The sequence below is a fragment of the Ranitomeya variabilis genome, chromosome 1 (genome assembly GCF_051348905.1).
Source record: "Ranitomeya variabilis isolate aRanVar5 chromosome 1, aRanVar5.hap1, whole genome shotgun sequence".
Taxonomy (NCBI): domain Eukaryota; kingdom Metazoa; phylum Chordata; class Amphibia; order Anura; family Dendrobatidae; genus Ranitomeya; species Ranitomeya variabilis.
Window position 1 is genome coordinate 647,193,955 of NC_135232.1, and position 107,500 is coordinate 647,301,454.

Here is a 107,500-nt window from a genome sequence, read left to right on the forward strand (position 1 = left end):
TGTGGCAGGGCGCCTTTTTTGAACCAGTCCAGCCCTGATCACATATGACAGAGGAATGCACCTGGGAGAGGAGGAAGGGGAACAAACCGAAGTAGAGAAGGGAATTACCACACATACAAACCAAGCAACAGTTAACTCCTCCAGAACTTCTTCTCATATGAACTCCTCTCCTCCTAAGCCATGCAGCATATGCTAGCTCTGACATGGATCTGCATCAGAACCCAGATTATAAAGGGAATGGGAGTGGCTAACCGAGCTCAGCTGAGAGCTCAGGGTTTTCCAACATGGCTGATTAACCACTGTTCTGCCAAAAGAAATAAACACATTTAAAATGAAGGAGAAGTGCTTCTTCTCAGCGCAGGAGTAGGATCAATCAGACGCCATGGTCTTCTGGCTCCTCTCTGTTGTGGATACGCCATGATAGTGACACTGGTCAGATTACAAAAACCTATTGATACAGTCATATGCAGATTACATGTATTTTTTTTGCATGTTTCCTCATCTTCATTTTTTACCTGTTGATTTTTTAAGTCTATGCGATAAATCCGCACAGAAAACTCAGGATACTCCCATCCACTTTCAGGAACCGTAAGACGCTGTGGTTTTTGCACAGCGAAAATACAAAAACTCACCCAAACTAATTTGGGGAACTTAACTTAAGTGGACTAAAAAATAAGTAAGAAGGCGTAAAAAAAAATTACAAATGAAAAAAAATGTATCTAAAGATAGATAAAAAAATACCGAATTTGGTTTGTGCGCTACAAAATGGTACCAATAGAAACTACAGCTGAACACGCAAAAACCAAGCTCTAAGTCAACTCCATCAATGGAAATATAAACCATAAAAAATAAAACCCCAAAAACAATGGTGGAATATTTTTTTTTTACCATTTTATGCCACCATTTTATTTTCCTGTCTTCCGGTACATTATATAATAAAGTGAATGGTGACATCCAAGACTAAAGCTCATTCCGCAAAAAAAATAAAAAGCCGTCGTCTGTCCGTTTGTCTGTGTCACTCGTTTATGGATCTTGGAGGAAAAGGCGTTAACAAAACTCGAAAGCGCTAACGTGAAAACAATTGCCCGATCCTGAAGGGGTTAAGGATTAATTTTAAGCCGGACTTATCTGCGGGAAATATTAAGCACCAAATTGTGCTTATTTTTTTTTTTTGCTACATTTTTGCTTCATGGAGAAAAAACTAAACTTAAGAAAAATGGAGGGTTAATAACCATGTACTTTTCCCCTGTGACCTGCTGACAGTTTCTAGAATTGTTAATTTCCTCTCATGAACCAGAAACATCTCCCTGGAAAATGATGTTGTATGCTGTAATAAATTGTACATAGTAAATAAAGTTTTGCTTTAAAAAAAAAAAAAAAGCCATGAGAGTCAGCAGGTTTGAAGACACAGGGAGAGGGGCGTGAACAATAGGTTGAAGAGTAGGCCAATCAGAATCGGAAACGGAATTGATGGACGGCGGTGCCAGCCAATGAGATGACTGAGCGCCTCGTAGCCTGAGCGCTTCCTTCCCTGCTGTGGGGGTGCCGGGCGGATGGGTGCGGGCAGCAGCAGATAGCGGGCGCTGGGGGAGAGGAGAGATGCTGCGGGTCAGCCTCTTGGTGCCGACTCTGGGAGTAAAGTGAAGTGCTGCGCTGGGCTGTTTACGTGGGAGTGGACTGGGCTGCCTTTCTTTACGGCAAGTTGTGCTCTCTTCTTTAGGCCGTGTGTGTCCTGCGGTGCGGGGCTACCCATGCTGGACTCGCTGCTGTGCACCTTCCTCCCACCCTGGGGCTGTTCCATACTGCAGCAGTTGCCATTTGCATGGGACTGCAGGACCCTGTGGCCACCGCTCGTGTCTGTCTGCTGCAAGAAATGAAAACTGCTGCTGTTGCAAAGTGCTGAATTGTAAGGAACTTTTGCTCAGGAGGAGCAGCCCTGGTTGGCAGCTGGTTGGCACCAGTAGTACATGTGCCAGGCTCGCCCTCAGTCTATGACGTGCAGTGCATGGGCACCAGGCTCCATACACCCAGCTTCACCTATGGATCGCTTCAATGGAGCCCCTCAGATCTCTGCTCTCCCTGCCTGGCACCAGTAAAGCCGCCTTCCCAGCGACCAGAGGACCCCCCAATGCATCAGTGCTGCCAGCGCCATTGGTTACTGACGATGAAGAAGAGCAGGATGATCGAGAGAGTACTCCCACTAGACAGGAGTTTCTGGAGGAGTACGATGGGGGTGGTAGTAGTGCCGGGGGGCAGCCGGCTGATTCTCTTACTAACCCCTTGTATTGGACTGCAGTGTTTGACTACGAGGCCTCCGCAGAGGATGAGTTGACCCTTCGTCTTGGGGACTTGGTCCAAGTGCTCTCCAAGGACTCGCGGGTGTCCGGTGATGAGGGGTGGTGGACCGGAAAGATCCAGGATCGGGTGGGCATCTTCCCTAGCAATTATGTGACCAGGACGCAGAGCTTCTCCAGTAAACTACAAGGCAAGCGAGTGGAGGAGCTGCCCTGCTGCCCGGCGTCTGCCCTACAGTGTAAGGATGTTGGGTTTTCTTGCCATGTAGAGTCCAATCAGTAGGAATGCCCTCTTTGCTGATGTGATATATGTACCAGATATGATAATATGAGCCGGGGCCAATTGGGACACACAGCTCAAGGAGTCCATGTGCCCCTTTTTTTGTTTTTCTTATGAACAGGGGCATTTTGCGGTCTGCATATGCCATTGGCAAGCACCCTGGTACAAAGTGCTGTGCCCCTTCTTGTTAGCCTGCCCTCATAAAGTGATAGTATATCAGTATGGTGTGCTCTCACTTTATCATTGGCAACATCTGATGATTGGTACCTCTGCTGATCTTCTCCCCCCCCCCAGTATTGGAAGCTGCGCTGCTTACATTGTTTTACCTTGCACAGTGGCGCCTGTGCCACCCACCACGCAGGGCACTGACCTGGAGACCCCCTGTGCAAGGGTAATTTTGCAAAGGAATGTTAACTGCGCATTACTTATTCATGGTCAGTACTGCAATGCCTGGCCATGGGTTTCCTGACACAATCTGACATCCTCTTGTGCCTGTGGTACTGTTCATTTGTGTCAGCAGCCCCACGGCCAAGTCAGTTTTTGTGGACCCAGTACAGAACATGAAAAATTGACGACTAATGGTGCTTTCAGATTGCATGTAGTTACACATGGGTTCCGTCAGGGCTTGTGTTAGAAACCCCAACACCCTCCCCCCGCAAACGGGATTTGGACGTTGCTCAGATGGGGCCATAGACCATAATGGTACCAGAAGAGCGAACGCGCTCTGCTATGCATCGTTTTCAGGTTTCCACTATGTTGGCTGGCACCATTATAGTATGTTGGTGAATACGTCCAAATCCCGTTTTCTGAGGGTAATTTGAACGCAAGCACCGACAGGACCCGCGAACTAAACACAATGTGAAAGCGCCCTAAGGCTATGTTCAAACAGTGTGTTTGCTGCATTTTTTTTCTGCAGCCAAAACCTGGTGTCTTGACCAGTAAAAATACAAAGCAAAAAAATGCTGTTTAAAAATGCCTGTTTTTCAGTGTTTAGGCTGCATGTTTTTGTTTTTTTTGCAGCGTTTTTAGGTGCGGATTACATGTGTTTTGTCAACAGTACATGTTTAAAGGGAACCTGTCACCCCCAAAATCGAAGGTGAGCTAAGCCCACCGTCATCAGGGGCTTATCTACAGCATTCTGTAATGCATTCTGTAATACTGTAGATAAGCCCCCGATGTATCCTGAAAGATGAGAAAAAGAGGTTATATTATACTCACCCAGGGGCGGTCCCGCTGCGGTCTGGTCCGATTGGCATCACGGTCCGGGGCCTCCCATCTTATGATGACGTCCTCTTCTTGTCTTCCTGCCGCGGCTCCTGCGCAGGCGTACTTTGTCTGCCCTGTTGAGGGCAGAGCAAAGTACTGCAGTGTGCAGGCGCCAGAAAGGTCAGAGAGGCCCAGCACCTGCGCACTGCAGTACTTTGCTCTGCAGTACTTTGCCGCAGCCTGAAGACAAGAAGAGGATGTCATCGTAAGAAGATGGGAGGCGCCGGACCGCAACACCCATCTGAACAGAACCGGGACCGCCCCTGGGTGAGTATAATCTAACCTCTTTTTCTCATCTTTCAGGATACATTGGGGGCTTATCTACAGCATTACAGAATGCTGTAGATAAGCCCCTGATGCCGGTGGGCTTAGCTCACCTTCGGTTTTGGTGGTGGTGACAGGTTCCCTTTAATAACGGTAGTTTTAGTCGCCAAAAAAAGCCATTGCATTTTTGCAATGTTTTTTCTCTCATTGCTTTTTGTGAGTGAAATATCGCTGAGTTTGATAGCTAAAATATATATTTATACAGTTTTTTTTTTTTTTTTTTTTTTTTTTAAATTCTGTAATTCTCAAATTCAGTCAGGGAAAAGTGTGCTTCAGTGTGCGCACATGAGATTTCTGAAATCTTATAGCTTTTGCTGCTGCTGTAAAACACCGTTTTTAATTTGTGCAAACACATGCAACAAAAACACCCGACTGCATGTGAACATAGCCCAAGGTCTCATTCAGACATTAGGTTTTTTTTTTTCCTTTTCATGTGAGACAAACCGTGTGATTTTCGTCCTTGTGTTCAGTTTGCTTTTTTCGCTGATGAAGGAAAAAAAAATCCACTTACGGTATCTGTCAGTGAAAATCAGAAAGCAAATGGATGGCATCTGAGTGCTGTTCATTATTTATTTATTTATTTTATTTTTATTGTTTTGTCTTCTAAATGGGCCACAAAAGAATTGTGGACGTGTGAACCGCCCCATAGATATGTGAAAAACTGATATCTGGATGAGCCCTAAATGCAGTAAGTCAGTGCTGCATCCCAGTAACTTTCAGCATTTGGTTGTGGTCTGGACCTTCACAGATCATAAAGTGATGCTATAGCATAGTGATATATCCTCACTTTGAGATAAGAAACTCCATCATGGCTAATAAAGCCAGACTTAAGGTACCTTCATACTAAGCGACTTTGCAGCGAGAACGACGATGATCCGTGACGTTGCAGCGTCCTGGATAGTGATCTCGTGTTTGACACGCAGCAGCGATCTGGATCCCGCTGTGATATCGCTGGTCGGAGCTAGAAGTCCAGAACTTTATTTTGTCGCTGACAGGGTGGATTGATTTAAATCACGCCGATTTAAATCATGATTTTAATCATGATTTAAATCAAAAGGTTTTTTTTAATATAAATCACGATTAAAATGAGAAGTGAGAGCAGTGCGCATGTGCGCCCATAGTTACACGGACGAAACTAGGGGCAACGATCTAACGCCAGGGTGAGGGGGGGACCCCAAAGTAAGTAAAAATCTTTTTTGTTTTACTATATGGCAATAGGTAGGTGTTTAAAAGCAGCATGTCTTAATTGTATAAACTATTAATAGCCTCCACATTTTGTTCATACTGCCCCTTTAATTCCACACTTCTAGCTTGGTTTCACTTTTGGTTTAGTTTCTTTTTCCATTCAGTTGACATGCCCAAACTTGTTGGATAGTCAGCATCCTACAGAAACCTCTGGAAGAGCATGGCATTGTGAATGTTACACATATACAGCCTTTATTCTACTGAGTTAAACAACTCAGCTTTATCTCATGATGGAAGAACCTTTGGATGGTAAAATATTTTACTCAAAAAGCAGTTTATTGAAAAAAATCCGATTTAAATCAAAAAAATCCGATTTTTTTTGATTTTTTTAAAAAAACATTGATTTTTATCCACCCTGGTCGCTGATCACCCGCTGTCATCGCTGGATCGGTGTGTGTGACGCCGATCCAGCGATGTGTTCACTTGTAACCAGGGTAAATATCGGGTTACTAAGCACAGGGCCGCGCTTAGTAACCCGATATTTACCCTGGTTACCATTTTAAAAGTAAAAAAAAAACACTACATACTCACATTCTGATGTCTGTCACGTCCCCCGCCGGCGGCTTCCCTGCACTGAATGTGTCAGCGCCGGCCGGCCGTAAAGCAGAGCACAGCGGTGACGTCACCGCTGCTGCCGGCGCTGACACATTCACTCAGTGCAGGAAGCTCTCGGCAGCAGCGCGTAACCCTGTGGACGCCGGGGGACGTGACAGACATCAGAAGGTCAGTATGTAGTGGTTTTTTTTACTTTTACAATGGTAACCAGGGTAAATATCGGGTTACTAAGCGCGGCCCTGCACTTAGTAACCCCATGTTTACCCTGGTTACCCGTGTGCTGCAGGGGGACTTCGGCATCGTTGAAGACAGTTTCAACGATGCCGAAGTCGTTCCCCTGGTCGCTGGAGAGAGCTGTCTGTGTGACAGCTCCCCAGCGACCTAAACAGCGACGCTGCAGCAATCGGCTCGTTGTCTATATCGCTGCAGTGTCGCTGAGTGTGACGGTACCTTAAGGGCTAATGAGAACAACTGTAATGTTTTGGTGTCCATATTTTGGCTCCTATTCCTGCTTCACCTCTGGTTATAATGACCTGGACTTACAGCCTCATAGACATATGTGATGCTGGGACTAGAGGTTATGAACTGTTTGGGATGGGAATTGTTTCTTTAAAGGAAGAGTCAGACTAGGATGCACAGACTGGCTGGCAGCCCACCCGAGCATGGCAGGACAACTTGTATTTCTATGCAGGTATCGCGCTCGGGTCTGGAGAACAGCTGGCCAGTCCGTGCATAGCGTTTCGATCCTCGTCTGACTCTTCCCGATTATGAACACTAATATGTCTCCATATTAGTCAGGTTAGATGTAATGCTACGTTTACATGAGATGCTTGTAACTGCACTGGTTATTAGCACCATTACCATTAGTTCATTACAGGTAAAATATTTAAACGTTTCACCTGAAAAATAAACCCAAAAAACCACTGCAACAATAACCAAATCACAATTTCTGTGAAAGCGTACAAGTGTTTAATTTTTATCTTTTTAATTTGAGTGTTGTGAACGTGCAGTCACAATGTTAGGTCATTTGGAGGTTGTAGTGGGAGCCTGCGCTATAGTGCTGAGCAATGAGATCTAAGGCCGGATTCTCACATCTGACTGTCGCATGCTTCATAAAGACTACGATGTTCCCATCCTGCTCAAATGTATTCTAGGGCCTTGTGTTGTCACGGGCCCTACAGGGACAGCAAAAAAAGCAAACCACAGCTTACTGTAGTCTGGTCTGATTTATAGATGAGAGTAATGGCTTGCTCCTGTACTTGTCCATCATCGTTGCACTTTATTTTTTTGTTTTTCTTTGAAACAAGCCAATCTTGTTGTACTCTCCTTCCCCAGGTCTTCTGGTGATGCTACCGGTATGTGGCTACAGCAATGACGTCACATAGATAAAACTGCACCAATCTGTGATCTCTGTGGCTCTGAGCCGGGCTGATATGTGTACACTGTAATTCCCGCTCCATAACTGACTGTCCACGCCGCTGCCAACATCGCATACCAGGAGCAGCGGCAGACACTCAAGACCCAGGGAAGGTCAATACAGAGTATTTTGTTGTGTTGTTTTTTTTTCATAAGCAAAATGCAACACAATACAAATATATATTTGAAAAATAACTAGTGATGATCGATCGTGCTGGGAGAAGGCATTATCTTCCTGCGGCTGCTCTACAGTAACGTGCAGGGATTGTCTGTTAGGTCATCCCTGCATGTGTTGCAGCAGTTTAACAGCCGCGAGACATGCAGCCGCAGGGACTCGTATTCGAGAACGCCGAAGGCACTCCATTAGCACACGAGGATGTGCAGATAACGCCTTCTCCCAGCACGGTTGACCATCGCTAGTAACAACCACATAAATTGATGTGCTGAAATTGACTGCCATGGCCTGGACCAGGGTCTTCTCATTAGGCCGTTTCCTGTGCTCCTTCAATTTCTTTTTCCTTCCTACTTTCAGATGTGGCACACCAGTCAGTCCTTTCTCACACTTGCATATTTTGGTCAGGTTTTAGCTTCAAAAACACTGAAGTTGTGCAAATCTTTTAATAATTTTTGTTCCACACATGGTTTTGTCTTACAATTCAATAATACAACATACCGACTAGAACACCACCATGTGAAAGTATCTGCGTGGCGCTTGCATATTTTTGCTGTAAATTAGTTAACATTTTAGCAGATTCTGACTTTAGTTTTTGGAGCTTTGGCCACTTTAGAGTGAATGATTGCCATAAAGCATTACATATCGCCTGCAGGAAAAATTGTTGCTGTAGCTTTCTGTTCAATACACCTGATCACTAGTGATGAGCGAGCCAATCGGCGCCTCTGCACCTTCGCACAGACACTGCAGCTGTGCTCACATTGTTACTGGCTCCTGTCTGCAGTTCAGTACTGAGTGGCAGCTGTAGAGAGAAGCTGGCAATGGCACCCTGAACGCTGCTGTAGTTTGTCCACAGGCTCAGAGCTCAGCGTGCATATTCAGGTGGTGTAAGGGTGCACTGATCTCTTGGCCACGCCAAGGGTGCACCAAAAAAACCCTCGTTTACGATATATATATATATATATATATATATATATATATATATATATATATATATATATATATATATATATATATATATATATATATATATATATATATATATATATATATATATTTGCCTAAGAGGTACTTCCGTCTTTCTTTCTGCAACTTCCGTCACGGAAATCCCGCGCTGCTGATTGGTCTCGCCAGCTGCCTGTCCTGGCTGCCGCGACTAATCAGCGACGGGCACAGTCCAGCCGAGAATTAGTCCCTCCCTACTCCCGTCCAGTCAGTGCCCGGCGCCCACTCCATACTCCCGTCCAGTCAGCGCTCACACAGGGTTAATGACAGCATTAACGGACCGCGTTATGCCGCGGTGTAACGCACTCCGTTAACGCTGCTATTAACCCTGTGTGACCAACTTTATGCAGCATCAATAGTAAAAAGATCTAATGTTAAAAATAATTAAAAAAAACAAACAAAAAGCCTGCTATTCTCACCTTCCGTCGTCCGCCGATGCGCGCGTGGCTGCCGCCAGCTTCCGTTCCCAGAGATGCATTGCGAAATTACCCAGAAGACTTAGCGGTCTCCGAGACCGCTACGTCATCTGGGTAATTTCGCAATGCATCCTGGGAACGGAAGCTGGCGGCAGCCACGCGTGCATCGACAGAGCTTTGCTGGACGACGGAGGGTGAGAATAGAACTATTTATTTTATTTTTTTAAAACAGGGATATGGTGCCCACACTGCTAAATACTACGTGGGCTGTGTTATAGACTGCGTGGGCTGCGTTATATACTACATGGCTGCTATATACTGCGTGGGCAGTGTTGTATACTATGTGGGCTGTGTTATATACTGCGTGGGCTGTGTTATATACTACATGGCTGCTATATACTGCGTAGGCTGCTATATACTACGTGGGCTTTTATATACTGCGTGGGCTGCGTTATATACTACATGGCTGTTGTATACTGCGTGGGCTGTGTTGTATACTGCGTGGGCTGTGTTGTATACTGCGTGGGCTGTGTTGTATACTGCGTGGGCTGTGTTGTATACTGCGTGGGCTGTGTTGTATACTGCGTGGCTGCTATATATATATACATACATATTCTAGAATACCCGATGCGTTAGAATAGGGCCACCATCATATATAGCACTGCCCACGCAGTATCCCTGTTAAAAAAAAGAATTTAAATAAAAAATGGTTATATACTCACCTTCCGGCGGCCTCCGGATCCAGCCCAGGCCTTTAGCGATGCTCGTCGCGACGCTCTGTTCCCAGTAATGCATTGGGACCATTCCCGGTAACTACCCCTTGAAGCTCATCAAGAGAATGCCAAGAGTGTGCAAAGCAGTCATCAAAGCAAAAGGTGGCTACTTTGAAGAAACTAGAAAATATAAGACATAATTTCAGTTGTTTCACACTTTTGTTAAGTATATAATTCCACATGTGTTAATTCATAGTTTTGATGCCTTCAGTGTGAATTTACAATTTTCATAGTCATGAAAATACAGAAAAATCTTTAAATGAGAAGGTGTCTAAATTTTTGGTCTGTAGTGTGTGTGTGTGTGTGTGTGTGTGTGTGTATAACTTCAACTGCATCTATATTTTGTTTAAAATTCATTGTGGTAATGTCTATAACCAAAATTAGAAAAATGTTGTCTTTGTCCAAATATACAGTGGGGCAAAAAAGTATTTAGTCATTCAGCAATAGTGCAAGTTCCACCACTTAAAAAGATGAGAGGCGTCTGTAATTCACATCATAGGTAGACCTCAACTATGGGAGACAAACTGAGAAACAAAAATCCAGAAAATCACATTGTCTGTTTTTTTATCATTTTATTTGCATATTATGGTGGAAAATAAGTATTTGGTCAGAAACAAACAATCAAGATTTCTGGCTCTCACAGACCTGTAACTTCTTCTTTAAGAGTCTCCTCTTTCCTCCACTCATTACCTGTAGTAATGGCACCTGTTTAAACTTGTTATCAGTATAAAAAGACACCTGTGCACACCCTCAAACAGTCTGACTCCAAACTCCACTATGGTGAAGACCAAAGAGCTGTCAAAGGACACCAGAAACAAAATTGTAGCCCTGCACCAGGCTGGGAAGACTGAATCTGCAATAGCCAACCAGCTTGGAGTGAAGAAATCAACAGTGGGAGCAATAATTAGAAAATGGAAGACATTCAAGACCACTAATAATCTCCCTCGATCTGGGGCTCCACGCAAAATCCCACCCCGTGGGGTCAGAATGATCACAAGAACGGTGAGCAAAAATCCCAGAACCACGCGGGGGGACCTAGTGAATGAACTGCAGAGAGCTGGGACCAATGTAACAAGGCCTACCATAAGTAACACACTACGCCACCATGGACTCAGATCCTGCAGTGCCAGACGTGTCCCACTGCTTAAGCCAGTACATGTCCGGGCCCGTCTGAAGTTTGCTAGAGAGCATTTGGATGATCCAGAGGAGTTTTGGGAGAATGTCCTATGGTCTGATGAAACCAAACTGGAACTGTTTGGTAGAAACACAACTTGTCGTGTTTGGAGGAAAAAGAATACTGAGTTGCATCCATCAAACACCATACCTACTGTAAAGCATGGTGGTGGAAACATCATGCTTTGGGGCTGTTTCTCTGCAAAGGGGCCAGGACGACTGATCCGGGTACATGAAAGAATGAATGGGGCCATGTATCGTGAGATTTTGAGTGCAAACCTCCTTCCATCAGCAAGGGCATTGAAGATGAAACGTGGCTGGGTCTTTCAACATGACAATGATCCAAAGCACACCGCCAGGGCAACGAAGGAGTGGCTTCGTAAGAAGCATTTCAAGGTCCTGGAGTGGCCTAGCCAGTCTCCAGATCTCAACCCTATAGAAAACCTTTGGAGGGAGTTGAAAGTCCGTGTTGCCAAGCGAAAAGCCAAAAACATCACTGCTCTAGAGGAGATCTGCATGGAGGAATGGGCCAACATACCAAAAACAGTGTGTGGCAACCTTGTGAAGACTTACAGAAAACGTTTGACCTCTGTCATTGCCAACAAAGGATGTATTACAAAGTATTGAGATGAAATTTTGTTTCTGACCAAATACTTATTTTCCACCATAATATGCAAATAAAATGATAAAAAAAACAGACAATGTGATTTTCTGGATTTTTTTTTTCTCAGTTTGTCTCCCATAGTTGAGGTCTACCTATAATGTAAATTACAGACGCCTCTCATCTTTTTAAGTGGTGGAACTTGCACTATTGCTGACTGACTAAATACTTTTTTGCCCCACTGTATATGGACCTAGCTATGTATATGTGTGTATGTATATGTACGTGTGTGTATATATATACACACACACACACACACACACACACACACACACACACACACACACACACACACACACACACACACACACACACACACAATTTCTATCTGTTTTCTTTGTGGTTTTTGTGTGCAGAATACATTTTTATTAACACATTCTGTTTTGCGAACAACAGTTATTAAGTACAGCTAGCGTGTGTGTATATGGATAGAGATATATCTCTATCTCGGCACACTTGTTACAAGTGAAAAAACTGCTATTTAATGGCCCAAAACGGTGACGCTTCGGCTCAAGATTGTGACCCAAAATGGCGACATTTTGGGCTACAATCTGGAGCCGAAGCGTCACCATTTTGGGCCATTAAATAGCGTTTTTTTCACCTGTAACAAGTGTGCCGAGATCTATCAAGTCATTACCTTAGAGGCACGGTACCCATGTATGCCTCTGCCTGTTGGACTCTCCATGTGCGGTAGGATGTATGTCCGCAATGACAGGGTCCTCTACCCTCTGTACCAGTCTGTCATTGTAAATTTGTGTACTGCTAACGATATCTACAACCCTGTATGTAACCCCTTTTCTCATGTACAGCACCATGGAATTAATGGTGCTATATAAATAAATAAATAATAATAATATTCAGTCCATGTTCATAAGAAATCCCACAACAGCCTCTAATAATAAATGATAAATGCACAATAAGCCCCAGCAATGCTTTTTGTATTTCGGTGAAATGTTTTTCTAGAGGTGATTAATCTCTGACATGGTGACACAATGATTGCACACCCTGCAATGATTTTCTTTTTACTTGATTTGGCCTCCTATTGTAAATGTCTTCCACACCTTGTAGTTGGAGCAGGAGGAAACCTCCTCCCTTCTCATGGTATGGGGACCTAGCTTTTAGTGTGTGCATTGTTTCCTGTTCATACTGAGCCTGTGACCTTACTGAACGCAGAGATCGCAGAGGAATCCCTCATTACAGAGTACGTTCATTGTATGGACAAATGTATAGTTTGTGGTGGAAGAACATTAATAATAATAATTTATTATTATTTATATAACACCATTGATTCCATTGTGCTGTAATAATTATAGGGGATAGCTCAGGAGACTCTTTGCGTGGAACAAGACAACTACAGGACACAGTTTTATAAGTGGTAAAGTCTATATTATCACACGGTGATTCAAACAGGTGCAGAGAGAAACTCAAGTCCACAACACTTGGTGTAAATATTAAACGCAGCTTAGCAGTCTATAGGAAACTTCAGAGGAAAATGCAATCACGCAGAAAGTCTATGAAGCACAGTTATTCTTGAGGATACTTGACACGAATAAAGTCCTTGGTAGTCCAAACACAGATAGATATGCTTATAAGGCAGTTCAAGCAATGTCTTATCTCAACCAGGAAGGTCTGTGTGATAATCTCAGGTTTAAGCAGAGCAGAAACAGCTTACATGTCCAGCAAATGCAGATGGGAGTAAACACGAGCAGCAGATGAAGGAGGATTACTGGAACTGGTGTATGCAGCAGGAACTCAGAGCAGAGTAGCAGGATCACCACACAGGTTCACAGGAGCAGGTATATATTTCCAGGTAGTCACCAGAGGTCAGGAGCTGCATGCAAGGCAGAATACTCTAGCACAGACTGAAGGTTGGGGTGGAGTTTTATAGCAGGAAGACACAGTGCACATGAGACCAAAGACGCCATCTTGGAAAAGGGCAGTAATGCACAAAAGGTAATAAAAATGTTCAGAGTCCTGACAGGTGCTGTACATGAGAAGGGGGTTACATACAAATTACAGATATCACTTACAGTAAGCAAACTAACAATGACAGACTGATACAGAGGGAAGAGGACCCTGCCCTTGCGGGCTTACATTCTACAGGATGATGGGGAAGGAGACAATAGGTTGAGGGTTGCAGGAGCTCCGGTGTTGGTGAGGCAGTAGCTTCGGTAGTGGTGAGGAGGCAGCGGGGTCAGTGCAGGCTGTAGGCTTTCCTGAAGAGGTGGGTTTTCAGGTTCCATCTGAAGGATCCGAATGTGGTTGATATTCGGACGTGTGGAGGCAAAGAATTCCAGAGGATGGGGGATATTATAGAGAAGTCTTGGAGGCGGTTGAGTGAGGAGCGAATAAGTGGAGGAGAGAAGGGGGTCTTGGGAGGATCGGAGATTACGTGAGGGAAGATATCGGCAGATACGGTGCCACACAAAAGGTTGATACATAAAATGGGGATAGGGGAAAATATGTGTAAGTGGGTTACGAGCTGGCTCAGGGATAGGAAACAAAGGGTGGTTATTAATGGAGCACACTCGGACTGGGTCACGTTAGCAGTGGGGTACCACAGGGGTCAGTATTGGGCCCTCTTCTTTATAACATATTTATTTAATGACCTAGTAGTGGGCATACAGAGCAGAATTTCAATATTTGCAGATGACACTAAACTCTGCAGGGTAATCAATACAGAGGAGGATAATTTTATATTGCAGGATGATTTATGTAAACTAGAAGCTTGGGCTGATAAATGGCAAATGAGCTTTAATGGGGATAAATGTAAGGTCATGCACTTGGGTAGAAGTAATAAGATGTATAACTATGTGCTTAATTCTAAAACTCTGGGCAAAACCGTCAATGAAAAAGACCTGGAAGTATGGGTGGATGACAAGCTCATATTCAGTGGCCAGTGTCAGGCAGCTGCTACAAAGGCAAATAAAATAATGGGATGAATCAAAAGAGGCATAGATGCTCATGAGGAGAACATAATTTTACCTCTATACAAGTCACTAGTTCGACCACACTTAGAATACTGTGTACAGTTCTGGTCTCCGGTGTATAAGAAAGACATAGCTGAACTAGAGCGGGTGCAGAGAAGAGCGACCAGGGTTATTAGAGGACTGGGGGGTCTGCAATACCAAGATAGGTTATTACACTTGGGGCTATTTGGTTTGGAAAACGAAGGTTAAGGGGTGATCTTATGTTAATGTATAAATATATGAGGGGACAGTACAGAGACCTTTCTGCTGATCTTTTTAATCATAGACCTGAGACAGGGACAAGGGGGCATCCTCTACGTCTGGAGGAAAGAAGGTTTAAGCATAATAACAGACGCGGATTCTTTACTGTAAGAGCAGTGAGACTATGGAACTCTCTGCCGTATGATGTTGTAATGAGTGAATCATTACTTAAATTTAAGAGGGGACTGGATGCCTTTCTTGAAGAGTATAATGTTACAAGTTATATATACTAGATTCCTTGATAAGGCGTTGATCCAGGGAACTAGTCTGATTGCCGTATGTGGAGTCGGGAAGGAATTTTTTCCCCAATGTGGAGCTTACTCTTTGCCACATGGTTTTTTTTTGTGCCTTCCTCTGGATCAACATGTTAGGGCATGTTAAGTTAGGCTATGGGTTGAACTAGATGGACTTAAGTCTTCCTTCAACCTTAATAACTATGTTACTATTAGTTCAGTGATATATGGAGGAGACAGGTTATGGATGGCTTTGTAGGTTAGTATTAGTAATTTGAACTGGATTCGCTGAGGGAATGGGAGCCAGTGAAGAGATTTGCAGAGGGGTGGGAAGCGGAGGAGTAGAAAGGAGAGAGATAAATTGGTCGGGCAGCAGAGTAAAGGATGGACTAGAGAGGTGCAAGGGTGTTAGTAGGGAGGCCACAGAAAAGGATGTTGCAGTAGTCGAGGCGGGAGATGATGAGGGCATGCACAAGCATTTTAGTAGATTGAATGTTGAAAGGACGGATTCTGGAGATATTTTTGAGCTGGAGGCGACAGGAGGTGGAAAGAGCTTGGATATGCGGTTTGAAGGACAGGGCAGAGTCAAGCGTTACTCCGAGGCAGCGGACTTCTAGTACGGGGGCAAGCGTGATGTCGTTAATTGCGATAGATAGGTCAGGTAAGGAAGATCTATGAGATGGAGGAAAGATGATGAGTTCAGATTTGTCCCCATTGAGTTTGAGGAGAAGGAGGAGGATATGACTGATGGACACTCCGGGATTCTGGACAGCAGAGAGGTGACGTCTGGGCCAGAAAGGTAGATCTGAGTGTCATCAGCATAGAGGTGGTACTGGATTCCATGAGAATTTGAGTTGTCCCAGGCCAAGTCTATAGATTGAGAAGAGTAGGGGTCGTAGAATAGAGCCTTGGGGGACTCCAACAGAGAGAGGGTGGGATGAGGAGGTAGTGTGGGAGTGGGAGACGCTGAATGTTTGGTTGCAAAGGTATGAGGAGATCCAGGATAGGGCAAGGTCTTTGATGCCAGAGGAGGAGAGGATCTGTAGTAGGAGGCAGTGGTCAACTGTATCGAAAGCAGAGGACAGGTCTAGAAGGAGGAGTACAGAGTATTGTCCATTAGCTTTGGCTGTAAGTAGGTCTTAGTGATTTTGGTCAGGGCTGTCTCAGTTGAGTGAGAACATGACTGGCTACACAGATCCCTGACTTCAGCCCCATCAAACAGCTTTGGGATGAACTAAAATGTACATTTACGAGCCGCGTCCTCTTGTCCAATGTTGGTGCCTTTGAGAATTTTTACCAATTCATCCAGAAAGCATTTATTAAGTCAGACACTAACAAAAATCTTGCAGAAAACCTTTCCAGAAGAGCAGAAGCTGTTATGTCAGCAAAGAAGGGGGAGAGATGTACTGCAGGATGGGGCTCTGTATACAGGGGCTGAGATTAGTTGACCTGTATTGGAGCCACCTGCTGAGTGGCCGGTGATGTGAAACTGCAAATAATGCACTGTTGATCCATATGGCAGAAAATTATCTTTTGTCATTTGCATCAATAGAAAAGCACATGCCATTGCACAAAACATCTGTCAGCAGCAGGTCGAAACAATGCTCTATTTGGTGTTGTGGAGGATTTCAAGAGTTGCGCTCTACTAGAAGTAGCTTAGGATGTAAAATCACATCGCAGCCCTACTGATGTAAAATCGTCCAGCCTTGATACACTAAAAGACCAGAAGTTGTTGGCTCCTGACTCCCAGAACAAGCAGTAGGAAAGCACACCCCATCCTCTGACATCATTCTAATTAATACAGGTGTTAACATCTTGAGATAAGCCTTTGTATGTAGAATATAGCAGGGCGCTGGTGAGCGGTTCTCGTTTTGTATAACCTGTTAAGTGATTCCTTATTCACAAGGGTGTGGACACTGCGTGATATGTCCTATCATGTACAGCTCCGGATGAGTCTCTGGTCCACCATCTATATTTTTACGTTTGTTCCAACCAGCCATTATGATAATAAAATCATTTATGGAAAAAAATGTAGTCTGGGGGGAGAATATACATACATACATACATACATACATACATACATACATAATAGTGGTATAGTGAGCAGCTCACTCAGCTGGACACAAGTATAACTGGAACACTGTCTCTTTAAGAAAAGGCTTGGTTTATTGTAGCAGCATAAACCAAGCTGGGAAAGTAAACGCAGCCCTCTGGCCAAAACGGCACTACAAAGAAACAAGAGAAACACAGTCCTTTTCCTAGCAGGGATCAGCCTGCTCACAGGCAGCAATGTTCACTGTTCAGATTGAGCGCACACCTTCCTGGAGTCTTCTCTCTCCAGGCTCTCACTGAACACTGGAAGCTCTGGCAGTCAGCCATTTAAGCCCAGACTATGTGACTCCTCTATCATGTGACTGATCACATGATCTCGACATCACACAGGTCCTGTCAGGGCACTGCAGGTGGAGATAATGTAGACCCCCTCCCACCAGCCCATAACATAACTCTTGTTTAATCCTCTCAACACGTAGTGTGCTGGAGGAAACTACTCTGGTTTCACATCACTGACACCATTGTCACAGGGTCCTTCTCTGGTATCACCTAATCAATAGAGCAAGAGAATAGTGAATAATTCCAAGACCTTTATTTAGGCAAAAGTACGAAAGGTCCATATATGATCTACCACACAAAGGATAAGCTAATTCATTAACAGAATAAAAGTCCAACAATCAAGCAGACAGAGGATACCATAGTCCATATTTTCTTCTTTCTCTCTCTGAGGTGCTGTGATCACATCAGAGTTCCACACAGGACTGATCTATGTCTCACCTCCCTGATATTTTAAAGGGAATCTGTTACCCCATTTTTCGCCTATAAACTAAAGGTACCTTCACACGAAACGACTTTGTAACGAGATCGCTAGCGATCCGTGACGTTGCAGCGTCCTCGCTAGCGATATCGTTTAGTTTGACACGCAGCAGCGATCAGGATCCTGCTGTGTTGTCGCTGGTCGCTGAATAAAGTCCAGAACTTTATTTGGTCGTCCGATCGCCGTGTATCGTTGTGTTTGAAAGCAAAAGCAACGATACCAGCGATGTTTTACACTGGTAACCAGGGTAAACATCGGGTTACCAAGCGCAGGGCCGCGCTTAGTAACCCGATGTTTACCCTGGTTACCAGCGTAAAAGTAAAAAAAACAAACAGTACATACTCACCTGTGCGTCCCCCAGCGTCTGCTTCCTGACACTTACTGAGCGCCGGCCCTAAAGTGAAAGTGAAAGCACAGCGGTGACGTCACCGCTGTGCTGTTAGGGCCGGAGCTCAGTCAGTGTCAGGAAGCAGACGCTGGGGGACGCGCAGGTGAGTATGTACTGTTTTTTTTTTTTTTTACTTTTACGCTGGTAACCAGGGTAAACATCGGGTTACTAAGCGCGGCCCTGCGCTTAGCAACCCGATGTTTACCCTGGTTACCCAGGGACCTCGGCATCGTTGGTCGCTGGAGAGCGGTCTGTGTGACAGCTCCCCAGCGATCAAACAGCGACGCTGCAGCGATCGGCATCGTTGTCGCTATCGCTGCAGCGTCGCTTCGTGTGAAGGTACCTTAAGGCCACCGTCATTAGGGGCTTATCTACAGCATTCTGTAATGCTGTAGATAAGCCCCCGATGTAACCTGAAAGATAAGAAAAACAAGTTATATTATACTCACCCAGGGGCGCTCCCGCTCCGGTCCGATGGGCGTCGCGGTCCGGTCCGGGGCCTCCCATCTTCATACGATGACGTCCTCTTCTTGTCTTCACGCTCCGGCGCAGGCATACTTTGTCTGCCCTGTGGAGGGCAGCGTAAAGTACTGCAGTGCGTAGGCGCTGGGCCTCTCTGACCTTTCCCGGCGCCTGCGAACTGCAGTACTTTGCTCTGCCCTCAACAGGGCAAATCAGTACGCCTGCGCCGGAGCCGCGACAGGAAGTCAAGAAGAGGACGTCGTTGTATGAAGATGGGAGGCCACGGACCACGACGCCCATCGGACCGGGAACGCCCCTGGGTGAGTATAATCTAACTTGTTTTTTTTCTTATCTTTCAGGTTACACCGGGGGGGAGGGGGTTGGCGGGCATTACAGAATGCAGTAGATAAGCCCCTAATGACAGTGGCCTTAAGGTACCTTCACACGAAGCGACGCTGCAGCGATAGCGACAACGATGCCGATCGCTGCAGCGTCGCTGTTTGGTCGCTGGAGAGCTGTCACACAGACAGCTCTCCAGCGATCAACGATGCCGAGGTCCCCGGGTAACCAGGGTAAACATCGGGTTGCTAAGCGCAGGGCCGCGCTTAGTAACCCGATGTTTACCCTGGTTACCAGCGTAAAAGTAAAAAAAACAAAACAGTACATGCTCACCTGCGCGTCCCCCAGCGTCTGCTTCCTGACACTGACTGAGCTCCGGCCCTAGCAGCACAGCGGTGACGTCACCGCTGTGCTTTCACTTTAGGGCCGGCGCTCAGTAAGTGTCAGGAAGCAGACGCTGGGGGACGCGCAGGTGAGTATGTACTGTTTGTTTTTTTTACTTTTATGCTGGTAACCAGGGTAAACATCGGGTTACCAAGCGCAGGGCCGCGCTTAGTAACCCGAAGCGCGGCCCTGCGCTTGGTAACCCGATGTTTACCCTGGTTACCAGTGTAAAACATCGCTGGTATCGTTGCTTTTGCTTTCAAACACAACGATACACGGCGATCGGACGACCAAATAAAGTTCTGGACTTTATTCAGCGACCAGCGACATCACAGCAGGATCCTGATCGCTGCTGCGTGTCAAACTAAACGATATCGCTAGCGAGGACGCTGCAACGTCACGGATCGCTAGCGATCTCGTTACAAAGTCGTTTCGTGTGAAGGTACCTTTAGTTTATAGGTGAAAAATGGGGTGACAGATTCCCTTTTAAAAGTCCCTCTCCTCATTCATAGGTCAGGAGGGGGAAGGTCTCGGGCTCATTGTTTCAACAAGCTAGGTCAACATGTCATTAGCATATTAGCAAACAGGATTATTCACTGACCCTGTGGGAAGACAACAATACAGTACTGTGGGGGCTGATATCAGATGGTAAATAACTCATCCTACAAGAGAACACCAAGATGATCAGTAAAATATTAATACAAATAAGGCTACTTTCACACATCCGTTGGTACGGGGCCGTCGCAAACCGTCGTACCGACGGACGTTGTGCTAAATGTAGCACAACGTGGGCAGCGGATGCAGTTTTACAACACATCCGCTGCCCATTGTGAGTTCCGGGGAGGAGGGGGCGGAGTTTCGGCCACGCATGTGCGGTCGAAAATGGCGGACCCAACGCACAAAAAAAGTTACATTGAACTTTTTTTGTGCGTCGCGGCCGCCAAAACACGACTCATCTGTTGCACGACGGATGCGACGTGTGGCCATTCGTCGCAATGCATCGCTAATGCAAGTCTATGGAGAAAAAACGCATCCTGCGGGCAACTTTGCAGGATGCGTTTTTTCTCCAAAACTACGCATTGCGACGTATCCCTAAAGACGAAAGTGTGAAAGTAGCCTAAAATGATATCCACATACCGTGTTTCCCCATAAAAAGGGCGCCCCCCTGAAGGTAAGGCATGCTAGGGGGAGCACTGTGCCTGCTAATATAAGGCACCCTAAGCCGCAAACCCCCGAAAATAAGGCATACCTTGTTCTGTGCATGGGCCATGCAGTCGTGTCCCACTCCTGCTGTCCGGTGCCCGCCGCTGCAGCCGCGCTGTTCGCAGGAGTTAATCACTGGCTCAGAGCTGTGTGCCGATCTCTGCCCATGAGCCCTGCCCATGAGCCCTGCGCCAATTACAGCACAGGAACCATGGGCCAGCTGACATCATCCATAGCCTCTGATTGCTCCTGCGCTCTGATTGGCCCGGGGCTTCTGCACCACCAAAGCACTGAAAGCAGCACCGCGGAGGAAACTAGTAAGAAAGTGAAAGTGTGTGTGTACGGTACACACATGGGAGGCTGCAGTGGGATACCGTGATGATGGGAGGCTGCAGTGGGATACCGTGATGATGGGAGGCTGCAGTGGGATACCGTGATGATGGGAGGCTGCAGTGGGATACCGTGATGATGGGAGGCTGCAGTGGGATACCGTGATGATGGGAGGCTGCAGTGGGATACCGTGATGATGGGAGGCTGCAGTGGGATACCGTGATGATGGGAGGCTGCAGTGGGATACCGTGATGATGGGAGGCTGCAGTGGGATACCGTGATGATGGGAGGCTGCAGTGGGATACCGTGATGATGGGAGGCTGCAGTGGGATACCGTGATGATGGGAGGCTGCAGTGGGATACCGGGATGATGGGAGGCTGCAGTGGGATACCGGGATGATGAGAGGCTGCAGTGGGATACCGGGATGATGGGAGGCTGCAGTGGGATACCGGGATGATGGGAGGCCGCAATACTGTACTGTACCGTGTTTCCCCGTAAATAGGGCGCCCCCTGAAAGTAAGGCATGGTGCATCTTTCGGAGCATAAATTAATATAGGACGGTGTCTTATTTTCGGGGAAACAGGGTACCATATCCCACCATCATGTGCAGTGACGCTTATCTCCCCTCCTTCACTTCATCGGTGACTGTCACAATATATATATAATAATGCTTTTGTGCCATTAAAATCTGCACCAATTTTCTGGACTAGAAAACTAAAAATGCGTTAACTGAATGTCATCCAGCAAATATCATCAATCAGCTACGCTGTCAGAATAAATACTGACAATGCTGCGCCAGCACATTACATTCACTACAAATGGGCAACAAAAGAGAAAGCGTGCCAGATGTTTTCTTGCTGAAACGCGTTTTGCATCTGTGATCGAGTATTACTTTCTATAGTTTTTTTGTTTTTGGAATCGCAACTGTTGCATCCCATATGGTGCTTTGGTCACCCAGTTGTATCCGTATCATTTTATGTTCTTTAAAAATGTGTATAAAAATGACTGGACGAGGAGAAGCGAACCATAATTAGGTTTATGATAGAAATAATAAAATGGTAAAGGTAAATTTATATGTAACCTGCATTTTTTGGGGGGTTTCCCCTCCCTCCCTCCCTAGCCTTCTATGCATATTTGTTTAATTTTTTTTTTTTTTTTTAGGCAGATGTGTAAGGGATTGTCCATCCCTTATTTTAATGCATTTATAAAAAAAACAAACCAAAAAAAACGTATTTGCATTACATGTAAAATTGTGCACTCTTTACCTTCTGTTGCCTCTATGCAGAACTGTTAATTGCTGCTTCCTGAGCTAGTTAACTGAAAATCCATCAGCGAGCTCACTTACCTTGAATAATGGAAGTTTGTAACTCTTACCTGTGTGTGTGTTGTTTTTTTTTTGTCTTTTCTCCTCCTTGAGTTTCTCTGATTTATGATTACAGACCACATGAAAGTTGAATGAGTAGCGATGAGGTGTTATCTGAGCATGCTCCTGTGCTAGCAGGGTGTCTTTAGCTTGCTTGAAAAATATGTTCGAGCCCCCACAGCTGCGTGTCTCGCTGCTGTTAGACAGCCATAACAGACAAGCAGCCACAGGGACTCGAACATATTATTCGAACACGCTGAAGACATTCGGTTAGCACCCGAGCATGCTCAGATAACACCTTATCCCAGCACGTTCGCTCATCACTAGAAGTCAAAGATGCTGTTTAAACTAAGTGGGGCTACATTTTTCATGACACCTTCAAGCCCCAGGTACATCCCACAACCATGTCTCCTTTTCCCTGATCTTTAGTCACTTTTTGGACAGATGAGTGTTAGATCTATACCTATGTAAAATAAAAGACAAAAATGTTTGTTGTTTCAATCTCCTGATGTTTTTATTTTCTTTTTTATACAGTGCAAGAGATTGACTTTAATGAGCTGTTACTCGAAGAAATTATTGGGATTGGCGGCTTTGGGAAAGTTTACCGTGCCATCTGGGGAGAAGAGGAAGTGGCGGTTAAAGCTGCACGCCACGACCCCGATGAAGATATCAGCCAAACTATTGAGAATGTCCGGCAGGAGGCCAAACTGTTCGCAATGCTCGATCACCCAAACATCATTGCCTTGAGGGGTGTTTGCTTGAAGGAACCCAATCTGTGTTTGATCATGGAGTTTGCCCGAGGTGGATCCTTGAATAGGGTGCTTTCTGGGAAGAAGATTCCTCCAGATATACTTGTAAACTGGGCGGTACAGATTGCCAGAGGGATGAACTACTTGCATGACGAAGCCATTGTCCCCGTTATCCATCGTGACCTGAAGTCCAGCAATGGTAAGTAGGATACAGGCTGCACACACGGTCATTGGATGGATTGTTACAGGGGACCAGCTGCTAGGTGATTCATGCTGTTGGCCTGTCTGCACTATTGTAGCCAGGTATACTAATGTCTGAAACGTGTCGGCGTCTGTCTTTTTAGGGTGTCAGATTTTAAATAATGCCGCTTTATTTTTCATACTTCCTGGTATTTGGTAAACTCATCGATTTTAAAAAAATAAAAAAAATAAAAACAAACAAACAAAAGAAAAAGCACACACTATAGCCGAAGACTATACTAGTCCAACACTGCCCTCGCCCTTCTGTGCCCTTTCAGTGCCCGCAGCAGTATTGGGAAGAGCCGGTCTGGGGCTTTATACAGAGACTAGACTAGTCCAGCACTGCCCCTGCATCTTTAAAGGGGTTGTCTACTATTAGGACAACTTCCCAACTATGAAGTTTATGTCCTGCCTGCCGTACGGTACCAAGTGGCGGCCACAGACTGGAGCGGGCAATGATGCTGGGAGCGGAGCTGCAATGACCCTGAGTGCAGTAGCAGTGAAATTAGGGGGTCTTCCAATTTCTTTCAAGCTTTGTGTTAATGCTGATGACAAGAATCAGGCACTTTGCTGCTCTATTGTTGCTGTCGGAAATATTGTAACCCTTATACTTCTGTAAAGTCAGTGCGGTCCTGCAGTATTCATTTTGATTGTTAGGGTATGTGCACACGTCCGGATTTCTTGCAGAAATTTCCTGAAGAAAACCGGAAATTTTCTGCAAGAAATCCGCATTTTTTTTTTTTTTGCGTTTTTTTTCCGTTTTTTTCGCGGTTTTTTTAGCATTCTGCAAGCGTAATTAGCTTGCAGAATGCTAAAGTTTTCCAAGCGATCTGTAGCATCGCTTGGAAAACTGACTGACAAGTTGGTCACACTTGTCAAACATACTGTTTGACAAGTGTGACCAACTTTTTACTATAGATGCAGCTTATGCAGCATCTATAGTAAAAGATAGAATGTTTAAAAATAATAAAAAAAATGGTTATACTCACCCTCTGCAGACAGCCAATCTCCTCAGCGGCGTCCGTTCCTATAGATGCCGGTGTGGTTCAGGACCTTCGATGACGTCGCGGCTTGTGATTGGTCGCGTGAGTCACATGAGCGGTCACGCGACCAATCACAAGACAGCGACGTCATCACAGGTCCTGAACCACAACATCTATAGAAACGGAAGAGAAAGCATGCACCGGAGAGGCGGGAACACTTCGGGGGGCATCAGAGGGTGAGTATAGGACTATTTTTTATTTTAACTCTTTTTTTTTTTTTTTTTACCAATTATATGGTGCCCAGTCCGTGGAGGAGAGTCTCCTCTCCTCCACCCTGGGTACCAACCGCATATAATCTGCTTACTTCCCACATGGTGTGCACAGCCCCGTGCGGGAAGTAAGCAGATCAATGGGCTCCTAGGTGTGCGGAATCCCCGCAATTCCGCATTTTTAATGAACATGTTCGTGGAAAAAATCGCAACATTTGCACAAAAATTGCGGAATACCCTGTAAATAATAGGAGGCATATGTAAGCGTTTTTTTCGCGTTTTTATAGCGAAAAAACGCGAAAAATCCTGAACGTGTGCACATGGCCTTAGGAAAACTTTTTTTTTTTTTTGCATTGACCATGGCTCTGAAAGCCAAAATCTATTAAGTGACTTTAATTCAAGAGATGATCTTGGTAACATGACTGGAATCCTGGCGTTTGCGGGTGTCATGTTATGTATGTGTGTATAAAGCTTATGCAGAGCACGTCAATCTGAAATTGAAAGATTAACCATTTCCTCCCCAGCATTTATAAGGAAAATGATTCCTGTTCCTCAGCCCAGGAAATCTATCCCCACCATCATTCATATCCTTTCGATTTATAGTGTGACTGATTGTTTTTGCTCTTTTGCATGTGTGTGAAGTTTTAGATATTTTTGAGCTTTTCACAATTTTACATTCCTTATCAGTATGTCTTTATGAGTGTGGGATGAACCCAGGGGAAATGCACTCGAATACTGAGTGAATATAAAAACTCCTTGCAGATGTTATTCTTCGTGGGATTTGAACCCAGGACCCCAGCGCTGCAAAGCAACAGTGCTGTCCTTGTACTTAACAATGCCACTTGAACGCGCCCTGGCCCCGCAGCACCTTCCTGGCTGACCATGCAGCAGCGCCCTGACCCTGCAGCAGCGCCCCGGTTTAGCTCATTATGGATTATATATATATATATATATATTTTTTTTTTTTGCCTAAGGGGTACTTCCGTCTCTCTGTCAGCAACTTCCGTCACGGAAATCCCGCGTCGCTGATTGGTCTCGCCACCTGTCATGGCTGCCGCGACCAATCAGCGATGGCCACAGTCCGATTAGTCCCTCCCTACTCCCCTGCAGTCAGTGCCGGGTGGCCGCTCCATACTCCCCTCCGGTCACCGCTCACACAGGGTTAATGCCAGCGGTAATGGATTGCGTTATACCGCGGGTAACGCACTCCGTTACCGCTGCTATTAACCCTGTGTGTCCCCAACTTTTTACTATTGATGCTGCCTATTCAGCATCAATAGTAAAAAGATCTAATGTTAAAAATAATAAAAAAACAAAAAACCTGCTATTCTCACCTTCCGTCGTTCGATGATGCGCTCGCGCCTGCCGCCATCTGCCGTTCCCAGAGATGCATTGTGAAATTACCCAGAAGACTTAGCGGTCTCGCGAGACCGCTAAGTCATCTGGGTAATTTTGCAATGCATCCTGGGAACAGAAGATGGCGGCAGCCGTGCGCGCATCGCCAGAGCTTCGCTAGATCCCGGCGGGTGAGTATATAACTATTTTTTATTTTAATTATTTTTTTTAACAGGGATATGGTGCCCATACTGCTAAATACTACGTGGGCTGTGTTACATACTGCGTGGCTTCTATATACTACATGGGCAGTGTTATATACTGCGGGGCCTGTGCTATATACTACTTCTCCTGTGTTATATACTGCGTGGCTGCTATATACTGCGTGGGCTGTGCTTTATACTACGTCGCCTGTGTTAGATACTGCGTGGCTGCTATATACTGCGTGGGCTGTGTTATATAGTACATGGGCTGTGTTATATACTGTTTGGGCTGTGTTATATACTGCGTGGCCACTGTTATATACTGCGTGGCCTGTATTAACGCATCGGGTATTCTACAATATATATGTATGTATGTATATAGCAGCCATATAGTATATAGCACAGGCCACGTAGTATTTGTCTGCTATATACTACATGGCTCCTATATACTACGTGGCCTGTGCTATATACTATGTGGCTGCGATATACATACATACATACATACATACATACATACATACATACATACATACATACATACATACATACATATTCTATAATACCCGATGTGTTAGAATCGCGCCACCATCTAGTATGTGTATATGTATGTGTGTGTGTATATATATATATATATATATATATATATATATATATATATATATATATATATATATATATATATATATATATATATATATAGTGTGTTGTTCGCTACCGAGAATCAGTTACTGGTTTCGCCATAAATGCTGAAAATGAATCTGTTGGCAATTTTTTGCTACCTCACCTGACTGCAGCATGATGTTGGCAAAGAGACCCTAAATCCAAAGATGTATCACTTAGATTACTGGATGTAGAAAGTTGTTGTGACAGAGTTCTTAGATTCTGAATGAAGCAGAGCTGAGAAAGCTGCCCCTGCTCACACTTGAGCGGTCTTTATACACAGTCTATTGTCAGTGAGCTGTATCACAGGAGGGGGTGAAGTCGGACTGGCAAGTCACAGCAATGATAATGTCCTAGTAATAAAACTTTCATTATAAGTAAACAGCACACAGCTTAAGTGACACATCATTGAAATTTGTGTTTTTTTAACCCTTACTTTATGCTGTCCTCAGATTACATAGCAAAAACCTGCTGACAGGCTCCCTTTTCAAAGGGGTGGCCAAAAATTAACATTTATTTTAACCCTAAATACCTATTTAATGTCCTAATCAAATATCTTTTCTGATATGCCTTAATTAAAAAGTCCCTATCATCATTAACTCGCTACACTAATTATTTTTTTTTACTACAACTTCCTCTTTGATACATCTTTTTAGAATCCCAGAGTATGCAGGGATGGTCAAATGAGTCATCATCAGGGGTCAGAGTTAGTTTCAGGGCCTGGGCTAGTCCCTGCTCTGAGCATGCGCTTGTTGTTAGAGGTTGTCAACTACTAGGACAACCACTTGTTGAAGTAAAAGTTTCACCTCTATAACCCAATAAATCCTATACTCTCCGCCCGTGCCAGCGACGCTCCTACTGAGTTGGTACTCACAGTCCCCTTGGGTCTCTTGTGGTGTTGTGACTCCTGACCCTGCCATCAATCAGCGATGACATCCCTGTCCCTGCCTATGTACGGATTGACCATGAAGAGGAAGTTTGGGCTTCAGCTGATCTGACTTTGTCTTTATGTTCAATCTGTACATAGGCAGGAACAGTTACGCCAGCACTGATTGGGCGCCGGGGTCACGTGTCACAACACCACACAACAGCCTCGGGAGAGCACGTGCCGACTCAGCGGTAACGTCATTGGCACTAGCAGTGGACAACCCCTCTAATTCTGACCAGGGCTGTGGAGTCGGTATAAAATGGACCGACTCCTAAAATGTATAATTGGGTACAGTAATACAATGCAGGATATGCTGTACTTTTTTTTTTTTTTTTTTCTTCACAAGAATTTGAGAAAGTTATGAAATGTCCTATAAATGTCTGTTCTGTTCCTGATGTAAGGATCTCGGCTTTTACTAGAGATGAATCTGTGCTGCACTTTATGTATATGCCCAGTAGTGACCAATGCTGTGGAGTCGGGAGTCAGGGAATTTGAGGAGTCAAAGGTTTTGCTTACCATCTCCACAACCCTAATTGACGTATGCTCAGTAGATCCCTGCACTCTCCTGCAAGCTCTGATCAGAAATAACGAGCTGGCAATAGAGCGCACGGTCAGTGCACGTTTTATGAAGATTACGCAGAGACCAGCGCCATACCTGCGGTAACCAGCAGATTTCATTTGGATTCAGGTCTGGGCCATTCCAAAACTTTTTTTTTAATATTCTCCTTTCAAAGACATTCTTTGGTTGATTTGGAGGTATGCTCTGGCTCGTTGTTGCGTAGAATGGTTAAATACATCTGTATCATTTTAGCAGAAGTCCAAAGGTTATGTTGCAAAATTAACTGATACTTGGAACTGTTCATAATTCTCTCCAACTTGCCTAAAGCCCAAGTTCCAGCAGCCTCCACCATAACTCACTGTGGGTATGGTGCTCTTTTGGTGATGCGCAGCATTTGCTTTGTGCCAAACATACTTTTTAGAATTATGACCAAAAAGGTCAACCTTGGCCTCATCAGACAAGAACTTTTGGCAGACTTGATGTAGGTTTTGAGGACACGACCTACCCAGCCTTGGATGTTTTTCTTTGTACGAAAATGCTTCCGTCTTACCACCCCACACCACAGTACGGACATAAGAAGAATACGGGAGATTGCTGCTACATGCAGTACATAACCAGTTCTTTCCAGAAATTCCTGCAGCTCCTTTAATGTTACTGTAAGCCTCTTGGCAGTTTCCCAGACAATTTTTCTCTTCGCCACGACAGCACCCACTGAGAGAGGGGATCCGCCCCTAGGAACAGGAAACCCAACGGAGAGATAAAAGGGGCGGTCCCCCTCGCTCCCACAGTTTGGTTTCCTGTTCCTATGGGAAATCCACGGAGAAGAGGATACCTAGCCTGGATGCCGCTTGCGCAGTTTACCTGTGAGGACGGCAAGGGCTCCAGAGCTGGATGCAGCGTCGGGGGTCCTCTTCTCAGCTTCCCCCCTCTGCTGGCAGGCACCATGAGGCCAGAACTGCAGGGGTTCCTGGCTCATGGAAATCCACCTGGATCGTCTGCGGGACCAAGCGCCGAGGAAGGGTGAGCGCTGCGCCTTGGCGAGCGCTCATGCGGCGTGGAGCTCCACTATTTCCCCGGGAGTGCTCAGGTAAACTCCGGAGTGAGAGAGGAGGTGGACGGCACCCGCGCTGATGCCGGTGGCAGCGCGGGTGCATAGAGTATGGCCGCGACCCGGAAGTGATTAGCACTTCCGGGTTCAACCGGAAGAAGATGGCGGCCCCCATGTGAAAAGGACGCCGGCGCTAACTCTCCGGCGTCCAATATGGATTCCATGCAGGACTCTGCGGTGCCTTCTGTGGAAGCTACCGCAACCATCCCACGCAGCCGGGGCAGCAGCTGTCGCTCTAATCAGAGCGGATCTTCTAGGAAGAAGTCGGACCGAGCTATTTCTCTGCCACAGTCTCCTCCTCGTCAGTCGGTACCTTAAACAGACAGCTTCACTGGGGTGAGTGTGCATCTACCCTGATAGGCTGCTTATTGTTCCCTTTCCTTCTATACACCCTAGGGAAAGAAAACTGAAAAAACGAAACACAAGCAGTGTGCGTTATGTCTCCAGCCCCTTCCGGATAGTTACACAAAAAGGCTTTGCAAATCATGCATTAATTCCACCTTACGACAGGAAGCCGCAATTAAATCAGAAGATATCAGGCTTATGATTAGGCAGGAATTACGAGCCCTTCATAGTTCTGACAAGGAGCCACGCACCAAAGAGAAAAAGGGGTACATGTCCCCTATATCTGATCAGTCTTCTGATATGGAGAAGGCAGACTCGGATATTACCAACGAATATGCTTCCTCAGATGAGGATCAGGATACATGCTTTCCCACCGATAGTATTGATAACCTTGTGAAGTCCGTTTGTAACACCATGGGCATTGAGGATTCGAAAGTCCCTAAAACGCAGCAGGACATAATGTTCGCTGGTTTGTCGGAGAAGAAAATACCCTCCTTTCCGATAATAGCGGCGGTAAAAAATCTAGTTAAAAAAGAGTGGGAGACTCAGGGACAAAGAGGATTACCACCATCCTCAAAAAGGCGTTATCCCTTCAATGATGAAGAGTTTTCAACATGGACAAAAGCCCCGAAGGTGGACGCAGCAGTGGCATCCACATCAAAAAAATCCCTGCTGCCTGTAGAGGATTCAGGCTCATTACAGGACCCACTGGACCGTAAAGCCGACTCTCTGTTAAAAAGAGCTTGGGAGTCATGTACGGGAGCTTTTAGGCCGGCAATATCGGCTACATGCACCGCCAGGTCCATGTTAGTCTGGCTAAATGACTTGGAGGAAGGACTAAAAGGCGGTCTCTAGAGACAAACTGAGGTCCTCTATACCCTTAATAAGGGGTGCTACAGCCTTCCTAGCGGACTCATCTGCCGACTCCATACGCCTGGCAGCCAAATCGGCAGGTCTCACGAATGCAGCACGTAGAGCCCTGTGGCTTAAGGGCTGGAAGGGTGATGCCCAGACGAAGTCCAAATTATGTGGCCTCCCATGTCAGGGTGAGTACCTGTTTGGTACCAAACTGGACGAAATCCTCACTAAAGCGGGAGAGAGAAAGAAGGGCTTCCCTAATAATAATTACCTTCCGTCCTATAGGAGAGCGTTCCGGAAGCCCGTGTTTAATAAAAGAAAAGAGTTTAAGCACCAAGACCGCTGGACCCCTAGAGATACCAAACAAAGGGGTGCATTCTTTGGGAAGCGCCCTTTCAAACCTGAAGACAAACCCCGTTAGAGCAGATCTACCTGTGGGAGGTAGATTGTCCTCCTTCTCAAACCAATGGAGGAAAATAACATCAAACGTGTGGGCAAATAGTCTCATCACCTCTGGTTTAAAGTTAAAATTTGCCCGAGTCCCTCCGGACTAATTTCTATTGACTTCTTTAAAATCACCGTCTCAACAGGAGGCATTAGAGCAAGAAGTAATGAAGCTTCTGTCAAAAGGAGTTTTGGTGGAGGTTCCATTTCTTCAGGAGGGGAAAGGGTTCTATTCCCCTTTATTTTTAATTCCAAAACCTGATGGATCGTTCAGAACCATTATAAATCTTAAAAAACTGAACACCTTCTTAAAAAATCAAACCTTTAAAATGGAATCTATTCGGTCCACCATAAAACTCCTGTTTCCCCATTGCTTTATGGCGGTTCTTGACTTGAAAGATGCGTATTACCATCTACCAATCTTTGAGGAACATCAACAATATCTCCGCGTGGCGATTGTACTAAATGGGTGTATACGACATTTTCAGTATACAGCGATGCCCTTTGGACTATCAATAGCTCCAAGGGTTTTCAATAAACTGATGTCAGAGGTAATGTCATATCTAAGATCAAAAGACACCCTCATAATCCCATACCTAGACGACCTCTTGGTAGTAGGAAAATCCCCTTCACAATGTCAGCAACGATTGTGTGATATAATTTCATCCTTGCAGAAATTAGGGTGGTTAATAAATTGGGAAGAATCTAGGCTAGTTCCGACAACTCGACAAACATTTTTGGGGATTATATTAGACTCAACAAAACAGACAATCGGTATTAGATAAACCTATAATTTCCCTGCGGGAAGGCATGTCCCTACTTGGCTCCTTCACGTCGTGTATACCGGCTGTTCCATGGGCTCAGTTCCATTCAAGGTGTTTACAGTATGCAATTTTACATGAGGAGATAAAATTATAAGGACGACTAGACGGTAACATTTCCCTTTCCGGTGATGTAATCCAATCCCTAACCTGGTGGCTAGAACCAGATCATCTAACTAGCGGGGTTGCCTGGGTGGTTAAACCCTCAAATATAATATTTACAGATGCCAGTCCTAATGGTTGGGGAGCACACTTAAGGGACCAGATAGTCCAAGGGCTATGGTCGGTTACGGAGTCAGATGACTCCTCTAATAAAAAAGAACTAAAAGCTATCTATCATGCCCTATGTGAATTCCTTCCGCAGCTACACGGAACACATACCAGAGTTCTCTCAGACAACATGACATCAGTGGCTTACATCAATCATCAAGGGGGAACAAGATCAGGCACTCTCATGTCTATAGCCGAAGACATCCTAACTCTAGCCGAGAACCATCTTCTGTCCTTGTCAGCTCTACATGTCCGAGGAGTAGACAACTCAAAAGCGGACTTTCTCAGTCGTCATACCCTCCACCAAGGGGAGTGGGTGTTAAATCATCAGATATTCAAGATGATAACCATGAAATGGGGTATACCCCACATAGATTTCTTCGCTACAAGAGACAACAGGCAGGTAAAAACATTCGCCTCAATGTTCCGAACCGACAACCCCGATGTTCTCGATGCCCTCCAGGTTCCATGGACATTTCAGAAGGCATATGCCTTTCCTCCGTTGATTCTTCTTCCAACAGTAATCAGGAAGATAAGGGAGGACAGAGCAAACATAATATTGATTGCCCCATTTTGGCCAAAGAGACCATGGTTTTCCCTGCTCAGAGCCATGTCCATCTCGGATCCATGGATTCTCCCAGAGGATCAGGATCTTCACATGAGGGTGGTTGAAGGGCCCCTGGAAGAGAAGGGACTACGGTTGACAGCCTGGAATTTGGGAGGCAGCTATTAAAACTAAGAGGCTTCTCTGATAAAGTAATTGATACCTTATTGCTAAGTAGAAAAAGATCCACTACATCGATCTATGTAAGAGTATGGAAAAAATTCTTAAGCCTCTATCCATCAGCCCTGTCAAACGAAATTCCAGTCTCTATTATTCTCGAATTTCTCCAGAGAGGACGTGATTTAGGCCTTGCAGTTAGTACCTTAAAAGTACAAGTTTCTGCGCTAGGAGCCTTGTATAGTCACAACATTGCGGGTGATAGGTGGATAGCCAGATTTATTTCAGCCTGCCAGAGATCAGAACCAGTTCAAATTCCCCACTTACCTCCTTGGGATGTTAATCTAGTCCTTGAAGCCTTGACAGATCACCCGTTTGAGCCTCTACACTCAGCTCATATTAAACACGTCTCCCTCAAGACTGCTCTTCTTGTCGCTCTAGTATCGGCAAGAAGGGTAAGTGACATACAGGCACTATCAGTAGATCCTCCCTTTATGTCAATATTGCCAGATAGAATTGTCCTGAAAACAGACCCTTCCTACCTACCTAAAATGTGTACTAAATTTCATAGGTCTCAAGAAATTCTTCTTCCTTCCTTCTATAATAACCCTACAAATCAGGAAGAGGAGAAGTACCATACTTTAGATGTGAGAAGGGCTGTAATAACTTATCTAGACAGGACTAGTGCCTGGAGGAAGAGCAGGGCTCTCTTTGTTTCCTTTCAGGGTCAAAGGAAAGGAGCTGGTGTTACAAAAGGCACTTTATCCCGATGGATTCGGGAGGCGATATACCTGGCCTATTCGTCTAAAGGGGAAGATCCACCTGAGACTGTGAAGGCACATTCCACCAGAGCGATAGCATCATCTTGGGCTGAGCGGGCAGAGGTTCCAATAGATCTCATATGTAAGGCCGCAACCTGGTCCTCTCCTACTACCTTCTATAGTCACTATAGACTAGATCTATCTACCTCCACTGACTTGTGTTTCGGTAGATCAGTTCTTAACACAATAATCCCCCCCAAATAACTATCTCTGAAAGTCTCTCAGTGGGTGCTGTCGTGGCGAAGAGAAAACACCGGATTACGTACCGGTAATACTCTTTTATAGAGCCACGACAGCACCCCTTCACTTCCCTCCCTTATACACTCACCGGCCACTTTATTAGGTACACCATGCTAGTAACGGGTTGGACCCCCTTTTGCCTTCAGAACTGCCTCAATTCTTCGTGGCATAGATTCAACAAGGTGCTGGAAGCGTTCCTCAGAGATTTTGGTCCATATTGACATGATGGCATCACACAGTTGCCGCAGATTTGTCGGCTGCACATCCCAAAGATGCTCCATACAAGGCAGGATGGATCCATGCTTTCATGTTGTTTACGCCAAATTCTGACCCTACCATCCGAATGTCGCAGCAGAAATCGAGACTCATCAGACCAAGCAACGTTTTTCCAATCTTCTACTGTCCAATTTCGATGAGCTTGTACAAATTGTAGCCTCAGTTTCCTGTTCTTAGCTGAAAGGAGTGGTACCCAGTGTGGTCTTCTGCTGCTGTAGCCCATCTGCCTCAAAGTTCGACGCACTGTGCGTTCAGAGATGCTCTTAGGCCTACCTTGGTTGTAACGGGTGGCGATTTGAGTCACTGTTGCCTTTCTATCAGCTCGAACCAGTCTGCCCATTCTCCTCTGACCTCTGGCATCAACAAGGCATTTCCGCCCACAGAACTGCCGCTCACTGGATTTTTTTTCTTTTTCGGACCATTCTCTGTAAACCCTAGAGATGGTTGTGCGTGAAAATCCCAGTAGATCAGCAGTTTCTGAAATACTCAGACCAGCCCTTCTGGCACCAACAACCATGCCACGTTCAAAGGCACTCAAATCACCTTTCTTCCCCATACTGATGCTCGGTTTGAACTGCAGGAGATTGTCTTGACCATGTCTACATGCCTAAATGCACTGAGTTGCCGCCATGTGATTGGCTGATTAGAAATTAAGTGTTAACAAGAAGTTGGACAGGTGTACCTAATAAAGTGGCCAGTGAGTGTATATTAGTTTGCATATGAGCACTATTAAGGGTGATTGGTTCTTGTAAATATACGTAATTAAGTTAAGATAAAATGTTAATATAGAATGACATACTAAAACTGGTGGGCGGTTCCTCGCAATCTCTGTAACCCAAACTGTGGGAGCGAAGGGGACCGCCCCTTTTATCTCTCCGTAGGGTTTCCTGTTCCTAGGGGCGGATCCCCTCTCTCAGTGGGTGCTGTCGTGGCTCTATAAAAGAGCATTACCGGTACGTAATCCGGTGTTTTTTTCTCATCTTTTCATCCATTTTAGAGGGATGCCCAGCTCTAGGCATCAAGTGATAGCTTATTGATGGCTTTATAATTAAGGTCAGTTTAAGGTACACCAAACTAGTAGTAGCCGGCATATTTAAAAAACAAAACAAAAAAAAAACCTTCAAAAGTTTTAAAGGGAACCTGTCACCCCCCTCAGGCGTTTGTAACTAAAAGAGCCACCTTGTGCAGCACAAATGCTGCATTCTGACAAGGTGGCTCTTTTAGTTATGATGCCTGCACACGCTGAAATTAACGTTTATAAAATGCTCCCCCTCATACCGTGAAACTGTCCAGGAGGCGGGACTTTGCTTATCAGACGCAGCACAGCCGTCACCCCGGGCCTGTGCGCGCCGGTCGCCGCCTCCTCTTGCAGCATTATCGTCCCCGGCGCCTGCGCTGTAAGTACGAAGGGCAGTGCAACTGCGCATGCCCGAAAAAAAAACTTAATGTGCAGGCGCCGGGGACGATAATGCTGCAGGAGGCGGCGCGCACAGGCCCGGAGTGACGGCTGCGCTGCGTCTGATAAGGAAGGAAAGTCCCGCCTCCCGGACGGTTTCACGGTATGAGGGGGAGCATTTTATAAACGTTAATTTCAGCGTGTGCAGGCATCATAACTAAAAGAGCCACCTCGTCAGAATGCAGCATTTGTGCTGCACAAGGTGGCTCTTTTAGTTACAAACGCCTGGGGGGGGGTGACAGGTTCCCTTTAAATCTTTTTGGTTTTGGCCTGACCATTTTATTATGGAAAGCATAGGTGGAGACCCAGGAGGGGATTGCACTGATACAGCAAATGCTCCCACATAAATTTAAGATTGAATCTAGCAAAAAATTGCAGAAACTAAGGCATTTTCATAGCTTCAAAAATGTATATATCGCCGGGGAACTACTCTAATGCATCAGAGAAAGTGGCAAAGTGAAATGGAAAAACTAAAATAATAAAAAGGAACTGAACTAGAACCTAGTTCTAGTCTAGTAAGCCTAATCCATGGGTTTTACATGGGAGCTGGCTGCAGACTGGTCAGTGCTTTGTAAAAGGTGGCGGGGCCTGCTTGGTCCTCATTGCAATTCTAGCATTTATACAGCTAGGCCCGTTTCTTAATTGAATTGTGTTGCATGCTTTTAGCCCTGAAGGGAAAGTGAAAATGTGAATATAATGCGACTAGAAGTTGCCATAATATGTTACATGCATTTGTAATTTTAAATATGTGTGATCGTACCTCCTGCGCTGATCACTCGCTCTGAATTCACTGGTTAAATCTTTCTTCAGTAAAGATATTGTATTTCACTTCAGGTTACAGCTGCTGCCCAATGAAGTCTGTTGAAAATGGACAGGGTAGGAGGAAGATGGAACAGCTGCCGAGACACAGACAATGCTGCAGCCCCTGTAACCTTTTAGGCTATGTGCACACGATGCAGATTTGCTGCGGATCCGCAGCGGATTTTTCCGCGCAGAAATGCTACAGACCCGCACTGTGATGTACAGTACAATGTTAGGCAATGGGAAAAAAATAAAGTTGTGCAGATGGTGCGGAAAAATCAGTGCGGAATTGCTGCGGATTTCAAGGATGTGCATGTCACTTCTTTTGTGCAGATCTGCAGCGTTTTTCCATGTTAAAAATCTGCAGTGGCAAAATCCGCAGAAAATCCGCACAAAATCCACAGCAATTCCGCATAAAAACAGCAGAAAATCCGAATAAAAACCGCGGCAAATCCGCAGCTGCGGATTCTGCCAGGAGATGCGGATTTTGTGCAGAAAATTCTGCACCTCTTTTCCAACGTGTGCACATAGCCTTAGACCTCATCATGTGCATGGTCCATGAGAGGCAACATAGCAGCTAGACTACTAAATGACCCATGTAACAGGGCAGGGGGATAAAGCGATTTACACTTGGATTTCTAATTTTTGCTTGTTTTCATTTAGGAAATTATAATTTTTTTTATAGAACTGTACACTTTTAATCCAAGAAAATGCTTTTTTGTAGCATTTAAAGGGAATGTCAGCAAACAAAGCCATTTACTTGCAGTAACAGTGGTCATCTGCAGGTAAGTACAGTTTTACATATACAGTCAAGGTGCAGAGGGAACCATTACAGCATGCTAAGTGTGTGGTGAGCACTGACTGAAATGGCTCCAGTGCCGCCACGATGACGAGAATCGTGTGGCTGCAGGGAGAATAGGACATCATTTTCTCCCTGCAGCTGCACCTTCAATTCATACTGCCACAAAAGATTAAAATGGTATTGGCATTTACCATTATGTTTTGTGTTTTTTTTTTCCTGGGTGTATGGGCAATGGTGATCCACATTAATAACTGTTACTTTATTATTTTATTTTTTTCTCTCTCTTCTGACCAGATGAGTTTGACTGGATAGTTCTCCACGCCGCAGTATTTACTTTATTATCTTCTTCATCCTGCAGTATTTGCAGTACTCGGTGTAATGCCGGACCGATGTGTTTCATGTGTAATGGACCCTCATGTTCTCCATGTAGGATCTGATGACTCCTGCACATTTAGCGGGGTTTGTTACAAATTGCAGCTGTGAATTATTAATACAGGGCTCAGCATCAGCTTATACCTTTCCGGCAGTCGGTACAGTGGGTCCAAAGGAATGCAGCTCTTCAGGAAGATGAGCGACTGCTGTGCAACAGATTCCAAGGCTTTTTAATAGTGTTTAAAAAAATAAACAAAAAAAATACCACTTGCTTTGGTTATTTATTTATTTTTTCTTTAGGGGGTTCTGTTAGTTTAGAAAATTACCAATGTACAGGGTGGGCCATGTATATGGATACATCTAAATATCCATATTTCCCCCCTCCCATATACTGATGTGCCACAAACAGGAAGTTGATATCGCTGACCATTCCAATTTAATTTAGGTGTATCCATATACATGGCACACCCTGTAGAAAAATGTGGCGATTTTACATTTACTTGAGAGAGAGGCTTGCATACGTATTGCATTTTATTTTCATATCAAGCACCACCTCCAGCATTTTTGTTTTTCTTCTCCACCCTTGAAGTGGCGCTTTAATGGCTCATACTCGCATGCGAGAAACTCGGATGAGTCTCGCACTACATCCGGCACTTAGGAGCGGAGCGTGCGGCTGCAGGCATTGCTATGCGACCGCACGCTCCGATCCGAGTGCCGGGTATTGACGTGCGAGGCTCATCTGAGTTTCTCGCCTGTGAGAATGAGCCCTAAGTTTAAGACCCATGTCATATACTCCTCCTCCGGCGTCTTCCTTCTTTTTCATTGCTGCTCCAGTCCCGCAGTGCATGGAAACCTTTCTCATCCCAATGTAAAATCGCCTTGTTTTTCTGCGTTTATAGTTTAGAAAATAAACAGCAGATTCATCTCCCAATTTCTTTTAATTTTTTTCCAGTGGGGTAAAGGGGGGTCGTAATTTGTTTAAAAAAATTTTTTTGATTAAAACAATGTAGTGATTTTAATTATCTGATTTGCAGATTTTTTTTTTTTCTCCAATTTAAATTTCTAGTATGTGAAGATAAAATTAAGGGGGGCTCTCTTAAACATCTGTGACCACATTTAGGGTATGTGCACACGTCCGGATTTCTTGCAGAAATTTTCTGCAAGAAATCCGCATTTTTTTTTTTGCGGTTTTTTTTCCGTTTTTTTCGCGTTTTTTTTTTTTTAGCATTCTGCAAGCGTAATTAGCTTGCAGAATGCTAAAGTTTTCCAAGCGATCTGTAGCATCAAACATACTGTTTGACAAGTGTGACCAACTTTTTACTATAGATGCAGCTTATGCAGCATCTATAGTAAAAGATAGAATGTTTAAAAATAATAAAAAAAATTAAAAAATGCTTATACTCACCCTCTGCAGACAGCCAATCTCCTCAGCGGCGTCCGTTCCTATAGATGCCGGTGTGGTTCAGGACCTTCGATGACGTCGCGGCTTGTGATTGGTCGCGTGAGTCACATGAGCGGTCACGCGACCAATCACAAGACAGCGACGTCATCACAGGTCCTGAACCACACCATCTATAGGAACGGAAGAGAGAGCATGCACCGGAGAGGCGGGAACACTTCGGGGGCCATCAGAGGGTGAGTATATCACTATTTTTTATTTTAATTCTTTTTTTTTTTACCAATTATATGGTGCCCAGTCTATGGAGGAGAGTCTCCTCTCCTCCACCCTGGGTACCAACCGCACATAATCTGCTTACTTCCCGCATGGTGTGCACAGCCCCATGCGGGAAGTAAGCAGATCAATGCATTTCTAGGTGTGCGGAATCCCCACAATTCCGCATTTTTAATTAATATGTTGCTTTTTTTTCCGCGATGCGGTTTTTTCGCGGAAAAAAATGCAACATTTGCACAAAAAATGCGGAATACCCTGTAAATAATAGGAGGCATATGTAAGCGTTTTTTTTGCATTTTTATCACGTTTTTATAGCAAAAAAACGCGAAAAATCCTGAACGTGTGCACATGGCCTTAAAGAGCGGTGCCATGACCTTTTAGGAATCTTGCCTGTGATAAGATGGCTGCTGAGACTGATCTCGGCTTTGATCTCATTCATTACTTGTTTGGGCAGTTGTTTGATTTCAGCTGAACACACATGATGCCAAAGTTGCTCACCAGTTTGGCATTCGTAGCCAGATCATAAAAATCGTTTCTTGATCGTTCTTTGGAGTAAATCTGGTGCTGCCAGTTTGCCTGATGTCTAGGAGAGATTCATGGAAATGTCTGGGATCTGGCTCCATATACTTGTGCAATGACTGAACGCTATATATTTATGGACGCTGCTGTGTAAATGAAACTGGGGATTTTGCCACTGGATGCCAGTAATTTTAGCATCAAGCCTTTCCGCAGGAAGCCAATTATCTGCATAGGGCAGACTTCCTGTGTTGGCCATGAAGCTGAAAGATCTGCTGTGTCAGCTGTTAACCTCTTAATTTCCTACATATTTAAGGATTTCCTACCTCTTTGCTCAAGCCTTTGTAATAGGAAGCACAAGTGTTTGTGCACACAATGTCTTTTTCAGGCAGGTGTGGTAGATCTGCTCACTCGACTGGACACAAAGGTAGAAACGGAACACTGTCTCTTTAAGAATGTGCTTGGTTTATTAAATGCAACATATACCAAGCTGGAAAAAAGTAAACACTGCCCTCTGGGCAAAACGGCAAAACAAAAATAAAACGCCGTCCTTCTCCTAACGGGGATCAGCCCGCTCAGGGTTGGCAATGTCCATGGTTCAGGTCCTTCAACGCAGGCACAAACACTTCCCTGTAGTGCTTCCTCATCAGATGCTGAACACTGCTGCCTTTGGAGGACAGCTATTTAACCCCTTAACGACCGCCGATACGCCTTTTAACGGCGGCAGTTAAGGGTACTTAAACCACTGGAAAAAGTGATAGCCCCCCCCCCCCCCAGAGTCGGATTTTCTCTGGGGTCTCGGTTGCCGAGGGTAGCCAAGACCCCAGAGAACATGATTCGGGTTTTTTTTTACCGACCCCCGAGTTGTGATCGCCGGTAATTAACAGTTTACCGGCGATCACAAAAAGAAAAACCACGCGATCTCCCTTTTAATTTCTCTGTCCTCCGATGTGATCGCACATCAGAGGACAGAGAAATGGGGTCCCCGATCGCCCCCCGATACTCACCTGTCTCCCCCGGTGCTCCTCGTGGCTCCCGATGGGCGCCGCCATCTTCCAGCAAAAAAATGGCGGGCGCATGCGCACCCGGAGGATCTTTGGAGTCTCGGCTGCCGGGGGTAGCCGAGACCCCAAAGAACATGATCGGGGTCGGTTCTTACCGACCCCTGTTTTGCGATCACCGGTAATTAACTGTTTACCGGCGGTCGCAAAAAAAAGAAAAAGCGATCGGTCATTCTCTGTCCTCTGATGTGATTGCACATCAGAGGACAGAGAAATAGGGGGATTCGGGGACCCTGCTATACTTACCGGTGTCCCTGGGTCCTCCTGCGTCCCCTTCTGCCCGCCGGCTTCTTCCTGTGGAAAGAAAATGGCGGGCGCATGCGCAGTGCGCCCGCTCTCTGCTGCCATCGGCCGGCAGGAGAGAGGAGTTGGGGCTAAAATTAGGGTTAGGGTTGGGGCTAAATTTAGGGTTAGGGTTCGGGCTAAATTTAGGGTTAGGGCTAGGGTTAGGCTTCTTTCACACTTGCGTCGGCCCGACGTACCTACGCACGTTGTGAAAATTGTGCACAACGTGGGCAGCGGATGCAGTTTTTCAACGCATCCGCTGCCCAGTCTGTCCTGGGGAGGAGGGGGCAGAGTTACGGCCACGCATGAGCGGAAATGGCGGACGCGAAGTACAAAAAAAAGGTTACATTGAACTTTTTTTGTGACGACGGTCCGCCAAAACACAACGGATCCAGTGCACTATGGACGCGACGTGTGGCCATCCGTCGGCAATACAAGTCTATGGGCAAAAAAGGCATCCTGCGGGCACATTTGCAGGATCCGTTTTTTGTCCAAAACGACGGATTGCGACGGATGCCACACGATGCAAGTGTGAAAGTAGCCTTAGGGTTGGGGCTAAAGTTAGGGCTAGGGTTAAGGTTAAATTTAGGGTTAGGGTTGGGGCTAAATTTAGGGTTAGGGCTAAAGTTAGGGTTAGGGCTAGGGTTGGGGCTAAAATTAGGGTTAGGGCTAGGGTTGGGGCTAAAGTTAGGTCTAGGGTTGAGGCTAAAGTTAGGGTTAGAGTTGGGATTAGGGTTTGGATTAGGGTTGGTATTAGGGTTAGGGTTGGCATTAGGGATACGTTTGGGATTAGGGTTAGGTTTGGGATTGGAGTTAAGGTTAGGGTTGGATTAGGGTTAGGGGTGTATTAGGATTAGGGTTAGGTTTGAGGTTAGGGTTGAGATTAGGATTAGGGGTGTGTTGGATTTAGGGTTTTGATTAGGGTTATGGTTAGGGTTGAGATTAGGGCTGTTTTGGGGTTAGGGTTGTGATTATCGTTAGGGTTGTTATTAGGATTATGGATCGGGTTGGGATTAGGGTTAGGGGTGTGTTGGGGTTAGGGTTGGAGTTAGAATTGGGGGGTTTCCACTGTTTAGGTACATCAGGGTCTCCAAACACGACAGCCAATTTTGCGCTCAAAAAGTCAAATGGTGCTCCCTCCCTTCTGAGCTCTGCCGTGCGCCCAAACAGTGGTTTACCCCTACATATGGGGTACCAGCATACTCAGGACAAATTGGACAACAACTTTTGGGGTCCAATTTCTCTTGTTACCCTTGTGAAAATGAAAAATTGGGGGCTAAAAAATCTTTTTTGTGGAAAATTTTTTATTTTTTATTTTCACGACTCTGCATTATAAACTTCTGTGAAGCACTTGTGCATTCAAAGTTCTCACCACATATCTAGATAAGTTACTTGGGGGGTCTAGTTTCCAAAATGGGGTCACTTGTGGGGGGCTTCCACTGTTTAGGCACATCAGGGGCTCTCCAAACGCGACATGGCATCCGATCTCAATTCCAGCCAATTCTACATTGAAAAAGTAAAACGGCACTCCTTATCTTCCAAGCTCTGCGGTGCGCCCAAACAGTGGTTTACCCCCACATATGGGGTATCGGCGTATTCAGGAGAAATTGCACAACAAAATTTATGGTTAAATTTCTGTTTTTACACTTGTGAAAAGAAAAAAAAAATAGTTCTGAAGTAAAATGTTTGCAAAAAAAAGTTAAATGTTTATTTTTTCCTTCCACATTGTTTCAGTTCTTGTAAAGCACGTAAAGGGTTAATAAACTTCTTGAATGTGGTTTTCAGCACCTTGAGGGGTGCAGTTTTTAGATTGGTGTCACACTTGGTTATTTTCTATCATATAGACCCCTCAAAATGACTTCAAATGTGATGTGGTCCCTAAAAAAAAAAATGGTGGTGTTAAAATGAGAAATTGCTGGTCAACTTTTAACCCTTATAACTCCCTAACAAAAAAAAATTGCTGATGTAAAGTACACATGTGGGAAATGTTATTTATTAACTATTTTTTGTGACATCTCTGTGATTTAAGGGCATAAAAATACAAAGTTTGAAAATTGCAAAATTTTACTAATTTTCGCCATATTTCCGTTTTTTTCATAAATAATCGCAAGTAATATCGAAGAAATGTTACCACTAACATGAAGTACAATATGTCACGAAAAAACAATCTCAGAATCAGCGGGATCCGTTAAAGCTTTCCAGAGTTATAACCTCATAAAGTGACAGTGGTCAGAATTGTAAAAATTGGCCCAGTCATTAAGAACCAAATTGGCTCTGTCACTAAGGGGTTAAGCCTGGGGTGTAGATAAGGTGGACATCCTCCCACCTGCCCTGTTTGTCCACATAAAAGCCAGTCCATTATGCAAATAACTTAACCTCTCACAACACTTAGTGTGCTGGAGGAAAATCCCTGGGTTTTAGATCACTGACACCATTAAGCGCAGTGAAACATATCTCCATTCCAGCACTTTTTCACACCGGATTCAGAAGCCGTTCAAAAGAAGGAACGTATGAACGTATGCGCAGCAAGTCGTTTTTACTTTAAAAATACCTATGTTCAGGGTTTTAAAGACTTCAAAAGGTAAAAAAAAAAAAAAATGAGCTAACCATTTTTTAGACTAATCCAATATCTGACAATACAAGTCAATGGGAAGGTTTCAAAGATTCATGGGGATCTTTCTGAGCATTTTCCTTCTCAAAAAACGGTAGCAGTTTCTTCATTAAGTGGAGGAAGACGGAGGCCAGGAAGTGCCAACTAATGACCCCTTCCCAAAAAAAAAATGCTGGCGCTCGGGAAAAGACCAGAAAAGATGATTCAGTTCAAAATTCAGTTTTTTATCCTGGAGCCTTTTCCTTTTGTAAAACTCAGTTGATTTTCATAGACGTCATGTGCACGTGCCCTAAGTGTTTGAGAGAATGTTTTGATGCCACAGGATACATTGCAAGGTCAGAAATGCGGGTTGTTGGATACTACACAAGTGCAATGAGCAGATCTTTTGCGGCTTGTCTATTTTTCTGTAAATTATCCTTTATCCCCTACTGTCGGCTTTTGTGAAAGGAACCGACCGAGTTCTTGCATATTGGCAATTTTAACTCGCAATCAAACACTAGATGAACCTTCAGAAACTGTATGAAATACTTCTATTAAAAACCAAAACAATAATTGGAAGCACAGGCATGTAATATGAAGACTGCACTGCTATGATTAGATCACAAAGGCTAGGTACACCTTGCATTTGTGCCCAATGTCGAGCGCAAATGCTCAGGGGGAACATCCTGGACCAGCGGCACAAGTTGGATGCTGAGGCATTCATCCACCATAAGGCTAGGTTCACATTGCGTTAGGGCAATCCGTTTAGCGCTAGCGGATTGCGCTAACGCAATGTATTTGTAGGGGTCGCGTTAACGTCCCCGCTCTCGCAGATCCGCGATCTGCGAGAGCAGGGAACGGACCTCGGGTGCGCCGCAGACGCTGCAAGCAGCGTCCGAGGCGCGCCACAAAAGAACGGCACCACTAGCGCGAGCCGAAAAAGGCACGCGCTAGCGATGCGCTTCAGGCAGAAACAACATTGCTGTCAATGGGTGCGCTAACGGACCCGTTGCATGGCGTTAATTGCGACATTTTCGCCGTGCAACGCTGTCCGTTAGCGATCACCCAATAACGCAATGTGAACCTAGCGTAAGGATCCTTTGTGTTTTGCCAAAGATATTGATCTCCTGTTATCGCTTTGTTATAGATAGCTAAGATTGGATGGTTTGCATTGCACGCAGTCCTGGAACAAACTAGAGCACCCCTCCTTGTCTCCAAAGTTCAGGTTTCGCATGCTTTAGCACTGCTAGGGTTAAGGCTCTGTTCACACATTGTCTAACTATTCTGTTTTTCTGTTCCATGTATCACACAGAAGCAGCCGGACCCCATTGATTTATATGGGTCCAATCTGAACTCCCAATTGGTGCCAGTTTTTACAACCATAGAACTTTTTTCTTCCATTCTAAAAACAAACAAACTGGGAATTAATAAAGGATTTGTCCACTTTATTTTTTTTATTTATAGAAGTGTTTTTGGCTAAACTTTTTTGCAATTGGGGTTTCATTAAAACTTTGCAAAGTTTTTCCCTCTGTAGCTGCTGTGTTTCTCTGTCAGCAAATTGGGTTAACTGAGAATCTGTCAATGAGCTCCAGTAGGAGAGTTAAGTAACTCCGATCTACCATTTCTTGAGCTCCTCTCGGCTGATTTATGACCACGGTCCACATCAAAGTTGAAAGTGCAGGTACACAAAGAGCTTTTAAAGCCACACCCTTCAAAATTTTAATGAAACTCCGAATTGTAAAAAAAAAAATTGCCCCTAAATGCATTCATTTAAAGCTTTAATGAAGGAAAAAAGAAAAGTGGACAAACCCTTGAAGACTGAATTGATGCTTCTTGGCACCCAACCCATAACTTGTGTGAATTGTGGTTAAAAATCAAATTTTTTTTATTTTTTCATTTTTTTTTGTATACCTGTTGTTTCAGAGACCCTTTTTTCAGGAAAAGTTGTCATGTATATGAATTAAGAATAATACTATTCCTGGTGTAACAGGCCAGATTAACTCCCGACCCAGAATATACCCGGGGTATAAATTGGTCTAGGCCAGATTATACTCCTCTGGGCCAGAATATACCCCAGCTGCTGTAGATCAGACTTTTCATGCTTTTGAGAACCATTGAGTGATATACTTAACGGGGCCTCATTCAGCGCACAGGGGCCCAGGCAGCACAGGGGGCCCGAGACAGCTCATGGGGCCCCAGACATGTCACAGGAGCCCCAGACATCACACAGGATTGAGTGATATACTCAAGAACGGGACCCTAGGCAGTGCACAGGGGGGCAGAGACAGTGAACAGTGTCCCAGGCAGCACACGGGGCCCCACACAGCACACGAGGGGGCAGAGACAGCGAATGGGGCCCCAGGCTACACTCGGGGAGGCAGAGACGCACCGAATGGGGCCCCAGGCAGCACACGGGGGGGGGGCTGAGGCAGCGAACGGGGTCCCAGGCAGCACACGTGCCCCCAAGCAGCATACAGGTGCCCCCAAGCAGCATACAGAGGCCCCTGGCAGCGCATGAGGGCCCCGGGCATCACACGGGGCAGAGACAGCGAACGGGGTCCCAGGCAACACACGGGGAGGCAGAGACAGCGAACGGGGTCCCCAGCTGCACACGGGGCCCCAGGCAGCCACAGGGGCCCCAAGCAGTGCACAGGGCCCCAGGCAGCATACAGAGGGCCCCAGGCAACACACGGGGCAGAGATAGCGAACGGGGTCCCAGGCAGTGCATCGGTGCCCCATGCAGTGTATCGGGGCCCCAAACATCACACGGGGGCCCCAGAAATCGCACTGGATTGAGTGATATATTCAAGAACGGGGCCCCAGACATCGCACAGGATTGAGTGATATATTCAAGAACGGGGCCCCAGACATTGCACAGGATTGAGTGATATATTCAAGAACAGGGCCCCAGACATCGCACAGGGTGTCCCACTCAGCGCACAGGAGGTCCCAGTCAGCACACAGGGGCCTTGCGTGCTGTCTCTTCCCCCCCCCCCCCCCCCCCTTGCGCGCTGTCTGGGGTCCCATGCGCTGTCTGCTCCTCTGTGCGCTGCCTGGGGCCCCTGTGCACTGCCTGGGGCCCCGTTCTTGAGTATATCACTCAATGGTTCTCAAAAGCCTGAAAAATCTGATCTACAGTAGCTGGGGCATATTCTGACCCGGAGGGGTATAATCTGGCCTAGGCCACTTTAACCCCTTGTATATTCTGGGCGAGGGGGGGTTAATCTGGCCTGATACACCGGTATATTCTATATTTTCATCAGTTTTCCCTTCTGACTGCCCTATCTAGAAATTGCAGTGCACTCTGAGCTGGTGGGTGCAAACTAACCTCAATGATGTCCTGACACACTAAAATCAGAAGTATTTCTCTTCTGCATTTTTGTTCAAACAGCAGAGGTATAGAGGAGATTGCGGAGAAGTCCTGAGCTGTGTAGATGTGAGTACAGCTCTGGCATAATACACTTGTTAGAAGAAAGCTGTAGCAAATTGTTTTCATGTGCTTGTGTGTAGCACGGCTTCTTTAAAGAGAACCTATCCTTGACCCTAGCTCTCTAAAACTCCCACCATGTCATTATTGAACCTCTTAGGCTTCTTTCACATTTCCGTCGGTACGGTCTATGGTGCATGTGAAACATCGCACTGCGCTCTGATGTCACCCGAGTGCAGTGCGATTCCTGTGGACTCCGGCAGTGGAAGAGATGAAGAAATCACTTTGTCTCCTCCGCACCTGTGCTGTGATTGTCTGATGCAAGAGGATCGGTGCACTGACACTGCTAACGCTCGCAGCAGAGCCGGAGTTAAGGGGCATTGGCATATTGCATCGGGTGCTATACGCTACTGTGACTCCGGCCTCATGCTCTACATTTTGGTGCACATATGTAGCTTACCATCCAGTATTTTTTCAGTTTGTTCCTCTTCATCATCATTATAGGTTCTGGTACTTCCTTTACTGACATGCATTGCTTGTACTTTTGTCTAACGGATTGCCAGACCTCGACCTTATAACTGAACCCACTACAAAGAAGGATAAGGGTCTTTTCACATTCAGCAGATTTCAAAAGGTGACACTTAGTTTTGGACATTAGTGCCCAAAATGACATAGATCCTGAAAAGCTTAATGCGTGGCTGTTGGTGTTTGTGCACTTGTAGGTTATGCTGGTCTTGAAGTCTGTCTTGTGCTGGTTGTCTCTGGCTGCTCCTCTGTATAAGGTATAGCTTCTTGGAGTAGGCAGTATACAGTCATGTGCTCCAGGACCTCACACCATTCCTGGGAGTAATCTCATCCCTTGTCTTCTGTAATACAGCAGCAGAACAAAAGCCCAGATCACATGTCCTCCTGGCCTGCTGGGCTCCTGGGAAAGATAAGACCAGAACAACACTGAGCTTCTGTCTTCCCAGCCAAACCCTCTCCAACCATCAGAAATCCTGGTACACGTGGAGGCAGAACCTGCCGTGCTTTATATAGGAATGGCTCTATTCTGTGGGGTTTGAAGAGTATTTTCCCCTCCCCAAAACATAAATCTAGAAATACTCTTATGTAGCAACAATTTTAAAGGGATTAGAAGAGGTTCCACTGATACATCTCAAATATCTTGAATGGCCATACGCCAAATTCGTGGACCAACAACAATCACGATGGACACTCCAAAAACCATAGATCCTACACAAAAAAACGGAGTAAGGCTGCCGTCACACTATCAGTATTTGGTCAGTATTTTACATCAGTATTTGTAAGCCAAAACCAGGAGTGGAACAATTAGAGGAACAGTATAATAGAAACATATGCACCACTTCTGTATTTATCACCCACTCCTGGTTTTGGCTTACACATACTGATGTAAAATACTGACCAAATACTGATAGTGTGACGGCAGCCTAAAAGTCCAAACCAAGTTTTAAAAAGTCAATATATTTTAATTACCAAATAACATACACAACAAGGCACATACGAAACTCACGTGTCAAAAGGACCCATATACTGTAGTAACAGACAGGGCTTGCTAGCAGACCTACATAAACATTGCACCTTTAAGTTATTTAGATGGCATATTTATAAAAAATTGCATAGTGCAAGAAAAGTGCATTAAATATAAAGAGAGAACTCCCGTGCATATGGCATTCATGAAATATAAATCTATTTGACTCCAAGTACGTAGTTGCTACAACGTGTGGGGAAATGCCCATTGAAGGACTGCTAGACTCACCCATCGAGTATCTGTCAGTATATGTCCAGTGGCAGCCCTGACACGCGTTTCACGTGGGCTTCCTGCCGGGGTGGGCTGTTCCGAGAGAGCCCACGCGAAATGCGTGTCAGGGCTGCCACTGGACATATACTAACAGATACCCGATGGGTGACAGCACGACAAACACCCGGTGTTCAGGGGTCGAACCTGAAGAGTACCACTGACTTTCTGGTGAAGTCCGTGTCCGAATAATAGGTGTTTTGTACAGACGTGGAACTTTACTGTTCGGGTTTGCCCACCTCTACATAGGATCTGCCAATCACAGTAGGCGATGTCACAGCTGATCCTTTTTTCACAATAACCTTTGCACACACATTTAGATGCTTCAGTACAATAGATGGGGTCAGGGTCTGTTCATTGTGGCTAATGTACATGTGGATTTCCAAAAACTACAGGGTTAGTATAAAAAATGTAAATTGAAAAAAAAAAAAAGCAAGTGTGAAAATTCAGACTTCTGTGGTTTTTTTTTTTTTTTTTGCCAAATGTAAAAAAAAAAGTTTTGCATTTAACCCCTTCGCGACCTTCACCGTACTAGTACTTCTCTGCGGGAGGTGCATTTGTGCCCAGAGCAGTATTAATATGGTGCCGCGATCGCGTGCGAGTGTCACCTGTTTGTGACAGCTGACACTCCGCAGCAACACCCATGATCAGTGCTAGCACCAATCAAGGGCATTTAACCCTGCCTGTCAGATCCTGATCTGACACTCTGCTGTGCAAAGTGTCAGATCAGCAATCTGGTATTACATAGTGATGTCTCATACTGGGACAATGTGATGAAGTAAAAAAAAAATAAAATATATATATATATATATATATATATATATATATATATATATATATATATATATATATATATATATATATATATATATATATATATATATATATATCCCCAATTAAAGAAAAAAAAAATGTTTCCAATAAATTTATTTATGTAAATAAAAAAAACAATAAAAGTACATATATTTGGTATCGCAGCATCTGTAACGACCCGCTCTATATAACTGTCCTGCTAGTTAACCTGTTCAGTGAACACCATAAAAAAAAAAGGTTAAAAAAAAGCTTTATCATCATACCGCCGAACAAAAAGCGCAATAAAAAAGACGGATGTAAATAAAAATGTTACTGCTGAAAACGTCATCTTGTCCCGCAAAAAACAAGCTGCCATACAGCTCCATCAGCCGGAAAATAAGTGTTAGCTCTCCGAATAAAGCGATGCAAAAATAATTTTTTCTATAAAGGTTTGTGTTAAAGCGCCAAAAAAAAAAAAAAAATATATATATAAATGATGCATCTCTGTAATCGTACTGACCAGAAGAATAAAACTGCCTTACCAATCTTGCCACACATGGAATGGTATTAAAAAAATCAAAAAATAAAAAAAATAAAAATCCCTGAATTGCTGGTTTTGTTCATTCTGTCTCCCAAAAATCAGAATAGAAAGTGATCAAAAAATGTCATTTGCCTGATAATGGTAGCAATAAACAGTCAGCTTAGCCCGCAAAAAACAAGCCATAACATGACTGTTGGCTGATATGGAAAAAATTATAGCTCTCAAAATATGGTGATGCAAAAACTAGTTTTTGCGATAAAAAGCGTCTTTTAGTGTGTGACAGCAGCCAAACATAAAAGCATGATATAAATCTGGTGGACGATTCCCTATAATGAGGCAGACGGAGGCACTGTGGACACCGTCTGACCTGTTATCCGGCGGTGTCCGTCTTTTTAGGATTGCATAAAAGTGCCTTCGGCCACAGTTTTGTGCACTTCTGGAAAAAAAAAGGACACCGCGAAACAGAGGCCAGACGGAGTCCAGAGTACCTCTGCTGCCTCACTACAGTGAATGGATCCATCGGGGGTCTAATCTGAATCACTTCACTCAGAGATTTAGATGGAAACCCCAAACTAAGTGTTTAGTGTAGATCGCCAGATAAATGTGATATCAAACGTTGTGTAAAATGTTAAAAGCAAGTCCCCACTCAGATCTGTCATCTGTTAATGGAAATATATGGGCTTCCACAGTGCTGGTAGCATAAAGGCTCTGGAAAAGCAAATGGCTCCTCACGACTTAGGCTACTTTCACACTAGCGTCGTTTAGGAGAAAAAACGCATCCTGCAAAGTTGTCTGCAGGATGCGTTTTTCCCCATAGACTACATTACCGACGCTTTGCGACGGTTACGTCGTGTTTTGGCGCACCGCCGCCACAAAGAAAGTTACATGTAACATTTTTTTGTGCGTCTAGTCCGCCATTTTCGACCGCGCATGCACGTCCGGACCTCCGCCCCCTCCTCCCCGGACCTTACAATGGGGCAGCGGAAGCGTCGTAATACTGCTTCCGCTGCCCCCGTTGTGCTTTTCTTTCACAGCATGCGTCGGTACGTCGGCCCGACGCACTGCGACGGGCCCGTACCGACTCTAGTGTGAAAGCAGCCTAAAAGAAAATTAACAAATTCTCTGCTCCCAAATGCCCCCCTTCTTTCTGAGCTCCAGTGTGCATAAACCACAATTAGTGCCCACATGTTTGGCAATTCTGTAGTGATGAGAGCCCACCTAATTTACAGGTGCGTGTCTCCAGAAGCACGGGCTGGGCATAATGTTCTGGTTACTACCGCTTACTGGTTACTACAATGGCAGTTTGCAATTGTTACTCAGTAACATCCACTGCTGCCTGTTTCTGAAAAACACCCATGTAGTCAAAATCATCACTACATCTGTAGATAAATTCCCAAAGGGTTATAATTTCCAAAATTGTGTCACTTGAGGTGTGTCTGCTCTTCTAGCACTTAGGGGCTCTTTATATAGAATCCACAAACTAGTCTAGGACAATCAGCGTTCCAGGAGGCAAATAGCGCTCTGTTCCTCCTGAGTCTCTCCGTATGGCTAATTAGTACTGTTCTGCCACATATGGGGTATTTCTACATTTAGCAGAAATTGTGGGACAAATTCTGGTGCCATTTTTACTCATTTCCCAGTGTGAAAATGTAAAACTTGGGACTAACACAATCTTAGTGGTAAAAATGTACCGTAAATTTTTTGTTTTTTCTTCACTTCCCAATGGTATAAAAGTCTGGCACACACCTGTGGTGTCAATATAATCACTGCACCCCTAGATGAATTCATTGAGAGGTTTAGGCTATGTGCACATGATGCGGATTTAGTGCGGATCCGCAGCGTTCTTTTCCGCTCAGAAACGCTGCAGATCCGCACTGTGATTTACAGTACAATGTAAACCAATGTAAAAAAAAAAAAAAAAAAGCTGTGCACATGGTGCGGAAAAATCACTGCGGAATTGCTGAGGATTTAAAAGAAGTGCATGTCACTACTTTTGTGCGCATCTGCAGCGTTTCTGCACCCTTCCATAATAGAAATCCGCAGTGGGAAAAACTGCAGAAAATCCGCACAAAAACCGCACTAAAAATCCGCAGCTGCGGTTTCTGCCAGGAGATGCAGATTTTTGTGCAGAAAATTCTGCATCTCTTTTCTTACGTGTGCACATAGCCTTAGTTTGTAAAATGGGGTTGCTTATGGGGGGGATTCTGTTGATGAAACATGGCACCCTCAAACAAGCGCAGCAAAATCTGCACTGTAATATGACTAATATGGCGCTACTTCCCTTCGGAGCTTTACAGTGTGCCTCAAAAGTAGTTACATATAGGGTATCTGTGAACTCAGGAGAAATTACAAAACAAACTTTAGGGTTAGTTTTCTCCTTTTGCCCTAGTGAAAGTACATAATTTGAAGCAAAAAAGATTTTTGTGGGAAGAATGAATTGTTTTATATTTTTTATTTTTTTTATCACTGCTTAATGTCATAAACTTCTGTGAAGCAACTGGAGGGTTCATGGTACTCAGTACACATCTAGATAAGTTCCCAAAGGGGTCTAGTTTCCAAAATAGTGTGACTTATGGGGGGGTTTCCACTGTTTAGGCACATCAGGGGCTCTCCAAATGCAACATGGCATCTGCTAATTATTCCATCAAATTTTGCATTCAAAATGTCAAATGGCGCTCCTTCCCTTTCGAGCCCCGCCGTGTGCCCAAACAGTAGTTTTACCCCACATAATGGGTATCTGCCTACTCAGGAGAAATTGCCCAACAAATTGTATGGAGCAATTTCTCCTGTTACCCTTGCAAAAGTAGAGAAAGTAAATAGGTCTAAAGGAAAATTTTTGTGAAGGAAAATGCAAATTGTCTCTACAGAGAGGAAAGAAAAGTAAATGTGTTTTTCCTTCCACATTCCAAAGAATCCTTTGAAGCACGAGAAGAGTTAATAAAGTTCTTGAATGTGGTTTTGAGTACTGTGAGGGGTGCAGTTTTTAGAATGGTGTCATTTTTGAGTATTTTCTGTCATATAGGCCCCTCAATGTCAATTCAAGTGTGAGGTGGTCCCTAAAAAAAAAATTGTTTTCTAAATTTTGTTTAAAAAAAAAAATTGCTGGTCGGCTTTTAACCCTTATAAATGTGTGTGTATATGTATATGTATATGTATATATATATATATATATATATATATGTGTATGTATGTACCGTATATACTCGAGTATAAGCCGACCCCCCTAATTTTGCCACCAAAAACTGGGAAAACTTATTGACTCGAGTATAAGCCTAGGGTGGAAAATGCAGCAGCTACCGGTGAATTTCAAAAATAAAAATAGATGCTCTATACCGTTCATTATGGCCCCATAGCTGTGCCATATAGTGCTCTGCACCATTATTGCCCCATAGCTGTGCCATATAGTGCTCTGCACCATTATTGCCCCATAGCTGTGCCATACAGTGCTCTGCACCATTATTGCCCCATAGCTGTGCCATACAGTGCTCTGCACCATTATTGCCCCATAGCTGTGCCATACAGTGCTCTGCACCATTATTGCCCCATAGCTGTGCCATATAGTGCTCTGCACCATTATTGCCCCATAGCTGTGCCATACAGTGCTCTGCACCATTATTGCCCCATAGCTGTGCCATACAGTGCTCTGCACCATTATTGCCCCATAGCTGTGCCATATAGTGCTCCGCACCGTCCATTATTGCCCCATAGCTATGCCATACAGTGCTCTGCACCATTATTGCCCCATAGCTGTGCCATATAGTGCTCTGCACCATTATTGCCCCATAGCTGTGCCATATAGTGCTCTGCACCATTATTGCCCCATAGCTGTGCCATACAGTGCTCTGCACCATTATTGCCCCATAGCTGTGCCATACAGTGCTCTGCACCATTATTGCCCCATAGCTGTGCCATACAGTGCTCTGCACCATTATTGCCCCATAGCTGTGCCATACAGGGCTCTGCACCATTATTGCCCCATAGCTGTGCCATACAGTGCTCTGCACCATTATTGCCCCATAGCTGTGCCATACAGTGCTCTGCACCATTATTGCCCCATAGCTGTGCCATACAGTGCTCTGCACCATTATTGCCCCATAGCTGTGCCATACAGTGCTCTGCACCATTATTGCCCCATAGCTGTGCCATACAGTGCTCTGCACCATTATTGCCCCATAGCTGTGCCATACAGTGCTCTGCACCATTATTGCCCCATAGCTGTGCCATATAGTGCTCTGCACCGTCCATTATTGCCCCATAGCTGTGCCATACAGTGCTCTGCACCATTATTGCCCCATAGCTGTGCCATATAGTGCTCTGCACCATTATTGCCCCATAGCTGTGCCATACAGTGCTCTGCACCATTATTGCCCCATAGCTGTGCCATATAGTGCTCTGCACCGTCCATTATTGCCCCATAGCTGTGCCATACAGTGCTCTGCACCATTATTGCCCCATAGCTGTGCCATATAGTGCTCTGCACCGTCCATTATTGCCCCATAGCTGTGCTGCTGCTGCAATAAAAATAATAAAACACATACTCACCTGTCTTGCTTGCAGCTCCTCGGCGTCCCGTCCCGGCGTCTGTCTGCACTGACTGATCAGGCAGAGGGCAGCGCGCACACTATATGCGTCATCGCGCCCTCTGACCTGCAGAGTCAGTGAGGAGAGACGCCGGGAAGATGGAGACAGCGCCCGGCGTGTGGAACGCGGACAGGTGAATATGACATACTTACCTGCTCCCGGCGTCCCGCTCCTTCCCCCGGACAGCTGGTCTTCGGTGCCGCAGCCTCTTCCTCTGTCAGCGGTCACCGGCACCGCTGATTAGAGAAATGAATTATGCGGCTCCGCCCCCATGGGAGGTGGAGCAGCCTATTCATTTCTCTAATGAGCGGTCCCACGTGACCGCTGAACAGGGGAAGAGCTGTGGCACCCGGAGACCGTGGGACGGGGAGGGGGAGCGTCAGGATCGCCGGGACTAGGTAAGTATGCCTCCGCGCCCTCTCCCCCCTCACCCGCCGACCGTGACTCGAGTATAAGTCGAGGGGGCACTTTCAGCCCAAAAATTTGGGCTGAAAATCTCGGCTTATACTCGAGTATATACGGTATGTATATATATGTAGCATTTATTAGCTATGTACTCAGACTGGCTAGCAGCCGTAAATCATGCAGCTGAGTCAACAAAACCTAAATCTCCGAGCAGTCACAAGTACTCGGAGACCGGGAAAACCCGAGCAACGAGTATACTCGCTCATCACTAATACTCACCTTTCCGCCATAGTCCATTTAATACAGAGTGTCCCACGTTGCTCACCTGGCTGCCGGTGAAAATAATCACAGTGTGCTAGTGGGGATCTCACCTGTTGTGAATTCTGCTCTTGGGCTCCCTCCGGTGGTTGTAAGTGGTAGCGCTGCTGTCTCTGAATCGCAGCATTTATCAGGTGTGTTCACTTTTTGCAATTTTGACTGGGCTATTTAGTCTTGCTTCACCCTTTAGTCAGTGCCAGTTGTCCATTGTTCCTGGAGGATTCACATCTCTGCCTGGTCTCTCCTGCTTTGCAGTTCTTTTCAACAAAGATAAGTTCTGGCCTTGATTTTTTTGCTGTCCACATGCTGTGGCCTTATTGTTCAGTTCTTTTCCATGTTTTTGTCTTGTCCAGCTTGGTCTGTATAAGGATTTGTTTAGCCAAGCTGGTATCTCTGGAGATGCAGATATACCCTCCATATCTTTAGTTAGCTGTGGAGTTTTTGTATTTTCTGTGGTGGATATTTTCTAGTGTTTTAATACTGACCGCATAGTACTCTGTCCTATCCTTTCTATTTAGCTAGAAGTGGCCTCCTTTGCTAAATTCTGACTTCAGTCTGTGTATGTTTTTTCCCTCTCCTCTCACAGTCAATATTTGTGGGGGGCTGTCTATCCTTTGGGAATTTTCTCTGAGGCAAGATAGTTTTCCCTTTTCTATCTCTAGGGGTAATTAGTCCTCCGGCTGTGTCGAGATGTCCAGGGAGTGCTAGGTACATTCCACGGCTACTTCTAGTTGCGGTGTTAAGTTCAGGGTCTGCGGTCAGTACAGGTACCACCTTTTCCAGAGTACGTCTCATGCTGCTCTTAGGCCACCAGATCATAACACTCACCTAGGTCACCGCAGTTCATCCCGGCTGCGAACGGAGCCTCAGTGACGTCACTGAGGCTGCACTCACAGCATCTCATTCTTTAGTGGTTCTCAGCCTGGACAGTCGCATCTTGTCACCTTCCAGGTTGAAAACCAATTATCCCTTAGAAATGGATTATGGCGTGGGACAGAACGACTGACAGGTATGGTATATTGTTGGGTTTTTTTTTTGAGCTTCGTTGGAATTAGGAGAGGTCGGAAGTATGGTTTAATTGAGATTATTAAAGGGGTCTGTGTCATTCTTTCATTTAAAGACTTAATTCTAAGTGTCTGTTTTCTTACAATGTGACACTGGGGTTAGTAATAGGGAGTCTTATTGATGCCTCTCCATTACTAACCTCGGGGCTTGATGTCACCTGACAGTGACATCAACCCCCCCCCAACTATCACCCCACTTGCCACCGCTACAGGGCAAGTGGGAAGAACCGGGCAAAGCACCAGGATTGGCTCATCTAATAGATGTGCCTTTTCTGGGCAGCTGCAGGCTGCTATTTTTAGGCTGGGTGGGGTCAATATCCATGGCCCCTTACCAGCCTGAGAATACCAACCCCCAGCTGTCTGGTTTAGCAACATTGGTTGTCAAAAATGGGGGGAACCACAAGCTGTTTTTTTTTTTTACATTATTTATTTAAATAATTAAAAAATAAAGTGGGGGGACCCCTCTATTGTTGATAACCAGCCTTGCTGAAGGTTACAGCCCCCAGCTGAGTGTTTTGCCTGGCTGATTACCAAAAATAATAGGCGGAACCCATGCCGTGGTTTTTTTTTTAATTATTTACAGCGCAGGAGTGGCAGAAGAATACTCCCATTTGCCGCTCCTGCTCTCGCTGTTATTAGCGGCAGCAGGTTTCGATTGATGGAAGCAGTTGTCCTATCAGCTGATACCAGTGACGGGGAAGTAAACTTTATTCCTCTGATCACAGCTGAGTGCTCCCGCTGTCTTTTGACGGCTCTCTGACAGGCAGGAATGATTTCGCCGCCTATCAGAAACTGTGTTTGCCGTGCTGTCATGCACATGACAGCGCAACAAACATCCGGTGTTCGGGCAGCCAAACCCGAAGAGTAACACTGACTTCCTGGTGAAGTCTGTGTTCGGTGTCCGTGCCCAAACAGTAGGTGTTCGGTGCGTATGCTGAATTTTACTGTTCGGGTTTGCCCATCTCTTCAAACAATTACTTCTTACACCTCTCAACTGGAATTTTTGACCACTCTTCTTTTGCAAACTGCTCCAACAGCAATTTTAAGATCTCTCCACAGGTGTTAAATGGGATTTAGATCTGAACTCATTAGTGGCCACTTCAGAACTCTCCAGCACATTGTTTCCTTCCATTTCTGGGTGCTTCTTGAAGTATGTTTGGGGTCATTGTCCTGCTCGAAGACCCAAGACCTAGGACGCAAACCCCGCTTTCTGACGCTAAAATGCGACCTCAAATCCTTTGCTAATCTTCAGATTTCATGATTTTGTGTTGTTCCAATACACACAGGAAATAAACTTGTATAACAAAACATGTGTAATCACAATTATTTTTTAGGGGAAATACTTCATTATCTGGAACAATTTCAAGGGTGCAACACTTCTGGCCATGATAGTGTGTGTGTGTGTGTGTGTGTGTGTGTAATATATATATTATACAGAAATCTTAGGAGCTCTCGCTATTTCCGATAGGCCTAATTGTTTAGACTCCCATTTTGTCTTCTGTTTAGAAGGCTTCTCAGTAGTTTCATTATCGTCACAGACAGGATTACAATGAAAAATAGTGCCTCTATACAGCAAATAACACATTCACAATCTGTGATGCTACAACTCGCCTTCTCCCTTAAAAATTACTGTGATGGCAGCATGCTCATGCAAAACCCTATGGCTATGCTCACATATTGTGTTTATGCTGCAGGTCTTTAAGGCTATGTGCACACGTAAGAAAAGAGGTGTAGAATTTTCTGCACAAAATCCGCAGCTCCTGGCAGAATCCGCAACTGTGGTTTTTATGCGGATTTGCCGCGGATTTTATGCGGTTTTTGCCACTGCGGATTTCTATCATGGAGGGGTGCAGAAACGCTGCAGATCCGCACAAAAGTAGTGACATGCACTTCTTTGAAATCCGCAGCAATTCCGCACTGATTTTTCCGCACCATCTGCACAGCTTTTTTTTTTCCCCCATTCACAAACATTGTACTGTACATCACAGTGCGGATCTGCAGCGTTTCTGCACGGTAAAATCCGCTGTGCACCGTGTGCACATAGCCTTAAGGCTTCTTTCACACTAGCGTCGGGCTCGACCCGTCGCAGTGCGTCGGGCCGAGGTTACCAACGCTAGCGTTGTATACGCCGCACAACGGGGGCAGCGGATGCATTTTTCCAGCGCATCCGCTGCCCCATTGTGAGGTGCGGGGAGGTGGGGGCGGAGTTCCGGCCGCGCATGCGCGGTCGGAAAAAGCGGACCGTCGGCAGCAAAAAAGTTACATGTAACGTTTTTTGCAGCCGACGGTCCGCCACAACACGCAATGCGTCGTTAATGTTAGTCTATGGACAAAAAACGCATCCTGCAAGCACTTTTGCAGGATGTGTTTTTTGACCAAAACGAAGCATTGCGACGGAGGACAAAAAACGCCAGTGTGAAAGTAGCCTAAGCTGTTTACAAAACAGGTTTTTGCTTAGTTTTGATGTGGTGGTTTTTGTTGTTGTTGTTTTCTTTTATATATTTGTCCGGGTGCATTTGTCAGTGCATGCTGATGAAGTTTAATGTTTGGTTTTTGTTTTTTTTTTTAAATATCATTCAACTTCATTAGGTTTTGGCACCAAAAATGCAGCAAAACTTGATACGTGCGTTTTTCCAGCTTTTTTTTTTTTTTTTTTTACACTATACATTGCTTTCAGTGGGTGGAAAATGCTGAATGAAGTGACATGCTGCATTTTGCAAAAAAAAAAAAAGGTCTTTGACAAGTCAGGGGAAAAAAAGGTGTGTGCATGAGATTTCTGAAATCTCATAGACTTTGCAGGTACTGCTGCTAAAAATTTTGCAACATGTGATCATCGCCTAATACGGTCTATCTCCATCTCAAATTTGTGAAAGCGCAATTTGAATAAAAAACAAAACAAATGTAGTGTCTGGTCGGGAAATTTATGTGTGATCTATATTCATTCGTATTTTCAAGTTTTTCATTTATATATTTGCCAATTTGTAGGTCTGTCACAGTAACAATTATTCTTTTTTTTTTCTTTTTAAAGTTTTAATTCTGGAAATGGTAGAGAATTCAGACCTCAGCAACAAGATCCTAAAGATTACAGACTTTGGCCTTGCAAGAGAATGGCATCGGACCACCAAGATGAGTGCGGCAGGGACATATGCCTGGATGGCTCCGGAAGTTATTCGCTCCTCAATGTTCTCAAAGGGTAGCGATGTCTGGAGGTAAGGGGTCTCCGAAAGATGTGAACAAAATCTGTGTAGTCACAGTAAATTAAAGCAACAGAGGTCGTGAAGTCCAAAACGCATACCTTTAATAATACATTCTTGCTGATCTCTTGGGTTCTGACTGCAGGGAATAGAAAAGCGCTGTCCCTCCTATCTCCAGCACACCCCTAGATGATGAGTGCAGTGTTTTTTTTTTGTTTTTTTTTTGGGGGGAAGGATGGAACCAAAGTGAATATTTAATTTGTGATGAGCGAGTGTGCTCGTTAGTCGAGTTTTCCGAGCATGCTCTAGTTTTCTGAGCATGCTCGGGTATTCTTCTGAGTATCTTGGGTGTGGTCGTAGATTGTTTGAGTCCCCTCAGCTGCATGATTTGCGGCTGTTTGACAGCCTGAATACAGGCTGCTCCCTAACAAACAGGCAACCCCTGCATGTGTTCAGGTTTTCCAGCAGCTGCAAATTATGCAGCGGAGGGGACTCAAACATAATCTACGAGCACGCCCAAATTACTCGAAGAATACCCGAGCATACCCGGAAAACTCGAGTAACGAGCACACTCGCTCATCACTAGTGATGACCTTATTTCCTGTTGAAACCAAATTGACCTGATGATGGAAACGTTTTAAAAAAATGCATAAGACAGCATTCATGAAGACTGATGCACTAAAATGAAACCATTTTTTTTTTTTTTTTCAATTTTGTTAAAAAGACATGGCAAGTTAGCAGACGCGCATGTAATGGTATTATCCTGGTCCGTTTTGTATGATGAGCAGTGTATTAGCTGTATACACAATAGATTCTCAAACCCTGGCGTGATGTATACCACAGCGGTGATAAGTGGAACCGAGAGCCAACATGGAGTGACTTTCTTCTCTTTCCTACAGCTATGGAGTCCTGCTGTGGGAGTTGTTGACTGGTGAAGTACCTTTCCGGGGGATTGATGGATTAGCTGTTGCTTATGGAGTTGCCATGAATAAGCTGTCGCTTCCGATTCCCTCCACCTGCCCAGAACCCTTTGCCAGACTTATGGAAGGTGAGGTACCATGTGCACAGTTAGTCACGCAAGACAGATGCTGTGTGCCATTTTGCATGCAATGTTGCATCTTTACTTTTGCAAGTTTAAGAGCTGAAATTAAAAGCTCTTGTATGCCTGGGTTAAAGGGTTATTCTCATAAGATGGGGGAATAACTTGCTGATCACTGGAAACAACTGGTCTCTGGGGCGCCACGAGAGTCTTAAGTGTGTGCACATCCATTCCATTCAAGTACCGCTCTACTCAGTCTAGGGGACTGCCGAAAACAGCACATCCTATGCTCAGCTTCTCATGGCAGGCTCCTTTACAATGAATGGATTGTCATTTACGCTTGTACACTTCTGCTCCATTCACTCAGATCTACCTCTCTGGTCCAGATGTCGCCTATCTGCTGTCCGGAACCCCAGAATGTCTATTAGCCCTACCTCCACCTTCTTCTCTCGCTTCCTAAGGCTCAATGTGGACAAAACCGATCTCGTCACCTTTCCTCCCTCTTGCCTAACCCCATCTGATCTATCACAATAAATAGCACGCTGTCCCCTGTACCCCTTGTAACCTGTCTTTTTGAGTAACCCAAGACTCTGCCCTGTCCTTCAAACTGCGCATCCAAGCTCGTCACCTCCTATCGCCTCCAACTTAAATTTTTTTTCCCAGAGTCTCAACTCTGACTGTCCTAAAATGTTAATGTATGCACTCCTCATCGCCCACTTTTACAACTGCAATATCCTCTTCTGTGGCCTCCCTGCTAACTCTCGCACCTCTCCAGTCTGTCCTTAAGGGTATGTGCACACGTTGCGGATTGGCCTGTGGAATTTTCCGCATAGAATCTATATCTCTTGGCAGAAAACGCAGGCCAAAATGCTTGCTGATTTAATGCAGAATTAATGCAGATTTCTTGCAGATTGTCATGCATTTTTTGATGTGCAGATTTGCCTTACTCCATGTATAGTCAATGGGTGCAGAAGCGCTGCATTTCCACACAAAGAATTGACATGCTGCGGAAAAAACACGCAGCGAATCCACACGGCTTTTTCCGCAGCAAGTGCACAGCAATTCTCAAATTCTCATTGAATATCATTCTATACTACACTGCGGATTTGATGCAATTCCATGCGTCCAAAAACACTGCGGAAACACATCAAAACCCGCAACTTGTGCACATAGCCTTACTCTGCTGACTGACTAATCCACTTCTCTCCTCACTATTCCTTCTTTTCTCCCTTCTGGTAATCCCTTCACTGGCTCCCAAAATATGAACTACGATATGACGTTTCTTCCCTTCTGAGTTTTACACTGTGCCTCAAAAGTAGTTTTCGATCACATATCAGAGTACTCCTGTTTTTCCTGTTACCCTTGTCAAAAAAAAAAAAAAAATTGGGCTAAAATAACATTTTTGTTGGAAAAATGTGGTGTTTTTTTATTTTTATTTTCACAACGCTACGTTAAAAACTTCTGTGAAGCACCTGGGGGTTCAAAGTACTCACCACACATCTAGATACATTTCTTGAGGGGTCTAGTTCCAAAAAGGGGTCACTTGTTTGTGGTTTCCACTGTTAAGGCACATCAGGGGCTCTCCAAAAATAATAAGATACCTGTAGACCATTCTATCTAAATCTGCGTTCCAAAATGTCACTCCTTCCTTTGAGCCCTGCTGTGCACCCAAACAGTAGTTTTTCACCACATATGGGGTATCTGCAAGAGAAATTTCACAACAAATTTTGTGATCCATTTTCTCCTATTACCTTGTGAAAATAAAAAAATTGGGACTAAAGGAAATAAGGAAATTTTTTGTGGGTAAAATGTGCTCCGCACACAACTAGAGAAGTTCCCTGAGGGGTCTAATTTTCAAAATAGTGTCACTTTTGGGGGGTTTCCACTGTTTAGGCACATCAGGAGCTCTCCAAACGTGACATGTCAATCGCTAATTATTCCAGCAAATTTTGCATTCAAAAAAGTGAAATGATGCTCCTTCCTTCCAAGCCCTGCTGTGCGCTCACAGTAGTTTTCACCCACATATGGGTTATCAGCGAACTCAGGAGAAATTACACAACAAATCGTATGGTGCAGTTTCTCCTGTTACCCTTCAAAAATTGTGCTGATATAAAGTAGACGTGTGAGAAATGTTATTTAACTATTTTGCCTGACCCAACTCTGATTTAAGGACATAAAAGTTAAATTTGAGACATTCAACATTTTCGCCAAATTTCCATTTTTATTTTTCACAAATAAATGCTAATCATATCGAAGACATTTTACCACTATCGTGAAGAACAATATGTCACACAAAAACAGTCTCAGAATCAGTGGGATACGTTGAAGCTTTCCACAGTTACCTCATAAATTGACACTGGTCAGAATTGTAAAATTTGGCACGGTCATGAAGGTGAAAACAGGCTTGGGGTCTGAAGGGGTTAAAAGCCAGCAAGAGAGCTCACTGCCACTGTGCATTGAAAGGAATACAGCACAGGGAGCTCAAGCTCATAGTGAACATGGGTTACAATTTACAACCAATGCATTATCAGTAGAGTAGGTACTAGCCCAGCACCTGAAACTGATGACGCTTCATTTCAGGGAGGAGGCATAGGCTGTGGCAGTGACCGCAGTCTGTCCTCTGATGAAGGCTCATTTGAGTATGCCAGCATTGGAAGTTTAATGACCACCAATAAGTCTTCTTACTGACCTGAGATATAAGAGAATAGCATCCCCATACAGGTGACAGTCCAGCAGCTGTCGGCTGTACACCATAGCTGACAACTTGCTGCATCATCGGCACCCAGAGATCATGATTGTGTGGTCCTGATGTTTGCCATGGCAATTCACGGCCAAACAGCCGCCTTAATCAGCCAGCTACAACGGCCTGTTCAGAAGTTAGCGATATTTAGATGGTAAAAATAAAATTTTTCATTCCTGTCATGTCACTTTGCATTAATTCCTGAAAAGCCTCTGAAGGGTTAATAAACTACCTGACAGCCGTTTTTTCAATATGTCAAGGGGTGCTGTTTTTAACCCCTTCATGATCCAACCTATTTTGACCTTAAAGGGAACCTGTCACTCCATAAATCGTATCTGAGCTAAGCCCACCGGCATCAGGGGCTTATCTACAGCATTCTGTAATGCTGTAGATAAGCCCCCGATGTATCCTGAAAGATGAGAAAAAGAGGTTAGATTATACTCACCCAGGGGCGGTCCCGGTGTGGTCCGGTCCGATGAGCGTCGCGGTGCGATCCAGTGCCTCCCATCTTCAACGATGACGTCCTCTTCTTGTCTTCTTGCAGCTGCTCCGGCGCAGGCGTACTTTGTTTGCCCTCTTGAGGGCCGAGCAAAGTACTGCAGTGCGCAGGTGCCGGGAAAGGTCAGAGAGCCCCGGCGCCTGCAGTACTTTGCTCTGCCCTCACCAGGGCAGACTAAGTATGCGTGCCGGAGCCGCTGCAAGAAGAGGACGTCATCGAATGAAGATGAGAGGCGCTGGACCCATATCGCGACGCCCATCGGACCGGACCTCACCGGGACCGCCCCTGGGGGAGTATAATCTAACCTTTATGTCTCATCTTTCAGGATACATCTTTCAGGATACATTTGGGGCTTATCTACAGCATTACAGAATGCTGTAGATAAGCCCCGGATGCCGGTGGTCTTAGCTCAGATACGATTTTTGGGGTGACAGGTTCCTTTTAATGACCTGGCCATTCTGACCAGTGTCCCTTTATGAGGTAATAACTCAAGAACGCTTCAACAGATCCTAGCGATTCTGAGATTTTTTTTCGTGACATACTGGGCTTCATGTTAGTGGTAAATTTAGGTCGATAATTTTTGCATTTATTTGTGAAAAAAATGGAAATTTGGCGAAAAATTTCGCAATTTTCAAATTTAGAATTTTTATTCTGTTAAACCAGAGAGTTATGTGACACAAAATAGTTAATAAATAACATTTCCCACATGTCTACTTTACATCAGCACAATTTTGGGGAAAAAAAATTACAAAACCATTTTTTTTTTAGGGACCACCTCACATTTGCAGTCAGTTTGAGGGGTCTATATGGCTGAAAATACCCAAAAGTGACACCATTCTAAAAACTGCACCCCTCAAGGTGCTCAAAACCACATTCAAGAAGTTAATTAACCCTTCAGGTGCTTCACAGCAGCAGAAGCAACATGGAAGGAAAAAATGAGCATTTAACTTTAGTCACAAAAATGATCTTTTAGCAACAATTTTTTTTATTTTCCCAAGGGTAAAAGGAAAAACTGGACCCCGAAAGTTGCTGTACAATTTGTCCTGAGTACGCCGATACCCCATATGTTGGGGTGTGGGGGGGGGACCTCTGTTTGGGCACACAACAGGGCTCGGAAGGGAAGGAGCGCCATTTGACTTTTTGAATGAAAAATTGGCTCCAATCTTTAGCCGACACCATGTCGCGTTTGGAGAGCCCATGTGTGCCTAAAGATTGGAGCTCCCCCACAAGTGACCTCATTTTGAAAACTAGACCCCCCCCCCCCCCCAAGGAATTTATCTAGATGCATAGTGAGCACTTTGAACCCCCAGGTGCTTCACAAATTGATCCTTAAAAATGAAAAAAATGGATCATAAAATTTGTTGGGCAATTTCTCCAGAGTACACGATACCTAACATGTGGGTGTAAACAACTGTTTGGGCACACGGCAAGGCTCGGAAGGGAAGGAGCGCCTTTTGACTTTTTAAATGAAAAGTTAGCTCCAATCGTTAGCGGACATCATGTCGTGTTTGGAGAGCCCATGTGTGCCTAAACATTGGAGCTCCCCCACAAGTGACCCCATTTTGGAAACTAGACCCTCCAAGGAACTTATCTAGGTGTGTGGTGAGCACTTTGAACCCCCAAGTGCTTCACAGAAGTTTATAACACAGAGCCGTGAAAATAAAAAATAATTTTTCTTTCCTCAAAAATTATTTTTTAGCCCGCAATTTTTTTTTCACAAGGGTAACATGAGAAATTGAACCCCAAAAGTTGTTGTCCAGTTTGTCCTGAGTAGGCTGATACCCCATATGTGGGGGGAACCACTGTTTGGGCACATGGAAGAGCTCCTAAGGGAAGTAGTGACGTTTTGAAATGCAGACTTTGATGGAATGGTCTGCGGGCGTCATGTTATGTTTGGAGAGCCCCTGATGTGCCTAAACATTATAAACCCCCACAAGTGACCCCATTTTGGAAACTAGACCCCCCAAGGAACTTATCCAGGTGTGTGGTGAGCACTTTGAACCCCCAAGTGCTTCACAGAATTTTATAACGCAGAGCCGTGAAAATAAAAAATAATTTTTTTCTCCACACACATAATTTTTTAGCCCCCATTTTTTTTATTTTTCCAAGGATAACAGGAGAAATTAAACCCCCAAAGTTGTTGTGCAATTTTCCCTGAGTACGGTGATACCCCATATGTTTGGGTAAACTGTTGTGAATTCCGCTCTTGGGCTCCCTCCGGTGGTTGTAAGTGGCACTTTTGTGAGTTCTGCTCTTGGGCTCCCTCCGGTGGTTTTAAGTGGAACTGCTGCTCCTTGGATTTAGTAGTCAGCAGCTGCTTCCACTGATCGTCTTTCTGGCTCGGCTATTTATCCTGGCTCTATCCTTCAGCCAGTGCCAGTTGTCAATGGTTCCTGGTTGGATTCACATCTCTCTTGGATTTCCCTGATATTCTGTCCAGTTCAGCAAAGATAAGTCCTTGCTTTTGTTCTTTTGCAGTCCACTTTTTGTGGACTTAATCGTTCAGCACTTTCTATGTTTTTTCTAGTCCAGCTTGTCAGTATGGATTTATTCAGTTAAGCTGGAAGCTCTGGGAAGCAGATTTACCCTCCACACCTTTAGTCAGGTGTGGAGATTTTTGTAAACTCTGTGGTGGATTTTTCTAGTTTTTTAATACTGACCGCACAGTATTCTGTCCTGTTCTATCTATCTAGCTAGAGTGGCCTCCTTTTGCTACATCCTGGTTTCATTCTGTGTATGTCATTTCCCTCTCCACTCACAGTCAATATTTGTGGGGGGCTGTCTGTCCTTTGGGACTTTTCTCTGAGGCAAGATAGCTTTCCAGTTTCTATCTTTAGGGGTAGTTAGTCCTCCAGCTGTGACGAGGTGTCTAGGGAGTGACAGGAACATCCCACGGCTACTTCTAGTGTTGTGTTAAGCTCAGGAACTGCGGTCAGTACAGGTACCACCTCCTCCAGAGCACGTCCCATGTTGCTCCTAAGCCACCAGTTCATAACAGTACAACTGGCCAAAAATGAATTAAATGCATCTCAAAAGAAGGAAAAAAAAGTTCTGAGCCATTTTTTTTTCTGTAGTCTGTTTTGTCTTTTTTTTCCTCTTAATCTCTGGGTGGTTCAGGATTTTGGCGCTGGCATGGATGTTCAGGGTTTGTTTTCTCGTGTGGATCAACTTGCTGCAAGAGTACAGAGTATCCAAAATTATGTTGTCCAGACTCCGGCTTTAGAGCCTAAAATTCCTACTCCTGATTTGTTTTTTGGGGACAGATCTAAGTTTTTGAACTTTAAAAATAACTGCAAATTGTTTTTTGCTTTGAAACCCCGTTCCTCTGGTGATCCCATTCAGCAGGTTAAGATTGTCATCTCTCTGCTGCGTGGTGACCCTCAGGACTGGGCATTCTCCCTTGAATCAGGGGATCCGGCATTGCTTAATGTAGACGCATTTTTTTCAAGCGCTCGGATTATTGTATGACGAACCTAATTCTGTGGATCATGCAGAAAAAACCTTGTTGGCCCTATGTCAGGGTCAGGAAGCGGCAGAATTATACTGCCAGAAATTTAGAAAATGGTCTGTGCTCACTAAATGGAATGAGGATGCTCTGGCAGCAATTTTCAGAAAGGGTCTTTCTGAAGCCCTTAAAGATGTTATGGTGGGGTTCCCCACGCCTGCTGGTTTGAGCGAATCTGTCTCTAGCCATTCAGATTGATCGGCGCCTGCGCGAGCGCAAAGTTGTGCACCATATGGCAGTGTCCTCTGAGCGGAGTCCTGAGCCTATGCAATGTGATAGGATTTTGACTAGAGCAGAACGGCAGGGATTCAGACGTCAGAATAAGCTGTGTTTTTACTGTGGTGATTCTGCTCATGTTATTTCTGATTGCCCTAAGCGTACTAAGAGGGTCGCTAGGTCTGTTACCATCAGTACTGTACAGCCTAAATTTCTCTTATCTGTGACCCTGATTTGCTCATTATCGTCCTTTTCTGTCATGGCATTTGTGGATTCAGGCGCTGCCCTGAACTTAATGGACTTGGAATTCGCCAGGCGCTGTGGTTTTTCCTTGCAGCCTTTGCAGAGCCCTATTCCTTTGAGGGGCATTGATGCTACACCGTTGGCCAAGAATAAACCTCAGTATTGGACTCAGCTGACCATGTGCATGGCTCCAGCACATCAGGAAGATTGCCGTTTTCTGGTGTTGCATAACTTGCATGATGTTGTTGTACTGGGTTTTCCATGGTTACAGGAACATAATCCGGTGCTGGATTGGAAATCTATGTCTGTGACTAGTTGGGGTTGTCAAGGGGTACATTGTGACGTTCCTTTGATGTCAATTTCCTCTTCCCCCTCTTCTGAAGTCCCTGAGTTTTTGTCGGATTTCCAGGATGTATTTGATGAGCCCAAGTCCAGTTCCCTTCCTCCACATAGGGACTGTGATTGTGCTATTAACTTGATTCCTGGCTGTAAGTTCCCTAAGGGCCGACTTTTCAATCTGTCTGTGCCAGAGCATGCCGCCATGCGGAGTTATGTCAAGGAGTCTTTGGAGAAGGGGCATATTCGGCCGTCTTCGTCACCATTGGGAGCGGGATTCTTTTTGTTGCCAAGAAGGATGGCTCCTTGAGACCCTGTATTGATTATCGCCTTCTTAATAAGATCACGGTCAAATTCCAATACCCTTTACCTTTGCTTTCTGATTTGTTTGCTCGGATTAAGGGGGCTAGTTGGTTTACTAAGATTGACCTTCGAGGGGCATATAATCTTGTTCGTATTAAACAGGGTGACGAATGGAAAACGGCATTTAATACGCCCGAAGGCCATTTTGAATACCTTGTGATGCCTTTCGGGCTTTCTAATGCTCCTTCTGTATTTCAGTCCTTTATGCATGATATTTTCCGCAATTATCTTGATAAATTCATGATTGTGTATTTGGATGATATTTTGATTTTTTCCGATGATTGGGAGTCTCATGTGAAGCAGGTCAGGATGGTATTCCAGATCCTTCGTGATAATGCTTTATTTGTGAAGGGGTCTAAGTGCCTATATGGAGTTCAGAAGGTCTCTTTTTTGGGTTTTATTTTTTTCTCCCTCGTCTATAGAAATGGATCCTGTTAAGGTCCAAGCCATTCATGACTGGATTCAACCCACATCGGTGAAGAGCCTTCAGAAATTTTTGGGCTTTGCTAATTTTTATCGCCGTTTCATTGCCAACTTTTCCAGTGTGGTTAAGCCCCTGACCGATTTGACGAAGAAAGGCGCTGATGTGACGAATTGGTCCTCTGCGACGGTTGAGGCCTTTCAGGAGCTTAAACGCCGATTTACTTCTGCCCCTGTGTTGCGTCAGCCGTATGTTTCTCTTCCTTTTCAGGTTGAGGTTGACGTTTCTGAGATTGGGGCAGGGGCCGTTTTGTCTCAGAGGAATTCTGATGGTTCTTTGATAAAACCGTGTGCTTTTTTTTCCAGAAAGTTTTCGCCTGCGGAGCGCAATTATGACGTTGGCAATCGGGAGTTGTTGGCTATGAAGTGGGCATTTGAGGAGTGGCGACATTGGCTTGAGGGAGCCAAGCACCGCGTTGTGGTCTTGACCGATCATAAGAATCTGATTTACCTCGAGTCGGCCAAGCGGCTGAACCCTAGACAGGCTCGTTGGTCCCTGTTTTTCTCCCGTTTTGATTTTGTGGTCTCGTATCTTCCGGGATCTAAGAATGTTAAGGCTGATGCCCTCTCTAGGAGTTTTTTGCCTGATTCTCCTGGAGTCCTTGAGCCGGTTGGCATTCTTAAGGAAGGGGTGATTCTTTCTGCCATCTCCCCTGATTTGCGCGGGTGCTTCAGGAATTTCAGGCTGATAAACCTGACCGCTATCCAGTGGGGAAGCTGTTTGTTCCTGATAGATGGATTAGTAAGGTAATTTCTGAGGTTCATTGTTCAGTGTTGGCTGGTCATCCTGGGATTTTTGGTACCAGAGATTTGGTTGCTAGGTCCTTATGGTGGCCTTCCTTGTCGTGGGATGTGCGTTCTTTTGTGCAGTCCTGTGGGACTTGTGCCCGGGCCAAGCCTTGCTGTTCCCGCGCTAGTGGGTTGCTTTTGCCTTTGCCGGTCCCTGAGAGGCCCTGGACGCATATTTCCATGGATTTTATTTTGGATCTTCCTGTTTCCCAGAAGATGTCTGTTATCTGGGTGGTTTGTGACCGGTTCTCTAAAATGGTCCATTTGGTACCTTTGCCTAAATTGCCTTCCTCCTCTGATTTGGTTCCATTGTTTTTTCAGCATGTGGTTCGTTTGCATGGCATTCCGGAGAATATTGTGTTTGACAGAGGTTCCCAGTTTGTTTCTAGGTTTTGGCGGGCCTTTTGTGCTAGGATGGGCATTGATTTGTCTTTTTCTTCGGCGTTCCATCCTCAGAATAATGGCCTAACTGAGCGAACTAATCATACCTTGGAAACCTATTTGAGATGCTTTGTGTCTGCTGATCAGGATGATTGGGTGGCTTTCTTGCCGTTGGCCGAGTTTGCCCTTAATAATCGGGCTAGTTCGGCTACTTTGGTTTCGCCTTTCTTTTGTAATTTTGGTTTTCATCCTCGTTTTTCTTCGGGGCAGGTTGAGCCTTCTGATTGTCCTGGTGTGGATTCTGTGGTGGACAGGTTACAGCAGATTTGGACTCATGTGGTAGACAATTTGACGTTGTCTCAGGAAAAGGCTCAACGTTTTGCTAACCGCCGTCGGTGTGTTGGTCCCCGACTTCGGGTGGGGGATTTAGTCTGGTTATCTTCTCGTCATGTTCCTATGAAGGTTTCTTCCCCTAAGTTCAAGCCTCGGTTTATTGGTCCTTATAAGATTTCTGAGATTATCAATCCGGTGTCTTTTCGTTTGGCCCTTCCAGCCTCTTTTTCCATCCATAATGTTTTCCATAGATCTTTGTTGCGGAGATATGTGGTGCCCGTTGTTCCCTCGGTTGATCCTCCTGCCCCGGTGTTGGTTGAGGGGGAGTTGGAATATGTGGTGGAGAAAATTTTGGATTCTCGTTTTTCGAGGCGGAGGCTTCAGTATCTTGTCAAGTGGAAGGGTTATGACCAGGAGGATAATTCTTGGGTTGTTGCCTCCGATGTCCATGCCAACGATTTGGTTCGTGCCTTTCACTTGGCTCGCCCTGATCGGCCTGGGGGCTCTGGTGAGGGTTCGGTGACCCCTCCTCAAGGGGGGGGGGTACTGTTGTGAATTCCGCTCTTGGGCTCCCTCCGGTGGTTGTAAGTGGCACTTTTGTGAGTTCTGCCCTTGGGCTCCCTCCGGAGGTTTTAAGTGGAACTGCTGCTCCTTGGATTTAGTAGTCAGCAGCTGCTTCCACTGATCGTCTTTCTGGCTCGGCTATTTATCCTGGCTCTATCCTTCAGCCAGTGCCAGTTGTCAATGGTTCCTGGTTGGATTCACATCTCTCTTGGATTTCCCTGATATTCTGTCCAGTTCAGCAAAGATAAGTCCTTGCTTTTGTTCTTTTGCAGTCCACTTTTTGTGGACTTAATCGTTCAGCACTTTCTATGTTTTTTCTAGTCCAGCTTGTCAGTATGGATTTATTCAGATAAGCTGGAAGCTCTGGGAAGCAGATTTACCCTCCACACCTTTAGTCAGGTGTGGAGATTTTTGTAAACTCTGTGGTGGATTTTTCTAGTTTTTTAATACTGACCGCACAGTATTCTGTCCTGTTCTATCTATCTAGCTAGAGTGGCCTCCTTTTGCTACATCCTGGTTTCATTCTGTGTATGTCATTTCCCTCTCCACTCACAGTCAATATTTGTGGGGGGCTGTCTGTCCTTTGGGAATTTTCTCTGAGGCAAAATAGCTTTCCAGTTTCTATCTTTAGGGGTAGTTAGTCCTCCAGCTGTGACGAGGTGTCTAGGGAGTGACAGGAACATCCCACGGCTACTTCTAGTGTTGTGTTAAGCTCAGGAACTGCGGTCAGTACAGGTACCACCTCCTCCAGAGCACGTCCCATGTTGCTCCTAAACCACCAGTTCATAACAGTAAACCACTGTTTGAGCACACTTCGGGCAGTGGGAGCACCATTTGACTTTTTGAATGCAAGATTGGCTGGAATCAATGGTGGAGCCATGTCGCGTTTAGGGACCCCTGATATGCCTAAACAGTGGAAACCCCTCAATTCTAACTCCAACAGAAACCCAACACACCCCTAATCCCAACCCTAACCCCAACACACCCCTAACCCCAATCACAACCCTAATCCCAACACACCCCTAACCCTAATCTTAGGGTTAGGGTTGGAATTAGGGTTATGTGCCCACGTTGCGGATTCGTGTGTGGATTTTTCCGCACCGTTTTTGAAAAATCTGCAGGTAAAACTCACTGCGTTTTACTTGCGGATTTACCACAGATTTCCAGTGTTTTTTGTGCGGATTTCACCTGCGGATTCCTATTGAGGAACAGGTGTAAAACGCTGCGGAATCCGCACAAAGAATTGACATGCTGCGGAAAATACAACCCAGGGCACAGCGGATTTGGTTTTCCATAGAGTTTACATGGTACTGTAAACGTGATGGAAAACTGCCATGAATCCGCAGCTGCCAATCCGCACCGTGTGCACATAGCCTAATTCTAACCTTAACCCTAATTACAACCCTAACCCTAATTACAACCCTAATTGCAGCCCTAACCCTAATTGCCACCCTAACCGTAATTCTAACCTTAACCCTAATTGCAACCCTAACCCTAAATCTAACCTTAACCCTAATTGCAACCCTAACCCTAATTGCAGCCCTAATTCTAACCCTAATTCTAACCTTAACACTAATTGCAACCGTAACCCTAATTCTAACCCTAATTGCAACCCTAACCCTAATTGGAACCCTAATGTTGAAATATTATGATTGCTCTGATTGGCTGTTTCACTTTCAACAGCCAATCAGAACGATTGTACCCACGGGGGGGGGGCAAAGCCACTTCCCTGGGCTCAAGTACAACTCCTCCTGTACCTGCAGGTCGGGTGAAATTTAGTTAACCCTTTCACCCGATCTAAAGGAACTCAATCCGACCATGACGCCACATAGGCATCACAGGTCGGATTGGCACCGACTTTCATGACGCCTACGTGGCATCACAGTCGGGAAGGGATTAAAATGGTATAACTTTTGGGGTTTTTCCAATGTGTTTTTTTTTGTAAATTTCCTTTAAAAACAAAAAATTGCTGCTACATTTTTAAACCTCTTAAAAAGCTAACGAAATAAAATAACATTTTACAAATCGTTGATGTAAAGCAGACATGTGGGAAATGTTACTTATTAATGTTTTTCTGCGGTATGACTATCAGGATTAAAGGGATAATCACTCATTTCATTTTTGTCAAATTTTTTTATTTTTTTTTTATTTTTATTATTTTTAAATAAGCACGAAATATATTGACCTAAATTTACCATTATCGTAAGTTATATTGTGCCACGAAAAAAACTATCTCAAAATCACTGGGAATTGTTGAAGAATTCTAGAGTTATTACCACATAAAGTGACACTGGTCAGATTTAAAAAATTTGGCCCAGTCACTAAGGGGTTAAAAAAAAAATTGTAGCCGCCTGGTCTCGAGCGCGCAGAAGACACTGTAAAAACCCGAGCATTCTCTGATAACACCTTATCCCAGCACTTTTGCTCATCACTAATAGATACACGTGTAGTACAAACTTCACCTTTTGAGTTCAGCCGATTGGTTCTGCCCTCCACACCAGTGCCAGCTTCTCATGTGGCCCCTTAGGAAATTTAATTGTCCACCTCTTCGTACGTTGGATAGCTTTCTATTTTGGCAATAAACCCTTCAGTGGAGGTCTGGAGGGATCTTTTTACCAGTTGTCTTAGGATCACACCATTTTTTGCAAATGTGTGTAATTGTCATAAACCTCCCTGTCCACCTTTTATAAAGAGACACTGGATACATTGATCTCTACTAAAGAAAATCATATGATGATCAGCAAAATCTTATTTTTTTCATGCAGAACCGTGATACCACACACAGCCTTTACATAGGTGTGGTGCTGTTTTTGAAGTAAGCAGCAACGTCAAAGAGAATAACTTCATGCTGATTCCATAATTTAATCACCATTCATTTGTATTTCCTTTCTTTTTCTACAGATTGTTGGAACCCAGATCCCCATTGTCGCCCCTCATTTACCAACATCCTTTTCCAGCTGACCACCATAGAGGAATCTGGTTTTTTTGAGATGCCCAAAGATTCTTTCCATTCTTTGCAAGAAGATTGGAAGCAGGAGATCCAGGAAATGTTTGACCAGCTCAGGGCCAAGGAGAAGGTATAGTCGTCACATGCTTTTCTATGTTCACTGTGGCTATATTCCAGAGAACAAAAGATGTCAGACGCAAAGTTTTTACTCCCTTAGGAGCTAAGGAGCTGGGAGGAGGAGCTGTCCCGGGCAGCCCTGGAGCAGAAGAATCATGAGGAGCTTCTCCGAAGAAGGGAGCAAGAGTTGGCAGAGAGGGAAATAGACATCTTGGAACGAGAATTAAACATTATCATCCACCAGCTCTGTCAAGAGAAGCCTAAGGTGAAGAAACGCAAAGGCAAGTTCAAGAAGAGCCGCCTTAAGTTGAAAGACGGAAACATCATCAGTCTACCATCAGGTGTGTTTTTAAAGGGTTATTCCCATCTTCACTGATGGATATTGTTGGATAAGTCACTATATCATTCCAATTTGGCTCACATATCGGCTCTTGAGAACTCTATGGGTTCTTAATGGAGATGAGCGAACATGCTCGAATAAGGTGTGATCCGAGCATGCTCGTGTGCTAATCGACTGTCTTTGGCATGCTTGAAAACTATGTTCGAGTCCCCACGGCTTCATGTCTCATGGCTTAGACAGCCGCAGCACATGCGGGGATTTGCTGTTTATTAGGTAATCCCCGCATGTGTTGTGGCTGTCGTACAGACACGAGACATGAAGCCGCTGGCACTCAAACATAGTTTTTGAGCATGCCGAAGGCACTTGGTTAGCAGTTGAGCGTGCTCGGATAACAGCACGTTCGCTCATCTCTAGTTGTTATAAACTGTATCTGGTGTCCTAGGGGTGGGTGATATAGCCCCAGTTCAGACATTCAGTATGGGCCCCCATGATTTCTGACTTATAGACATGCTTGTATAGGAGAAAACCTTGTTTATTGGGTCCAGAAGACAAGAAAATGCATAATCCAACTTTAATGGGTTATCCCCATCTTATAAAGTGATGGCATACTGTTAGGATATGCCATTATGCATGTTGCAGCCAGCCACTGAGAGCCCTGCTTGCAATGTGCCATTATGGGAACAACCCTGTACACTCAGAAAAATCCTGTCTTTTAGGGATTTAGGATTGCTCGCCTAGAAAACATCCAACACCACATTTAAAATTACCAACCAAGACAGAAAAGTCAGAGTTCTGGAAATCCAAGGATGGATAGACGGGGGAATGACTTGCACGTGATGGGAAAATAGAAACAGCATTTTCATGAAATCTCGATCTATTCAGTATGTGTCATGTGCAGCAATCCCGGCCCGTCACCCCTTGTCGGCTCTAATGGTCGTCTGAGGCATGTTCTACAGCACTTTGGCACGGAACGTCCAGAGACGCTGCCGGCTATGGTAGGACACTGATCACCGTAGGACTTGGCGCTGTGTAGAAAAACGGATCCCTGGACACTTTGGCGTGTAAGTGCAGGGACTTCTGTATGTGGCTCTTATAATCAATACTGAATAAATCGACAGGTTCAAAAACTGTTCTTTCTATTTTTTCCCCATTTGCCGATCGGTAACTTGTCTATCCATCTTGGGATTTCCAGAACTCCATAACTTTTCCTTGGTGTTGCGATTTCAATGTTGAGGAGTGTATTTTACTGACAGTATTGCAGTTTTGTCCTTGTCATAAAGTCGCTGTATTTTCATTTTCCATTTATTCTCCTGAACACAAACACCCTTTGACATCTAGTTTTGCTGAGCCGCACTCCTCTGCTTTTATGATTTGCTTTACAGATTTCCAACACAAGTTTACTGTCCAGGCTTCTCCTACCATGGACAAAAGGAAGAGTTTAATTAGCACCAAATTCAGCCCTCCTGCCAGTCCCACCATTATCCCGCGCCTCCGAGCCATTCAGTGTAAGTAGCCATGGTTGTCACAGCTCTTAATTCAGGCTTTGCGCATCACATGCTTCTTGCTCATCGAGTGTCAGCCGCACATCTAATTATTTAGCCGCTTTGGAGCTTCAGTTTTTGGAGATATGTATTTTGGAGAGGTGTTCTTTCTACCATTAATAACACTGTGGTAAAACATGCAGCGCTGATTAGTTCTAGAAGCGAGTAGGCATTTTGGAGCATTCACTTTTCATTTCAGTCATTTTTCCGCGATTTCTTCAGTTTTTCTCCTGAATGAACCTCAGTGCAGTTTGTAGCCTTTTCTCCAGATAAGTAATGCCCTGAAAAAATGTCATTAAAGAGCATTTCTTCCTAGAAGACTGTCCTTGTGGGCAAATCCACACAGTTTGGCATCTGAAAAAACTTGGGGACATTTGGTCTTGTCACAGCGTTTTGTTTTTTTTTTACATCTTGCTTACTGTGGATTGCATGAGTCTGCAGAAAGTGGCCAGCACAACATGCGTGATTCTATCTCTATTCCCTGGTTTGACTATAAGGCTATGTTCACACGATGCGTTTTTGCTGTGTGTTTTATGTCAAGTTTGAGCTGCTTACAAATAAGCAGGTTTTGCTGCATTTCTCACTTAGGTTTTGGTGCCTTTTTTTTTTTTTTACTGCTTTAAAACAAAATCTCATTCAACTTCATTAGGTTTTGGCATAAAAACAGCAAAACCTGATACCTGCGTCATTGCAGTGTTTTTTTTCACCTTTTTGCAGCGTCTTTGCAATACACATTGCAATGGATGAAAAACGCAAAAACTCTGAAAGAAGAGACATTCTGCATTTTGCAAAAAGCAAGCTCTTTGACAACAGTCAGGGACTAAAAAAAAAGGTGTGTGCATGAGATTTCTGAAATCTCAAGACTTTTCTAGTACTGTGAAACGCAACTGAAAATTTGCATTGAAAAAGCTGCCAAAAAAAAGCTGCAAAAATGCAACGTGTGAACATAAATCAAAACGAACACATCCAGCCAGGACTCACATCCAAATATCATCTGCCGTTCATGGGCTGGATGTGTTCGTTTTGATTTACTTGTCCTGTGTGAGCCTGTGTTTGGCTCTTTCACTTGGATCCACCCGGTGCAAGCTGCAAGCCCTGTCCATTGAAAAGTATTCCAGAGGAATTTTTTGAGGATACACAATCTAAAGCCATATCAGTCTTCCACCAGGTGAGTGCATGAAGTTGTGCACCCATCAAAGACTATTATATATTGTGTTTACGCACTTAGGGCGCCACAATTTGTCTGTTCTTCTCTCCCAAACAGGTTTTTTTTTTGTTCATTCGTAATGTGTGAACATAGACATAGGGCTTTGTTGCGGACAATACTTGTTGCCTGTACAGGATTCTCAATAGCCAGATTGGAAAGTAGATGTGATGAATGTGATTTGATGTATTAATTTTACTGTGTAATATTTAATAGTGATGAGCGAGTGTACTCGTTGCTCGGGTTTTCCTGAGCACGCTCGGGTGGTCTACGAGTGTTTATGATTGCCCGAAGATTAAAGGTACCTTCACACTACACGACTTTGCAACAATAACGATAGCGATCCGTGACGTTGCAGCGTCCTGGATAGCGATATCGTTGTGTTTGACACGCAGCAGCTATCTGGATCCTGCTGTGATATCGCTGGTCTTTACTGAAAGTTCAGAACTTTATTTGGTCATCAGATCGGCGTGTATCGTCGTGTTTGACACCAAAAGCAACGATGCCAGCGATGTTTTACAATGGTAACCAGGGTAAATATCGGGTTACTAAGCGCAGGGCCGCGCTTAGTAACCCGATGTTTACCCTGGTTACCATTGTAAAAGTAAAAAAAACAAACAGTACATACTCACCTTCTGCTGTCTGTCACACGTCCCCCGCCGTCCGCTTCCCGCACTGACTGTGAGTGCCGGCCGGGGGATGTTACGGACACCGGAATGTAAGTATGTAGTGTCTGGTTTTTTTTACGTTTACACTGGTAACCAGGGTAAACATCAGGTTACTAGGTGCGGCCCTGCGCTTAGTAACCCGATGTTTACCCTGGTTACCAGGGGACTTCGGCATAGTTGGTTGCTGGAGAGCTGTCTGTGTGACAGCTCTCCAGCGACCACACAGCGACGCTTGTTATGATCTGGTGGCCTAAGAGCAGCATGGGACGTACTCTGGAGAAGGTGGTACCTGTACTGACCGCAGACCCTGAAATTAACACCGCAACTAGAAGTAGCCGTGGAATGTACCTTTCACTCCCTAGACATCTCGACACAGCCGAAGGACTAATTACCCCTAGAGATAGAAACGGGAAAACTATCTTGCCTCAGAGAAAATCCCCAAAGGATAGACAGCCCCCCACAAATATTGACTGTGAGAGGAGAGGGAAAAAACATACACAGACTGAAATCAGAATTTAGCAAAGGAGGCCACTTCTAGCTAGATAGAAAGGATAGGACAGAGTACTATGCGGTCAGTATTAAAACACTAGAAAATATCCACCACAGAAAATACAGAATCTCCACATCTAACTAAAGATATGGAGGGTATATCTGCATCTCCAGAGATACCAGCTTGGCTAAACAAATCCTTATACAGACCAAGCTGGACTAGACAAAAACATGGAAAAGAACTGAACAATAAGGTTCACAGCATGTGGACAGCAGAAAATCAAGGCCAGAACTTATCTTTGTTGAAATGAACAGCAAAGCAGAAGAGACCAGGCAGGGATGTGAATCCTCCAAGAACAATGGACAACTGGCACTGACTAAAGGGTCAAGCAAGACTAAATAGCCCAGTCAGAATTACAAAAAGTGGACACACCTGATAAATGCTGCGATCCAGAGACAGCAGCACTACCACTTATAACCACCGGAGGGAGCCCAAGAGCAGAATTCACAACAGACGCTGCAGCGATCGGCATCGTGTCGATATCGCTGCAGTGTCGCTTAGTGTGAAGGTACTTTAAGTTTTCATCGCCTCAGCAGCATGATTTACACCTATTAGCCAGCTTGATTACATGTGGTGATTACCTAGCAACCAGGCAACCCCCACATGTACTCAGCCTGGCTAATAGCTGTAAATCATTCAGCTGAGGTGATGAAAACTAAATCTCCGAGCAGTCATAAATACTCGGAGGTCACCCGAGCGTGCTCGGGGAAACCCGAGCAATGAGTACACTCGCTCATCACTAATATTTAATTGACCTACGGATTGTGCTAATTTCTGGGGATCCCAGCGGCAGGACCCCCTCCAGTCACTCAATTGACTGGAACTCCTTCTAACGAGAGCTGGATAAATTATAACTAATGACATACTGCTCTTTGATCCAGTCTCTCCTGTATTCCCATGTTATACACTATGGCATATCCACAGGATGTGCGATAAATGTTTTATAGATAAAGGTCTGGGACCCACATCTATATTGAGAAGGGGTCTACCGAGAATCGTGACGTGCCTTGTTCAGCTCTCTCCATTCGTTAAGTGTGCCAGAAAGGCTCGTTCCACCATTCTCAGTACTTCTATAGAAGTAATCTGGAGAGAACCGTGTCTCATCGCATCTCCATTCCCCTCTCCATACTGTGTGACTTTGCTCTGGTGGGCCTTTATCAGACGTTTTATTGCATATCCTGTTCACATATAAGTGTGTGAGATGGGGCGACATCCGATAACTCGCCTTTTAAAACCCTTTCGGGTGGTCTCTGCAGGTCGTTGTTTCTTTGCAGTGAGTATGTGCAGACCACGTGACCTCTGCAGCCAATCGCTGACCACTTTTGATGCGGTGAAGTTTGCATGTATGTCACAGGACCGCCAAGGCAATTGATTGGCTGCATCGGTCACGTGTATGGAAGGTATGTCGGGACGAAGAGACTTGGACCCAAGAGGCCACCGAATGTGACTGCACAGAATAGGATTGTTTTGTTTTTTTTATCCAATCTTATAAACTTTTAAGCTTGGATCCACTCCTCCCACCTCCAAAAGAAAAAAAAATTAAGAAACTGGATACTTAATTTCCCCCTAATCTTTTAAGCTGGGATCGCCAAAAATAAGTTAAATGCAAATTCATATTTGTTTCGCCATAAAACCTTTAAAGCTTGGATCACCCCGAGAAAATAAAAATGCACATTTGAGAGATAAAATGAATGAAACCACCAATAGGACCGCTCTCGAAAACTTTCATCTCTAGTAGGAAAGAAGTATCAGTAAGTTATAATCCAGCTAGTCCTATTCTTCTCTGCCAAAGCAAACATTCGATTCTTCTCTGCCAAAGTAAACATCCGGGAGTTTTGTTGATTCTGTGTCACTGTAATGAATAGTTAAGGCATACTCAATTAGACACGTTCTTATCTCCTCCATGAAGACCAATCCCATTGTAATAGACAGCAAATATTAGCCCATCTATTATCTGTAGGTTCTGTCAGGCCGTCTGCTAATGGTGGTGTGAAAAAATGGTTACTAAAGGCCCCGTCTCACTTAGCGAGATCGCTAGCGAGATCGCTGCTGAGTCACAAGTTTTGTGACGCAACAGCGACCTCAGTAGCGATCTCGCTATGTGTGACATGTAGCAGCGACCAGGCCCCTGCTGCGAGATCGCTGGTCGTGTCGGAATGGCCTGGACCGTTTTTTGATCGTTGAGGTCCCGCTGGGTAGCACACATTGCTGTGTTTGACACCTTAACAACGACCTCGTTGACGACTCAGACACTGAATCGTCATAATAGCTCCCATGTGACATCGTTGTACAGGTCGCTACAGGTCGCTGGTGAGATGTCAAACAGTGAGATTGCAGCAGCGATCGCTGGGAAGATCTCACTGTTTGACATCTCACCAGCGACCACATAGCGACGCAGCAACGATCCCTGACAGGTCGTATCGTTGTCGGGATCGCTTTAGCGTCGCTAAGTGAGACGGGGCCTTAAGAAAAAGGGGGGAAGATGGAAGTGGATCAGATACTGAGCGTATACTACAAAGAGGGGAAAAAGTAAGAACTGGTATTTTGGGTCTGGCACCGCAGCTGGAGAAGTGCATGGCCAACCTGAGGTTTCAGAAGCACTTGATTTCCAAGTATGGTTTTCTTCCCCAAAGAGTGTAGTAGTTTTATTTATTTTTTTGGAACATTAACCTGATATGGTATTGCCATGCCCTTTCTTCAACAATACATTTTTACTTGCCATTATATGCGCTGGCATATGTCGTAGATCACATCCAGAAATGTGCTCCGGTCCTCCCACTGAAATATTGACACGCCTTTTTTTTTTTCTTTAAGTTTAATCATTTTGCAAAATGTGCAAATTTTTATATTAAGTTACAAAAAGGGTAAAAGACAACCCCCCCTATCTTTAACTTACTGCACGTGGTTCATGACATTTGCACAATCGTGAAAAATGTGGCACAAAACTCCAACAAATACCAGAAGTGTAAAAAAACATGATGACTGAATCTATGCATGCTTAAATGTGGACAGTTAGGAAGTTATCTGGGTATAAATGTTACATTGCAAAGGATACAGCACACTACATTTTTGGTTAGAGGAATGTATTAACCACCTGTGAATAAATACAGCCTTGGGCTTTATTCTGACCACAGATTCTGGGTCATGGATCTTTAAAGGGAACCTGTCACCCCAAAATCGATGATGAGGTAAGCTCACTGTCATCAGGGGCTTATCCACAGCATTCTGTAATGCTGTAGATAAGCCCCGATGTATCCTGAAAGATGAGAAAAAGAGGTTAGATTATACTCACCCAGGGGCAGTCTGGGTCCGATGGGTGTCTCAGGTCTGGTACCGATGGGTGTCTCAGGTCCGGTACAGCGCCTCCCACTTCATTCCATGACCTCCTCTTCTGGTCTTCATGCCGCGGCTCCGGTGCAGTCGTACTTTGTCTGCCCTGTTGAGGGCAGAGCAAAGTACTGCAGTGCGCAGGCGCCGGGAAAGGTCAGAGAGGCCGGCGCCTGCGCACTGCAGTACTTTGCTCTGTCCTCAACAGGGCAGACAAAGTACGACTGCACCGGAGCCGCGGCATGAAGACCAGAAGAGGATGTCATCCTATGAAGATAGGCCCCGGACGGGACCTGAGACACCCATCGGACCGGACCACAGCGGGACCGCCCCTGGGTGAGTATAATCTAACCTCTTTTTCTCCTCTTTCGGGATATATCGGGGGCTTATCTACAGCATTACAGAATGCAGTAGATAAGCCCCTGATGGGCTTAGCTCATCTTTGATTTTGGGGGTGACAGGTTCCCTTTAAAGGAGTTTATCCATCTCCAAGATCCTATCCCAATACGTAGCAGCAGATTAGAAATGTTGCATAATTCTTCTGATTCTCTGTCATTTACCCCATGTGCAGGCATTGCAGTAACTTGCATATCTATGGTTGCGACCACTAATATAATGACAATTGTTAGTCGTTGTAACCATGGATACCTAAGGCTGGGTTCACATTGCGCTAGAGGCGTCCGTTAGACGGACTACATTACACCGCGGCATAACGCGGTGTAACGCAGCCCGTTAATGCCGCCATTAAGTCCAATGTTGGACGCATCGCTAGTGCACGCCCACAATGGGCGTGCGCTAGCGATGTGCCGTCATTGAGTGATGGACCCTGGGACGTGGGCTGCAGCGTTTCCAGGTCCGTCACTGCTAGCGCAGATAGAGCATCTACTAGCTCTATCTGCGCTAGCGCGCTGACATACCGGCACTTGCGTTAACAGCAGCCCGTTAACGCATGTGTTGAACGGGCTGCTGTTAACGCAATGTGAACCTAGCCTAAGCTACTGCAATGTCCTGCACATGGGATAAGCGAACTATACTACATTTGTAATTGGAGATATTTGGTAATATTAATATTATTATTATTACCATCCCTACTACATATTATAAAACCTGCAAAAGTGATACACAACCAAGATAAGAAATTAAAAAGATATATTTTACTATTAAAATATTAAAAGCATAAGGACAGAAGAAAAAAGAGAAAATACAAACCGGTGGAAACTGTGCAGGGAAGTGCCGGGCATATGTATGCACACATTAATAAATGAATGCATTGGAGCAGGTGCAGGCTGGTGCGCGGCTCCTAGTGTTGGTCAGTATACTGCTTTTTTTTCCCCTCTGCATATGCACTTTATATACAGGCACTTTATTGGCTGCATACTGTCTTTACTTGGCTGATTCGATTCCAGGAATTTTTCCCTACTAGGATTTACTTTTGTATGGAGTCATATTCTACTTAATTATTAGCTATACTTCTGCCCGTATATATGTATGTATGTATATATATATATATATATATATATATATATATATATATATATATATATATATATATATATATATATATATATATATATATATATATATATATATATATAACAATCAGCACTCCCAATGTGAACACGTGCACGCTGCAAACTGCAACACATAGACAAAAAAATCACAGCAGCACATGTACATGAATCGGCCTTGTGAAAACACAGACAAATATACATATCTCAAAAATATTTTTTCATAAAAAATTTTTCAAAAAAAATTTTTTTTTTCATAAAACTTACAGTTAAATGGAGATTCTTAGCGCATAAATTGGCCAATTCATGTATGCCCATCAACCACGGCAAGGTGATCTCCCCCTGATGGGTCCTACTCTACTGTACATGCCACTCTTGGGCCACCAGCCCATGGGCATACATACATGAATTGGCCAATTTATGCGCTAAGAATCTCCATTTAACTGTAAGTTTTATGAAAAAAAAAAAAATAAAAATTTTGAAAAAATTTTTATGAAAAAATATTTTTGAGATATGTATATTTGTCTGTGTTTTCACATGGCCGATTCATGTACATGTGCTGCTGTGATTTTTTTTTGTGTGTATATATATATATATAATTTTTTTTTTTTTTTTTTTTACTTTACAGCAGCTGACCACCAATCACTGCCATCATTTGCACACCCTGAACATTTCATCTACATCAGGGGTGTCAAACTGCATTCCTCGAGGGCCGCCAACAGGTCAGGATTTCCTTAGCATTCCACAAGGTGCTGGAATCATTCTGTGCAGGTGATTAAATTATCACCTGTGCAATACAAGGAAATCCTGAAAACATGACCTGTTGGCGGCCCTCGAGGAATGCAGTTTGACACCTCTGATCTACATAGATCCTATTCACTTGATGCACTTTTGATTAGTATATTTCCTACATTGCATTATATATATTTTTTACTTTTTATATTTATGTAATTATTGATCTATTTATGGACACATATACTGAGTTAGCATCTATTACACCTATATAATGTTTTATTTATTTATTATATTTTTTACTTTGGATGTTATACCTGAATTTTGCTGCTTGTGTTTTCATTTATTAATGTGTGCATACGTATGCCCAGCACTTCTCTGCACAGTTTCCTCCTGTTAATGTTCTCTTTTTTTCTCCTGTCAGTATGCTCTTAATATTTAAATAAGAAATAAAAAGATATATTTTACTATCTTGGTTGTGTATCACTTTTGTAGGTTTTATATTACTCCAGTGGAGACACAACCCTTGCTAATTTTGAGTTGAATTTATCCCCTGCTACATATTGGGATAGGATCTTGGAGATGGGAATGCCCTTTTTATGTTTGAAGTAACCTCGCTGTTGAAATCTCTGTTGCCTTTCCATGTGTTCCTCTGACTATGTATTATTCATCTCATAAAGTGACTCCAGGAGACTCCAATAAAGCAAGAAACCGCAGTGTTGGTGGCCAGAAGGATGAAAGCGAAGATGACGAGAAGAAGGAGACTAAGAAAAAATCTCGTCCTTGGGCTGCAGCCCCTTTGGCTAATAAAGACTGCAGTGCCAGCGAGGACAGGTGAGTGCTGGGCTAATGCCCATGTGCCTTATGTAGTCACTAGGCCGTTCCATCTGTCTCTTACACAAGAGTTTTTATATTCTTCCCATCAGGTTGTCAGACACATTGCTGCCAGGTTAGCAGCACTTTGTGGGATTGTCTGATGACCAACATTTATCATCTATGGGTGATTAATGTAGGATCGCCGGGGACTGCCACTGACCTTGAGAAAAAGAGGTTTCATGTCTGTCACTATCGGTCTGGAGGAGGTGTTCATCGCTTTGCTATCTACATCTTGAATGATTACGGTGTTCAAACTATTCCATAAAACTATGTCATGGAAATAATGTCTTTTCTCCAAACTGCAGGGTATCTCTAGAAAGCTCAAAGTCTTGTTCATCAAGTTCATCCAACCACGGGAAGCCGATGAAAACTTCTTCTGCTCCTGGGTTCACCACTGTGACTGAGACAGGTATGCAAAATGAGAGGTCAGCGGCACAAAGCAACAAGTTACATAAAATCAAAACTACAGTCATCTGCCTTTCAAATAAGTTAGGACGCCCATGATGAGCTTTCCACAAGGTTATTCTGCTTTTTGGATCATGTTGTATGTTTTTTTAGGTTTTGCGCTTAGGTGCACTGTGAGGTCACCAGGATTCCCCACAATCAGTTGGTCATCTCCATCATACTGTAAAATATTTGTGTGATTTTGATTAATATCTAGCACTTCCAGGAATAATCTGTCTCGTATACATCCCCGCAGCTACAGGTCTCACACCTGTTCGATAGGCGCAACACATGCAGGTAATTCCTGTTTGTTAGGCAATCCTTGCATGTGTTGCAGCTGTCAAACAGGAGTGATACATGCAGCCGTGGGCACTCGAACACATTATTCAAGCACACCGAAGACACTCGGTTAGCATTGACGGTTACGTCAGACTGAAACGGCAAGCAATGTGTTGATGACGTTGTCAGCATGGGCAGTCCAACAGTAAGAAACTGGACACCATCAAAGGCCAACTGACATAGACCCCGATGTAGGCACACTTCTTTCTCACTATTGCAACCCATAATTTAAAAAAATGGCGTCATATTACTGCACTTAGAGACACTAAATACTGTTTAAAAAGAGATAGTATTTAAAAAAAAAAAAAAAAAAACCACCTCAGTTTTGTCTTTTTTTACTGTCAGGTTTGATTAGGATGAGGGAGCAGAAAAGCCATGGAGGATTCAAAATCCCATCAATGTATTACATTTCTGTACTGTGAACATTATGGTTGCCTGTAAAAAAAAAAAAAAAAAAAAAATTTATTTTTTTTTAAATTTCTTTATACAGAAGCTGAAAATGCCGCTGAGCCATTTGTGAACCAGGTGGATGTCAAAGATTCCCAAACACCCACTCCGAACAAATCCTACCTCTGCATACCATTCCACAAAGGCGAAGATGTGGAGGGACCGTTCAGCGATACCAGTGAGAATCCCACCCCGGTGAACTCTGCCACGAGCACTCCACAGCTTACTCCCACCAATAGCCTCAAGCGTGGCTCTCAGCACAAGAGATGCTCAATGGTTCTCTTGGGCTGTGGAGCTCTTCTTGCCACTGTGGGGCTGGGCTTCGACATGTTAGAAGCCGGTAAATGTAACCTAGGTCAAGATGAGCCTGAACCAAAAGAAGAGAAAAAGAAAAAGGAGAGCCTATTCCAGCGTGCCGCCCGTCCCCGGAGAAGCACCAGCCCACCATCTAAAAAACTTTTTCGGAAAGAAGATTCTCCGTCTCATCCGGCAGAGCCAACAACGTCTATTACGATGCAGTCCCTGTCTTCCATTTCTGAATGTAATTCTACTCGTTCTCTGCTTCGCTCAGACAGTGATGAAATAGTAGTTTACGAGATGCCCAGCAGTCCTGTGGAAGAACCAGCACCGGTTGTCTGTAATCCACTGGTGAACATTCACATTGAAACTTTTAAACGGGACCCCAACCAGTCCTTGACTCCTACCCACGTGACTGTAAATCCCCGAGCTCACCACGAACATAGAAGAACCCCTTCAGATGGTGCCATAAAAGCTTTTCCAGTTATTAGTAATGGGAATTCGCCCAACAATTGCTTAGCAAGCTGTACGGCATCAAGTAAGTTCTGTCATTTACTGGTTCTAGACTATACACACATGGGGACGTACCCATCATGTCTGTCTAGCTGGGCGGGAGGTGGGAAGATGGCCGGGGATATGCCTCCATCAATAGTCACTTCTTCCCTGGCCCCAACACTGCAGCACTTGAGCGTAAAACATGCTTGTAAGGAGGGGTCTGCTCTTAAATTCATGCATCCTGTGGGTCAGTCACCTTGAAAATGAGTGACTACTAGATTTGGGGGTTTAAAAGTGTTAGATGTGAACAAAGCCTCATCTAAACATCTCATCCAAAAGAAAATTTTTTGTTTCTTCTAATTTAGATGTTGTGTCTCCAAACCGAGATCCACAAGAAGTTCCCCGTCTTCCTGACCCCAATTTGGTGTTCCCGCCAACTCCTCGGCGTTGGAATGTTCAGCAAGATTCTGCACTGGAAAGACCCAAAACTTTAGAGTTTGTTCCAAGACCTCGACCTTCCACCAACAGACAGAGACTGGATTCCTGGTGGTTTGTATCCCCTAGTAGAAATCGGGGTGAATCCCCCGCTAATAGTTCATGCACTGAAACCCCAAGCAACATAGACTCCTGCTTTGCCAGCAGCAGTGGAAGCACAGTGGAGGAGAGGCCGGGATTCTCTGGTTTCATTCCTGTTCACGTGGCGCACCCTATAGGGGAACGAACACTACTAGATGTGGATGTGGAAGGCCAGAGTCAAGATAGCACTGTTCCGCTGTGCAGAACCAAACTTAAAAGCTACAGAACGACAACCTGTGAACAAAAACAAGAGTTCTGGTCTTAAAGCGGCATGTCTACCTGCAGACATGCGACGTGACCACGTATCTTGCACTGAATGCACTTTGAGGATTCATTAGATCACTGGAAGGCAATATAAAATGTAGTCATTATGCTGCTCGCCTGATTATCCTTAAATATGTCTTTTCAGCTTGAAGACTTTTGCAATACTCTAAAATTCAGAAATTTCAGCAACTCCGCAAGAGCTCCTTTCATGGATTCCATTACAGTTTTTTGTTTTAGATTTTTTTTCTTATTTTCCCGACCTGATGAAAAAAAAAATTATAACCAGATCTAAAGCAGGTATCCACAACTTTTTTTCTTTCCTTGTCCTTCCATGATTTTGTTTTTAATTTTCTCTTCTCCTTCCAGTCAAACACTGTACAATTCCTGTTATTTCCATTCCTATGGTTTTGTCACACAATGATATATGCAAACGTGTGTCCTTTTATGTATTTATTGTGGCTGACTTCTGAAAAAGTGCCCTCTGGCAGTGACACCGATGGTGTTCATTGGAATGTACATTGCCATCCCTTCCACTACACTTAAACCTACACTGGAAACAGAAAGTATATATATATATTTTTTTCTCTAGTCTTACAGAATTGCTTGTCTTTGGCAGACATATTGCAACGCTGCTTTTATGAAGTCCTGCATGGGTAGCCTATTAAATGCTAGACTTACCCCTATTAGTTCTTTGGGTGGGGGATCTTTCATAAGTCATGAACTGCAGTACATGGATATTTCTAAAATACAGATAGAAATGTTTCGCCAACAAAGCTATGTGAAGCCTAGATGTCGATGGTCTTATCCAGCCCACATCCGACTTTCTAATGTAGTGACTAGCGTATTGTAATGACAGCATGCTGCACAGAGCTGAATTATGGGGTTGGGATTGCTGTAGCGCTGGGCTGACTTGTGAACATAGTTTTACAGGAGTCTGTGAATTATAGTGCATACATGTGACCGAGTTGACATAGGGCTTAAGAAATATTTGTCATAGTCGCCCCACTCTGACCCCATTTGACATTTTCCTTGGAAAACATTTCTCAAACTATTTTCTCGCGCTGTCCTCATTGCATAGACTTTTTTTTTTATATCTTTCTTCTTTTTTTTTTTTTAATTTCTTTTTTTTTTTTCCTTTTTTCTCATCTGTTAGGCCCACAATCCATCGGCAATAAGTGAATCCCGTTTCCCTCTAATATTTTTATTCATATTGGGGTACCTGATTAAAACATTCCCCTAAACATTGTGCAGGCTGTCGTAACATGCCACCGTAATGATAATGGTTCTTTTTTAAATTGGGGTGTTTATAATATCTATAAAAGAGGGGTGGGAATCCCGAGTGCTTTTTCTGTATTTCTACTGAAAGGACGTGTATAGGAATAGGAAGTGGTTGAGACGAAGAAAGCGTTCATTCCTGATTGTTGCCCCATGTATCAGAAGAATGAGCAAAACGCTCTTTCGCCGGATGAGCAGATCCCTTATGCTGGAGAGAAAAAAAATTCTGCAGCACATTGTTTGGTGTAAACAAAAAAAAAAAAAAGTGCTGGTATAATGGTTCTGTCTACATACACTATCATATTAGCGATCGTACTGTCCCCTTTATGGATTGTCGGCCTGTGTAAACATGTCGTAAGCCAGCGACGATGGGCTTTGTGTGTTACTATGATAAATTCTGTCTATGTAGTTTTGTGGGAATAGATTTTGAACTTAGTGATGGAAATTCCTGCTGGTTTTGTGATAGTCCAGTAGGCGGAGTTGGTCACTGAGTAGGACAACCCACTAGTCCTGTGTACAATATTACCAGGACATCTTTTCCCACTGACTGCAGAACAATCTGGTCATCTCTTCCTTCTCTACAACCAGATCGGTCAGCATGTTCAATGTGACAGGTTCCCTTTGTGAACCTTTTATATGTCCTTTTATTTTAGTTTGGACCATTCTAGAGGAAAGATGTTGCTTTTGTCTTGGCCTCACTTTGGGGCAGAGCCTTTAATTCGGCCTATAGCTGCATTCACAAGTCTGCTAATTATTATAGGGACCAGTCAACAATTTAACAGGCACTCTCCCTAATAGCGGTCTTCCATCAGCTATCACTGGCCACGAACCAATACCAGGGTCTTTTGGCTGCCACACAAATAAATTGGCTCTGTCGAAATCTTTGGGTTCCGCCAACTTTACCCTTGTGTATGAAGCCTTAACTCCTTTTTTTTTTTCTTTTTCCCAACTTGTCAGGTTACTGTTACGGAACCCCCAGCACCCAGAATATGTTGTGCAGTTATATGTATGTATAATAGGTTCCATGTGAGATGCATGTCCCTAATGCATCAGCCCACAGGCTGCGCCCATGGGCAGAGGGGACAAAATATCCCCCTTCTGACCTCCCCCACCTTTGTAATTCCCACAGTAAATATCGGCATGCTCCGGCCACCTGCGGCTACTGTAATGTATGTCTGGCCTGCCGCTTTTCAAGTGGCCTGCCCTCTGTATCTGTGTGATATATTCTGTGTCCTGTGAGTAAAGTGTTGTCACACTGGAAATACGTGGAGAAGCAGTGATCTTTTATATGCGCCCATGTAACCAAGCAATTCCAGCCAGCGTCCTTCATTCAGACTCCAGCCAAAGCAGAGTGGACCTCCTGAAACACGGGGTGGTACTGAAAGAGGTACTCCAGCACGGTAGTCCCCGTCAGTGTGAATATATCACACAGATACAGAGGGCGGGCCACTTGAAAAGCAGCAGGCCAGACATACATTACAATAGCCGCAGGTGGCCGGAGCCTGACGATATTTACTGTGGGAATTACAAAGGTGGGGGAGGTCAGAAGGGGAATATCTTGTCCCCTCTGCCCAGGGGCGCAGCCTGTGGGCTGATGCATTAGGGACATGCATCTCACATGGAACCTATTATACATACATATAACTGCACAACATATTCTGGGTGCTGGGGGGTTCCGTAACAGTTACTTTACGTTGAAAGCTGCAGAAAGCAAATCTCCTAGATCCATCCCTGTACAGGCACTGAATAAGCAGGGAGTGCTGAATGGTTTAAGCTCAAAACCTCACTGAACTTGCCTATGTCCCAAGATTAGAGCAGGCTAAACCCATAATGTGACTCTGGATCTGTACAAGATGAAGACATGTTTTGCTGCATGTGAAGTATGATTTTTTTTTTGTTTAAGAGATGAGTCCACACTAAAGTGATGGACAATATGGATCGTGTCTGTGCGCCATCAGATAACATTTTGGTTTGATTATTCAGTAATCATATTAACATCTACTTACTGAGACACTAGAATCCTATTTTCTTTTCGACTGCAGAACGAGCATTTACAGATCAATAATCCATTTACAACAATTTAATTGTCTCTTATCTTCTAGCAAGGCGTCGAAAAGCAGCATTCTGGTAGATATTTTTCTTTAAAAAAAAAAAAAAACTTTAAAAAGCAATAATAACATTTATAAGCTTGAAGATAGAATGCAGCATCCGTTCTTAATCTCTTTTTAAATCATATGTTTTCATCCACAAGGGGCCACTTATTCCCAGTTTGTCCAACAGCAGCGAAACATGCAGTGTCGGGGACTTGAACATATTTGCCCGTACACGCCCAGTATGCTCGGATAACACTCATGCTCGCTCATCACTAATCACTACCTAAACTCAATCCCTGTTCCTTTACATGTGCACCAATGCTGGAGGAGCCCAGACGCACGCTTAGTACCGGGGCGATCACTGGCTCCTGCCAGATTGTGGCTGCCATTCTCTGCACTTTGGCGAGAGAACGGCTTCAGGGAGAAAGCGACACCCACCTGTTCTGATATGTGACCTGTAAACCCATGCGCCCCTAGTGATCTTTAATCCGCACTTGGGATTCTGTCCTTCTGTCTCTGGAGTAATTTTGTAGTTAAAACTAAGGATTGGGCATGTTGTTATACCTTTTTTTTGCCCTTGCCAAGGTTTTAAATGGTTATCTTGTTTCATTGATGCCTCTCCGCCACTGCTTCAGTCTTTGTTGATTGACTACAATGGTAACGTTGCATTTACAGCACTTGTAACTGCTGCAACCAGATCACTGGGTTCAGCAGCTGAACTTATGAAGACCACAAAAGCCTCTGAGCACAATAATGGACTGCAGCGGTTACAAGTATTGGAAATGTGTCTTTATCGCTACAGCAAATCATCAAATCCCAGAGCGACAGCGGAGAGGAAGCAGATCTGGGGAGAAGTAAGCAAAAGCTCAGTTTACTTTATTAGTCTGACATACCATGGACTGCAGAAACATGAAACAAGACAGCACCTTTAAAGCTTCATTAATTTGGGACTACATATCTATAATTTTTTTATTTTCAATCATTGTTGGCAGGATTCAAGGATTTTAGATGATTTTATATCAATTGCGACTTTGAAAAATCTCATTTTTGTGCAGATATGCTTCAGTTCCCACCGCTACCCAGAGTGGTTTTATGTAGGTCAGAAATGTCTGTGACTTTTACTCTAAAAAGTTACAATATAGGCTAAAGAGAATTATTATTATTTTTTTTTTGTATAAAATTGATTAACTACTTGTGCCATTTAACACAATATGTCAGTAAAAACTACAAGCGGAAAAAAGACGTAAGTGAATCTGGCCTATATTTCCTAAGTTTTGGATGACCAAGAATCAGAGGTTCAATGCTCATTTGAGAGGCTGTAACTTTGAAAGGTTTTACCCAAACAAAACTATTACTAAAGTGAGTCGTCAATGCGAACCTTCCAGAATTCACTGCATCTTAAACAGAACTTTTAATTTTGTTTTTAGTCGTAAGTAACTTTTTTTATATATTTTTTTTCCTTTTTTTGGTTTTTGCCACACGTAGTAACAGCCGCTCTGAATCAATTATCCATTAGCTAATGCCAACTTTATTAACTTGTTTGTCATAATATCCAGGAATAATTTTTTATTGCATTCACATCAACTCTTTGGTTGCTAGAAAGTTTGAGATATTAAATAAAAAAAATTTTCTATACTTTTTTTTTTTTTTGTCTAAAAATCGGCAAATTTTGTATTTATTTTTTTATTTCCATAAAACAAATTATGAATTGCTCTCTGCTTCCTTGCTCTGAATAGATGATCCAGGTGAACGCCGTATACGCCATGTAAATGAGTAACACTGAATATTGCCCGCTTTGTACATAATTTTGGGTAGCGCTGTCGACAGGATATCATACCGCACATTGGAGCTTTTAAAATTTGACTGGGACTGACTAATGTGCGGAACATGTTTCCTGCTTCTAGAATCATGTGTACTTTATGTGCAGATGCTGAACATTTGGCATCAGGCCCTGGAAAATCTCAAAGTTGTATCGCTTGCCCCTTTATTACATTAGAAAGTGCAGATTAAAAATCTGCAAGCCAATCTGTTTCTTTACTTACACTCTTCGTTTTTCCGCTTTTTGCGAGCAGATGCATTTCTAATAAGCAGTATCATTGAATGTGTTCTTAAATTGTACTGTCTTTGTATGGTGGTTTTGTTATTTTAGCATTTTTATTGCAGTATTACTTTCATGAGATTGCGAACAGTCAAATAGAAACTTTTAAGAAAGTGAAATGTACCCTGTGTAATGTTCCTACACATGGTATTTTGAATGCTGTATATCATTGGTGCTCTAGATTATCCTAAGCCAAAAACGTATTCAGAAACCACTGAAAGATTACATTTAATCTTTGGTTTTGACACTTGACTTTTCGAATATTTGGCTGCGTCATACGTTGCTAGTTTAATTCTTTGCCCCATGATAGTCTTGTACAGGCTGTCAACTTATAGAATTCTCTCCGGAATGTTAGGTCAGGAGTATTCAAATCCTGTATTTTAAGAGAACTGTAGATGTGCCAATTAGCTTGGGTCAGGAGTCCTGCAGTCAGGCCAAGTCTTGCGATCTGGTTTGGTCAGTATTTTGCTAGTGTATGAAACTGGCTCTTGTCTGATCTGGTCATGTGAAGCATCTTGAGGAGGAACAGGTGTGCCTCTAAATACCACTTATATTGACTTAACGTCACGCGATGGACGTCATGGAAATAGTTGACCGATGCTGGATGTTCTCATCAGCAGGTTTTTTCTACTTGATCTGAGATCAGCATGATGGAGACTGATTCCAGCGATGTATCACTTAGTTTTCTGGGCGCAGCAGTTGTGATAGAATCTGTTTTCTCTGCTGTACATCTAGCAGTGCTCTGAATTCTGAGCCCTGTATAACTCCACCCACACCACCACTGATTGGTTACTTACTCAACATACAGTGTTCACAATTGCCAATCAGTGGTTGGACTAAGACACTGGACACCTAGTCCTGTAGTGATAACATCCTGCAGATGAAGCGCTGATTTTATTGAATACAACCTAGTTAATGACTAGTGGTGAGCGAGTATACTCGTTGCTCGGGTTTTCCCGAGCACACTCGGGTGATCTCAGAGTATTTGTTAGTGTTCGGGGGATTTAGTTTTCCTTGCCACAGCTGAATGATTTACAGCTACTAGCCAGGCTGAGTACATGTGGAGGTTGCTAGGGAATCCCCACATGTAATCAAGCTGTCTAATAGCTGTAAATCATTCAGCTGAGGCGATGAAAACTAAATCTCCGAGCACTAAAATACTCGGAAATCACAGAGTATACTCGCTCTTCACTATTAATGACAGTCCAAAAGAGAAAAAATGAATGGCATCGGGGGATCATATGCTATTGTGTACCAGATCCATTTAAAAAAACGATTATCAGCGATACAATGCAAATGGTCTCAGGTGCTCAGCAAAAAAGAGCCTTAAGCCAATATATAAATATTAAGAAGATGCGGCACTCACCCATTGCAACTATTAATGACACATTGCTGGAATTGGGGTCACAGCCCCTATATCATGCAGGTCTTAGGTTTTATAGCAAAACCTTGCTGGTAAATTCCCTCTAATACCATGCTTGCTTGTTACAGAATTGTTCTGCAGGTTCCAGCTATGCCTAAAGGAACCCATGGACCTTTGGTAACGGTCTGCCAAACGCTCGTTCTGTCGGCCGCTATCTCTCCAAACCCCACTGTTTGCTTTGCCCAGTCCCTACTTGCCATCAGGAGATCTAAAAGGCCTAATACATATTTTCTTTTTGTTTCCTGATCCTACTGGTAAAATACCAAAATCTTTTTTGAAACTGTCCAGTCCATACATGCTGAACGCTTTCAGCTTTAAGACTCAGAAATATGTATTCTACTTTTATTACCACTTTGAGACTTTTCCAAAGTCTGACAAGTGTCACCATTGGCTAGAAACCTCACAGTAGTAAGATGTCCACAGTGTGTACGATGGTGCTACGTTTCCAGTATGTGGGTGTGATTGATGTATGCATCGCGAAAATTGAGTAGTATTGATAGATCAAACACATCCCGAACCATCATGGGAAAAAAAACTATTATTCTTCCAAATGTAACACTGGCTGTTTTGATGGATAATGTCCGAGTCATTCCTTCTCAAGGTAAAATGTATTCTCTATGCTTTGAGATTTGTTTTGTAGGCATTACATGTGCACTGACCCAAATGTTCTCACTGTTTGTGAATTTCTATGTTTTTATTTTTCCATTGGTTGTAAGTGAACGATAAAGCAGTGTGTCATGTTTGATGAATTTCTGTATACATTTGTCTTGTATTATTTTATGCTGCCTCTTCTATCTTCCATCACAAGTTGGTATTTCCATGCCTACCAATATCAAGGATGGACCAGACCGTTCAGTATTTGGCAAGTTCTCTGGTTTTTCCCAGCTATGGCTAACAGTACCCAGCAGGGTTGGGTTATGATACGAGTTCTGTAAAAGCTGCCAAGTCTGTGGCAAGGACGTAGGTTTTATAGGTTCAGTTCTTGATGTCAAAATCTGCAATTAAAATTTTTTTTACTAATGGGGTCTCCTGAACATACCCCATACACTTGCTCGCTCGGCTTGGCTGAGCATTAGTGATTAGCGAGCTCGGATAAGGTGTTATCTCAGCATGCTCAGGTGCTAACAGAGTGACTTCAGCGTGCTCGAATAATATGTTTGAGTCCCTGTGGCTGCATGTTTCACAGCTGTCCGCCAGCCTCCACACATGCAGGGATTGCCTAACAGCCACGAGACCTGCAGCGGCGAGGACTTGAACGTATTTTTCGAGCACACTGAAGACACTCTGTTAACACACGATCATGTTCAGATAACACCTTATCCCAGCACGTTCGCTCTACTGAGCATACATGTGTTTGTAATGAGGAGAGGGGGTGTAAGTCGGTGCTGGACACCTCTCCTGGATCAGGCGTTGATGCTTAGCATTGTCCAATCTCTGTCCTGCCAAAATCTGTGAGCTTGGACAACTTTTCTCTAATGTGGATTCTCTGGGGCAAAAAAAAAAAATTAACATTGACAACTGCACCAAAATGAAAAATGTTAAAAAGACCTAAAAGTGTATGTACTCCGGTAAGGCTTTATTCACGCATCACTATTTTTGATCTGTATTTTTATGCAAAAATCAGGAGCGTCTTCAAAACAAAGAATAGGTGTCAATTTTTCAATTTTTAAAGTTTTTCTCTGCCACTCCTGGTTTTTGCTTACAAACACTGATGTAAAATACTGATGTGTGAATAAGGCCAAAGAGTCCTTGTTACATCACTTTATCCAATAGATATAGCCTATAATGGCACAGTCAAATGGCCTGACCGAGATTGGAACACTGTGCACGGATTGGCCGGCGGCTCTCCCGACCCGATCGTGACAGCTGCATTGAAATACACAGTCGTCACGCTTGGGAAAGCTGCCGGACAGTTATTTTCAGTTTTTTTTTTGTTTTTTTTTAATCATTCAAGAATCTATGATGTATCTTCTGTCGTCTATAGAGAAAGTCAATGACTAATCCAATTTCGAAGCCAAATGTGTTCTCTCAGGACTCTGTTTCCTTCTCTGGTTATCCTATACTGTAGAGTTGCCTTCAGTGGATCACATACCTACTGTATAAATGATATCCTTGTGGGGGCTGATCCTTACAAAAATGTCACCCTATAAAGAGGCAGTGAAAGGATCTGGGAGATCTGGGTCTCCAGCTGGAAGCCCTGCTTTATCAGATGCCCCTACCGCCATTTTATATGCAGAATTTATAGCTTTGACCAAACATATCCTAGATTTAGTTGGGTGTGGAGTAGGGCAGTATGCACTGTATTATTTTTTTTTTATTATTTGACATCTCCAGAATGTATAATGTACATGTGTTAATCATTTGCACGCTTGCTAGCTGTGAAGTGTCACTAATTGTTGTAACGCTATTTTAAAATGACAAAAGAAAAATTATAAGGTTGAGAGTCTGCTTTTATAATACACTAGGACTATGTAGCTTGGGCCTTTCTTGTATATTGGCCAATTTGACAATATATAACGTTCCTAAACGTACAGACTGAATGCACCTGATTCCTCTTCAGCAGGGAAGGGGTTAAGCTTGTGCAAATCCTACTCTTTTTTTTTGTATTTTTTTTTTCTTATTGAGTATTTCCAATTTACTGTGATTATGTCTGTTATTTGGATTTTTTTTCCTTAAATTATTGTACGTCAAAGTATTTAAATTGGAGCCAGAAGTTAATGGGATTCATTTTTATTTTGGTTTGTATGTTAATATTAAAATGAAGATTACCAAGCCGGCTTGGTGCAACTGGAAATGTTCTTATATATGATGAGCTGCCCTAGGCCTGGTCTGAATATTAGAGCACACAGACCATAAATAAAATGGTTAAACACTTTCTCGTGTGTCTTGTTTTTATCGACAAGTGTGTATATTTATATATAACTTTTTAAGAGGTGTTATGCACTACTGGATAATTGCTTTTTAACTACTGAAGTGTCCCAGATTACAAAAAATGGGAATTAGTCTTACCAGAAATTGTTTCTAGGAGTCCATCCTGATAGCATCATGTAGTTCGTCCTTCTTATCCTTATAGGGACAGGAAACACACGAGAGGTTAAAAGGCCCTTTCCACTCTCAATATTTAATGTCTTTTCCAAGTACCACACCTGTATGGATGCAAAGATTTATTTATTTTTTTTAATTGAATTTTCCTATACAAACATTAAGTCACATGAGTATTAGAACATTTTTAAGGAATGGAAACTAAGGCTTCTTTTACACTTGCTGTGTTTTTGCGGTGCACCGTGAAGATCATATTTGTGGGACGCTGTTTTTTCCCCTACTTTTCCCCTACTATTCGAAACCAGAAAAACAGCGATCCGCAAGATTTTTGCAGCTGCAAAACGGGTCGCAAAAAACACGACACGTGTAAAAGAATCCTAGCCTGTGCTGTCAAGATGGAATCCAGGAAGCCTAAATACTGGAAGGCCTAATCCCCATTTTCCAGGACGTTCTTCCTGACCGCACTATGAAGAATATGAGTATGGTATTATGGTGGGACAACTGCCTGGAAAACCTCCCTACCGAAAGCAGTTTACTGCCCTGACAACACGTTCAATTTATGGTGTCTGCCGAAAGGGTTCAGGCTGGACCAAGTGTTGGCCCTGCAAATCTGATCTACCGAAGCCCCTGCTATCTGTGCCCAGGAAGTGGAGACTGCTCTAATTGAATGAGTTTTTAAGGCCTCAAGTAGAGTAGAGCGAATTTGTTTGGATTCGGTCGCCGAATCTGAATTTGCCATATTTGTGTCATATTGTTACCCTATTCGTGCCGAATGTATGTTTTGTTGTTCAGTTCTGAACATATTCGGTAATTTCTGCACCCATTGATTCTATTAACGTTTTGCTGGGTTTGATGAATATTGCAAAAACAATATTCGCTGTCATTCTAATTCAGACATCCTGTCTCCAATCCCAGGTAGCCTCTAGGTAGAGCAAGACTGCCTGCTTGACATCTAAAGAATAGACTGCTTCTTCTGATTTTTGGGGTGTTGACAAAATTAGGGCAGTCAATTCATATTTGAAGAAGATACCACTTTAGGAAAGAATGTTGGTTCAAGCCTTATTATTATTATTATTATTTATATAGCACCATTGATTCCATGGTGCTGTACATGAGAAGGGGTTACATACAAATTAGAGATATCACTTACAGTAAGCAAACTAACAATTACAGACTGATGGGGAGAGGACCCTGCCCTTGCGGGCTTACATTCTACAGGATGGTGGGGAAGAAACAAGTAGCAGTAAAAATATTTAAAAAATTATTAATGAAATGGGCCAAAAAACATAAAAAAAGAACTATATTTATACCCAAATACATAGGGTGAAGTAAGTAAATGAGAGAACTGCTACATAATAAGTGAATGGCAGACCATTCGGTGCGTTGGTACAACAAAGAACCCTATGTACGGAGATCAATAGATATGTGTCTCATATATAGAAAATATATTAGTGCATATTAGCCAAATTAAAAGTATCAAGACAATAATACAATATAATAAAATGCCTTTATTAAAAATAAATAGTGGGCAAAAATTGGCAACTACAAAAGTGTGCCTGTAACTGGAGGTAAATATACAATAAAGATATATATGCATAAATATATCAAGATATACAGCGGAATAGCAATAATACAACGGACACAGAAGGCTAGGTATGTATATAGAAAAAAATGTATAAGATTTAATTGCTCAAACCACGAGGCACACAAGATTGCATCAAAGTATACATAAAAAAATATATATGTATAAGTGCTGCACTCCATGTAAAAAGGTGAAAAAATGACAAGAAAATCGTACATATGACTGTGCAAAAATTGCAAGTAAGTTGCACAAAAAAGTATGTGAAGCCAGTATTATAGGCTAAAATTAATGTGAAGCCTATTTATAGGCAAAAATAGCAGTGCATGTGTACAAAGAATATATATATAAATAACATATGTGGATGTTGATACTCGTGCCAGGGGCACGTATACTGAGCGCAAGGTTTAACTGAGCAAAAGTAAATAAAAAGATGATAAAAAGATAGAAAATTACCTCCTTAAAGCGGTCCGATCCTCCAGGTACAGCACACCCCGACGCGCGTTTCGGACTGTGTCCTTCGTCAGCTACTTGCCATGAATCATCATTTTGGTTGTTGGTTACAACATACAGACTTTCTTTCCGGTTAACTGAGTTGTTTCATTATATATGGTAGGCAATACTAATTGCCATTAATCTGATGTAATATTGTGCATATGACAACACTTGATGTCACAACAATATTTAAGAATATGTAATTTTTTATGTATGTGTGTGTGTATATATATATATATATATATATATCTCTGTATAACCCCTGGCAAAAATTATGGGATCACTGGCCTTGGAGGATATTCATTCAGTTGTTTAATTTTGTATAAAAAAAAAAAAAAAAAAGATAATTGACATGGCTTAAAACTAAAGTAATTTCAAATGGCAACTTTCTGGCTTTAAGAAACACTAAAAGAAATCAGGAACAAAAAAATGTGGTAGTCAGTAATGGTTACTTTTTTTAACCAAGCATAGGGGAAAAAATATGGAATCACTAAATTCTGAGGAAAAAAATTATGGAATCACCCTGTAAATTTTCATACCCAAAAATAACATCTGCGTCAAATTAGATCTGCTCATTAGTCTGCATCTAAAAAGGAGTGATCACACCTTGGAGAGCTGTTGCACCAAGCGGACTGACATGAATCATGGCTTGAACACGAGAGATGTCAATTGAAACAAAGAGGACTATCAAACTCTTAAAAGAGGGGTAAATCAGCACGCGATGTTGCAAAACAGGTTGGTTGTTCAGTCAGCTGTGTCTAAAATCTGGACCAAATAGAAACAACATGGGAAGGTTGTTAAAGGCAAACATACTGGTAGACCAAGGAAGACATCAAAGCGTCAAGACAGGAAACTTAAAGCAATATGTCTCCTAAACAGGAAATGCACAACAAAACAAATGAGGAATGAATGGGTGGAAACGAGTCAACGTCTGACCGAACTGTAAGAAACCGCCTAAAGAAAAAAGGATTTACATACAGAAAAGCTAAACAAAAGCCATCATAAACACCTAAACAGAAAAAAACAAGGTTACAATTGGCTAAGGAAAAGCTATTGTGGATGACTGGATGAAAGTCATATTCTGTGATGAATTGCAAATCTGCATTGGGCAAGGTGATGATGCTGGAACATTTGTTTGGTGCCGTTCCAATGAGATTTATAAAGATGGCTGCCTGAAGAGAACATGCAAATTTCCACAGTCATTGATGATATGGGGCTGCATGTCAGGTAAAGGCACTGGGGAGATGGCTGTCATTACATCTTCAATAAATGCACGAGTTTATGTTGATATTTTGGAGACTTTTCTTATCCCATCAATTGAAAGGATGTTTGGGGATGATGAAATCATTTTTCAAGATGATAATGCATCCTGCCATAGAGCAAAAACTGTGAAAACATTCCTTGAAAAAAGACACACAGGGTCAATGTCATGGCCTGCAACTAGTCCGGATCTCAATCCAATTGAAAATCTTTGGTGGAAGTTGAAGAAAATGGTCCATGACAAGGCTCCAACCTGCAAAGCTGATCTGGCAACAGCAATCAGAGAAAGTTGGAGCCAGATTGATGAAGAGTACTGTTTGACACTCAATAAGTCCATGCCTCAGAAACTGCAAGCTGTTATAAAAGCCAGAGGTGGTGTGATAAAATAATAGTGATGTTTTGGAGTATTTTTTTTGTTTGTTTTTCATGATTCCATAATTTTTTACTCAGAATTTAGTGATTCCATAATTTTTCCCCAATGCTCGGTTAAAAAAAGTAACCATTACTGACTACCACATTTTTTGTTCTTGATTTCTTTTAGTGTTTCTTAGGGTACCGTCTCACAGTGGCACTTTTGTCGCTACGACGGTACGATCCGTGACGTTCCAGCGATATCCATACGATATCGCTGTGTCTGACACGCAGCAGCGATCAGGGACCCCGCTGAGAATCATACGTCGTAGCAGATCGTTTGGAACTTTATTTCGTCGCTGGATCTCCCGCTGTCATCGCTGGATCGGTGTGTGTGACACCGATCCAGCGATGCGTTCGCTTGTAACCAGGGTAAACATCGGGTTACTAACCGCAGGGCCGCGCTTAGTAACCCGATGTTTACCCTGGTTACCATTGTAAATGTAAAAAAAAAAAAACTGTACATACTCACATTCCGGTGTCCGTCAGGTCCCTAGCCGTCTGCTTCCCGCACTGACTGACTGCCGGCCGGAAAGTAAAAGCACAGCACAGCGGTGACTTCACAGCTGTGCTCTGCTTTCACTTTACGGCCGGCACTCACAGTCAGTGCGGGAAGCAGACGGCTAGGGACCTGACGGACACCGGAATGTGAGTATGGACGGGTTTTTTTTCTTACATTTACGATGGTAACCAGGGTAAACATCGGGTTACTAAGCGCGGTCCTGCGCTTAGTAACCCGATGTTTACCCTGGTTACCCGGGGACTTCGGCATCGTTGGTCGCTGGAGAGCTGTCTGTGACCACACAACGACTTACCAACGATCACGGCCAGGTCGTATCGCTGGTCGTGATCGTTGGTAAATCGTTTTGTGTAACGGTACCCTTAAAGCCAGAAAGTTGCCATTTGAAATGACTGTAGTTTTTTGCCATGTTTGTGATCTGCCTTTTTTCTACAAAATTTAACAGCTGAATGAACATCCTCTAAGGCCGGTGATTCCATAATTTTTGCAAGGGGTTGAAAATATCTAAATAAAAAAAAAAAATATATATATATATATATATATAATCTCTCTTCAAACTAGCCATAGAGACACTGAAGGACAAGGCCTGCAAAACCTATGCCATCCGAAGGAAGCTCTACCATCTGAAGCCACCAGTGAGGGTCTGGCTAAAAATCTTCGATGCCATAATCACCCCAATCCTCCTATACGGCAGTGAAGTCTGGGGCCCTCACACATACCCAGACTGGTCAAAGTGGGATTTCAGTCCAACAGAAATATTCCACGTGGAATTCTGTAAACACCTTCTCCAGGTCCATCGGAGCACCACCAACAATGCCTGCTGATCTGAGCTGGGCAGATTCCCACTGCACATAGCAGTCCTGAAGAGGGTGCTGTCCTTCCAGGCTCACCTACAGAGTAGCAACCCAAGCTCCCATCACCATAAAACCATGCTACATATAGGTGGTCCCCACAAACCAGGACCCCAAGATCAGCTCACCCAAACCCAACCTGACCGAACCGTCAACCAAAACAACTTGACAAAAACCACAATCAGGAAGATGATAGAGGAGAGTCAGGAGAGGTACGTCAGTGTCTGGAGGAATGAGATCAGCAGCTCACAGAAACTGACCATGTACCAGAGTCTACAGAGAGACTACAGACTGGCTCCATATCTGGAGAAACTCTCGGACCCCAGAGACCGCCAGATCTTGAGCCGGTACAGACTCCGTGCCCACAATCTGGCCATCGAGGTCGGCAGGCAGACAGCTACAAGCCCAGAGAAGACAGGATGTGCGTACACTGTAACCTGGAGGATGAAACCCACTTCCTGCTACACTGCCCCAAATACTCAGCAGTGAAGGACACTCCCTTCAGGAGACTCTCCGATCTCTTCCCGAATTTCAGCACCATGAAGGAGGAAGAGAAAACATATCCTGCTGGGGGAAGAAGAGAGCGCGGTGGAGATAGCAGCGCAGTATGTAAGCGCGTGCCATAGACTGCGAGAAAGACAGCCATGATATGCCATGGACTTCCTTACCCCCACCCTGCACCCCATCCATCGTCCCCGCAGTCCCTACCCATTATCCCCACAGTCCCTATTCCCTACTGTACTTGTGCTTTCGCAAAACTGATGTTTATTTGGTCCTGCCAATAAAGCTTCTTTGATTTGAATATATATATATATATATATATATATATATATATATATATATACATACACATAATGTGTGTGTGTATATATATATATATATATATACATATGTATGTATATATATATGTGTATCTAATATATAAAGCTGAATGTGTGTGTGTGTGTATGTCCAGAATTGGCATCTGCACCGTCGCAGCTACAGCCACAACATTTTGCACAGTCACACGTCTGGACCCCGAGAGCGTCATAGGCTATGTTGTGAGGCGAAATTTTAACCCCGCGCGTTCCAATTCACCAAACAATTTTGCCTCTATCTACATAATGGGGAAAAAGTGAAAGGAAAAGTGTTGGAGGCAAATTGACAGCTGCCAGATGTGAACAAAGGGGACTTAAAGAGAGAGAGCGATGGCGCCAAAGAGTATATACCGTACAGTTGCTAAGGTGGGGCCCCGACATGGGATACTCACCACACACGGGGATATGAGCACACACAAAATGCGCCATACACTACCACGTGCTTGAACACATATATCACTCTCAGCACACATTTCACCACACATACACCAACCTCGCCACATAAAAGTCGAAACACAAATCTCGCCGCGCAAAACTCTCCACATGCAAAACTAGGCTCACACAAAACTCGCCACACGTGCAAAACTCACCTCATGGAAAACTCACCACACGCAAAACTTGGACACGCGGAAAAATTGCCACATGGACAAAAGTTACCTCACACAAAACTTGCACATACTCAAAACGCACCACACATAAAACTCGCCACGCGCAAAACTTGCACACAACTTGCTATACTAACCTGTCACATGCAACTCGACACACAAAAAGTTGCTACACGCATGTTGCCACACAAAACTCATCTCACAAAAGTCGCTACATGCATGTCGCCACACGCAACTCAACACACACAACTTGACACCCGAAACTCGCCCTAAAACACACACAAGTCTGGTATTATCCTTCAAAAATAAAAATCTGATTAATAAGCAGACAAACTACAAAAGCAACAGAGTCTATTATGAGTATGTGTGAGCTAATATATACTGCCAGAGGGGAGGGCTTCCTGTTGGCTGGGGATCTATGGACTGCCAATTTAGCTTACAAATACTGAGGTAAAAATACTGAGCAAATAACGTGTGAACGAGGTCTAATACAGGAGATGACATACAGGTACATACTATATACAGGGGAGATGACACACAGGTATATACTATATACAGGGGAGATGACACACACACATATATACTATATACAAGGGAGATGACACACAGGTATATACTATATACAGGGGAGATGACACACAGGTATATACTATATACAGGAGGAGATGACATACAGGTACATACTATATACAGGAGGAGATGACACACTGGTATATACTATATACAGGGGAGATGACATACAGGTACATACTATATACAGGGGAGATGACACACAGATATATACTATATACAGGGGAGATGTCACACAGGTATATACTATATACAGGAGGAGATGACACACAGGTACATACTATATACAGGGGATATGACACACAGATATATACTATATATAGGAGGAGATGACACACAGGTATATACTATATACAGGGGAGATGACACGCAGATATATACTATATACAGGAGCAGATGACACATAGGTATATACTATATACGGGAGGACATGACATACAGGTACATACTATATACAGGAGGAGATGACACACAGGTGTGTACTATATACAGGAGCAGATAACACACAGGTATATACTATATACAGGAGGAGATGACTTACAGGTATATACTATATACAGGAGATGACACACGTATATACTATATACAGGAGGAGATGACATACAGGTATATACTATATACAGGAGATGACATACAGGTATATACTATATACAGGAGATGACATACAGGTATATACTATATACAGGAGATGACATACAGGTACATACTATATACAGGGGAGATGACACACAGGTATATACTATATACAGGGGAGATGACACACACACATATATACTATATACAAGGGAGATGACACACAGGTATATACTATATACAGGGGAGATGACACACAGGTATATACTATATACAGGAGGAGATGACATACAGGTACATACTATATACAGGAGGAGATGACACACTGGTATATACTATATACAGGGGAGATGACATACAGGTACATACTATATACAGGGGAGATGACACACAGATATATACTATATACAGGGGAGATGTCACACAGGTATATACTATATACAGGAGGAGATGACACACAGGTACATACTATATACAGGGGATATGACACACAGATATATACTATATATAGGAGGAGATGACACACAGGTATATACTATATACAGGGGAGATGACACGCAGATATATACTATATACAGGAGCAGATGACACATAGGTATATACTATATACGGGAGGACATGACATACAGGTACATACTATATACAGGAGGAGATGACACACAGGTGTGTACTATATACAGGAGCAGATAACACACAGGTATATACTATATACAGGAGGAGATGACTTACAGGTATATACTATATACAGGAGATGACACACGTATATACTATATACAGGAGGAGATGACATACAGGTATATACTATATACAGGAGATGACATACAGGTATATACTATATACAGGAGATGACATACAGGTACATACTATATACAGGGGAGATGACACACAGGTATATACTATATACAGGGGAGATGACACACACACATATATACTATATACAAGGGAGATGACACACAGGTATATACTATATACAGGGGAGATGACACACAGGTATATACTATATACAGGAGGAGATGACATACAGGTACATACTATATACAGGAGGAGATGACACACTGGTATATACTATATACAGGGGAGATGACATACAGGTACATACTATATACAGGGGAGATGACACACAGATATATACTATATACAGGGGAGATGTCACACAGGTATATACTATATACAGGAGGAGATGACACACAGGTACATACTATATACAGGGGATATGACACACAGATATATACTATATATAGGAGGAGATGACACACAGGTATATACTATATACAGGGGAGATGACACGCAGATATATACTATATACAGGAGCAGATGACACATAGGTATATACTATATACAGGAGGACATGACATACAGGTACATACTATATACAGGAGGAGATGACACACAGGTGTGTACTATATACAGGAGCAGATAACACACAGGTATATACTATATACAGGAGGAGATGACTTACAGGTATATACTATATACAGGAGATGACACATGTATATACTATATACAGGAGGAGATGACATACAGGTATATACTATATACAGGAGATGACATACAGGTATATACTATATACAGGAGATGACATACAGGTATATACTATATACAGGAGATGACATACAGGTATATACTATATACAGAAGAGCTGACATACAGGTATATACTATATACAGGAGGAGATGACATACAGCAGGTATATACTATATACAGGGGAGATGACATACAGGTATATACTATATACAGGAGATGACATACAGGTATATACTATATAGGAGGAGATGACATACAG

At 43.8% G+C, this 107,500-nt stretch overlaps 1 protein-coding gene across 1 annotated transcript; it reads left to right on the plus strand.

The window, feature by feature from the left end:
• Positions 1-1,497: 1,497 nt before the first annotated feature.
• Positions 1,498-89,587, plus strand: MAP3K9 (mitogen-activated protein kinase kinase kinase 9). The gene is made up of 11 exons (XM_077262228.1): positions 1,498-2,533; positions 22,917-23,330; positions 59,740-59,920; positions 60,805-60,953; positions 74,295-74,470; positions 74,558-74,798; positions 76,180-76,302; positions 85,008-85,161; positions 85,509-85,612; positions 86,477-87,268; positions 87,591-89,587. Exons 1-11 carry the CDS (start codon positions 2,053-2,055, stop codon positions 88,064-88,066), a joined length of 3,291 nt encoding a protein of 1,096 aa, XP_077118343.1. The 5' UTR covers positions 1,498-2,052; the 3' UTR covers positions 88,067-89,587.
• Positions 89,588-107,500: the final 17,913 nt, after the last annotated feature.

Bases quoted from the DNA above. Each gene is read 5' to 3' on its own strand.
- MAP3K9 (XM_077262228.1), top strand. From the start codon at position 2,053: ATGGAGCCCCTCAGATCTCTGCTCTCCCTGCCTGGCACCAGTAAAGCC. The intron at 74,471-74,557 runs GTATAGTCGTCA...TTACTCCCTTAG, and splicing joins AGCTCAGGGCCAAGGAGAAG to GAGCTAAGGAGCTGGGAGGA. The intron at 76,303-85,007 runs GTAAGTAGCCAT...CATCTCATAAAG, and splicing joins GCGCCTCCGAGCCATTCAGT to TGACTCCAGGAGACTCCAAT.